This window comes from Chlorocebus sabaeus, chromosome X, assembly GCF_047675955.1.
Source record: "Chlorocebus sabaeus isolate Y175 chromosome X, mChlSab1.0.hap1, whole genome shotgun sequence".
In the NCBI taxonomy this organism is placed as follows: Eukaryota; Metazoa; Chordata; class Mammalia; order Primates; family Cercopithecidae; genus Chlorocebus; species Chlorocebus sabaeus.
The window spans coordinates 40,497,529-40,641,707 of NC_132933.1; the positions used below are offsets into that span (position 1 = coordinate 40,497,529).

The following is a 144,179-nucleotide window of genomic DNA, read 5'->3' on the forward strand; positions in this document are numbered from 1 at the left end:
TTTCATAAAAAATGGGGTTGATAATGCTACTTCATGAGGTTGTTGTGAAGATCAAATAAATTAATACACACCAGACATTTGGAAAGTGCTTACCACATGGTAAGTGCTCAATAATGTTACATATTAATATTATTATTATTCCAATGCCAAATCAAACATACCCAAATTTGCTGAGTACCTCTTACATGCAAAGTATTTTACTAAGACCAAGTCATATGTACCACACCAACTACAAAGTCATAGAATGTTGGACTTAAAAAGAGCTTAATGATTATGGGTTCTTAATTTTTATTTTTATCACAGCCCCCAGAGAATCTGGTAAAAATCTATAAACAGACTTCCCTGCCTGCCCCCTGCCCCCAAAATACACACACACACGGTAGTGGGAATGGTTGTTCCCAGAAAGATATGTTCACATCCTAATCTCCAGAACATGTGAATGTGACCTTATTTAGAAAAAGAGACTTTGCAGATGTAATTAAATTAAGGATCTTGAGATGAGGCGATCATCTTGGATTATCCAGTAGGGCCCTAAATCAAATGGCAAGTGTCCTTCTAGGAAACACAGAGGCAGGACAGAAGAGAAGGAAGCAATGTGAAAATGGAGGTAGAGACTGGAGTCATATAGCCACAAGTCAAGACATTCTGGCAGTTACCAGGAGCTGGAAGAGGCAAGAAACAGACTCTCTCCTAGAGCCTCTGGAGGAAGCTTGACCCTCCTGACCCTTTGATTTCTGACTTCTGGTATCCAGAACGGTGAGAAAATAAATTTCTGTGATAATTTGTTATAGTAGCCTCAGTAAATTAATACAAATACACATATTCACTCACAATTTGGTAGACTTTAGCTAGTCTGTGGATCCCGGGTTGAGAAACCCTACTCTTATCCTACTTTATAATTTACCAATCAGGAACCAAATTCAGATAGATCCACAGCTAGGTATTGAACTAGAGGGAGGGAGGGCTGATGGTGGCAACCCCAAGGCCCAGATATGGGATGAGATATGGCTGATCTCAGGAAACACAACCTAACTAGCCAGGCCTAGCAAATCAAGGGTCAGGGCTGGAACATTATCTCTGCACTTCATAGCGTCTCAGTCCTTCTTGCTTCCTCAAGAGCCGTCTTTTCCACCATCATCAATATTTGCAAACTAGAGAAAATAAACATAGTTACACTGAAAGAATTTGAACAAAGAACACTTGAACAAAGAAAGTAAACAAATCTTAAACAAGGGGGAGGTTATGCCATTTGTCCAAGTAAATTAAGATATTGAAAACATGACCATTCAAAAAAACATTGCACAAAGAAAGTTAGACAGAAAAAGTGAGAGCTTGCCCATAATAGAGATCAAGCCCAAAGCTAGGTCTGGAAAAAGATTATGTTCCCTAAACTTAATAACCAAAAAATGCTGTTAGGAGCCTGGGTTCATCTGGGCCCTGTGAGTCAAATTGTGTCACTAAAAAGATGTGTTGAAATCCTAATCCCAGTACCTGTGAACATGACCTATTTTGAAAATAGGGTCTTTGCCGATGTAATCAAGTTAAGATGAGGTCACTGGGGTAAGCCCTAATCCAAATATGACTAATGTCCTTTTAAGAAGAGGAGAAGAAACAGAGAGACACACAAAGAGGAGAATGCCATGCAGAGACACAGAGACACACAGAAAGAAGACAGCCATGTAAAGATGGAGGCAGACATTGCAGTGATCCTGCTACAAGCCAAGGAATACCTGGGGTTACTCGTAGCTAGAAGAGCCAAGGAAGGATCCTCCCCTAGGAGCTTCAGAGGGAGCCTGGCCCTGCCAGCACCTTGATTTGGGGGCTTCGGGCCTCTAGAACTGTGACAAAATAAATTTCTGTTGCTTTAAACCATCCAGTTTTTCTCACTTTCATATGGCAGCGCTACAAAACTAATACCAGCCCTTACTTGGGAATCCAAAAGACATTTACTGAATAACTAGCACGTGTCAGGCACTATGCTAAGCCCTGGGAAAATACAAAGATAAGACAGGCCATTTTCTTGCTTTAAAGCTGACTTCAGTTTTCTATGATGGAGTAGGTAATTTCTAGGGCCCCACAGATGCCTTTCTCTGTCCTGTGACCTGCAACCATATCTAGTTTTTGTCTTATTTGCTCATGTATGCAGAGTATGTAAGTGCTTTAAAGACAAGATGTCTCCTGGCATTTCTGACTACTCTGCTTAATATTTATCCAGGAACGCAGTCATTCAGACAGCTCCTTCTTCTTTTTAAGGTTCCAAGGAAAGGGGAGTGGGGAAGAGGAAAGGGAGAATGTTGCAGGATAGTTTTCATTTTATTTCCTGCCCATAGCTTTCCTGGTAAAGCCATATTACCAATGACATCTCCCCTGCTCTAAAATGAGGAGCTCCTCACACACTTTATCAAACTCTGTACATGGACCACACTGTGGCACTGTTTCATTCCCAAAATTTAATAAAATACATAGTTCATTTTATATCACAATATGAGGCCTTCACCTCATGGTTTATGGTGTGAGTGTCTGTAGGGTACACATTTAAGACCAATTAAAAGTCTACCTCAGTAATGGAGCCTACGCCTCATCACTTGGCGATATTGTGCTGCTATTATGGGAAGTCCTTGGCAAATTGATGAAATAGGCTGTATTGACCTTGATGTGATTCCCATATTCATGATTAGAGATCCCATTTTCTATCATGCTCTACCTTCTCCCCTCTGTTTACCCTAGTAAGGTGCTTCTTACGTTGGGTCCTTCTCATATTCTTCCTTTGGCTGACTACAGTAACTTATAACATGGTGACATCTTGAGATATGATCCTTCAGAAGTCATTTATCTTTAAAGTGGGATATCTTAGAGATGAAAAAAACTCTCGAATCTAGCTTACTGTATTCTGCACATCAACCTTGTGAAGTGGATATTCACATGTTCATTTTAAAGAGAAGGAAACTGAGGACCAGACAATTGAAGTGACTTGCCCACGGGCAGAAAGCAGGAATGCGTCAAAGTTAGAACAAGTTCTTCATGCCTCTCTGATTTCCAGTCGGTACTCTTTCTTCTATACCACACTGCCTCATTTGACATGTTACAGATGGAAGGAATGCCTTCTATGTGCAGGATTCTGCCTTGAGCCTTATGGGATGATGCAGAAAAGGGTACAGCATGTCCATGCCCTCTAGCAACTTAGAACCCATTTTCCATCAAATCGTATCATGCAGGCAGTGCCTCAAAACCAGACTATCTCATACCTTATCTTGCCCAAGTCTAAAGGACTCTCATTCCAAGTCACTCAGGTTAGGGGAAAGGGGAAGGTAGTTAACGATGCTTTCATTCAGATGCTTTCTTGTGACCGAAAGTCTGAAAATCTTTTTCCTTCTATACGCAATGTCTATTTTCCCCTGGGTGAGCAGTAGCCTTCTGTTCACCTCCAGCATCCTGTTGTGCTCTACCCTCCCAGGAAGTCAGCTATTTCTCCTGCTTAGGCTGGACTGTTTCTCTGTTGGAACAGAGATTCCTATCTTGCCAGGGCTTGCCCTCTCCAATGATGGGAAGTTTCTGTGGGACCTTCAGTGTGACTTTTTCTCTGTTCATGGCATCCCCTAATGTTCCACATAACAACATCTTCCTCATATTTTAAGTCCTCTGCCACCTTCATGCTTTCTTTGCTCTGTACCTATCAAACCTGCTGTTCTCCAGAAAGGGTCAGGTATCGGCCCTTTACATGTCACTTTGAACATGTTTAAATTCATTCATCTATCTATTCCAATTACAAATACTTTAAAGGATGTAGATATTGTTGATAGAAAAAAAAAGACATGGGCCCTTTCCTTCAAATAACTAATTTTCCTTTGGAAGAGACAAACAGACCATTATAATATAATGGAATGTGATTCCTTTTCTATTCGAAGTATGACTAAAGTACCATAGGGGCCACAGAGGAACATTTGACCCACACTAGGAGGGTTCAGGAAGGGTTTCTCAAGGAAGTGATGGTTAAGCTATCTTGAATGACAAGTAGTAAATAAAGAAGCAAAGAAGAGGTAAGAATTTCCAGAGAGAGAGTGTGCACACAGTGTGTGCTAAGGCACTGGGGCATGAGCAGGCACTTAAGGAAGGAAAAGCCGTTCTGTGTGAATGAAACACAAGGCATGAGTTGGAAAGAAGAGTGAGATACGCTAGAATACTTGTGAGCCAAACTAAGGAGTCTGGGTTTTATCTTGAGAGGAATATGGGGCACTACTTAAGCCCTATACATGGAGGAGTGGCAAGATTTAATCAATCACTAAAATATTCAATCAATATCTCTTCCTCACCACTCATATTTAATCAATCAGTAAAATATTTCAAATCTGTAAAATATCTCAAAGCTCTGAGATATTTTAGTGATTGATTATGCATGGTGAGGAAGAGGATTTTTGTAAATCTGTGTTTTGTGATCTCTCTGGGTAATTAGGTAATTAGTGGTACCATTCATGGAGATGAGGCATACAGGTAGAGGCAGAAGAGATTGATGGGTAGAGATGGAGGTAGATTATATATTTGGTTTTTATATATTCTTTTTTTTTTTTTTTCCATACAGGGTCTCTCTACGTTGCCCAGGTCTCTATATTGCCCACTACTCACAGGCGTGATCCCACTAGTGACCAGCACAGTAGTTTTTGATCTGCTTCATTTCCAACCTGGGCTGATTCACCCCTCCTTAGGCAACCTGGTAGTCCCCAACTCCTGGGAAGTCACCATATTGATGCCAAACTTGGTGTGGACACCCAATCAGCATAGCATACTATGGCCCTGAACTCCTGGACTCAAGCAATACTCCCACCCCAGCCTCCTAAGTAGCTGGGACTTCAGATGTTCAGAAATGTTGAAGTGTTGAAACTAGCACCTGGCGGGTTTTATACATTCTAATTTGAGGTGCCTATCAAACATTCAGAGGGTTCCAGCAGGCAGCTTGATACATGGATCTTATAAGAGATCTAGCAGGTGGTATTGACTTTGGAATTATTAGCCACCATGTTCACTTGTCATTCTTTGAGGCCATAATACATCTTTGGCTTCTGAATCTTCAAGAGCAGCTACCAGAGGCATTTTTAAGGGAGAGAAACTTCCAGGTATCTTTAAAACACTTTCATGGTCCTGCCACCTGCTGAATATGCACTGCCAGCCCAGTCTAGCTGCTCTTAACCCAGCAAGGGTGTGTCGATTTGGCTGCAAAATCTGAGGTATGCAGCGGCTAAGGTATTTTTCAGAGGATGGTAAAAGACTCAAGGAAGTCAAACTTTGTATTTGTCAGTCTTTCTCCCTAGCTAAACAGCATGTATGCACCAAGGAGAACTGAACAGAATAAATAAGATATTGTATACTCCTGTCGTTAGTCTTCTTGGTTCTTAATGGTTTATAAAGTCTTCCTAGCCTCTTGTTTATACACCCTCTAAACCATTCTGAAACACCACCAGGGTGCTCCGTGTAAAATACCACTCCCATCAGTCTCCAAAACTCTAAAAGAACAAGTTCCAATTGCTGTAGTTGGCATTCAAGTTCCTCAAAAATTTGGTCCTACTTTACAGAGCTAAATTTAACTTTTCCTAACCTCTAACAAATTATCTGCTCCAACCAGGCCAGGCTGCTCACTTGTATTGCAAACAATCCAAACTTTTTCTGATTATAAACCTTTGGTAATGCTATTATTCTATGAGGTTGGAAAGCTTTTCCCAACCTCTCTTCATAAAGTCATTCAAAGAATCTGCATTGAACACCTACTATGTACCTCCTTTGATACTCAAAGCTCATAATGATCTCTCTCTTCTCTATTACAGAAGGCATGGTTACAGTGACCGTTTATTCAGAATAAAGTAAGAGTTTTATATTTTTTAATATACATAAATATTTACATATATTAAAAATTAAAGCCATTCACTCATCAGGATTGTATCATAGAACCCTTTGAGTAGTTATTTAAACATTTTGTCTCTCCAGCTGCACTGGGGTTTTTGGAGGTTTAGAGTCCAATTTTAGACTTCTTTGCACCCTACATGGCACCAATCACATGCTAGGTATCTAACAGTTATTCAGTAAGTATCTGTGTTTGGACTAATAGCTAATGTTCTTTGTTTGACTCTGGCAACATTCTTTAGGTGTGGCCTACCCTAGTAACTAGGAAGGTAGTGCACAAGGAAAACCAATGAGAGTAAGATTAAATTCAGCAGAAAATACATTTTAACAGAGAAGATTAGCCCTTCTGCCGAGTAAGCTGAGCTCTAGTAAACTGATCCTGCCTTCTTCCAAAGAGCTATGGAAATAAATCACCTTGTGGGCGAAACAGAGTTAGTCTCCATTTGCAGGGGGATTTTAAGTGTCTCCATGGTTTAGTCGTCCACAAAAATCTTCCCATATTTAACATCTGCTCTGTCTTCAAATTACCCTGAGCATTTTTCTGAGACTGTGAAAATGAGCAAGGAGCTCTCACTTTCCGAAGTGTCCACAAAAGCCAAAGGGATATTAATTAGAGGCAGGAGGGGAGGGAGCAGGGAGCTGGTTTTACCGAAGGAAGTTACTCCCTGGGAAAGAAATGAAATGTGAGTTCAGGAGGTAGAACAGAAAACTTTTAAACTCTCCGTAACTAGACTGGAAATTGAATGCAAGGGATAGATAGAGATGGCAAAATGGGGCGAATAAAGTCAGAAATTTCCTGTAACCTTGGAAGAGAAGGTGATAGGGTTAAAACTGCTTCAAACTCTGTTTTTGGATACTAAGGAAAACTCTAGAAGTCAGCACACTTTTTCTGTAATGAACCAAACAGTAAATATTCTAGGCTTTGTGAGCTACATACCTATCGTCTCTGTTGTATAATCTTTGTTTCTTTTAACAACCCCTTAAAAATGTATATGTATATATACATTTTTATACATATACATACACACAGAGAGAGAGAGAGAGAGAGAGAGAGCGAGCTGAGGTTTCACAAAAACTAGCCACTGGTGGACAGTAGTTTCCCTGGTCTTGCTCTAGAAGATGGTGGTTTTTTGTGTAAATTCCAATTCCATTTCAACTTGAGGAATACTTACTGAGCACCTACTGCGAAAAGATCAACTATGCAAAGCCAGTGGTGGAAGCCCTCTATGATAAATATAAAGAGGGTTCTGAATGAGGAAAAGACTAAACCTGGCAATAAACTAATCAGGGTTCCTCAGCCTGCAATAAGACAACTACTTGGAGCAGGAAGAACTAGCTGGAGAGAGGGGCAGGTTTGAGTGAATCTAACAGTCTGTGCAAAAGCTATTCAAAGTGAAAAAAAAAATAAATGCTGAGTGCAATTTGAGCAGGACACTGAGCATCTGGCCAAATTAAAGCTGGGGAACTCCCTTAGGAGATTTCAGTGCAGACTCGAAAGCAGTCTGGAAGCTGGGGTCAAGGAGAGAGGCAAATGCTGAGGGTGTTTTTTGACCACAAAGGCAGGGGAAGTCCTGGGTTTTGTAATTACCAACCAGCTGACACCACTTTGGGAATGAGTGAAATATCTGCAAAATGTAACTTACCTGCCTGGGATCAGTCTAAAATATCTTGTAGTGTAGACTCTGAAGGATGTAAAGAAACTATGCCTGAACAATTGGAGTCTGGGGACCCTGGAAGTTCTGGTGCAAGGGAGGAAAAGGTTGGAAATGTTCCCTTTTCCCCTTCCCCCACAATAACCACTTTTCACTAGAGAGGACAAAGCTGGCCTGAAGGTAGAAGCTACCTAGTATCTAAAGAGCACCTGACAAGAAGATTTTGAGAAGCCAAGGGAGTGGCTCCCCTTAGATACTGATTGAAAAGACCTAAGGGCAACAAGTCTTAAGCCAAGATCAACATGTCAAGAAGATAGGAAGAACAATGCTTTCCCCACCCACCGATAGCCCGGGGCTAGAGTGTTTAAGAAGGAATCAATGCTTGGTGCCTAATGGGGGAGGAAGAGTTAGTATGGGTGGTAACCATGTTAACCACAGGTGTCCTGAAAATAACCATCTATTTCAGTTTCCAAGTTGTTTTCACAATCATTGTTTGATCTAAAGCTCGCAAGCCAGTGAGGTACCAAGACATGACAGCAGTTATTCTCTCATTTTTAACAGACAAGGACGTTGAGACTCAGAAGGGTTAAGATGCTTGCCCAAGTGTGCACAGCTTGTAAATTGCAACACTACAGTCAAATATCCTCCAAATCCAATGCTACTTTTACACCAAGGTGGGAAGTGACTGGCAAAGAACAACATTTTTAGGATAGGTGACCCTCTTGGGAGTTAGAGTGGGTGGAATGCAGATGAACAATGGAAAGATAAGGATGGTGGAGTCAGGAAAAGCAAGGCTTTCAGAGGCCTGGAAGTTTAAAAGGCTTTTAAATTAAAACAGTTCTGATTCCAGAGTTTGTGTTCCAAGGAAACAGAGTTGAGTCTACAAAAAAAATAAAAATAAAAATAAAAAATTGAGGGCAACCTGGGAAAGCTACTGAGATGCAATTAGGATGGCTTGTAGGGGTTTTCATCTAAGGCAGAGGAATACTCTAGAAGAGCAATGACTTTGCCTGCTGACTTGACTACAGATGTTAGAAAAAAATAGCTTTGGCCGGGCGTGGTGGCTCATGCCTGTAATCCCATCACTTTGGGAGGCCGAGGCAGGTGGATCATGAGGTCAGGAGTTCGAGACCAGCCTGACCAACATGGTGAAACCCCATCTCTACTAAAAAAAAAAAAAAAAAAAATACAAAAAAAAATAGCTTTGATTTTGGACTTAAACAGAAAGTAGGATGGGGTATCTAAAAGGATGATAAACAATTCATTTACACAAAAACCTGCATCATAAAATACATGTTTCCTTCATCCAACAAACAACTATGGGGTACCCACTACATGCCAGATAGTTTGTGCTAGGTGTTGGGGATACAGCAGTGAATTGAGATACTGTCTGTGAGATAGGAGGCACCTACGGCTTAGTTGGCAATACAGAGAATAAATTGTTACAAAACAATGTGATAAGTAATCTGATAGAGATAGGAACTAGGATGAGAACTGAAACCTAGGGAAAGGAAGGAAGCTAGGGGGACATGCACAGCTAGCCCAAGGCATACTATCTCTCCTTGAACACCTTGAGTTAATGCCTGCTCCATCCCTGGGGGAGAAGGGAAATAGTAATTAAAATGCTGGAAATGTGATAGTATATGAAACATGGCACTTGGTGAAATTAACCACATAAAGTGTGAAACATAGTCATAGTTCTGTTGTTCTGCAATAAGGCAAAAACTGCAATTGAAAAAAATCAAACTAGATGCTATGAACCATGAAAAAATATGAGCAGCATCTTCTCCTTCCCCCATTCTGACACACTATGCTTCTAGAAAGGGGGCTATGGAACTAGAGGAGTGGGACATAGAATTTATGTTGAAAGTTCAACTGGTTAATGTCATCCACATAAGAGTATGATGGGAGTGGTTGTAGGGGAATGTCATTAACCCAGATGCATGCTCTTTGATCTCCTAGAGATAATGAAGCAGGAAAGTTTATCCAAATAAACGTTAAGCCTACTACTGTTCAGGGCCACCCTGGGCTACATTTTACCTCAGGAGGGATTACTACTGAGGAAACCGTAGTAGAAAAAAGTACTGGTACTTAGAATGGAAAAACCCGTGCAAGCCACCTGCTATTACTATATTGTAAGAATCTCAAGTACTTTTTTCAAGCCACCTATTATTGTCCCTTGCATAGAAATTATCCAGTTTCACCTGAGTTTTAACAGATGGTAATTGCTTTATTAAAATATAGTAATAGTAACAGCCAGTATTTATTGAGTACCTACCCAATTCCAGGACTGTAAGGATATCATGGATTATCACAGATCTTAAATATCTCCCCACTATTCCCATATCCCTCCAAAATATAAGTGCCACTCCACAAGGGCAGGAATTTTGCCTATTTTATTCACCAATGTGTCCCCAAGTGCTTAGAAAGTGTTTAACGCATAGTGGATGCACAATACACATTTGTTCAACCAATCAATTGGAAAATTGAGACTTGAGAAGTGATTTATACAGGGTCCCACAACCAGCTGTATCTGGGGAATTTAGTCCAGTTCTATTTGATTCAAAATCTTTGTTTCTTCCACTATACTTGGCTCACTTTTGGTAAATCTAGTACTGCTTCACAGCTCTCATGGGGGAACAGGAAGTGACAACATCTGTTAAGTCATCTGGAACCATCTTCTTGCCATCACAGGCATTGAGTCAGCCAGTCACACTTTACTCCCTAGCACTCATGCCTGCACTCGTCTTTCTCATTTGCTAGTAGCAAATAAACACTCCACCTTTTGCTTAAAGCATTCACACCCACATTTCCTAGATATATTTCAAAACTCCCCATTTTACACCAAGATCAAATAACTGGGGGTGGGGGGGAGCGGGGCGGGCAGGAGGATGCCACTTCAGCTACAGCTTCCCACTCCAGCATTCAGAAAACTTGTCAGCATTCTGACAACGGTTAGCAGTTAACAGTTGCAAGGAACCCTGGAGATCATCCAGTTCAATGCCCTCACCTAGTGTAGGAATAGTTTTAAAAATTACGAATTCCTTAGGGGGTAGGAAAGAGGGGCCAGGGGGTGTACAGAGCTGCAGGGTACGCATGAAGCCTCCTCCTGGACCTGATATTTTCTAGACTGGGAAACAAAGTTAAATAATTTACATATTCAATATTTTAAATATTATTTTATATTAAAACCACTTCCAATATAGTTTATCATGTAGAATGCACAATTCATATAAATGTTTAAAGATAAACAAGAGAAGGGGGAGTAAGTTACCACTCAGGGAATATTTCCCTGAAAAGATGACATTTAAGTTGAAGCCTGAGAAATGAATTGAATTAGTGAGGTGAGGAGTGGGAAGAGAGTGGGGCTGAAGATGGGGTATGCAGCAGGAGTGGTGTGCACAAGGGTTCTAAGGCAGGGGAAAGTGTGGAATTAAAACAGCGGTAGGCCTGAGTGTCCCTGGCCCGTGCTCACAGAGCACATGTTCTATTATCTTGCAATCTCCTGCAGCAGCACCTCCTAGGAGTCTGTCTTTCCACTCACATCCTGCCAAACCCCTGTGAGAATCTTGGAGGCAGGAGGTCCAACACCTAGAACTGACATGCCTATGACTGCCCCATACCATCCCAAGTTCCCTAGCCAAGATCAGGAAGCCAGGGACATATAACTGTCGTTTGCTTAAGGGTTTTCAACACTCTTACTAAAAACCATTCACTGGCCTGGTGCAGTGGCCCACGCCTGCAATCCCAGCACTTTGGGAGGCCGAGGGGGCAGATCACCTGAGGTCAGGAGTTCAAGACCAGCCCGGCTAACATGGTGAAACCCCGTTTCTACTAAAAATACAAAAAATTAGCCAGGCGTGGTGGCACGTGCCTGTAACCCCAGGTACTCGGGAGGCTGAGGTAGGAGAATCGCTTAAACCCAGGAAGCGGAGGTTGCAGTGAGCCAAGATTGCATGATTGCACTCCAGCTTGGGCAACAAGAGCGAAACTCTGTTCAAAAAAAAAATTCACTGGTTTAAATTAGAAACTGCTGGTAGAAAAAGTAAACTCTAGTCAGTCCATTGTACAAAATATTATAAGTAATAATATCAGCTAATATTTGTATGCAACTGTCATTTTACCTTTACAACCATCCTCTGAGATAGATGCGGTCATTTTACAAATGAGGAAACTGACACTCAAAATTTGCCTGAAGTCACATCACTAGTGAGCAATAGAATGAAGACTATGAAACTAAGTCCTGGCCGGGCGCGGTGGCTCAAGCCTGTAATCCCAGCACTTTGGGAGGCCAAGGTGGGTGGATCACGAGGTCAGGAGATCGAGACCATCCTGGCTAACACGGTGAAACCCCATCTCTACTAAAAATACAAAAAAATTAGCCAGGCGTGGTGGCAGGCGCCTGTAGTCCCAGCTACTTGGGAGGCTGAGGCAGGAGAATGGCGTGAACCCAGGAGGCGGAGCTTGCAGTGAGCCGAGATAGTGCCACTGCACTCCAGCCTGGGCGACAGAGCAAGACTCCGCCTCAAAAAAAAAAAAAAAAAAAGAAACTAAGTCCTTTTGGTGCCGAAGCCCATAGCTTAGCCTCACACTGCCCTGTGGAGCAGATTTAGTAGAGAAGAGTGATTGTGAGGGCCTTATAGCTAGGTGCTTTTAATTGCTATAAGCCACCAAGCAAACCCATCGTCCTACACCCTGGAATGCCCTAAGAAGAATGAATGGAGGGGCATGAAGAAATAAACTGTGTTAAGGGACTACTATATGCCAGGCATCATGATAGGACCTCTAAATGTGTTATTTCATTTAATCGTCAAAGAAATCCTTATGGTGGAAAAGTTATTATCCTTATTTTACAGATGAGGGAATTGCAGTCCAGGGTGGTTAAGGAATCTGCCTCATTGGTAAGTTGTGGAGCTGTGACTTGAATCTTGACTTGGGTAACCCCAAAAGTCTATACCCCTTCCGCAGAGCACACCAAGGATGGCTTACTATTTAATCCTTCCCAGGTTAATATTTGCACTTTAACAAGGGTCTTTCCTGTGTGAATTTCACAGGACAGTGGCAGACCTGAAGAGAAGGCTGACTGGGGGCCTACAAGGTGGGTCTGCCTTAAATCACACTGGAATGGCATTGACCTGCCTTCTCCCTGGAGTTCCTAAAGTGGGGCAGCAAGCCAGAGAAGATAAATCTCGACTGCAGTCACAGCCTTCTTCTCCCCCAACTGGGATAACAACTCTCAGACACTCTGGCAACTACAGAAACAGAGAGAGCTCTGAATCAATCAAGAGTTTATTTGCAAAGGGTAATGTCAGAGGATGAACTTCCTCTAAATCCTGCTAACTCTGTACATTTAACGTGCTTACTGGTCCAGGAATTTGATTTTCCTCTGACTTGCTTTCAGAGATTTGTTTTTTACCATTGACTAAATTATATTTTCCCTCTCAGCCCACCACCTTCCAGGGTACAGACTGATGTACGTTCCTCAGCCTCCCTACTTTCCTCTTGCTCCGGCTAACCCAGGAATTTGCAAATAAACCCTACTGAGAAGTATGGACAGTCTGGGCCTTTCCAGAAACTCAAGCTGCTGAAGGAGATATGGTACTTAATTAAGCTGAAGTGAATCCCTGCATAAATCATAAAGAGGCGAGCCCAGGTTACTCAAACAAGACCTTAGGAGGTGTTTGGGGAATAGACTTGTAGGCAGCTTTATTTTTCTACAGCCGATTTACTTCCAAAATGCTGGGGCCCACAAATACCCCAGGAGTAACTTGGCTCCCAAACGCTGGAGCAGGTCTTGGCCTTGGAGCACAGTTCTAGTGTTGTTTCCTGAATTCCCACATTGCTGTTTTCCACACATGGATCGGGCTTCAAACTTCCTGTGTCTGGACTGTGTGTGCATGCGTGTGTGTGTGTGTGTGTGTGTGTGTGTGTGTGGTTGCGAAGGGTGGAAGAGGGGAGGGAGGGAATCCAGAAGGAAGATCATTTAACTGAAGTCTTGTATTGCATATGTGTCCCTTTGTTCCTTTCCTGTTCAGATAAACCTGCTATTTTCTGATAAGCTGGTTTTTGCATGTACAGGGCTAGTGTCCTTATGAATAAATAGGAGGCTGACTTTTGGAGGTGTTCTGGAGAAGGCTGCTTCTCAACGTTTGTCTTTGGAGGGATTAAGAGGGACAGTTATGCGTAGAGACATAAATCCTTAAGATTTATTTTTTCTAGTATACGTGCTTGCCTCTGCTTTTGTTCATAAATGCATTTAAATCATTTAGTTGTTCACTAGGCAACTAGAGGAAGATGTGCACATTCCATACTCCTAGTTCACTTGGTAAGTGGGAGAGAATGCCATTCAGTGCAAAGAACTATGATTTCATCATCTTTCCTTCAAGAAGAATCTAGCCAGGGATTGGGAAATAGACCATAGGTATACATTCCTTCCCATTTTTCCTGTACATTGGACAAAAATATTGCACATAAAGGGAAGACTTTTTAATTAAGACATTTATTAGTTGGCAACATGAAAAACTGGAGATTTTATATTAAAAACATTTGACTTCTGGTTTCTCTTGAAAACTCAGAAGCTGGTCACATTGGACTGCACTTCCCTGGAGTGGCAATCAGGCTGCCCCTTTCACATGAGTTCTGCCTTCTTGCAACCCCTATCACTGGCGTTGTCTCCTGACACTAAGCCTAAGGGTTATTACCTTGTGTGTGTGTGTGCATGTGTATGTGTGCGTGTGTGTGTATGGTAAGAGATACATAACAAAATTGACCATTTTAACAATTTTTACGTGTACAATTCAGTGGCTTTAAGTACATTCAAAATATTACACAACTATCACAATTATCTAGTTCCAAACCTTTTCATCATCCCAAACAGAAATTGTACTATTAAACACTAACTTCCCACTCCCTCTTTCTCCAGTCCCTGATCACCACTACTCTACTTTCTATCTCTATGAATTTACCCATTCCAGATCCCTCATGTAAGTGGAATCATACAATATTTGTCCTTTTGTATCTGGCTTATTTCATTTTGTGTAATGTTTTCAAGGTAGACATTTGATTTTTTTCAATGGACTTTATTTTGTACAGCACAAATGTTGATTTTTATTGTGCAATAAAGGCATATTTTAAGAAAAAAAATAAAGGTCGGCCGGGTGCGGTGGCTCACGCCTGTAATCCCAGCACTTTAAGAGGCTGAGGTGGGCAGATCATGAGGTCAGGAGATTGAGACCATCCTGGCTAACACGGTGAAACTCCTTCTCTACTAAACAAAATACAAAAAATTAGCTGGGCGTGGTGGTGGGCGCCTGTAGTCCCAGCTACTCAGGAGGCTGAGGCAGGAGAATAGTGTGAACCCGGGAGGCGGAGCTTGCAGTGAGAGGAGATCACGCCACTGCACTTCAGCCTGGGCAACAGAGCAAGACTCTGTCCCAAAAAAATAAAAAATAAATAAAAAATAAAAGTCAAACAGGACAGGTAGTTTGGGATGAGGAATCTTGACTTCTGAGCTTAAAATGATCCTCCTTTTTTCCATATCGTTATATGGAGGTTTTTAATGTATAGTATCTAGGCAACCCAGTGTCTTTACACAGGTGTTTTACAGCTAGTGGTTAATTTTCCTGGTCTTCCCCAGAGGGCTTTCTATACTTTATAGTCAGGATATGAAGACACAGGGATGCTGTGGGGATTAGTCAAATGTGTGTGGCACAGTTTGTTGTAAAAACTAACTCTCTGGAACTAGTTTTCACTCTCTGCTCTTAACTTCCACAACTTTTACTGTCAATACCATTCATTTGGCACTTAGCACATGCTTGTTAGTTGTCTTTTTATATCCTTGAAGGCAGGAGCTAAGTCTCATGCCTGTTTTTTCAGTACTGTCTATAAGAGCAGCTCAATCAATGTTTGTTGATGTTGGCCTCCCCCTCCCCCTCTCTTTTAAGTAGTGCAGGCAATGCATAGCTTTAAATCCAAACTCAACTCGGTTTAAACAAACTGAAAGGTTTTCAGGGTGAAAACAAAGAAGTCTTGCGTGGCAGGATAGAAGGCTTGGAAGACCTGGGTTAAACAGAAGTGCCAAAAAACTGTTTGCCACAGGTTAAGAAGTGACTTGCACACAGCGTGACTCACCATTAAGTTCAGAGTTCTGCTAACTCTACTCCATCAAAATTTGGAGAAGAGTAATAACCAAGCAGGGTTTGAGGAGTGGATGTTAAAGGAATTAAGTGTTTTAGAGGTTTCCATTGCTCCGGTCCATTGCTCTACAGCACCAGTCCCTGTGGGGAAAGGAAAGCATGTTAGAAAAGTGTTTTGAAGGTAATTTCAAGACTAGGGGCAGGTATACAACAAATGTGGCCACCAGGCCTTTGTTACCAGGATTTTTTTTTTAAATAGCATCTTCCATAGTAGCAAAATATGGGAAATAGCCCAAATTTGCCTCCATTTTTTTTTTAGAGATAGAGTCTTGCTATGTTGCCCAGGCTGACCTTGAACTCCTGGCCTCAAAGGATTCCCCTCCCTCAACCTCCCTAGTAGTTTGAACTATAGGCATGTGCCACCACCGTGTCTGGCTCCCAAATCCCCATTTAATAAGGGAATGAGTCATGAGTAAAGGAATTTTGGCACAGCTATGCAATAGAATACTAAGTTATAATAAAATAAATAAGGTAAACATAGTTATCCTGAGATGGAAGAATATTTCAAATACATTGTTGAGTATAGAAATGCAAGGTGTGCCATGATTAATGATTCCACTTGTAAGGAACAAAAAGGGAATACGCACTCAAGCTTGAATATGCAAATAATCTATTTGTAAGATGTCATACAGTCATAAAGAGAATGGGACTATGGGAGCAGAGTGGTGGAGAAAAACTTTTTCACTGTAGTCTTTCAGTACTTTTTTGTTTGGTGTTTTTGTTTTGTTTTGTTTTGTTTTGTTTTTTGAGACGAGTCTCGCTCTCTGACCCAGGCTGCAGTGCAGTGGCGCGATCTCAGCTCACGGCAACTTCCGCCTCCCAGGTTGAAGTAATTATCCTGTCTCAGCCTCCCAAGTAGCTGGGACTACAGGTGCGTGCCACCACCTGCGGCTAATTTTTGTATTTTTAGTAGAGACGGGGTTTCACCATATTGTTCAGGCTGGTCTCCAACGCCTGACCTCAAGTGATCCACCCGCCTCAGCCTCCCAAAGTGCTGGGATTACAGGCGTGAGCCACCGTGCCCAGACCAGTAGTTTTATCTGAATTTTTCCATGTGCATGTTTAACTTTTTTCACTTGGACAGCATTGATTTTAACAAATATCCTGTTGCCACTGTGATAGGTAGGGTAGTAGTCCTGCAGCATTTACCTGGCCCCCCATCTAGCTCTCCTGTCTACTCCAAATAACAAGGCTGAAATAATCTTTCCTTGCTTCACAAACCAGGTGTCTCCATATCTTGAACATTCAAAAACTCCCTTTCTCCATGAAAAATCACCCAAATAACCTCACTTCATACATAAACGGAACCATAACGATAATCATTTTGTGCACACTCCTGCTTCTGAATCTTTCCACAGCTCCTGCACACTCCATGACATGCAATCGTCCACTGCTTTTCCTGCAGTCAGAGTTGGATTCTGAGCCCCTATTTACTGTGTGATAGTGTTTCCTTTAAGCACACTTCCTCTTGCATGCCTTGATCCATGGCCCCCCAGATGGCTCCCATTAGGCAGGCTTGAATTGGATGTCACTCTTTCATTGGCATGAGTCATTATAATAGCCTTGCGCTGTCAAGGCCTTTACATTTAGGCTTGTTTCCTACTTGAAATGTTTTCTAGGAAATATGGATCTGTAGAGAATGGTGGTTTCCATGGTAAATGTTCCTTCATATTTGTTTTCTCAAGTTCACTTCGGAGATACACAGCATGATTTCCTCTTTCAGTACCAGAACCACAATAGCTTTAAGTTGTCATGAAACTGTTGAACGTTAAAAAAGAAATCTCACCCACCCTGCTTAGAAAAGGGGTAATTTATTATTCTAACTGCAGGGAGTCAACTTCATATCCACCCCAAAATTGTAGGAAAAGAGTTGACTTTTTAAAATAAAGCCACAAAACCTACACGACCTTGGATGTAAATGCTTAAAACAGATGAGCAGAATATTGGTCCCCTAACACATCTAAGACTCTCCATTATGTGTCATACACAAGTAGGAACACATACATATGTGGAGTGCTTTATAGTTTTCACACACATTTTCACATCAGTGCCTTTAAGTTAATAGGGCATGTCTTACAGCATTTATTTATAGGTAGAAAAGTTAAGGCTGAGAAGTTAAGCCACTTAAGAGAAGTCACACAATTAGCTAGCAAGTGCCAGGGCCCCAAATGAATTCTTCCTTTGGTTCCAAATTCCGTGTTATTTTGCTACCGGGATACTGTTTCTTTGTGCCTTCGTTTTCCCAGATGTAAAATGGTAGATTTTCCGTGTCCCAGGATGCTGTTCTCAGCCCTCTCTTGTTTTTAACCAATGTCAGTTTTTTTCGCAGCCAGCAGACCACCACAATGACACTTCGTGTACTTTCCCCCCTCCTGATTTAATGAATTAAGGGGGAAGAAAAGTTACCTATTCGCAGAGAGCTGGACACTACCATAAACTTAAAGGCGTACCAGAGTCGACCGACACACTGTTGCATTCTTTTATGAGACTGAGAAATAAAGCGTCTCATCTTTCTCTTCCCAGCAGTAGCTGGGGTAGAACACAGAACTACACAATAGCCTCTTGTTTAGTTTTATTAATTTTGAGGACGGGTGGGACAAAGGGATCAGACTGGCGACTCCAGGGCCCAATCGCAAGCGTATACTAGGCCAGGCCGGGCCAACGGGTAGCTGCAAAAGAATGGTGGGCGGGACTTACGCTTCAGGGGCCCACTCCCCCCAGGCCGGCGCTCCCAGCCCGCCCAGGGGCGGAGCCTCTGCAGAGCCCCGCCCACGACCCCTCCTCCCTCGCCCCTCAGCTTCTGCGGCCCGCCAACGGGAGCGGGGCAAGCGCCCGGGGTGGGGGAGCGGAGGAAGAAAGGAGGGTGTCTCGCAGAGCTGTGACCTGGGTGGGGGCCTGCTGGTAATAGGAAGCAAGAGGGGAAGGAAAACGAAGGAGCACTGCTCTTTCCTGCATTATTTTAAGCAGGCTTTGGTGGAAGGTGCTTTTCAGCATTTCTATTATTTGTTTTTCTTCCTCCAGCAGTGGGGCGGGGAGCTGCACTGCCTCTCCCACGCGACTATGCCGCGCAGTTGCCGCAGATTATTATTGTAGTCTTTTGCAAAACCCTTTCCTTCTTCCCAGCCAGTCACGGCGCAGACTCTCACGGCTACGGCAACCGAGTCGTGCCCCTCTAGTGGGAAGGCGAGAGCGAGGGTCCCCTGCTTTCGCCCGAGCTCCCGGACCCCGCAGTTCAATTGTTTGAAACTTCCCCGCCCCCCGGCCCCGCCTCTCTTCCGCGCTCCCCCCACTCCTCACTTCCAGGGTCCAGGCAGGCTCCCGCCCTTCTTTCCCCGCCCTCTACTCCGCCTTCCTCCCTAGTCCACCCCCCCCCCCCGCCCTGCTCCGGGGCGGTCCTAGCCGCTCACCGCAAGAAGAAAAGCCACCCGTTCGTCCCCCTCCCCTACCTCCCATCCTTTGCCCAGGAGCTGCCTTGGCAGTCACGCCCCTTCCTTCCGAGGAGCTTTCTGGCTGCCTAAACTGGTAGACCCCCTGAATTACTCCTCCGTCTCCTCTCTCTTTCGCCTCCTCTTCTCTTAGTTCTCTCCGCCTCCCCCCCAACTACCACCACCTCCAGTCAGTCTCGCCTCCGACCATCCGCTGCTCCACCCTCTGGCCCGGTATCCTGCCTGTCCACTGCCACCAAGGAGAGCCCGGACGGAGCAGCGAGGAGAGGAGCAGCCGGGAGTTGGGGCTTCCCCCCTGCCCATCCCTGGCCGCTGGCCCGGGACCGAAGCCACTTGAGCGAGCAGAGAGTCGTCACCTTGTCTTCGTTGCCTTCAGGGGTAGGAGACGCGTGGTTACTTTTCGCGGGGAACTGGGGCAGGAATCCATGGTGGCATGAACTTGGTCGTGCCCTCGGCGTGAGTGAATCGATCTAGGCGCGTGTGGGAACGTCTGTGTGTTCTACTTTCTTTGCAGCTCGCCATTAGTTTTTTTGGATGTGCAGCAAGTTAAATCGGTTAGAGTGTGCGCTGCTTTCCCGTCCTACTTAGGTGAGGAGATGCTAGTGGGTACCACTACTAGTTGGTACTTTTACTTCCTTACCTCCTGGGGTTCTTGTGGGTCTCTAGGTAATTAATCACATGGAGGAGCTAAAGACCCGAGGGAAGCTGAAATCTACATTTAACCCAGCATGCATGTCAGTGCTTATCTCAGATAACTAGATAGGTTTCTCCTAAGTGCTTAGGCTTGGGGTGGGGACTCACACTCCCTGAGGCGGGAGCAGGAGGGGTAGGACCGTGAATTCTTGAAGTTTTAAAGTCTGTGTAATCTAAAACACAAGGCTACTCTTTGAGATGTGTGGTGGTGTTTGTGGTGCCTGTGGTGGTGATAGTAATGGTGAGGAGGGAGTTGCCCCTATCTGCTTAGAAGATTCAAAGATGTTAGTAAATAGTTTTGGAGAATCAGGCAGGTGTCTTGAGGGTCCAAGCCTGGGCCACTGCACGTTGGTGCTTCAACAGTAAGATGGGCTTCATGGGTATGTGAAAATGAAGAGAAAGAAAAGTGGGAGGGAAAATAGCAGTCTTCAATAGACTGTGAGCAGTTCCTGGTAAATTGCTACTAATAATAATATAATAATTTGCATAAAGGGACTAAATAGAATTAAATGAGCAAGAAAAGAGAAAGTTGGTGAGAAACAGCATTTTCAATCTCTAGTGTATGTTTTAGAACGAATTTTTCAACAACCTGGGATGTTTAGTTCAGTTATACTCCCTCCCCGCCATGAAGAGTGGAAGTTGGGAGGCAGTTTAAAACTTTTATGAATATAACGCTCTTCTCCCCTTGAGAGAGGAAGATAATTAGTCACCATAATCTTCAATGATGAAGGGCTAAGGGTATTTAAGTCTCCTTGAGCTACGCTTTGTGAAAAGTTCTTTCTCAGGCCAGCCTTTGTGAAGCCTTCTCAGTTAGACCTTTCAGCACCCTCATTTAGTAGCTAAGAATAGTTTGAAATGCCATTTTGAATGTGGTATACATTTTCATCCATCTCCCACCTATCTTCAACTGGACAAGTGCGTCAAGGTTGTAAGTGATGGTGTTCAAAGACTTAATACTGAGATATCCTTAACCTATTGCTTATTTGGGAACACATTATTTACATACATTTAAAACTAACTTTGGTTGATTTTAATGAGGGAAAGGAAAGTAGGAAGGTAAAGAAGGAACGTTACAGGGTGACAATTTTAAAGGCTATCCTGTTTCAGATCAGCTGGGAGGGAAAAGCTGGCCTGACCAAACTACATTTTATAACTAGCCTGGGACATTTTAACAGCCAGGTGGTTGTAGAGTAGTTGCCTCTATTTACAGATGATAACTCAGGTTCCAGCTATTCTGTATGGGTTTATCCGGCGTCATTGACAGACACTTTCTGGCACTACATCATACTTCATTTTAAATTACTTCTTTCCTTGGAAAAGTTTGTGACTTTGTAAAATTGAAAGTGCTTTTTCTACCTTCATGGTCTAGATGTGAAGTAAGCCTCTGACCACAATTGGATGTGGAGTCACTTTTACATGAAATTTGCAGATCTGTTTACCTATTTAAAAGATTTTAGAAAGGGAATTTTAATAATTCATAGTCGATGCAGTTTTGGATTTGGAAATTAAAATCTCATTTCTGGTTTATGAATTTGGATTTATTAGACTAATTCCCAACTAGGACATTTGTAGAGTTGCTTTTTCTTTCTGAGGTTTTGTAAAGACCACATCAGACTCTAGAATACTTTAAGAATAGCCTAATCAGAAGGCAGGGGGATGGATACTATGACCTTGAGGTCCCATTGAGTGCCAGAATTCTAAGTGGGTACATCTGCTTCTGTGCCTCTCCCAAGAGCCCTCTCCCAGGGCCTGCGCCTTCTTTAAAAGGGTGTCTTTGTAATTAAGCGGCCCTTCTTCCCCATCCCCCTTTCTTCTTTTGATCCAGCTTTTTAAGGCCTTTTTTTCCATTTGGAGACAAGAGGGGTTTCTCACACTTTCCTGTTCCCCTCTTAACGCTTCTTTTCCTTTACCCCAGAAAAGTCGCCTGAAGTTCTCAGGATGGTTAGAAGTTGTTTTGTTTTGTTTGGGGCGTGGGGGTGGAGTGGGGGAGTTGTTACCAATGAGGAGAAATAGAGGATATATTCCCTCTTGGGAAATGCTTGCGACCAGGTAGCCTCCTCCATGGAGACTGAGCATTTGGAATGCATGAGAACAGTCTATTCTTGGGGACTGTCTGGTAGAAATTGTCCTTTGCACCCATTAAGCCCAGCTTAAACACACTGAAAGGGGTGGGGAGAGGTGTGTGTGGTCGTAGTGGAGCCTTTTAGGATGGTAAATGGGTAAATGTTTCCAAATCTCCTATTACATCATCTCTTTCTCCCATGGATTCAGTAGGTTTAGTGATCTGCTTGACAAGTTAATTAGCTGGGGACTAAACCAATTTGTTTAGAATTGTGATCCATTGATTTCCTGTCCCCAGGAATTTTTGTTGGTGTTTTACTATGATGTGTTGTCTTTAGTCTTACTTACTTTTCCCTCCTTGCCGCCTTTTGTGGACTTTGGTCCAAAATCTAGGGTTCCACCCCCAAGTCAAAGGTTAGAATTTTGTCCCAGGAACTAAGGGGGTATTAAACAGGCTAGCCATACTGCATTACTCTCCTCCATGGTGGGCTTCTGACCCCTTTTAACCCAGAGAAAGGAGGGAAGTCGCCCCTTCCACACACAACACACACAATCTGAACAAAAAAAAAAAAAAAAGAAAAAGAAAGAAAGAAAATAGGAGGTCATTTGCTTTATAAAAGAATCCACAACAGGTTTCTTTGTAAGTACTAGCTTTCCTAGTTAGTGCCTTTAAACTATGACTTGATATATAAAAATTCACTCTAACTGGGCCTTCTCGGAAGTATATTTATTGCATAAAGGAATGCCTAAGAATTTGTAATGATTATCACTTAAATTAAGTGAGGCCATTATTTGGCCTTTGAAATCTTTTTGTTATATGGAATGGAGTTAGTTAATTGTCTAAATCATCCTGGCTTGTAATAATACTGGCCACGTTAGCTCCGGCCTACAACTGCTTGCAGAAGAAAGCTAGTATTACTTTTTGAAAATAAATCAGACTTTATAGATTTTGAACAGTTCTAAGGATGAGACTATCCACCCCATATAGGTAAAATATTTTATTTCCAGTTACTGTATTTTACTAACCCAGGGATCTAGAAAGTTATTTCTAGTAAATAATGGCTACTGATGCCACTTTTAACCTAAGAATCTGCAATAAGATTTCCTAGTGAGCCTACTGGTGAGAAGGACCTGGGTTCTAGGCCCAACCGTAACTCGGTTTACTACCTCTGTTAAGTTTTTTTTTTTTTTTCCACTGTAAATTGTGGATTTGGACAGGGTGATTTTGAGAGCCAGTCTCATAAGTTTATGGTTTTCTTTCTAGGCCTCAATATCGAGTATGAATGTGAATGATTACTACTAGAATGAAGTGCAACCGTTGTTAGAAATTCAATCATCTAGTCATCATGTCAAAAAAAAAAAAAAGATCCTGTAAGGATATATGAATATAGATGCATCATGTTTTATATTTTAACAACCCAAAATTAAGAAGCTAAGACTCTATCCAAAACTTCAAGAATTCCATCATCCTAACAGATCACCTGCTTTCATTTTTTCTAGTTCCTTTCAAGTCCCGGTTCCTGTACTAACATGAATTTTGGAAAATTGGAGCCACAGATATATACAATGTTGCTTTTCAATAAGAGCCCACCTAAGACTTAGCTTTGTAAACCCATGTGGAGGAAAGAAGTCAGAATCTGATGGAGGACACATGAAGACTCCCATATATTTTGTTTCTCAAATGCCAGGAGAAGCTGATGGATATAATAAGTAATCCCTAAACACTCTGTGATTCAGGAATTGTTCATGTATCTAGCAAGGCTGTTAATTTAATTCCTTTGACCTCCTGTTATCTCTCCCCCATTCTTGTTAACAACAGCAACAACAGCAACAAAAACTAGGGTCCACTGTTTACCTTGTCTAAATCATTGGCAATGATTTTTAAATCACTGCATAGTGATATGCCATCAAGTGAGTACAAATTTGGGTGGATTATGAAATCTTCAGAATGAGAAAGGAGAAGCAGGACAGCACAGATATACTTGTTTTATAGCATGGAAAATAATACGTTTAAATTAGACTAAAAGCAAAGAAACTAAGGATTTTAGACAGTTTAAATAAAAGACAATACGTGCAGCAGCAGAATGGCCCACGCGTAATGGGTTCTTCATCTGAGATCTTCACCATGTAGTGAAAGTTCAGTTTCATAGTTCTTTAATTTTCCTTTGATAACAAAGGTATGGTATACATGTGATCTCTAAGATTTGATGGATTCACCGGACGTGGTGGCTCACGCCTGTAATCCCAGCACTTTGGGAGGCAGTGGTGGGCAGATCACCTCAGGTCAGGAGTTTGAGACCAGCCTGTCCAACATGGTGAAACTCCCGACTCTGCTAAAAATACAGAATTACCTGGGTGTGGTGGCGCATGCCTGTAATCCCAGCTACTCGGGAAACTGAGGAACAAATTGCTTGAACCCGGGAGGCGGAGGTTGCAGTAAGCCAAGATCACGCCATTGCACTCCACCCTGGGCAACAAGAGCAAAAAAAAAAAAAAAAAAAAAAAATTGATGGATTCATTCCTGGAAACCAGTGGCTCATCATAAATTACATTAAATTTCTCTAACTGGAGTAGAAAGTGCGGTACGGGTTTTTAGTATTTAGAAAGTACCAAATGAGGAACAGGACCTTTTTTTTTTTTTTGGTAATATATGATCCTGGAGAAAATGCAAATGGATGTATTTGCCAATGTTTCCTAAGGCAGCTGTTGAAAATCTACTCTTTTAAGTCTGTGGGTTTGCCTTGACATTTGTAAAGGCACTTTCACTCTTGCCCTAACTCTGTGAAATATCATTAGCCTGTGTGACTTGAAGCCGGGACCTGGTTTTCTCTGCCCAGCCCTTCTCTGGCTTACCATGTGACCAAGGGTAAATGAATTAGCCGCTCTAAGCTTCAGTTACCCTTCTGGGAAGCAAGGATATTAATACCTCACAGAGGTGTTTCGGCATGCTTCATATTGGGCACGTGCTTTGAGGTCATTGGATGAAAGGTGTTTGCATGATGGCAAAGCAGGCTTATTATAGGGTCTTGAGCAGGTGTTCCTTTTTAATGAGCTTTGCTCTCTCATAACATACAGTGCCCTTTGGTGCCCCATTGCCTTACTAACTGTAATTACCATTAACCCACCATTTGTATTATTGGCCCTCTCGGCTTTTTGAAAAAAAAAAATATTAAACAGTTTTGTACTGTGTGGTAAGTTGAGGTACAAATAAGAGAACTCTAGTATCTTACAGGGTGGTGAAAAATAGCTTCAAAAAGAAACATTAGTTGAAAAGGACTATAGAGATCAGTGACTTCTTCAAAGCTCCTCCAAAAGGTGAAAAAGAATAAAGCACACGTCTGTGTGTGTGCGCATGCGCGTTTTAAGGGAGAAAGTTTTCAGTAATATTTGCTTGTGACACATACTGATGATAGCCAGTAACTGAAACCCAGCCATTGTAGCGTTTTATACACAGCTGGTTTTTATTAATGATGGAATATTTATGCTTGCTGTACAATTCGTGGCTCATTTCCATGTGTATGTCAGAACTTAAATACCCCCAAAAGAAACATTAAGATAACATGAAATATAAATGTGGCCAAGCTAGAAAGGGTGGATTTGGTGGAGAGTCTCCCTTATTCTTATTGGTGTCACATCAGATCACAATAACTGTGCCGCCCCTCTACCAACCTTAGGCATTGATACAGATCTTTTTTTCCCCTTATATATACCCCATAGCAAACTTCACATTTCAGTCTTTTTGATGTGGACAAATGATCTGCTCTCCCCTTTATAATGCAGATAAAACTGATGTATGTGTTTTTTAAGAGCATATTTTCCCTGCACATGCTTCTCATTATCCGAGAGGCCTGGACTCAATCAGTAAAGGAGCAGAGAAACCACATAATTGAAAGGAGAATGACGGTGGTGCATACTTGGAATATTTGTGGGAAGGGGATTGCTGACATCAGAAAATGTAGTGGCCTGAGTGTTAACAGCATTGAAGAGAAATCAGCTTTCTGTGTTTCTGTGTTTTGAAAATTATTTTTAAGGGAATAAAAATATGGGCCAGGTTTGACATCCTTTTATGAAGTTGCCCTGGAAACTTTGATGAAGATTGTTAAAGAATAGCTCAATTAAAACCTTCCCCATTAGAAGCTAATTAGTACATCCCTTACTCATTTTGGATGTTTTCAAGGGGCATGTATTTGCATTGAATTAGTGACATTTGTTCCATGTGATAGCAAACTAAGATAAAAATCACAGATGGGGAAAATTATTTAGATTGCCTGTTTTGAAGAAACCTAATTTCCTCTTTATTACATTTAGATTTTCAGTTCAGATTTTTGTTTTACTATGTTTATATACAATGATCACATTTTAGTGTGGTAGCCAGTTTTGCTTTCTGGATCATGGACTGTAAACCAAAGGTTATTTGAATTTCCCGTATGAATTAGAGAAATAGAACAAATGACAATAAACCATTTTATTAAGGTAAGATTTCATTTTTTTTTTCTTGTACAATTAGTTTCTCTTTGGTCTATGTGTGTGTGCCTGAGAGAGAGAGTGGGGGAGGCAGATTTTTTTTTTTTTAAAGCAAACAATTTTTGAAGCTAAGAAAATTTTGATGACCCCCTTTACTCCCAGGAACATTCTATCTGCCTCAGGCTGCCAGTTGGGCTTTTGTTAGGGAAATATGATGAATTTTCTGACCTGGTGCTTTCTGTGACCAGGCTAAGCGGTTCTCCCCTGGAAGCCTGAAGGAGAGAAGTTATGGTGAGAACAGGAGTGCAAGATTTCTAGCAGGTTCTTTTTACTGTACTCCACCTTTTTTTTTTTTTTTTTAAGGGGGTGAGTATTTGCTTCTGAGATTTTAGAGTCGTTTGCAGTAGAGTCCATGCTGTGTAGCTAAATACAAAATATGGGCCTGTTGTGGCCCTCCTTTCCCCCATCACTTTAGGTGACGGTCATTCTGTACCTAGGTTCTCTGACACTGTGCCTACGGCGTAGGTGTATGCCTGCAGTAGTTTGTGCAAGTGACAAAGTTAGCTGGGTTATATGATTTGTGGTTTAATCTCACTCTAGTCCTTCTTGGGAAGGCAGGGTTTAGATTCAGTTCTGCAATGGCACCACAGGCAAGGCAGGTTCCCTGTGCTTGCAAGGCAACAGCAGGAGGAGGAGGGGCTGCCTTCTGCCTTCAGAGAGTGACTCAGACCCTTCGGTATGAAGATATGAAATGCTGGCTCCTGTCCATGCACCTGCTGGATGCCACACCTGCAGTCAGCACCTGAGCCCCACTCAGACACAAAAACCAGACTGAAGGCAGATGGGGCTCCCTTGAAAAGGGGCACAGCAAAACAGGGAGCTCTCAATTATGTTAGTAGAGCCCCACTGGGAATTGGGTTTAGTCATCCCAGTGTTGACGTGAGGGAACAGATTACTTTCTTTCAGATGCAGCTCACTCACTTGCTCAAGATACTGTTGGAGTGCTTCAGGAGTTTGCTTTCCTAATGAATTTCTCTTGTGAACTGTCCTCTCAAAAACTGGAGAGGCAGTTCTGTGGAGGGTTATGTCTTAGAACCAAGGAAGTCACAAGACCTGGGTTCCAATGTTGGCCCTACCAATGGGCAGCAGTGAAATTCTGTTCCAATTAGTTATGATTAGCTATCTGTTCTGGACTTGAGCTTCCCTCTCCAGTTCTAAAATGGAATTAATCACATCTGCCTTTATTTCCCCCACAGAGCTGCCGAGAAGGACAAATAAAATAGCAGAAGTGAAAGAGCTTTTGTTTCCTTAGAAGGAAGGCTGAGAAACTAAAGGTAACAATAACATTATTATTGTTGTTATTCCTTGTCTGTCTTTGTTTTCTTCTCCTGCTGTGGCCTCTAGCAAAGTTTTGGCAAAGTTATTTACTCAGAATGCAACTATTAAGCACATTTTATGTACCAGTTAATGTTTTAGGTATTGGGATGGATACAATGAAAAATCACACACCCAGCCCATGCCCTCTAAGATCTTACAGTCTAGCAACTTCCATTTCCATTTCTGGCTCAACCCGTAATGGTGATTGCTACCGGGGCACTCAGAAGCTTAAAAGGTGAGAGTTAACTTTTTTTTCTCTCCGCACTACAGCTGGGGATTTCTGTCCCTGGAGCTGAGTATTCCAAGGTCTAGATTGGAGATATATGGGAGGAAAGGCCATGGGGACAAATAAAGGAATTTCTTTCCCTCCCACATTTACAAAGTACCTAACCCTTAAATGACCTTTTTTTTTTTTTTTTCCAGAAGTCCATGTTTAGTTTCATCCTGGGTTCTGTTCTGTTCCTAGTCAATATGGTCTAGTCCTCTCTTATGACCTTAGCTGTCATCCATATGCTAATGACTCCCAAAGATATATCTCAACCTATCTTTGTTGTCAAGTTGGTTATCACATTCCATGTCTTCTACTCAGCTCATAGGTTTTTGGTGTTTTCCTCCTCTTGGAAGCTTTTTCAGGTAGCCCAGGGTTTTTTGCAGAGCGCTATGTGTTGCTGGAGCTATCGGCTCATACCTCTGTTCTCCTGTTGAGTTGGGCCTCCTCTGCCTGACTGGGAGCTCCTCAAGGACTGGGCTCTGTTTTATTTATTTATTTATTTATTTATTGCCACCCTAGGGCTTACCTAGCACAATGTCTGGCTACAGTTAAGTGCTCAATAAAAGTTTATGGAAAATTTGCTGTGATAAGTGTCATCATAGAGAATTAATTTTCCATATTGAGCAGAGTTGAGGTCAGGAATAGATGGAGAGGGATTAGGGAAAAATCTTCAAAGAGAAGGTAGAAAGCAGAACTGCCTTATTTTGAGAGTTCTGGCTAAGAAGTCACGGAAAGAATGCCTGTTGTGTCCACTCTTGCTAAGCCAGGGGCATCTCTGACCTATTGCCTCCCCTGCTTTAGGACTGGATGACTTTTATGGTCAGGTCTGCAAAATAAACCTCTGTCTATAATACATTGACCATTTAAGACAGGTGTCACTTAGTCATATAATACTAAACAGGACTGACCTTAAATGTGTCACCTTAACTGAGGCTGAAAATAGAGCTACACTCACAGGCTCATTGATCATGCCTGCTTAGTTCTATAAAGCAAAATGTCCCTTAAGATATATTGAAGATTGGGATTTAAAAACTGACAAATTCAATTCTCAGAATGTAAGCAGGTTGGGTCACAAGAACTGAATGTCTTCAAGCTGACTGTCAGATCTTTCCAAGGGCAAAAATGAAAGATGATATAAGCTATTACAGGCCATGAACCTGTTCTCACCCACCTGATGCTTTTACTAATTAGCTTCTTGGCTGGGTGGCAATTTGGGGCAAGTGCATGCAAGCTGGATTCACAGGGGAGCCCACATTCCACTCTGCCATTTCGCAAGCCACTGGGATACTACACTGCTTCTCTTGGCTTCTTTCCCTCCCAGGAGCCCTGCTCTGCCCTGGTGGAAAAATGAGAGCAGGATAATTTTTCATTAAATGAGGGAGGGATTTCATGGGACTCTGGTGTTTTGCTAATTTTATTTTTTAGTGGGTTGTCTAAAAACATTTATGCTTCTTGACCCATCAGTTTCACTTCTAGGATTCTATCATGAAGAAACAACCTACAGTATTGAAAAAGGTTCAATCACAAAGTGTTTTTGTAACATTATTTAGACTAGCATAAAATTGGAAGCAATTTACATGTCTTAATAATTGAAGAACGGGTAAGTGAATGCTGATACACTTGTTTAATGCACTATTATGCAGCCATTACGATGTTATGAAGTTATGCCACAACATGGAAAAAGTATTTATGAGGTAAAATGCAGGATCCAAAATTACATCTTATTAATAATTCATTGCTTTGTAAAAACACAAATACACATAGGAACACTAAAGGAAATATAATGTTAACAATGCTTAAGTTGAGGTGCTGGGATTATAAGTGATTTTTTCTTTATTAAAAATATGTGCATGCTGTGCTTATATTACTTGTAAAATAAAATATAAGTAGACATGAAAAATGGGCGGTCTGGCATTGGAGGTTAGAGATTGGTGAAGCAGGCAGCTTCTAGGTATATTCTTAAACTTTTCTCATTTTAGGCTCCATCTAATTACAGGGACCCTTTATACTTTTCCTGAGATAATAAAGAAGGGGATATGAAGACATAGTCTACTCCTCTTTGGGAATGGATGTGTGTGCTGGGGAATAGAGGGAGATGGCAACAGGATTCTCCTTGCTACACAGTATGTCACTGCTCACATCCACTTCAGGGTTGATCACTTTTGTTGCCTATAAACATGTTCAAGGTAATTGCTTCAGAGCAAGGCAAAGTCAAACTAGGACCAAAAACGACCAAGACCTTGAGTTACCATCCCAGAAACGGATCTCTCACACTGATCCTCAGTAAGATTTGGAAATGCCAAGGCCTTGCTGTGGTTCTTAAAATAATTTTTCAACCTAATCTAATAGGGTGGTGCAAAAATAATTGCGGTATTTGCAATAGAGTGTATTAAGTCGTCCTTGCATTGCTATAAATACCTGAGACAGGGTAATTTATAAAGAAAAGAGTTTTAATTGGCTCACAGTTCTGCAGGCTTTATGGGAAGCATGGTGCGAACATCTACTTGGCTTTGGGGTGGGGGCCTCAGGAAGCTTGCAATCATGGCAGAAGGCGATGGGGGAGCAGGCACATCACATGGCAAAAGCAAGAGATAACGGGGGAAGATGCCACACAGTTTTAAACAACCAGATCTCATGAGAACTCACTGTCAGAACAGCACCAAGAAGATCTGCCCCCATGATCCAATCACCTCCCACCAAACCTCACAATTCAACATGAGATTTGGGCAGGGACATACCTCCAAACTATATCATAGAGGTAGAAATAAGAACAAAGAAGAGTCGGGGCTGACTCTTCTCTTAAGCCTTTTCTTGAACTAATGCTAGAATTAAGTAAGAGCAAATGCCAAGCTGGTATGATATTGAACAGACCTGAAATAGGGGGCCTGGAGACATCAATCCATGGAGGTTCATGTTGCTGTTCAATCCACCTCACATCTTAGCCTAAAAAGTGAATTTGCAAAGCCTTTCTATAGTAGTACTTCTAGCTGAACACTTCCCCCTTACCTCCTTGAATTTTCCTTCCTTCCATTAACATTTTACTTCCAATGGAACTGGAAAATCAGTGGTAGCATTAAAGCAGGTTTATAGTCTTTTAAAACCAGGGTCAGTTCTATGTAATAAGTAGTTATTAAGCATCTTATTTGTACAGGCAAATAATGCTAGATAATATGTTGTAGTGGAAGGGTTCTTGCCCTAGGCATTATAAAAACTTTCATTTTGGTCCTGGCTCTCTCTTACCCTTTGAGGCCCTGGCATCTTCATCTATACAAGAAGAGGGTAGGACCACTGGGTGGTCTCCCAAGAGCCTTTCCAGTTCTGGGTTTCAATGATCTAAGGACCCCTGTGTAGTAGACTGAGTTGCAAATAAAGGTTCTTTTTTTTTTTTTTTTTTTTTAAGTTTCTTTAAAAAAAAAAAAAAACCTCCATAAAATTGCTGTACACTTCTAAAAAAAAAAAGGCTACTTTGAAATAACAGTGACAGTGATAGCTTACTTTTATTGAGGCCTTATTATGTGCCAGTCTCCATGCTTAGCACTCTACATGGATTAATTCCCGTAATCTTTATAACAACCCTGTGAAGTATGAGCACCATTATCCCTATTTTGCAGATGATGAAATTGAGATTTGGGAGATCAGGAGACATGTACAAGGTCTGTTAGCCATACATCCAGGATTTAAACTTGGGCAGTGTGACTCTAGGCCCAGACTCTGTGCCACGGTGTTTATGATGCCTACCCGTTACCTGTTGAAAGTTTAGAGATAACCTGCAAAAGGACCATTGTTTTTCACATCCCAGATGAAGTGAATTGGTATCTTAGGTTGCAAGAGTGTTGGGACAGGTATTCTCTAGGGTACTTTGGCTACAATATGGACCAACCTGAGAGAATGTAAGAATTTACTGGGGCCTCTCGCTTTTTGTGAGAGGTTGTGTGTGTGTGTGTGTGTGTTTGCACAAATACATACACATAGGTACAGGGAAAACTTTGAACTGGCCCAGATAAGGGAGTCAAATTGGATGAAACAAGTTGACCAAGATTTAGCAGAGAAACAGCTTTCTTAGACTTAGATTCTTTATCCTGGTTGGGTAGAATGAGAGGTAGGGGCAGAATGTGGGAGGGTATAGAAGAGGAGATAGAAAGAAGATCTTATAGGCATATAGCAAAATTTATTTGAAGGGTGGGAATTTGGTCTGTCCTGACCACCTTGTAATGTGGATTTTCTGGGACTTGTCTTGGGAAACATCTAGGCTTTCATTAATGTTTTGGCTCAACCTCACAGGTGTATTGAGAGAGGCCAATGACTGCAAATGGAGTAAGAATTTAGCTTGGCCTTGCTTTCCTGTTGTTGTTATAGAACAGTTGATTATATAGATTCAAATTGCATTTTTAAAGACAGAACCACAATTATTCTTTCTTTTCCTATCAAATATTTTCAGAGACAGTCTGTGTGCCCAGGAGAAACAAAGTTATTTTATTGATTGAAGATGATGTCAGACCCCTGGCAGTGGCATGATTAAAGCTACAGGGAGATTAAAGGTTACAGAGTTCATACTATTTTAGTTCTTGTGCATGAAACAAGGAGTCTTTTCCTTTCCTTTCTCAAATACATGGAGTAGTGTTTTCCTCATTATGTGACTCTTGACATGTAGATGAACGTAAGTTCTTCAAGAAGAAAATAGTAAACTGGAGAGGACTCTGCAAAGCTTTTTCCTTAGGCTGATTTCTTTTTCTGTTTTAAACAGAGACAAAGATGGCACGAGGGGGGTGAGGGTAGGGGAACGATCTGTGTCCAGTTAACATAAAGTGATTTGGGTTTTGAAAAGGATATGGAGGGGCCGAGTGTGATGACTCACGCCTGTAATCCCAACACTTTGAGAGACCGAGGCAGGCAGATCACCTGAGGTCAGGAGTTCAAGACCAGCCTGGCCATCATGGCGAAACCCCGACTCTACTAAAAATATGAAAATCAGCCAGGCATGGTGACACATAGCTGTAATCCTGGCTACATGGGAGGCTGAGGCAGGAGAATCACTTGAACCCAGGAGGCAGAGGTTACAAGGAGCCGAGATCCTGCCATTGTATTCCAGCCTGGGTGACATAGCAAGACTCCATCTCAAAAATAGATTAAATAAATAAATATATAAATAAGAAAAGGATACAGAGGACAAAATTGAGAGAAGAAAGACCTTGCATGAGTAAAGTTTTCTCAGTGAAGAGCTGAGTATCAGGAGAAAATCAGTAATATCAGCCTGAAGAATCTAAATCGTACTGGAAAATAATCATATGGTAGTTTCTCTCCAGGGACTCAAGTTTAAAAGCCCTGGGCGGTTTTCTGGTGTTTCAGTTGAAAAAAAAAAAAAAAAGGATGAATGTTTTGTTCAGAATTGGACAATAGAAGCCGGTGGTTATGTACCATAGCTCTGTTAAAAGTCCAGCTTTGATTCCAATTAGAAGTTGTTCCTCTGCTTCAAAATTAGGGGAGACACCCTAAAATAATTACCTTGCAGATTTGAGATGATTTTGCTTTTGATCATGATTATATGTTGTGCCAAAACAAGATGGAAAGACACATTTCCGTGTTTGTTCACTGTATGTCTGTTCACTTTATTTTTGGCAACATTGCAAGGAAATAATGTTAAATTAATCACTTTGTGGTTTTGTGGATTTTTTAAAAACTTGAATGTTTTGAACATGCTCTCAAAATACAGAGATGTTTGTGTACTTCTTTTGCATTGCTTTCCTCCTCTCATAGAGTGGATTAAGCCTTTCCTTTAAGTGATATGAATGAATCGTAGATAGGCCAGGACAGAAGATAGGAATGTGGTTCATGTGCATCTCACTTAAACTCCTGAGTCTTAGAATCATTTTGATTAGGCTGACAAGGCTTTGCAGAGAGTCCAAGCAGAAATTAGACGTAAGGACCATCTCAAATCCAGGTCTATTATGCATTTGCATCTAGTCTATATAATGTAAGTCTGTGAGTTTTTTTTTTTTTTGCTGAGACACCGGGGCAATGGAAGTGCCAAGAAAGCAAGTGGAGGCATCTTCTGCTTGGAGAAGGGTTGCACTCTGTGTTGGGAAGGGCAGTCTACTTTCCTACTCCAAGAATGGATGGACCGTTGATTAGATGATCAGAGTGTAAGCTCCATGAGGGCAGGGATTATATTTTATGTGTCTTTGTAGCCCTTATTATGTCTAGCATGAGGCTGACAAATGTGTGGAATAGTCGATAAATACTTAATAAATACTTAATGACTTGGTTGAAAAGAAGTTGCCCCCCTCCCGCCCCACGTATCTGAGCTTGAGGCACTCAAATTGGGAGCCTCACTGAGTGTTCTTTTTTTGACCAAAAACCTACCTTATGATGACTGCACTCCCTTCTGGGATGTGGGACAGTGAGCCTCACTAACCTCCCCTGCTACTAATAGCAGTTTAAAGGTTGTACCCTAAAGGTGACAGTGGTTTTGGCTTTTGTCATCATCCACCCTTCCAACTTGGAATGGAAGTGGTAGCTTTCTAGGGCTGTGAGGTCAGAACAGAGCAAGCCTTTCTAGTCTCAGACCTGAACATTTCCATCACTGGAGACCGGCCTGTCTTTCCGGACACAGCTGCTGGACACTGAGGTTTCTTTTCTGCCCTAGTGGAGATGGACTCTGCTACTCATTTAAAAGCCAAGCACCATAGGAGGACAAGTCATTCTCTTGGAAGAACTGGTTTGGTTAACTGCTGGCCATTGGTGGCAAAATAGAAACGACGTTTTTATTTCTCCCTCCCTTCCCCTCCTGAACATTTCAGAGTGACCAGTGGTTGGACTCTTGGCGGCGCTTACCCTGAACCTGAGTGTTAGGGGAGAGGGAATCTGCCGTTGCGGTTTCTGGAGCTGCTCGTAAGCAAGAATTCCCTATCCTGATCAAGGCTTTAAGCCTAAAAGAAAGCAGAAATAGGTATGGAATATTTCTGTGTGTGTGTGTGTGTGCATGTGTGTATGCATGTGTGACTGTGTGCATGCAGGGTGGGGTGGATGTGACGTGGGAGGGGGTGGTATACTTTTCAGGGTCCAGGGCAGCTCAGTGTCTGCATTTCCCTGCCTTGCAGGGAGCGTATGTAAGTCATTTTTGCTTTAACACCATACATGTTCCTGTTTCCATTTTTTGAGCAAGGAAAAGTAATTTGGTAGTCATCTCTCTAGTTTTGGGCACCAAAAAAGATTTATATATTTTGCTTATCAACCTATCAGAATATCCCAATTTGACAGTTCAAGTACAGGAGTCCTGGAGGCACATTGGGAGGAATGGAAAAGGGACTGGTTGCTTACCCCACTGGTGTGCACTTCCCAAGAGAATATGATGAAAGGGACTTTGGAGGGTCCCTTCGTGTTGTCAGACTGCCCAGCACAACAGTTGGAAGCCAGGTAGCAGTAACCAACAAGAAGTGAAGAGAGAAGATGAACTTTCTTCATATACTATATATACATTCTGGGTCACTCTGTCTCTGCATGACCAAAGGAAGGGGGTTCATGTTTCCAGAGAGATTGCAGGCCACTTAATATCATAGAAATAAGAGCCTGGGAGCCAGGGATCCAGAGTTGCCATCTAGAAACCTGATGCGGGTTAAATTGACCTTTATTGTGACTTTTTGTGTGACATTATCTTCATTCTCCACCAATTACTAAAGATCCTTAGAGTGAGAGTTTCATTATTGAACGTTATTATTTAATTCCAATACTTAACATGACAGATTCTGTCCAAAGAATTTTTGAATCTCTAATGAATTAGTGTATACTGTGCAGTGCTGAAAGAGAGAAGTCATCTACCAGTCATTTTTCAGTTGAGAAAATAGACGTCAAGAAAAGAGGAATCAGTTGTATACCCTGTAAACCAATAGTATGATTAGAATTTGAATATTAAATTGTGTTACTAAAGTTATCAGTTTTAGTCAACCCATATTACCTGTTTAGAAGAATTGGTGGTGAGGGAGGGGATACGCTAATCATACACCCTTTCCAGAAGGGTGGTCTTTATATTTTTCAATTTCTAAATTTTGTCAGAGGCACACTTCAAATAAAAGAGGCTTCCCCTTTAAGCTTCTCCTACCCAATAACAACAACAACAAATCTCGATGACTATTTCGGGAGGGCTGAAAGGCAACTTTGTCAGTATTAAGTATTCCAAGTCCTTCTCTTATTAAGCCAAGCAGCATCCAAAATGGACACTACAAAAATGATTTTTTAAAAAGATGTTTCAGAGCCTTATGAGATCAGAGAAAAAGATTTGCATCGAGGCAGGGATCATTACTATCTGGTGCAAGCCAAACTCTCTTCACCTTTTATTTATTTGAGTCTTTATTTTGCATTTTGTAGCTCGCTTCATATGCTGAGCTGCTTTACAAATCCTGTTATGGGGTAATTTTCCCCACTGTCCTGCCCCCACCTCCACAGTAATAAGATTTGGGTTTTTACCTTAAATAGAATACAGAGAGATGAAGCCTGTGAATATGGACCTTGAAAAGTTACCCACTTTAATTACCCTACTTGACTGTTCCAGGTTTCTCAAGCATTCTTAGGAGTTAAGTCCAGATTGAATATTTAACTCATGCCAAAAGTGAAAGAGGAAACCTAGAGCTCTTATGCCTCCACTTTCCTCATCATATCAGTGCTAGGGCCTGGAATCCCCAAAAATCTATTAATTTTAGGTTAAATTCTCTACTTTGTTTCTGCAATAGAATCCTCACCCTCCAATATCCATTTTCATTCCCTTTAGAGGACTAATTTATCCATCAACTGGGTGTTAAGCTTCCTGTTTCCCCTTCCCAGGTCAAGGGCAGCCCAGGTGCCCAATTTCTCTCTCTCTTCACAAGGCACCACCAGCAATAGAGATGAGAAATTCTGAAGAACAGCCAAGTGGAGGGACCACAGTATTGCAGCGTTTGCTACAAGAGCAGCTTCGCTATGGCAATCCTAGTGAGAATCGCAGCCTACTTGCCATACACCAGCAAGCCACAGGGAATGGCCCTCCTTTCTCCACTGGCAGTGGGAACCTGGGCCCTCAGAGTGATGTGTTGAGTCCCCAAGACCACCACCAACAGCTTGTGGCTCATGCTGCTCGACAAGAACCCCAGGGGCAGGAAATCCAGTCAGAAAACATCATCATGGAGAAGCAACTGTCTCCTAGAATGCAGAATAATGAAGAACTCCCAACTTATGAAGAAGCCAAGGTTCAGTCCCAGTACTTTCGGGGCCAACAGCATGCCAGTGTTGGAGCTGCCTTCTATGTCACTGGAGTCACCAACCAGAAGATGAGGACCGAGGGACGCCCATCAGTTCAGCGACTCAATCCTGGAAAGATGCACCAAGATGAAGGACTCAGAGACCTTAAGCAAGGGCATGTCCGTTCCTTGAGTGAACGACTAATGCAGATGTCACTGGCCACCAGTGGAGTTAAGGCCCATCCACCTGTTACCAGTGCTCCCCTCTCCCCACCACAACCCAATGACCTGTACAAGAATCCCACAAGTTCCAGTGAATTCTACAAGGCCCAAGGGCCACTTCCTAACCAGCATAGCCTGAAGGGCATGGAACACCGAGGCCCCCCACCAGAGTATCCCTTCAAGGGCATGCCACCCCAATCTGTAGTGTGCAAGCCCCAAGAGCCAGGGCACTTCTATAGTGAGCATCGCCTGAACCAGCCAGGGAGAACAGAGGGGCAACTGATGAGGTATCAGCATCCCCCTGAGTATGGAGCAGCCAGGTAAGAGAGTTCTCTTTCTGTCATTTCCTGACCTCATCCCCAACCAGCTTCTGCTGTGTGTTGGGAATCTTAGGGAAGGAATGGGCAGCTGTTTGGTATAACAAACTCTGCAATGCATGACAGGCTTCTGGCTTAGAGAATTGCCTGCCAGCCTGAATTTGTAGCCTCTGTAGCCATAATTAGCACTGTATTAACAATCCCTTAGCTTTGTAGGTTGAGCGTGGCCTCAACTGCCTAGTGGATGAACAGGAGCAAAAGTCTTGATTTCAGCAGCTATTCGCTGTCCTGTCTCCTAGGATGTTGAAGAAGGGGTCTGTGTTTCTCATAAGCCCTCCTTGAGAAGTAGAAGCAAATTACCTTGCACTTTAATTAGTCTGGAACATCCTATCACTTGCACATATTCCCCTCCATGAAGTTCTCATCATTTATTTTTGCAAACAAATCTGTGTATTTCTTGTCAGTTATCATTTTTCCATAGAATTACCATTATTCTTTTGGACACTAAACAAATACCCAGATGTTATGGTGGGGGAGCTATGTATGTATGTAGGTTCAGAATGTTACTTGCCTTATGCTTGCAGTTTATGAAATCTGGACTGTTGTATCTTTTTTTGGTAGAAAATTTATTAGTTGCCTGTCACATTTTTAAACCTTTGAGTTAAATTCCCATCACATCATATAGAAATTTTAGTCAGATGCTAAAATACAGAAGGAAAAATATTACAATTTCTGTCTTATATACTTAGTTGTTCCTATATATACTTCTTAATTATTCAGAGGTCCTTTGTCCCACTGCTATATTCACTAGATCTTATGATTCTATGATTCTGTTCATTGTTCCTGTTGTTAGTATTTGAGCCATGTCTCTGATCAGTAGTATTTCAACATATAGGGCAGGAGAAAAGGTTTAAACTGTGGGCACCGATGGTGGCATTTAAGTGTGGTATCCTGCCCCACGACCGTGAGTAATGATGGGTGGCCTTCAGGTTTGAAGTGCTTGGTCCTAGGCTGGCCTTCATCTATATGCAGCTCACAGACTAGGTCTGTGATGTCCTTTGATGTCTACCTCTTTGTCTCCTGTACCCTACTTGCTTATTTTGGAAAAAACCTTCTGGCTTGAAGTTCATTGAGTGACTCAGGAGAGAAGGCAGTCATGGGGTGGAGTAGGGTGAAAGTAAGAGAAGGCACCTAGCATTTCCTGATATTTCTTTGTTTTGCCCTCCAGGTCCTGTTTTTTAAGCCAGAGGCAGTTCGCTTTGGACTCCACCCCTAACATTGCCAGTTTAGGATTTTTTTTTTTTTTCCCTCTTAACCCAGGTTGATTTCCTAACCCTTTTCAACCTCCTCTGTGCAGCTTTCAAAGGGCAGGAGCCTATGTTCTGATAAGTGTCTTGGAACAGGAAATGGGGTAACCGACAGGGCCACTCAGGTTTAAAAGAGATCAGGAACCAGATTCCCATCTGACCAATGAAACGGAAGACCCGGGGAAAGGTTGATCTGTTCAAGACTGCTTCACTTAGTGGAAACCCATTCAAGCCAGCAAAATATCAATGAAGCTGGGGGTTTCTGTTTTACTTTTCCCATCAGTATGGAAGAGTCTGTTGATGGGCTGACGTCTGTTGCCTTGTGGGAGGGGAGTGTGTTGGCTGGGGTGTGGAGCAGAAGCCACAGCCCCACTCAGCACACAGCCCGCCTTCCTAGGAAAGCTATTTTCAGAACTCATTCACCAGTATTGTTTGTGATCTGAAATGACTCCCACAGTGTTTGAAGCTAGATGGAAAAGCCCTTTGATCTCCCTAAATAAATAATAGGGAGCCCAAAGAGGTTTTTTTTTTTTTTTCTTTTTTTCTTTTTTCCCATCCTGATTAAACCACCGGAGAAATTTAGCTGCATGTATTTTACAGGAAGATACATATTTTTTTATCCTCCCACCTAAGTTATCTGTGGATTTCTCTTTCTTTCTGTCCTCAAAAGCAACAGAGCCCATGCTGATCTACCCTTGTTGAGCAACATTTTAATACATAGTTTTGCTGTAACAAGTTTTTCTCTATGGGAGAGCAGCAGAGTGCTTGATAATGCTTGATGAATAAGCAAACCTAAAATGGCCCTAGTGGGAGGATGCTCCATATGAAATCTGGGTCTGCATCAGGCAAATTCTGACTGTAAAATTGTTGCAGGGCCCTGCGTGAGGGAGTGGCACCTATTGACATATTACTGGCAAAAGGAGGTAGTTGAACTGCTTTCCAGAAGTGTACTGCTTTAAGGTGGTGACACATTTTCCCTCCTCTATTTCCTTTAACCAACTAGCTATACAGTTTTTGAGTACCTTTCCAAGTAACTGCTGCTAGCAGCAGCCAATTAGAAGACTACATTCTGAGCCCTTAATCCACAAATTACAGATCAGGATGCAAAGCAAGCTTTTTGAACAAATTGCTATTAAGAAAACATTTGTTTGCTTTTAGAGATGCAGTGAACTGCTGGAGATTTGCTGTTAAAATGAACAAAATTATAAACAATCCTTTTATTACTTCATCTTTCTTATGTCTTCCTCTCCCCACTTAAAAAATAAATACCTTGAATGCCCAGAACTCCGGATGAGAAACATGGCCAAGCCATCTGAAGAATTTTAAAATTTCAGAGTCTTTGTCTTTCTAAGTGCTGAACCTTTTCTGCATCCTGGGTTTATATATTTATCAACTGCTTTTAAAAGTTAAATCATTTCTGTTTATAAAGCAGCCACCTCCTTTCAATTGTTGAAATCATGCCCAGATCTGAGGTTTCTTGAAATCCTTGTTTAGTGGAATCTAAGGGTGACCTAACTCTGTAGTTCAGAGCAGAGCTGGTTGTGCAAGAGAAACCATCAGGAATTTGCAGCCTGCTCCAGGATTCACAGATTCACCGATTCACCATTGCAGAGCCTGGGAAAGGCAGTTTCTGTGGTGAGGATCAGTCGAGTTCCAGGCTATTGGGTGGCACCTGCTCTGGTGAGAGTGTGTGTGCAGGATTGCACATGTGTGTGCCAGGAGTGTGGAGTGTGTGTGCATGCACATGTGTGCATGTGTGTGTGGCTGCAGAGGGTGAGGACTCCCAGTCATCGATGTGGCAGGGTGGAAGGTGCTATGTCAGCTGGGTGGAGTGGCTTTTACTTTCCCTTTGTGTTCTTACTACTGTCTCTGGGAGGGGTGTACCCCCTACCCCACCCCCCATTCCGCCAACTTTGGGGAGGATCCTGATTTTAGTCACTGGCCTTTGTCCTGCATGTATGCTATGTCCCCTTTTCTGCAGAGCCCCAGTTGCCCAGGTAGCCTTAGGAAGGAGCAGGATGAAGGGAGGGAAGTGGCGGGAGGCAGGTCAGGGCTTGCATGGAATCATGTGATTCTGTTGTCTGCAGGCGGCTTGTTGTTCCTGGTTAACGTGTCAGTGGGGAGCGATTCAGGCTGCTGTGTGCTGGAAGGACCTGGAGAGTGTGCTGCTCACGTGGCTGCCACCTTTATTATTACTGTCATTACTCTTACTGTTATTATTTAATTTGGGGTGTATTTTGGCTTCCTCTGACATCCCTCCCCCACCTCTCCGCCCAACACACACACACACTCTGCCTTACCCCCTGTCATTCCTTAATCCTTTTTTCTCAGGGGGAGCTTCACCCCAGTGTTCATTCCATCCTGCTTTTCCCTGGTGAGTGGATGCTGAAGCCCAGATTGAGTTCTTCACTGAAGGGCTTTCTCTCCCTTTGCGACTGCCCAAGCCGTTGCTTGTTTGCAAACCAGCCAGTGACGGGCTGCCTTGGTTTTCCCAACATCACAGTGCACTGAGATCTGCTTCCTTTTCCAGTCTGGGGAACTGAGGGGCAGCTGCCTTGTCTCTGTTTATCTTCATCCTCAGCTTATCTGACCCCAGAGACCTCCTTCTGGAGACCTCATGGTCTCCTCCTTCCCAAGGTCCCTGGAAGGCCATGTGCTGTCGTCCAGGGAGTGGAGGGGCCTTTCAGTCTCCAGGCAGGAGGGAGGCCAGTGGCTGAGTTTGTTTGAGAGAGAGGCCTGGGTTGCTTGATGAGGCCCAGGGGAGCTGTGGAGAGAAAGCCCAATTCAGAACTGGACGTTAAATCTTTAAAAGAGAATACCTTCCAGGCCTTGGACTTGCAAATTCTGGGAACAAAAATGAAGGTTAATATAGTGATTTTTTTTCCCCTTAAAATTTGAGAGCTGCATTGGAGAACATGAAACTTAAGCCCCTCTTTTCTGCCCACAAAGCAGAAAAGAGGCACACAAGCCCCAACAAATCTCAGGACATTATATTTTAACTCTGTAGACATGTAGAAATTATAATAGCTCTCATTCAAAGAGAGAAAAGAGCACATAGTCTTTTACCTGTGAGGAAACTGAAGATCCATAGACTGGAAAATAGGAACTCTTCACCAAATAAATGTATAAATAACTCCCAGGCTTTTGATTGAATGAGTGCTTTGAGCTCTGGGGAAAAATATTATGTATGGCAGCAACTTTCCAGTTGTACTCATGAGTACTATGTCAATTCTTCTTTGCCCAAAGAGTTCGCATGCCGTGTTCAATATTCAGCAATTATTTATAATGACAGATGTATGTGATTGGAAGAATGTGGGTACACCAGAGGCATAGATGGGGCTGAGCGACAGAATCCATGGTTTGAACAGGTTTGAGGACTCTTGGGAAGATCTAGGTTATTGAGTATCCATGAGAAAGTGTTTGGAATGATTTTATAGCTATACAAAGCCCTTATAGTGACGATCCCTTGTAAACATGGATAAATGAACAGTAATGGTAAATGGAGTGTGTGTGTGAGGAATGTGCTTTAGCATCTGGAATGCCAGTTAAAAGTTAATTGCTCCTGGTTATTTGTCCCAGTTCCACCATGAATTTTATGCAATTTATTGCAAAGATTAAATGGATATCCTTTAAGTAACAAGCTAACAAGATCAGCTTATCTCACTGGGAGGTAGAGAAGTGACTCTCTGTAATTCCTGTTGCGCCAAAAATGAGAAGACCTCAGTATTTTTGCAATTTATTTGTGACCTCAAGAATAAAACGGGCTCATGCAGATTAAGTGACTTGCACAAAGTTACACAGCTCGTGAGCAGCAGAAGAGGTCTCCAGACTCCCTCTGTTGGGATCCAGATCCCATGCACTTAGCCATCTGTCTTCCCTGGATTGAGAAATACCAACGGTAGAACAAGCGTCCACAGGACATGGGAGCATATGAGGTTAATTGGGCATGAGCTAGGGGATGAACAAGCTTTTTGTCTTCAGTGCACACTGACAGATATTATTCCTGGTAGTGGTGACAGTGGAAGTGATCCATCCACATACTCTAATTGTTTCCCTTAATGGCTAATAGTCATTAGGTATGAACTGTTTATACCTAGATGTTAGCATTTTGTACCTGGTAATTGGGTACAAAAATGGGAGAGCCACATTAAACAATGTACCAAAGGTCTCTTTCTGGAACTTTCTATGACCAATAGGCTGGAAATCTGAATATCAGTACACAGAAATCAATGTATTATAGTAGTAGAAAAAGCCAGAAAATGGGAATTGGGAAAGAAGGATTCTACCCTGGCACTACCACTCTAATATTTGGCAGATCATTTCCCCTTTCAGGACCTCATTCCCCATCTGTCCAGTGATGGGGTTGAACTAAATAAATTTCTTATAAGGCCTTTCCAGTTTTTACATTTTGTGATTCATTACACCAAAAATAGTATGTTAGCATTGCTTGTAACCCTCTTCAAGTCTTTTTATGGTTACTGCTAATGGGAATCATTAAATCATTAACAACTGGAAGCAACAATAATTATTTAGTGTCTGTAATGTAAGTATCTACCAATCCTTGAATAGTTTTTTTTGGTTTTGTTTTGCCTTTTTTTTTTTTTTTTTTTTTTTTTTTTTGGTGAATGTATGAATTACTAAAGGGAGGTGCAGATAGCAAGATGAGGGGTGGTTTCTATGGCTGTTCGTTGTTTCCTTCCTGGCAAATGGAACATAGTTTCTTAACTAGGATCTTTATGTGTGCTGTACCACATGTATAATGTCAGAAAAGGTTTAATTTAAAATAATGAGATGAAAATTACCTTGTAGAAGAATGGTTTGAAATGTTTAGACTTGAGCAAATGGGTGTACAAGTGTGTATCACTATGATTTTCACAAAGTGACCATGGAGGTTGTCTGGTTCTGACCCTCATGGGATCACACCTCTGTTTGTCAGGCAGAGTCACAGAAAGTCAGGCTGGAAAAGGGCTGTAGTCTTTGCAGAGATAGAGCAGGCAGGGTTAGACTTCCCCATAGTCAGACCCTGCCTGCCCTTCATTTTGCAGGTGTCCTGGGGGCATCAGAAGCCTCCTCATCTCACTTTTGTGAGCCCTTCTCCCCCAGTGCCTTGGGAGAGAAATTAACCCGCACCTGCCCTTCATGTTTTACAGGCAAGCGCAGGACATCTCATTGCCATTGTCAACCAGGAACTCTCAGCCTCACAGCCCTACTTCTTCTCTGACCTCTGGGGGGTCCTTGCCCTTGCTACAATCTCCAGCATCCACTAGATTGTCTCCTGCCCGACACCCCTTGGTCCCAAACCAGGGAGACCATTCAGCTCACCTGCCTAGGCCGCAGCAGCATTTCCTTCCTAATCAGGCTCACCAGGGGGATCACTATCGTCTCTCCCAACCTGGCCTGAGTCAGCAGCAGCAGCAACAGCAGCAGCAGCACCATCATCATCATCACCACCAACAGCAGCAGCAGCAGCCACAGCAGCAGCCAGGAGAGGCCTATTCAGCTATGCCTCGGGCTCAGCCATCCTCTGCTTCTTATCAGCCAGTGCCAGCAGACCCTTTTGCCATTGTTTCCAGAGCCCAGCAGATGGTTGAGATCCTCTCAGATGAGAATCGGAACTTGCGGCAGGAGTTGGAAGGATGCTATGAGAAGGTGGCAAGACTGCAGAAGGTGAGGCTTCCGTTTTGGGATATTAGGGCCTCTAAGTCTTATTTGTGGGACTTGTTTAATATCCACATTAAAGTGTCCACTTGTGAATCCCAGCATTACTTGTGGCAGATCTTCAGGACTTTTCTATCTGGAGGTTAGATATGGGTCAAACTTCGGAAAAAGCCTTCTACCTGTCTACCTAGGAGAAGTAATGTCTTACATTTACACAAGGAGAAAAATAATTATACAGTTTTTCCAGATGCTATAGTCCTAAAGAAAACGCAATTGATTCTTTTAGAATTCCAAAAGGCAGTGATACTTCTTGATAAGAATACTGGTGATGCCTGTATAGGTAAAGGATCTGACAGCACCTTAAGGCTCATTGTCTTGGTCACATTTTCCCAAATATGAATTTGAATCTTAAATGTAAAAATAAATGTAGTTCCTAGAAAAATCTCACCAGCTAAAGTTAGAGCGGTCCTGCCTTGTTCTGGAAAAGGCTCAGAATACTTTTCCTAGTGGGAGTTCTCATAGTAACTCTCTTTCAACAATCCCTCCTCCCCACCCTTTGATTTGGTCCCTCTCTGCAGCTCAAATTCAACATCTGCTCTCTTTCTCTGGTGTGTGTTGGGGGCAGGAGGGGCTTAACACCACAGCTGGGTGACAGGTGACAGCCCTAGGCTGAGGAAATAGAAAAAGGATTGTATCTCCAGTTCACATTCTTCTCTGCCCGCCCCGCTCCTGCAGTTGGGACTTTAGCTCTGGAGTACCCCAAGCGAGGAACCTTAGCTCTTGGCTTCCAGGGGCTGCTAGTGAATAGCGTTATGCCTGTGGCAGCTTCTTTGCAGCTTTTGTCATTGTGGAGCTCATGTGGTTTGGTCTCCCTACAATGTGAATTGTTCAGAGAGGTGAGGGTGAAGGTGGGGAAGGGACAGGGGGATGCCTTGTATTGTCCAGAAACTCTGTCCTTAGGAAACACCAGGAGTAGAAATTTCAGAGGCCTGAATGGAGCTGAGTATTTGTAAACAGACATCAAATCTGGGGGCCTAAAGGAGATGGGGGCTTATTATCAGCAGAGGATTTTTTCTTTTTTTTGGACACAGAGCCTCGTTCTTGTCATCTAGCCTAGAATACAATGGCGCAACCTTGGTTCACTGCAACTTCCGCCTCCTGGGTTCAAGCAATTCTCCTGCCTCAGCCCCCCTGAGTAGCTGGGATTACAGGCATGTGCCACCACGCCTGGCTAATTTCGTATTTTTAGTAGAGACGGGGTTTCTCCATGTTGGCCAGGCTAGTCTTGAACTCCCAACCTCAGGTGATCCGCCCGCCTCGGTCTCCCAAAGTGCTGGGATTACGGGCGTGAGCCACTACGCCTGGCAAACAGGATTTTTATATAGGAAAATGGCTTCCCTGTCCCTTAGTTTTCCTAAATCTGGATGAGGGTTGTTGGAGTGCTCTGAGAATTGTTTCTTCCCGGCTATTCCTTGATTTTGTATTTTCACCCCCTCATTTTAACTATATCCCTGCCCCCATCACTTTGGTGGAATAAATTAATTATATCCATACACTGGAAACCCAACCTGGCTGATTAGGTTAGCAGTTGACACCCCCTCTCCAAACTCTCTCTTCAGAGTGATCCCAGCCCATCTTTGATACAATCACTGAAGGATGAACCCAGCTCTTCTACGGACCCTTTTTGCCAAAGGATCCAGGGTGATTGTATGTGTGTGTGTGTGTGTGTGTGTGTGTGTGTGTGTGTGTCTGTGAGTGGGTTCAGCCAGTGACAGGGAAGAGGAACAGAATAGGATTGCTGTTGTTTGTTCCCCAAGATGGGAAAAGATGCCTCAAATAAGTAACTGGAACAGCTTGAGTGTTGGGAAAGTAGAGGCTGACCCAGTGTCGAGGTAGAGTAGAGGGGAAGGTGGAGCAGGAGAGGAAAAGAAAAGTGGGGAAAATTAAGGTAGATCCCAGGTAGTGCTGGAGGAAATGAAAAGGCCCGAGGCTCATGAGGGGAATAAGTAGACAGAGTAAGTCTGGAAAACCCGCTGCCACCCTCCTCTCTGCTCCCACCATCACCCAGCCCAAACCAGTGGATCTATCCTTCTGTGATGGCTTTTCCTGGAAGGCCCTACTGAGAGCTGTGGGACTTGCCCTTTTGAAGGATAGAGTATCTATACAGTGGGTAGGGGAAGGATTAGTATAAGATCTTGAAATAGCAGTCTGCACACCTTAAGGAAAGGTACTGCCTTCCAGGTGTTGCATTCTGTGCACAACTGGACAGCCTTGAACTACAAGTGCTGCCCAGAGCAGACCAACACCAAGCCTGCTCTTTCAGATAGAAATGTTTATTTTCTGTCCCCAGCGCTTGAGTTTCATGCAAAAGCTTCATCAGGCGCAGGCCTTGCAGATCTTGTCTCTAAATGCCATTCACCAGTTTTCACCTTCTGTGCTGCTATCTTGGTGCCATCTGTGAAGAGAAAAACACTTTTGAGTCTGCTCTTTTCTGTGGTGTAAGCCTTATTTGTTTGCAGGCAGTCCTGTCTCTGGCAGAATTTTGGACATGGAGGCGTGTTGAATCTGACTGGTTTGGCAACCTTACCTTTCCTCTAGTGTCCCACTAGGGGCCTGATATTTCTCCCCAGAAAGTACCCTGAGCTTTGTTAAACAGGATAGTGGAAAACACAGAAGGAATGCAGAATGGTTGCAGAGTCCAATTTAATCTGAAAATTGCTTAATAGGCCATAAGTTTATTTGTCTTATACACATTATATGGAAATATCTGTGTGGTTATTATATGTGCAATGGAGCTGTACTAGTTACAGAAAGACTGTGGAGTCTAATTTCTCATTTTCTGCCTGATTGTGGCTGATTCAGAGCAAGACTCTTTCTCTTTGAGTTTATTTTCCCCATTTTATGAGATTTGCAGGGGTGTCATAAAACACAACTCTGATTATGAATTTCTGTTCAAAAATCTATACTGGTTTCCCACTGACTATGGGATAAAGCCCAAATGCCTGGCATTAAAAGCATTTTATGATCTGACTCCAGTCTATCTTAGCAGCCATATCTCGCCAGGTTCCCTCTGTGTACCCCACAGTGTCCAGCCAAATTAGACGACTGGTCATTCTGGGAATGCATTTGCTTACTCAGAATAGAATACCCTTCCCCTCACCTCTGCTCATTGAAATCTGACCCAGCTTTCAGGATCTGACTCTAAATGCCACCTCTTCCCATCTCCTCCCCACTTCCCCCAAACAGGAATAACTTCTTCCTTGTCTGTACTTTATGGCACTACTTCTACTTTTCTTAAAGATATATCTTGCCCTATATTCTTTCATTCGATTGGATTGAAACCTCCTTGAGGGCAGTGAAAATGTTCTCATTCATATTTACACACCCCCAATAGTACTTTAAAGAGTTGGTGTAAATATTTGGTCCTTGGTAAATGTTTGTTAAATTGAACTGAACTGCTTCATGAAACTTGGGGTTTTTAGGGTTGGTCTCTGCTGCTGACAGTTGCTCTTCAGAGGCAATTTAACTTTTCTCTCTGCTAAAATGAGAAGAGATATCCTGCTTATTAGGCAGATAATCAGTACAGACTGGAACCAACGTGTGAAAGCCCTTTGAATGCTTTGGAATAAAGTATCTATATACTATATATATTATTACTAATATTTTCAAAATTAAGAGTTTTCTTCAGAAATTAAAATTCTTTATAACTATTTATAAAATTTATTCTGTCTTACCATCTCCTCTGAAGGTAGAAAGTGTCTATTTTTTTAACCCGAGGAAAGACCATGACACCATGAGTGAATTACTAAGCTTATGGTTGAAGGTGGAGATCCTTCCTTGAAACTTTTCTCGTCTGACTGTGTTATGCTTGCCTCCTGGCCATCTGTGAGCCCTGGAAGAAGCTGTCACCGAGGATTTGCATGTTTGTTTTCAGACCATTTTCCCCATCAACCTCCTACCATCACCACCATCTTCTTTTCTGTTGTTGTTAAGGTGGAGACAGAAATCCAGCGCGTCTCAGAGGCATATGAGAACCTCGTGAAGTCATCCTCCAAAAGAGAGGCCCTAGAGAAAGCCATGAGAAACAAGCTAGAGGGCGAGATTCGGAGGATGCATGATTTCAACAGGGATCTGAGAGGTGAGGGAACCAAAGACTTGTCTTTGTACTTCTGAAGCAACTGCAGGGTGGTGAAGGGAAGGGCTGAGCAAGATTCAACTAGGCTCCTTGGGGCTGTCCAACCCACCGGTATGGGCAGTAAATGGCTGGGCATGTGCCAGGCTAATTTTTTATGACTGCAATAGTGCTCAGTCCCAAGCTTGATTGATCAAAGTATGGATGCACCTCACTGGTCTTCTGAGCGATGAGCTGATGTGTTTATCAGGCAGGATCCCTGCTGGGACTCCTGGACCCACCTGGCCCACTCCCACAATAGGTGCTGCCTCTTCTTTTTAACAGGTTTTGCAGAGGCATGCCCTTGGACCGTGCAAGCTTGAAGTATAATGTCCTCTCTTATTTCCAGGACTCACTGACTCCTTTTATTTTTGACTTTCACCTGATAATATTGAAGACTTTGGGAAATATTTCTACTTTAAAGTGCCTTCAGCACGTTCAAAACTACTGACTTGGGGATGGTACTTTATTTCTTTTTCTCTCTCTCTTTTTTTTTTTTTTTTTTTTGAGTTTGAATCTTGCTCTGTCACCCAGGCTGGAGAGCACTGGCACAATCTTGGCTCACTGCAACCTCTACCTCCCAGGTTTAAGTGATTATCCTGCCTCAGCCTCCCCAGTAGCTGGCTGGGATTACAAGTGTGTGCCACCATGCCTGGCTGATTTTTGTATTTGTAGAGAAGGGGTTTTGCCATGTTGGCCATGATGGTCTTAAACTCCTGACCTCAGGTGATCCACCCGCCTCGGCCTCCCAAAGTGCTGGGATTACAGGCATGAGTCACCGTGCCTGGTCAGGGATATTACTATCTATCTTTGAATTTTGGTTATTTTATCTTTGAAGTCAGGCAGCCCAACTACGTGCTGCTAGTTGTCCCTTTCTAGCTTTGACATTACATGAGTTTAAAGACTTTATAGTAACTGTGATGCTCTTTTTCTCTGGTTAATGAAAGATATCTTTATATATTTGGGGAAGGATAATTTCATTGAAATTTAGAATTCTGCAGTTAACTTAGGTTTTGGCAGTGAGGAGTGAAAGCATTAAATACTTACCTCCTCCTCCCCGGCCATGGTCTAGTATTATTTTGGGATTCACATTTGCAAACTCATGTTAGTCACCCATTCCTGTTTAACAAGAAGAAACAGGCTTGTTTTACCAAAGGTCAGTATTTAGAGGGCCAATAGTATGTGCATGATAGTTTATATTTGAGACCCTGTTGATTGTCTCCAAATTCCACAGAGCGTCTAGAGACTGCCAACAAGCAGCTTGCGGAGAAGGAATATGAAGGGTCAGAGGACACCAGAAAAACCATCTCGCAGCTCTTTGCAAAAAGTAAGTCTGCAAGCTGCAGAAACAGGTATTCATGTGTGGATGGGAGCAAGGTGCGTGAAAAGATTACACTGTTCTCTTTAGCCTTTTAGAACAGCCAGGGCAGAGTCAATATCACCTAAGGATTGTTTTTCCTATTCAGGCATGAAGTTGGAAGATTCTGTTCTTTTCCTCCTAAGCCAAGAAGGCTGCTTGCCACAACATCTTGTCACATCACATTGCTCCTTCAGCATTAAACTAGAGAAGCTTGTTGAAATCCCTGCTAGTGTCATTGCTACCTAAATAAAGAGCCTTACTGAATATGAGGTCCCTTCATGTTGAAGGGATTTTCTTAGAAGATCCCGTGTGCTGGCTCTGGTAGAGATAGGATTAATGTGCAGGATTGATGATAGTGTTTGGAATACTTCACCTGTATCTGGGGCTCCCTTTGTTAGGCATCTAGTATTTATTGTTACACAGTGGCAGATTGCAAGGGGAGCTAATCCTATGGCCTGAACTAGTGACTCTGGCTGCACAGTTGGAGGATGTGGGGGAGGGCAGAGCTGTGTCTTCATAATAGTGTTTCCTTTGTCTGGAAATACTCCTAGGACCATGACAATGAATTAATCTTCTTCTTTATCGGTCTCTAATGGACCCCACCCAGCTAGACAATGTCTAATTATTTCCAATTGCCTTAATAAAACCAGCAATAAAAACTTCGTAGTGGATTGAGTCCACAGGGAGAATTACTCGGGGAAAAACAGATGAACTGCTCTCGTTTCTGCAGATGCCTGTAGCTGGTTTCCTCTACCCCCAGCCTCCCTCAGTGTAGCTCTGGCTGTAGTTGTGCTCAGTAGGGATTTGTCAGTCTCTTCCATCTTTGCTGGGTCTCCAAATGACCCTTTCAACTCATTCCATGCAGCTTCTAGCCAGCTTTTACAAGTTCGTTTGATCTTCACTTACAATACCGCCCTCCCTTCCTGAGTTATTCTGTTGTGCTCTGGCTTCAGAACAGGTTTTTTCTTTTTCTTTTCCGTGTACCTCCTGTTCCTTTGTCAACATATCTTAGAGTAAGGAATGTAGTTTTTCTGGTGTCATCAGTGCCTAGTATAAATTTTTGTGAAATTGCTTTTATGGTATCACAGTTGCTCTCAGAGCTAGTTCACTGGCAGAAAGAGGGTGGCAGACTTTCAGATCAAAACAAACAAAACGTATAGATTCTTTGTTCTGGATCAGCTAGATCATACTCCTCTCTGTATGGAGATGGTATTTCAGGTGTCCTAGGAGCTCTTCTACAGGTTTATACAATGTGCTAACTTAGTAAATCAGACGGTATTACCAGCAGAGCAAAAGACTGTCAAATGGCTCTAGGAGGGAAAAGTGAAGTTCACCAACTAGCCAGGGAAGAGGGCATGACTCTTGTCCCTCCTAATTTCTTTTGGCTTGGGACATTGACAGGGCCCTGCATGGTTGGAACTGTGGCAGGAGAAAGGAAAGCCCTCTTGAAAAGCCTCTCTGGAGAATGTACTGCAGGAATCCTAGAGAAACCAAACCAACTCAACCCTAGAAGAAGGCAGCCTAGTATAGTAGAACCAATCTGGGTGTAAATAGGGGCTCCACTACTTGTTTACCAACTGTGGGACCTTGTGCAAGTTGGTCAAGCTGTCTGGGTCTCTGTTTTCTCATATGCAAATGGGAGAAGAGAAGAGTACCTTCCTTGTATGGTTGTTCTGAGGATTAAGCTAGTACAATACCTGGTATGCAATACGTATTCAACAAATGTTCCTTTCTTTCCAAATGCAAAGTCAGAATGCGAAGGAAGGTGAGGCTGCCTTATTGAAGTTTCTCCTATAATTTAAGGTTTGAGTCTCAAGATGAAGAGCACTTAACCTCCAAAAAATCAAAACTACTTGTTTGAGTTTCTGGTGTGAGGTCTGTCTTAGTTAGGAGGAGAGGAAAGACATGGGACATGACTACTTGTGTCATGGTCCCCTGTAGTTATAATGAATTGATTCAGAAACATGGAATTGCTAATTTTATAGGTCAGGTGACTCTCAACCTTCTCATACTAAAAATTAGTATACACAATCTGTTGTATCACGATGAAAGGTTTTGAATCTACAGATTCTCATTATTAATCGTGGTGATGATGATCATCATCTGCTTTATGTAGTAAGTTCTTTTGGTGTTTGGTTATGCTTTCTAACATTTCTTTCACTTAAATAAATATTCTATCTCATTTGATCCTTACAAATATTGTGAGGTTAAACAAGATGGTAAAATTACCTGTTTTACCATCTAGCATTGTTGATTCTTTCTTAACATGTCTATCTTTCTGCTTATATTATTGATCTGATTTTGCATGCTGTCTACTTTTTTCATTAGAGCCCTTAGCATATGAATCATATTTGTTTTAAATTCATAGTCTGTTAATTCCAGTATCCCTGCCTTATCTCGGGGTCTGGTTCTGATGCTTGCCCTGTCTTTTCAAACTGTATATTTCACCTTTTAGTATGGCTTGCAGGTTTTTTATTTTTTATTTTTCATTTTATTTTTTTATTTTTTATTTCTTTGCATGTGTGAAATGGCAGACCTGATGTACGGGGTAAAAGGCACTGCGGTAAATAGGCCTTTCGGGATGTGATGGTAAAATCTGGGGGAAAGGGAAGTGCTCTAGACCTATGATTAGATCTCAGTCTTTTACTGAGCCTGTACCTCTGGACTGAACTTCACAAGTGCATCTTGGTTTTTTTTCACCCCTTTAGGTGGTGCAGGATCACTAGAAAGGGCTTCAGCTGGATATTTCTTTCTCTCGTGTAGAAGGCCAGAGCATACTGGAGTTGGATGTTTCCTTTCCCCTGGGTCAGTTAGGCTCTGGAAACAAACAAACAAGCAAACAAAATCCCCAAAACTCATAGATTAGGTTCTGGTTAAATAGTTTCTCTTGAGGGCAGGCCTTGTTAAGAACAGAATGCTCTGGCGTGTTTCATGATGGTTCATTTTTCCCTCCCCCTGCTGGAATCACAAGGGGTCCATTTCACTAACAGACATCTACAACTAGGACCAAGCAATGAAATCTTTAAGTGATCATTTGGGAAGAGTGAGAATTACTTTGTTGGAATTCAGTGATATCACTTCAGGTATAATATTCTGATATTCTCACTAGCTGTGGGTACTGGAACAAGGTACAGCCAGCCACTAGAAGAGGGCAGATTGAGATAAGAATAGTATGTGGAACAAAGTGTAAAATCTGTTTAGAGATTACTTATAAATCTGTATTAACTTATACGAATGCTAGCTTGTGATCATGTTCCTTCATTCTCCTAAAAATTATAGTTTTGGCTACTGTCTCATACTGGTTCTTTCTTCCTCTATTTTTCTTATATCCATCCACAGATATTTATTAAACCCTCATATAGATGCTGCTCAACTGAGCTCTCTTTAAAAACCAAGCCAGAAAGACCATTATGTGCCCACTAAGCTCTTCCATTCTAAGGTCAGAGAGTATATTTGTATACACATATACACACACGGAAGTATATGTACACACGTTTTTGTATATATGCAAGTATATATATATAAACACACACGTTTTTTATATATGTATATATACACACGTTTTATATATATGTATGTATACATGTATATGTGTGCGTGTGTGTGTGTGTAAGCACACAAGCATATTGGATTACTTTTTTTTTTTTTTTTTGAGACGGAGTCTTGCTCTGTCACCAGGCTGATGTGCAGTGGCGCGATCTCGGCTCACAGCAACCTCCGCCTCCCGGGTTCAGCCCCTGGGTTCAGCCTCAGCCTCCTGCCTCAGCTTCCCTAGTAGCTGGGATTACAGTTGTGCGGCACCATGCCCAGCTAATTTTTGTATTTTCAGTAGAGACAGGGTTTCACTGTGTTGGCCAGGGTGGTCTTTATCTCTTGACCTCATGATCCGCCCACCGCAGCCTCCCAAAGTGCTGGGATTACAGGCATGAGCCACCCTGCCCAGCCATATTGGATTACTTTATTTAAAAAAAAAACTGAACTTTCAAACGCTAATAGGCTTAAAGGGAGAAAAGGAGATTTGCAAATAGAGGATGTTTTTTCAGGTGAAATGGCTGCCTTTCTTCCTCTGATCCTGATGTTTTCCATCTAACTTTGCCCTGTTCTTTACAGTGTTCACTCCACACCTAGCCTATCCTACCAGAGAAGGAGTAGGATAAAAGCATAACATGGCTTTCAGTTTTACTGTATTATCTTTGACTGTGTATATACCCAAAGGATTATAAATCATGCTGCTATAAAGACGCATGCACACATGTGTTTATTGCAGCACTATTCACAATAGCAAAGACTTGGAACCAACCCAAATGTCCATCAATGATAGACTGGATTAAGAAAATGTGGCACATATATACCATGGAATACTATGCAGCCATAAAAAAGGATGAGTTCATGTCCTTTGTAGGGACATGGATGAAGCTGAAAACCATCATTCTCAGCAAACTATCCCAAGGACAAAATCCAAACACCACATGTTCTCACTCATAGGTGGGAATTGAACAATGAGAACCCTTGCACACAGGAAGGGGAACATCACACACTGGGGCCTGTCGTGGGGTGGGGGGAGGAGGGAGGGATAGCATTGGGTAATATACCTAATGTAAATGACGAGTTAATGGGTGCAACACACAAACATGGTCCATGTATACATATGTAACAAACCTGCACATTGTGCACATGTACCCTAGAACTTAAAGTATAATAAAAAAAATTAAAAGAAAAAGACATTGGATTCCCAAGAGAAGCAGATGCTGAGATAAAGTGAGTTGGGTTAGCGGGTGGTGTTGGGTTACGTTTTCCGTGGAGAGGACATGTTGTCAAGTAGGCTTGATCTCAGTTACAAAGTCATGTTAGTGCATGAAGGGTGGGCTTGAACTGTTATCCAGTTTATGAAATGTCATTTTTGGTTCTATTTAATGTACTGTCATGAGGAAACAATGGGGAAAATGTTTTGAGCTCAATTGCTCTTTTGCCAATGTAAGACAATTTGGAAGAAATAAAATTGAGGGGACGAGTCTACCTTTTCTTCTGAGGGGGTGTGTGTGTGTGTGTGTGTGTGTGTGTGTGTGTGTGTGTATTCTTTGTGTAATGCCTAATACTTTTTGGGACACATTGCACCTATTTTCTCATTGCTTCTGCTCAACAACCGTTAAGGTGTTAAGTGACTTTTCTGAATTTCTACAGCAAGTTAGTGGTAGAGCCAGTGATAGAGTCCAGATCTTGGGTATACTGGTTCTTCAGCTGTGCACTAGGACAGTAGGCTATCTAGTAAAGGGTATGATGTGTCAGTTTTGCTCAGGTAAGGCTTTGAGCCAGCTCCAGGCTGGCAGTGTTGATGTTTAATGTCCTGACAGATAAAGAAAGCCAGCGTGAGAAGGAGAAGCTGGAAGCGGAGCTGGCCACTGCCCGTTCTACCAATGAGGACCAAAGACGACACATCGAAATCCGAGATCAGGCCCTGAGTAACGCCCAGGCCAAGGTGGTAAAGCTGGAAGAAGAGGTATGGTTTCCTCAGGTAGCATATGAGCCTGGGGGTAGGAGGGCTGGGAAATCAGGCACACTGGGCTCCACATTGTGGTGAATTGGCAGCTGCATAATCCCCAATAGGGAGGTGCCATCTGCTGCTCCTAGTTTCCACTGTGCTGATGTGAGTGGACTTTGCTTTGCTTTCTTTTCTCTTCTTGGTAAATTCTTTTCTTTTGTTCCAAAATAGGAAATCACCAGGGTCAAGAAACAATTTCCATTTGTTCATTCGTATGATAAGCTCACTGCCCCCATATTCCAAGCTTTTACTCTATACTTAGCCCTATCTTAAGACTATGACAGATATATAAATGTATATATAGATATAGATGTATAGATATGTATATGTATAGATGTCTATTTTAATTTCTGCACTTACAGGTATTTTAAAACTTTATAAAACTAGAAAATAATTCGAGGTAGCTTAAAGTACTCTAAGGATTTTGAAATCTGAACAGCCCTTGTCTACCCGGGCTTAGTGGGAAGTCAGTCCCCTCTCAGGTCAGAAATGATTCTTGCTGGCCATATCTTTACTTACTTGGACTTACTTGGCAGATTGGTTTTTGAATAGAAGCAATCTTGGGAGGTCTGAGACAGGATGGGACCCAGGGACAGTTTACAGTTTATGTCAGAAAAAATGCACTGTCCAAGAGCTGTGCTGTGGTTCTCAGTGGCTAGCTCTAGAAAATAGTTACGTGGAGGAATGGACTTGTCATTTATTTGTGTGCAGAGATGAAGCCTTCCCTTGACAAATGCAAGGGCCCCAAAACTCTTAAGCATATGATTAATATGTATCTGATTAGACTTGACATAGATGCTATTTGATTGCAACACCAAACTGTACTCATGTGAAATAGAGGGAAATTTGCTGCTGGCTTGTCATTAATTTATCTTGGATGTCAGTTGTTATTGCACTGGACTACTAACTCTTAGATGTTTTGCCCTTCAGGGGATGGGTGTGTTCCAGCAAAAATTGATGCTAAAGTGTAACTTGGTAAAGAAAATTTCATATCTCACAGAATTCTGCTCTGAAATTTGAATTGTTTTAAGGGAAAAAGCCTTCATCATACAAAGTTGGGAAATAGATTTGAAACAAAAGAAATTTAATAGCATTAAAAAAGCATTCTGACTATTGTATATGAGGTATCTATACTACCTTCATTCATTACTTTCTTCCTTTCCCTCAATAAGAATAGGTCTAGTTCCTGGAGATTTCCCAACTTATCAATTTCCTCTGCTTTCTTTTTTGGATATTAAAATGCTTGTTGGAGTTGGGCTGTAAATTCACACTTTACCAGTGGGTAGTGCCATCTAATTCATGATATCCCTTAGCCTGACTTGGTAAAATACCAACTTCAGGTAGTATAAAATCAGGTTAATGTCTTGCTTCATCAGTTGTCTATGTCAGAACTATGCTAAGTTGCTTAACAGAAAATGAGAAGACTTGTATTTACCTGATGTCTAGGTTTAAGGAGCTTATCGCATCCTTTTGCTACACCCCATATGTTCCCTTCCCTCACATTTTTGTGAGGACATTCCAGAGAAAATTACAGGATGGGGTAAGACTGAATTCTTTTAGAGAAGGGCAAGCTAAGAGACCTGCTGAGAAGAAGTTAGCTTGCTGGTGGTCACATGGCCAGTGTTGGGTAGAGCCAGAAATAAAACTGGTATCTCATGACTCTTCATTCCCTAAACCCTGCTGCCTTTCTCCCTGTCTGAATCATCCTTTGGTTCACCTCCCAAAAAGAAAATGTGGGTGCTTGTTCAGATTTAGTAACCTCTGCATCTTTTAAGTTTTTAAAAAATTGCTTCACTCGTTGGGCCTTTCTTTTTTCAAAAGACTATGAGAAACTTGTCCAGACTGCTTTGAGATTGGGGCGTACAGAGGGTCCGGCTGCCCCTCCGGGAAGGGTGCTCAGCCAGTTGGAGATAAATGGGGACAGAGTGTCTGCAACCATTTTTCTTTGCAACGTCTGAGGGCACAGTGGTAACTGGTTGTTTGAAAATAATGAAAATAATATATGTTTTGGGAGAAAATGTTCATTTCTAGTTCCCACTGGGCAGCCCTTGCTGAAAAGGTTGCCTGAAATATATTTCTGGCTTCAGACTTCTGAGGCTTTTCTGGGCATTAATCCTAGAGATTTTTAGTAGTTTTCCAGGGGCCCTCCCCAAAATATGTATGTAGCTTTACAATATAAAGAAGTTCTAAGTATTGAGCTGGGATTGAATGATGGCATTTATTTCAAATGAGGTCATCAATTATTGTTAAGTTTTTAGTCCTCATCCAATTTGTGCTTTCACATGGAGTCTAATTGTTAGGAAATTCTGAGTTGCTCTTGCTAAAGGAGGTGAAACCTTTGACTGGGAGAGCAGGCTTACCACCCTCTACCCAGCGGAATCTCAGAGGCCATGTGATGTCTTCCCGACTTTCAAGCCGGCTCACTTCTAGCACATATAAAGGCTTGGAAGACCACATCTCAGAGAAAATCAACTGGTTCTTATTTCCCTTTTTGTTTTACCAGTCTCTCAGAGCTGGATTTGCTCCTGGGTGCTGTTTGTCGTGTCTCCTCTATGTTGTTCAAAGGAAAACATCCCTTTTGCTTATCCTCAGATATAGGAAATTGCTAATTAAAGTTTTGCTTTTCTGCTGTGACTCAAGTCTTCATTAGGTTTTGCTCTTTCAGGGCTGAAATTTCAAAGTTTGGAACATCATCAGGGAGGTATTTGGGGTAAGCAGGTAGTTCTGGAACAGATCTAAGAAGGAGCCTTCATTGTGATTGCTTCACAAAATCATTGAACATTTCTAAACCAAGAAAGGTATTCATGAATAGAAGAGTTATCCTTCTGTCTGTTGGAAATGGCTCAAGTAAGGCTGTGTTTGAAGGCAGATAGATATGTTAGATAACCTGCCTGTGTCCCATATAAACAGATAATTTAGTGATAGCTTACAAATGGCATCATGAACTTTCCTTTTTTCTCGAGCCTTAGAAGTTCTTCCAAGGAAAACCTCTCTGGCCTACTTAGCAAATCAAAATTAGGGAAACTTTCTCAAATTAGACCTTTTGTTAGGATACTATTTTTTTCAGCTTTCTAAGTACAAGGTCACTCAGGTAACTACTTCTCATTACATTAAGGTGGTCAGGGAAAGGTTATGACTACTTTAATGGTCAGAGGACCCTTGCATTTATTTATGTCTTTCTCTTTACAAAGACCTCATTTAGATTCTTTTCCTGAAATTCATTCCTTCTTGCTAATCTCATTAACTCTCTTGCCTGAAGTTCTCTACAATCACTGTGCTCTAAACTCTACATAGAATTGTTGCCTCAGGCTTACAAAGAACTTTCTCCTGCAATCACAGCTTTCATTTGCTCCCAAGTTCAGTGCATTCTTTCATGGACCTGGCTCTGCTGGCATCCAGGAAGGAGGTATCTTGCTGGGGAGGGGATAGCACTGTAATTATAAATTAGACCTGTTTTCTTGGTGAGTCACTCTGATCCAGGTCTTGAACCAGGGTGTACCCTGTGCCCCTATTGCAGCAGCAGCTGAACGAGGTAAATGGTGCCTTTCCGTCCTTGCCCTTATCTTTCGGGACACGTAGGTCCTATTGAAGTGGAGGCTCATTAAACTCCAAGTCAAAAGAGCTCTGTGTCCTACAGCAACCACGGTATTCTCCCATTCAAAGACAGCCTCCCCACCCCCTACCAGTTTGACCTCACTGGAGATTTTCGATGGATGCCTGGCATATCCTCTCACAAGGCTCAAGGCAGCCCAGGCTTCTGGCTGGCTGCTGTCTTATGATGATCTGGAGTGGAAGCGGCTTGGGTAATTGTTTCAGGGATGGTGGGAAAAAGGCCTTGGCAAGATCAAAGAGGGAAGATGCTGCGGGTGGGCTGCTTACTGAACTGAGTGCACAGGAAGGGAGAGTGTGGAATGTGAGAGGGCTGGCAGAGAGAGCCAGTGAGCCTTGTTCTTTGGCTTTAGGCTAGAATGAAAGCCATGGAGATTCAACAAGAAGGGGCCCAAATGTTAACCTTTTCTGAACTGCAGTGGCTAGTGATGATTTAGATGTCACACTGATAGCTCGTATTAGAGTAGCCAGTGCATTTTCTAGAGTCCCATTGCAATTCTACTCAGTTCTCTAAAGCTAAATTCATACTGTTTTACTCCATTTCCACCATTATTCTTAAGGGCTAATATTTTCCCTTCTTTCTAGATCTCTTACTACTTATTTGATTTGTCTTTTTGGGTTTAAAGATACATAATTTTCTGCTACCACACCTATCCACAAAGCATCATAACCAATTTCCTCCTTCCCTGATATTAGAGGAAGATGTCATAGGCATAGATATTTATATGTCTAATACTCCAAAATAATTTTCCAACAACAATAGGATTTCATTGGTGAAGGTAAATCTTATCCAGTGTTTTGATGGATTATAGATTTGGATGGAAGATCCAAGGATGTGAATTATGTGTGCATTTAGAGTATTGATAGGATACAGATAAAATACATATCCACCCAGGAATATTCCAAGGTGTTCTGCTGGTGCATTATTGATTTATTTGAAGATCATTTCATCTAAGGATGGCATTCTCCATATTTATCTCAGTGTATTTCCTTCTTTCCTTCCTTCCTTCCGTCCTTCCTTCCTTCCTTCCTTCCTTCCTTCCTTCCTTCCTTCCTCCATTTATTTATTTATTTATTTATTTATTTATTTATTTATTTATTTTTGAGATGGAGTCTCGCTTTGTTGCCCAGGCTGGACAGCAGTGGCATGATCTTGGTTCACTGCAACCTGTGCCTCCTGGGTTCAAGCGATTCTCCTGCCTCAGCTTCCCAAGTAGCCGGGACTATAGGCCTGTGCCACCACGTCTAGCTAATTTTTTGTATTTAGTAGAGATGGAGTTTCACCATGTTGGCCAGGCTGGTCTCGAACTCCTGACTTCAAGTGATCCACCCACCTCAGCCTCCCAAAGTGCTGGGATTACAGGAGTGAGCCACCGTGCCTGGCCGCGTTTACTTTTAAGTAGGTGTTTTCCCACCCAATGTGTTACAAGAAAGAAATTATGTCTACCCCCAAATAGAGATGGAGTGATCTCTCTGAGGTCAATTCTTTCAGTCTTTCCTATGATTTTGGCTTTTGAAATTCCTAAATTGGAAGCTTTGTGGGTTTCTCTTTAGTCGCCTTTACAACATGAGCCCTATTCCTGAGGTAGCAAGTTTTTAGAGGTGGTTTTTTTACTCTTCAATTCTTTTAATATCTACCAGTGGACCACAGCCTACTGGCAATGGATGGAGGCAGCTTGCTAATACCAGGGTAGTGTTACCAAATTGCTTCAGCATGAACCCTTACTTGGATCCAGTGGCTCCTGGGTAAGAGTAAATCAGATCAAACTAAAATCAGGCTCATGGAGCAACATATAACCCGTGGTATGAAGGAGAATAGCAGTAAAAATACACTTCAGTTGTGACATTTGTATAATAGTGTTTGGAGTTGTGGACAATACAAGGGAAGAGGAAAATTAGACAATGAAGGCACTGGACTTAGTTTTATATTTTTAGCCTTAATGTCCTTTAGCCAATGGAGTGTTTGTGTATGTTGGTGGTCATCCAGCTAGTATTAATAGTCTGTCCTTTCTGCCTACTGATCTGTATTTTCTTGTTTGTATTTTTTAAACATTAAAAATATTGACAGATATATTAGTATATCCCCAAAGAACCTTGCAAGTGTTATCCTCATTTGACAGATTAAGACATTAAAGTACAGACAGATTAGGTGATACAGTCAATGATACATTTAGGAAAAATTCCAGATCTCTTAAATCTAAAGCATTTTACCCCGTTCTTTGTCCACTAGTGAATAAATGGGAAGCTAAATGATTAAGTCACTTCCATGCAAATGGCTAAAACAAATGGGGCTCTAGAAGCAATTTTGTATATAGCCATCCTTTAAAAACTAAGTTTGAAAGACACCCACAGTTGTTGGAAGGAGGGAAGAGATGCCATCACGTGGTATTCATTTGCAGGGATCAGATTTTCCTGAGTCAGAAGAGGGTTAAGAGATCTGCCAAATATTTGGGAGCTGGTTCAAAATATTACAGAAGTGTAATGGAAAATCATATGATTGATTGAGCTCAAGAGTATTTGCCTTATGCTTCAATAGATTGCCTTCCCACTGTTCTTCCTCCCACTTTTATGATTTTCCTTTAAAAACTTACCTCTGAATAGGAATGATACGAAACTCTTATCTTGACTGGGCCAAAGCGAATACATTTATGAGGTGTGTGTTTGTTGTTTGTATATTTGCAGTGTTGCAGATAAGCTATACTATGCTCATTTTTGTTCTTGAATGTAATATTTAATATAAACTGTTCACCAAGAATATAGTGACCAACAAACTAGAACTAGAACTTAAGAGAGATACCAAGGAAAACAGAAGGGCTCTACCCTTAAGTTGCCTATGGATATTGCCTTCCAATTGAGGCAGAAATTTTGTCTTGTTTCCCGCTACATCCCTTCTGCTCTCATTTGCAGAATAGGGCCTGATGCATAATAAGCATTCAGTAAATATCTGTTGAATGAATGAATAAATCCACACATGAATGAAATCTTTAAAAAATGACTGCTAATACGGTACACATGATGAGAAGTTATAGAGAAAAGCAGCAATCAGGATCAGGTAAGATTATTCAAGGAAGAACTCTTAGAGAGTTAATGATTTAGTAAGGAGGGATAAGAAGTGATCAGACCAATATGAAATTTGAGTATTTGCATAGTAGACATGGTAGAATTTTAAGGCAGTAGGGCCCTAGATTGATAAGGGCATTTTAAAGAGCCATATCTAGGCTGAACAGAGGAGAGTGTGACGGTAGACTGAGTGGTAAACATAAAAGCATCAAGTAGTTTGAGGTATGGATGAAAGAGAGCAGCTCTGGTCTAAAGAAGAGAGGAGGTAGGTTTAAAAGTGCCTTGGATATAATAGGTACCTAATAAACACTAATTGAATGGGTGTGCAGTAGGTTAGTAGGTTGCTCTTTCTTTCTTTTTCTTTCTTCTCTCTCTCTCTTTTCTTCTCTCTCTCTCTTTCTTGTCATTCTTTCTTTCTTTTTTTGACAGAGTCTCTGTCGCCCAGGCTGGAGTGCAGTGGTGCAATCTCGGCTCACTGTAACCTCCGCCTCCTGGGTTCAAGCGATTCTCTTGCCTCCACCACCCAAGTAGCTGGGATTATAGGTATTCATCACCACTCCCAGCTATATTTTGTATTTTTAGTGGAGACAGGGTTTCACCATGTTGGGCAGGCTTTTCCCGAATGCCTGACCTCAAGTGATCCACCTGCCTCAACCTCCCAAAGTGCTGGGATTACGGGCGTGAGCCACTGCATCCAGCCGGTTGCTTTTTTTCTTAAATGACTATTTCAGGAAGTCTGTTACAGCAGCTGTGTATAGGATGGACTCATGGGTGTATGTGTGTGTGTCTCTGTGTATGCGTATGCATGTGTGTATAGATCAGGAGAGCAAATGAAAGTAAGATCTGTTAGGTGTTATTATAGCTTAAACTGTGTTGGCTATGAACATTTAAAGAAATGAAATAATATGAGAGATGTTAGAATTAAGACATGGTGGTAGATTGGATATGGTAGACAAAGGAAAGAGGGAAGAATGATAATTCCAAGATTCTGAGACTGGAAAAATTAGGTAAGTGATGATGATGACTGAAGTATCAAAAGGATGACATTTTGAGGAAAGATGAAACTGTCTGGGGCATGCTAAGTTTCAGAGTTAGAAATCTTACAGTCACCTAGAGGTCTGTGACTGAGGATAACATGATAACATTAAAATATTAGTGTGGCACAAAGGAGATCTCCAGTAGTGCTGCAGTGTTGAGCAAGGTTTCTGAACCTCAGCATTACTGACATTTGGAGCTGGACAACTCTTTAGTGGTAGTGGTAGGATGCTGTCCTGTGTATTGTGGGCTGTTTAGCAGCATTCCTGGCTTCTAGTCACTAAATGCCAGTAGCACCCCACCTCCAGTTGTGACAACCAAAGATGTCTCCACACATTGCTAAAATGTCCCCTGGAGAGTTGGGCATGGTAGGGAGTGGGGGGGCAATTGTCCCCAGTTGAAAACCGTTCATATAAAGCCAAAAAAAGGAAACTACCATAGATTGGACCTTGGAGTACAGTAGGAGGTGGGAGTCAGGTTAGGGTTAGAGAGAAAGTGGATCTAAAGATCAAGCCAGGGAGTAAAAGTGGTGTAGGGGTCTACATTAAGAAAACACAGAATTGGAGAAAGCAAGGAAAGGATTTGACAACTTCTTGAAAGTTGGCATTTTGTAAGAAAACTTTAATACATAAAGGATTCCCTCCATTCACTGAATGTTCAGGAGGGATTTGGCTTAAATGATAGATTTACTTAGAATCTTTAGGGCTCATGGGTACTGGTCTCTAGATTAGAAACTAGAGTCACTAATCTGTGGTCCTCACAACTCATATTATGCACAAACACTCGAACCACTGTCTTGGCTTTGGAAACTTTTTAAGTGAACCTTCAGTTCTTTGAACACTGAAAACAGAAAAATAAATCATCTAGGGTCTTATGACAAAACCACACATTATGTGGTATGTCTCTTGCATGTACATACACACAAACTAAAGCAAAACTTTTGTTTTTACCTCTAAGAATGTGTCAGTACAGAATTCTAGGACCCCATTTGGCTGAGCCCTCTTGGATATTGGTCAGTGTTGAAGGTGAGAAGGGGATTCTGATTCATAACCTATTTGGGAGTTAAAGACTCTTATAGATCTTCTGAGATCACGTATCTAGCCCTGCTTTTTTTTTTTTTTTTTTAACTTCTTAAATCCTGGTGGGGCAGGGCATTCCTAAGAGAGAGAATATCACCTCCAGAGGCAGTGAGGGAAATATTATGGGCTATTCAGTAACCTTAAGCTATGTAACTGTACTGAAGCATCAAGTATGAAAAGATGATGGAGCGAAATAAGGTGGAAGGCCCATTCTCTAGGGAAGACAGATATAAGACAACAAAAGTGAACATGAATATAACACACACAAAGCTCTGACAATTGTTTTTTCAAGTGAAATTTTAAATAGAACCCTAATACGTAAAGCACATAAAAGAGGAACTGTCTGATGTAACCCACCCACTATAGTGGCCCCTAAAGCACCTCCACCAAACACTAGGACTCTGCATCACCATCTGAAGACCTCTCCAGGGGTTTGCCAACTTTTCTCTAAAGGACCCTATTGTAAATACTTTGGGGTCTGTGGGCCATGCAGTTTCAGTTGCAACTCCAGCTGCTCGACTGCCATTGTAGCTATAAGGCAGCTATGGACAAAATCAATGGACACAGCTGGATTTGGGCGGCTGCTGACCATTTTGGTTTGCTGACTCCTGAAACTCCCTTCATTTTTTTTAAACAAATGAGATCTCTGTAGCTGAGAATAGAGAAGCAAGTTGCTATTAATAGCACAGATAGGACTAGGACCCAAGTCTCCTGATTGTCAGCTTGTTCCTTTACCTTTCATTGTGCTATCAGATAGAAATTTCTGATATGTATATCTGTGTGTGTGTCACATACACACACACACATACAAACACAGCGAGAAAGAGGGAAGAGAGAGAATGAAAAAGAGAGAAAGAGAATTAGTTTTGCCTAAGGGTCTTTATTTAAATAGTACTTTTGATCTTAGGTAAAATATTTCTTTCTCCTAAAGTAGAGGTACCTTGCAAATCATGTCATTTGGAGAGAAATATGGTATCTTTGCAGCTACTCAGTGGTTGCTTCTAATTGTATTTACAATGAACAACTTGCTATCCAAAGATATCTACAGCATAAAGTGTTTGAGGCCTAATGTTATATGTCTTTCTGTGGGGAAATCGCTATATTTGTGTTGTCTAATTAGACAATGAGGTGATCATTAGAGTTACTAAGAGAACGATAGCCATGTCAAGGATATCTGGAGGGAGTGTTCAAAGTTCAGAGGACTGGAATGTGTATGACTTGGTATTAATTTTTCTCTAAAAAAGAACAAACAACCTGGAGTACTTTCTGTACCATATACTCTACTAAGCACTTAATGCATCATCTCATTTGATTCATATAAAGATACATGGTGATTTGTCATGACTAAGGTAAAAGTGAAGCACATAACGTCCAAGATAGTAATGGAGTCAATAAAGCATGTAGGTCTTTGTTCCTTTTTACATGTAGATAAGATCTAGAAAATGTAGAGAGTGTAACTTAGAAGATGGTTGGCTTTGTTGATTGCATCTCTAGGATCTTGCACTGGTCACATGCAAGAGTTGTCTTTTTCTACCTTAACTTATCTAGGGAGTAGGCATTTACTAGGTGATTATGATGTTTATGGGTGAGTTGCACTTTTTCTCATTTTAAATGAGGTGGGAGAACTATGCCAGCCACAATGGTCCTGCTACCTTGTGGAAAATCATCCCAGTGGCAAATCAAAATGGGATATTTTTTGGCTTGCTTTGTGGTATTTATCTGACCTGCATGCCTATCTTCAGCCAACTCAGACAACTCCCCGGGCCTTTATTGCATTTCCCTTCCAGAGAGTTGGCTCAGTGACTTATATTGCGGGGGTGCTTTTGCTAGGATACTTTGGTTTCCTTTCTCAAGAAATCCACACGGCCCTGGATTGCTTATTTTTCAGTTTTCTGAGCTTGCATTGCAGTAGTTTACCACCAAGGCAAGAACTGCATGCTATCTAAGTTTAATTGCCTTTAAGTATAACTGCTGTAAGCCTTAGTAATTATAGTTAACTTTCTCTCTATTAACATTGCCCTGCTCCCTTAGGGCTTTCAGAGCGATTCACAAATAAATGCATTCAGCTTTAAATTGCTCATAAGGATTATAAGACCCAAAAGGTGAAGGATAGAGGATGTTTCCTTCTCTTCAATTATTCCAAGCTTAGCAAATAGGAAGACAGAGGCAAAAGTTTTGGTTGCCCTAGTCAATGTTGTTATAAACAGCCACAAACCCCGGGGAAGAAAGGTTTAAACTTATTGAGATAAAGAGAGTGATGGTGTTTTGTTTGTTTTATTTCCTAGGAAATGTTCTAATGGATAAAAACATCTAGGCTTCGAACTCACCTCAACTGGTTTATAAGGCTAGATTGAACTAGACTTGGAATGAAAGGAAATGTCAAGGAAGTACAACAAAAGTAGAAAAAGTTTTTGTTTTCCAGTCACCTAGGCAAGGCATAGTACAGGTCTGGTAGGAAAATACAAGATAGGATTCCTTTGACTTAGAGAAAGTTCAGCAATTCTAATTTGAGGAGGGGGCCATTATAAGACAAGAAGGTTTTTCCACTAGTACATGCTAGTGCTGTCTGACTGGAAATTCTACCAAGTAGTGATTTGGACTCATTACCATGAAGGTTTCTGCAATGAGGGAGTCAGGTTGGTTCTGCCAGCTGGGCCCCAGCTAAGTGGCTGTTAGGCAATGCTGGTAGGGTGGGTAACTTCTTATGTTGCAGTTATCTACCTAGGTAACTCAAGAGCTTGGGAATTTGTTGAAAAGTCAGAATCAGATGCCTGAATTTCTTTTTGACTAGGTTATCAATAATATTTTCATATTTTTATCTGAAGAGTGAAAGTGTCCCTAACATCAACTTCCATCAGAAGGATAATGACAGACGTGCCCCACTTGGAAGAGTTTCTGCTTTGGAAACAGCTATGAGTTGATTTATTAGCATTGAGGGGACCCCACAAGTGTTACAAGAAGCTTCATCTGCTTATTTGTTAACAAGTTGGGAAGCTTGTAGTTTCCCCATATCTTCTTTAAAGATATAGACAGACAGATAGATAGATATACCATAGGTGTATGTGTGTGTGTGTGTGTGTGTGTGTGTGTGTGTGTATCTTCTTTAAAGATATCTTTAAAAAAGATATAGATATATATCTATATCTTTAAAGAAGATATAGATGTATCTATATCTTTAAAGAAGATATAGATTATATATATCTTCTTTAAAGAGCTCTGAGATCTTTCTCATTATTTCATCTGCATAGAGCCAAACTTTTGCTTCTAAGCTACAAGGTTACAAAGAACTCACACTCTTATTCCCTGCTTGCTTCTTCATTTGCTTTTGGATATGGCTTATAGGCTTGCAAAGAGAAATAATAATGTTTGACTCATTTAGTTTCACTTTTGAGTCATTAGTTTGAGGCTTTCGGGATCTTTTATGGTTCCAGAATAAAAGTTATGAGACTATAACCCAGTGTCTCCAATTCAGGCTCATGAAGTAGCAATCACAAATAACCTAAAGAACTAGCAAGGCAGTGCTAGGCAATGTGGAGGGTAAAGGCTTTTGAACCATCGCATGACACCTTTACTTTTTGAGAAGCAGAAACTTCCCAGGAGAGCAGTGATGGATTATATGGGGTGATTACCAGGACCAAAGACTTCAAAAAGACAATTCTGACCTTGTACCTTCAGCAGTTAATCACTCTTTTTCTCCCACTTGGAGAAGAGACAGCTACATAAAAGGGGGTGGGCTTCCTTTCCATACCAAAGCAAACCTTTCTTCCTGGAGATCCCCCCTTTTAAAGCATTTGCCTAATGCAATAACCAAAATAAGATATGCCTTCCCCAAGAATATTCCATATGAGAGTGAAAAAGACCAGAGATAAGGATGTGCGTAATCGGGAATCTGAAAAACTTGGCCATCTAACATAGATGGTACTGATAGGAGTAGACTTTGGAAAGATATAGAGATGGGGAAGAAGGAAGAGGTTTAAAAGGGACTCTCAATTCCTTCACATTCTCTGTATGAGCAGTACAAGGCAGCCTGCTCCTCACCGTGAAGGACCTTCTCGCCATCCATTCCTTTTTGCAACTGGACTCTAAAACAAGAAGAGATCTAAACACAAGGCTGGATTTGGGGGATACATAATTGACCCTGTTGCTTGCTGTTTTTCCTTTCACCTTGCAAATTACCCAACGTGGATTTCCAGCTGAAAAAGAAGCAAGTGTACGTTGACAAGGTGGAGAAGATGCAGCAAGCCCTTGTACAGCTCCAGGCAGCATGTGAAAAACGTGAGCAGCTAGAGCACCGTCTCCGGACACGACTGGAGAGGGAACTGGAATCCCTGAGAATCCAGCAGGTATGGAGAACTTAAAGGAAGAAAGGGGAAAAAAAGTCAAGAAAATGACATTATTCCTGGTTGCTTATTTTTCAGTTGGCATTTGACATGAACACTGAAAGCACACACTTGCTCATCTTTACATTTTTCTCCCACCTAATCTTACTCCAGAGTGCCTCCCAATTGTGAATACAAAGTCTGTTTCCTTAGCTTCCTATCCCAGAAATATCCTTTAAGCCTATGATCTTGCACCTTTTATTTTCACATGAACTCCAGGAACAGTAGATGCTGTAAGAATTAGAGCTGCTACACAAATACATGCCTTGATATTGTAGAACTAGAAATGGTCTTCAGAAATCATCTGGCCATACCACTCTTCAGTTTTAGATGAATGAAAATCAAGACTAGGAAAAGTTGGCATAAATTGCTAATGATAACTACAAGTTATGGGCAAGATAGGAACTAAATCCTAGATTTTTTTTTTTCTTGAGACTGAGTCTCACTCTATTGTCCAGGCTGGAGTGCGGTGGCATGATCCCGGCTCACTGCAACCTCCACCTTCCAGGTTCAAGCGATTCTCCTACATCAGCCTCCCGAGTAGCTGGGATTACAGGCATGCACCACCACGCCCGGCTAATTTTTTTTTTTGTATTTTTAGTAGAGACGGGGATTCACTATGTTGACCAGGCTGGTCTTAAACTCCCGAACTCAGGTGATCCGCCTGCCTCAGACTCCCAAAGTGCTGGGATTACAGGTGCGAGCCGCCGTGCCTGGCCAGATTTTGAAATTCTCGTTTCTATTGTGTGTTATGCTGGCAGGCAGGGATGGCAGTTTTTAGCCCATTAATTCACTTTCTGAGTAGCATGACAGTTTGATATGACAGGCCCCTTTCCTGGCCAAGGGAATCTCACATTCAAGCCCATGATAGGAAGTCCTGTGGCCTTAGGAGGAGATCTGAATTCCCCCTGCTTCTTTCTGAATCAGAGTCGAAACAGAAGTAGGCTGGGCAGTAATCCTTTCCAAGAATAGGGGCTCAGACACCATGGCTCTTCTCTCACTCACTTGAGGATTCTCTGCATCTGGCCCAACAGCGTCAGGGCAACTGTCAGCCCACCAGTGTTTCAGAATACAATGCCGCTGCGCTGATGGAGCTCCTTCGGGAGAAAGAGGAGAGGATTCTGGCTCTGGAAGCTGATATGACAAAGTGGGAGCAGAAATATTTGGAGGAGAATGTGATGAGACATTTCGCTCTGGATGCTGCTGCAACCGTGGCTGCTCAGAGGTAAGTAGTTAGCTGGTAGGGCATGAGTGGGAAGAACAGAAAGGTCACTGATTCATAGATTTTTCCAGTGTTTTATTTTCTTTAATATTCTGGGTTCCCCCCCCCCCCCCCGTTTCTGCCTAAGTGTGTTTTCTTCCATCTGGTTATGCAGGGACTGAACGGCTGTAGAGACAGAGAGTCAGCGATTTGAACATAAAAGTTGTCTTATAAACTTATTAGAATCATAGTTCAGCTTTCCCCAGAAGCCAGAATAATTGCAGATGGGATCAGCTGTAAATTTGCACCCCTCCTTCCCCAGCGCCACAAGGTTCTTTCAGCCACATATGCAAGTTGTTTAGCCCCAGGACGGGAGTGAAAGCCCCTCCAGAGAAACTACCACTCAGAAACTAAATGTCACTGAGGAGTTGCTGCTGTCATTTGATAGCTCTGGCTTGTCCAAGGTATGTCAAAGGCTGTGCTGAACTTGAACCCATCCCTGCCCTTTGGGAAGGTCAATATTTGAAGGCTGCATTCTCTATGTGCACGACCTCATCACGTGTGAGCAGTCACATTTCATCTGGTAAGGGAGAGAATGTGGCTGGAGGATTTTTGTTTTTTGCTTCTTATTTGTTCCCCTTTTCAAATTATAAAAGTTCATTATTGGCCTTTGGAGGAAATAGTTGCTGTTACTCCATGTGTCTATCTTGCTACTGCTCATAATGATCAGTTGGGGTAAAAAGAAAAGAAGAAAGAGAGAGAAACAACAAAAACTGAATTCAAGTCAGGTGATGACTTGAGTTGTGGCGATAACAGAGCCTTGGTCTGGAATTGGGTATGAAAGTCAGGCTACAACATATTGCACCCAGATAGGTCTCTACCCAGAAAGTTATTAAAAACCACAGTGTTGTTTTTAACATTCTCCTAAACATGGTAAGCCAGCAGAGTCTGGAAGTGCTTGCCAGACTTTGGGTTGGTATATGTGTGTGGAGGGGGTGGTGGATACATTTATTTTTGAGTCCGTCTCATGCCAAATCAGAGGTGGGGAGGTTCAGTGCTAAGAGCTGAACCGGTGCTTTGTAAGCCCACTTCGATTCTTTAGGAAGACATGTCTCTCTAATGTGATCTGCTTGACTTCATTAGATACCATCTATGCCTCAAATGGATGGAAGCTGCATGTGGCTTGATTTTGAAGTCCTCATGGGCTTAAGCTTGCTGGCCTTGTTTCCTAAGCAAGGCATACTCAATACATGGCAGTGTGGCAATAGAGTGCACAGAAGGCCCAGCTATGCCAGAAGATGGTCTCAAAGTTTGTAGGCAGGTTAGAAGCAGAATTAAATGTAATTTTACCTGCTAGCTCCCAAGGAAACACCTGTGTCTAGCACTTGTTCAGAGGTTATATAAGAAACGCTGACGTTAAAAAAGCATTGTTATTATTGAGAGGTGGAAAGATACAGGGTAATTTTGTCACCTTTAGGGAGAAGCTTAGAAATGTTCAGGTCATGAGAGTGTGCAGTGTGAGAAAACACTAGAAAGCTAGGGTTCATGGTTCCTACTTCAGAATAGACTCCAGGTCAAAATGCAGGAGAGCTTAGGGGGTTGTCACTGGGGCTTTGTATAAAGAAACTACCTTCCTTCCTCCTTTGAAAGCTTTGTGTATTCGGGGAAACCCCTTTCAGATGGATTTTCAGAATCTATTGGCTCCCACAAGATAGATTTAATTTAAACTGAATTCCCTTTAATCATCAGGTAGAAACTTTTCATCTAATCACTGTTTTTGTCAAAATGTGCATGCCTATCACTCAATAGGATAAAGCACAGCCTGTTCCCACCTAGAAAGAACACTTTCTGATAGTCCCACAGGCGAACATTCCAGATCAGGACTGTGTGTCTTTCTGGCATGCTACTAATCTAATCCACAGGAGACACTGGCAGACAGACTGTATTGAAATTTCTGTAAAATAAGTGAATTGGATTAGGTGATTCCTTCAGACCTTCCTATTTCCAGGATTATATTACTCTTCCAATGATAGTGCCTCTTATGTTCTACCATGGAGGTTGGTTTTCTTTTCCTCTTTCCTTTCAAATGAGATTTTATATTTGGGTGGTAACATTCAGAAAACTTTATTTCAAAACCTGTGGGCTCTTCTGCCTTTCTTTCCAACATTTCTTTTTATTCCTTTTGTCTACTTGTTTTCCTCTTCTTTCTCTCAGTCTTAAATGTACCTATTGACCAAGGTTCTGCCCTTTGCCCCTTTCCATGGTAAAAGTTTAATATTTTCTTTTCTTTCAAAAAAATTTTTTTTCTTTTTTTTTTGAGAAGGAGTCTCGCTCTGTTGCTCAGGCTGGAGTGCAGTGGCGCTATCTCAGTTTACTGCAACCTCCGTCTCCTGGGTTCACGCCATTCTCCTGCTTCAGCCTCCCAAGTAGCTGGGACTATAGGCATGTGCCACCATGCCCGGCTAATTTTTTGTATTTTTAGTAGAGACGGGGTTTCACTGTGTTAGCCAGGATGGTCTCGATCTCCTGACCTTGTGATCCACCCGTCTCGACCTCCCAAAGTGCTGGGATTACAGGTGTGAGCCACCGCGCCCAGCCTCAAAATAATTTTTAAGTGTCTAGGATATTGGCTACAGTTGGAAAGTGCTCAAGTGTATTTGAGTAAGGAAGGAAGGAAGGAAAGAAGAAAAGAAAGAAGAAAAATGGCAGGAAGGAGAAAGGAAGATGTGAAAGCAGGAAGGAAACAATTTCTAAATGTATAAATTATATCCCTAAATCTGGTGCCACATTTTAATGATCTGCTTGGTTTCTGTGTATTCTACCAGGATCTCAAGCTTAATATATTCCAAACCTAATGGCTCATTGGTAAATGACAGATTTCACAATTAGGACATCTTGCTTTGGTGGTATCAATGATAGCTGGAGAAAGCAATTTTTTTTTTTCAATTGTGATATTGGTTACATATTAAAAAATCACGTGTTGTAAGTGTATGGTTTGATGAATGTTGGTAATTGTATACAACAGTGTAACCACCACTACAATTAACATAGAGGACCTGTTGTAAAGTGTTCTTGTGCCCTTGAATTTGATCGCTTCCTCCCATGCCTGACCCCAGGCAATGACTAATCTGTTATTTTGTCACAAAATTATACTTTTCTTTTCTAGAATGTCATATAAAAGGAATCATATTGCATTTACTCTTCTTTGACATATTGCACTCAACACAATGATTTTGAGACCCATCCAAGTTGATGCTGAGTAGTGTTCCATGGTATGGATGTATCACAGTTTATGTATGCATATTTGGATATATGCATATTTGGATTGTTTCCAGTTTTTGACCATTGTGAATAATAAAATATAAGAATAGGCAAGTGTCTTTTCTCAGGTGATAAGTCATATTAGGTGGTCTATTTATACCCCTTCCAACACTTAGATATTGGTTTTTAGCCTTAAAGAGTCCAGGAGGAGGCATTTTGATGCATATGGAAAGTGCTGGCATTGTCCTTTATCCTGAGATCCATCTTAAACATCAGATACAGCAACTCTGTGAGATTGGTCAGTTGTATGTTTAGGTGAATTTTACTTGATGAAAGGTTAAGAGGGCCGAGAGATAAAAGATAGATAGATAGATAGATAGATAGATAGATAGATAGATAGATAGTTAGATAGTAAATTAAGATATTTTGGCATATCTAAAATGAGTATTTGATACTTAAAATATTTGTTTTGTTGAAAGTGATAACAGGACATTTATTTCTTTCATTTTAGTTAGATAATTTGCCCAAGATCACACACAGCTACTAAATGACAGAAGAACTAGGATTTAAATCTATATTTTTGTCACCTTAGCTGCTATAACTCTGCTGCTTCTTAGAAATGGTGTAGCTCAAAGATGGTAATAATAGGGATTATTAGCTGTTCAGTAAGATGCTAATTGAAGCTAATTATTTAGTTACCTGGAAATATTATAAATAATCACAATAATATGGCCTGAATTAAGGCTCCATATTATTTTGTCCCTAGGGAGCCCTCTCTAGATGTTTAATATAGATGAGGGGAAATTCCTACTGAGTAGGAGTCCCTGTTCATTTGCAGAAGAACCAATTTGGCAATGCAGATTTTTAGTTTCAGCTCATAAACAATGAATTTATTCCTGAAGAGCAGCAAAAGGATGACAAGATAAGGCACCCAATCAACCATGCAATTTTTATCAGTTTGCATTTACTGAATTAGGTTACTGCCTTTCTCAGAATGTGTAATGTTTCATGTTTATTTTGAGCAAAAGTAAATTCTGGAAAGAAGGAAGTAAAGAAGGGGGAAGCAGAAGGTAGAAGCTGTTCACACACATAATGCATGTCTACTTATTCCCTCTTTGTAGGCATTTCTCAATTTCCTTCCTCTGCTTTCTTCTCATTCTATTCTTCTGTCTTAGTTATATCTTCTGCTCTAGCTTCTCAGTAATAATAGCAGTGATAATAACTGTAATAGTAACTCTGATATCTCTAAAATTAAAGTTAGAATTTTGACCAACTTGTTAGATATTGGCATATGGCAATTCTTAAGTAACTTTCACTCCAGTGTACCTAAAATCAAAACCCATTGCAGTGCTTTCCAAAAGAGCCGTTCCTCAGTTTCCTTTCACAGCAAACAGTATTTCATTTTTTCTAGGCATTTGAGTTCGAAATAACAAAGTTGTCATTCATTCTTCCATCTCCCTAACTCCCACATTGATATTGTCTCCAAATTGTATCAGTTCTACTTCCTACAGCCGTTTCCATTTCTCTTGCCACTTCGCTGGTGCATAGTTTCATGATCTGTTGCTGGGATTATTACAATCACCTTGCTGACTGGTCTGCCTGATTCCAGGGTTTCACTTCTCTTATCTCTCTGTCACATTTCTAAGAGAGATAAGGTCGTCTTCCTAAGGCATAGCTTAGATCATTTTATTCCCTTGGAAAGCTCTAATAATTTTCACTACCTTTTGGAATAAAGTCCAAACTCACTTCTGTACTAGTTAATTATTTACTTTTTTGTCTTCCCTTGTAAGTTTCCTACAGTTACAGACTAGTTTTATCCATGCCTCTCCCCTCTCCAGCCTCCCAGGAACTTCAAACACAGTGCTCCACTCGTGTAGAGTTCACACATTAAATAAACAAAAGGATGATGCTGATAGGAAAAGATAGGCTTGAAGTTTGAAAGGCCACTAGGTGTTTTAATTAGGAGGTTATTGGTGACATGCTAGAAAGCAGTTTGAGCAATGTGATGGGATAACTTTGTTGGAGAAAAGAAGTAGAAAGAAGATGACAAACTATTTACTTAAGAATTTGAGGTGGAGGATGTCAAAATCAGGAATATGCAGCTTGGGGTTTGCAGGTTTTATTTTCAGATTGTAGCCCAGCGTCTCTCTCCTGATGTTCTTAGAGAACGTCTTGGAGTGTTGGAAGGTAGCAGGTCAAGTTGCTCATTCAAATATTGTGCTTGCTTGCTTTTGCCTAAGCCATTAGCCTAGTAGCCCTAGTCTTCTAGAAGGAAGATTGATGCTGAGGGCTGCCCTGGCAGCCCTGTCGGAATTCACTAAGTGCCCCACATTTTCAGGCTCCATTCCTGAGGAGTTCACAGTGTCCATATCAATTAGCTGGCAGGGCTCTGAGTCCCCAAAATGGTCTTTTATGCGATGAAAGTGGCAGCAGGCCAGCACTAGTTCCCCCAGTGACAAACCGTATGCTCAATTCCCCAGTGTCCGTAGACACCATGCACTTTTCAACAGTCCTGGCTCTAAAGCCCCAACCTTCACGTTGGAATTCTGAAGTACAGGAATTGCTTCCAGGATTTTACCAAGAGCTGGAATTCTTTCAAGTCAGAATCTCTTGTAATCTCTGTATATAATCTCTTTCTTTTATAATCTCTTTCTTTTAGAGACAGTGGTCTTGCTGTGTCACCCAAGCTGGAATGCAGTGGCACAGTCGTAACTGACTGCAGCCTTGAACTCTTGGGCTTAAGCAATCCTTTTGCCTCAGCCTCCTGAGTTATGTGGTTCTCTCTTAATAATAGCTTTGTTGAGTGTTTTTACCATGACTGACACTGTCTTACTGCATAATTTTATCCTCTATGAGATGAAGTTATAAATATTGTTCCCACTTGGCATATGAAGTGGCTTGCTTAGAGCAGGTAACTTGACTTTCAGAGGTCATAAAGCTTGTTGGGGCAGAGAATACTTGGAGAAGCTGGGACCTGCTGAGTTGTCTGTATTCAGAGCCTGTGCTGTCAAGCACTATGCAAATGCTGCTTCCTCTTGGGTACCCAGTAGGACTACAAGCCAGTGAATTGCACTAGAGAAAGTATAGAATGCTGAGATGGTAAACTACTTTGAGTTTAGCAAATGATGAAAGCCATTGTATTCTTTCCCCTTCTTGCTCTCCAATTATTTCATCATTCCATACATGGTTTCAACCTTGCATATAAGGTACACATATATTTTGGGGAACAGTAATTTTACAGAGGCTCACCTAAATCCCCAACCTTAGTAGCAACTTTCTGCCCCTTTCTCTTGCCACTTCATCCTCATCGGCACTGGACATACTCTTGAAGCTAAGAGAACATAGTTAGCTACCAACAGAAAACATGCCTGGAGTTCTCCTGCAGATCCCCATTCTCTTAGGAAGTATAATGAAGCAGTGCCAGTTCATTGTTTTCTCAGTCTATTGTCTGATTTCCTTTAAGACCAATATAATTGCATCAGTATTCTCCCTAATCCTAATACCGCCCCCCCCAGCCCCCCACCACACACACACACACATGCACGCCTTTTTTCCTTATTAATTGGTCTTCGAGTTAATGGCCTGAGACACTTTCAGATGGAACATCATGGTCCTTTATGCAGTTAGAACTCTGGCAAGAGAACAGTCACTTTGTTGGGATAGACCCATTGATTTGGTGCTAGAATGTTTCAGATGTAGATTAGCTAGGAATCGAGTGGGACTGGCTCAAAGGCTCTATTTATTAGCTCACATGCCCCACCTGATCTTAGCTGATGTGTCTGTTGTTTGCTTCTAGTACTCAGGTGTGTTTACCAATGTTCATCTGTAGCAATAAGTTACTTAGTATACCCTCTGACTTTCTTGAAAGTCTGACCTTTCTCCCTTTATGACTTCCATAAGAATAAAATGGAAATAATATACACTTACTCCTTTTTTTTTTTTTTTTTTTTTTTGAGACAGAGTCTCCCTCTGTTGCCTAGGCTGGAGTGTAGTGGCTCGATCTCAGCTCACGACAACCTCCGCCTCCTGGGTTCAAGTGATTCTCCTGCCTCAACCTCCCAGATAGCAGGGATTACAGGCGTGCACCACCATGCCCAGCTAATTTTTGTATTTTTAGTAGAGACAGGGTTTCTCCATGTTGGCCCGACTGGTCTCAAACTCCTGACCTCAGGTGATCCACCCGCCTCAGCCTTCCAAAGTGTTGGGGTTACAGGCATGAGCCACCATGCCTGGCCCAATATATACATATTCCTATTGCTTGGCCATGATCTAAAAACTTGAAGGGGCTCTCTGCCAGAACTGAACATGGGATGATACCTGTTCAGTTCTGAAGGCAAGCCTGTGCCTATCTCATCCCTCACTGACTTTTGCAGCCACTTCTATACTAATAACGTTGTCTTCTATCCTGAACGCTGAACTGTCCTATTTTGGAGGTTCTTACGGGTTAGTTCCCCAGAAACCATCTGTTCCAGATGAGCTTGATTTCAGCGTAGGACTTTCCAGAAAAGCCTTTCTTGACTTAGAAGAAAGATAACATTCATTGATCTTGCTATGCTCCCATCTCATCACTTCCATTTTCCTCCCCAGGGACACAACAGTCATCAGTCACTCTCCTAACACCAGCTATGACACAGCTCTAGAAGCTCGCATCCAGAAAGAAGAGGAAGAAATCTTGATGGCCAATAAGCGTTGCCTTGACATGGAGGGCAGGTAAAATGTTGTTCTGAACCCTGAGGAATCTGAGACGTTGATATAGAGACCAGATAGGATCTTTATTCACAACTAGGAAATCTGATCATGCAGTCTCCCCCCTCCACCATCACCCTTGCCAGCCTATCACTTAAAGGTGTGAGAGACAATGACTTTTACCTTGATACTCTCCACTAAACATGGAATTCCAGGTAGGGTCTCTGTCCCTTTGGCCTTCCTAATTGCTTTTCCTCTGCCCTCTGCCTGAGCTTAAATTGTTGGCATTTGCACTCTGGGGTATTCTTTCTAGCACTGCACTGCAACCCTGTGGTACAGCAGATTGCTTAATAAAAGAGTAAAACAATATCTGCTTGGCCGGGCACAATGGCTCACGCCTGTAATCCCAGCACTTTGGAAGGCCAAGGCGGGCAGATCACCTGAGGTCAGGAGTTCAAGACCAGCCTGGCCAATATGGTGAAACCCCATCTCTACTAAAAATATGAAAATTAGCCAGGTGCGGTGGTGGGCACCTGTAGTCCCAGCTACTCAGGAGGCTGAGGCAGGAGAATCACTTGAGCCTGGAAGGCAGAGGTTGCGATGAGTCAAGATTGTGCCATTGCACTCTAGCCTGAGCAACAGAGTGAGACTCCATCTCAACAACAACAACAAAAGAACATCTACTCAAAGTGGGAGGTAGGATACCTGATTCCTTTTATAAACATATGATCATTGACTTATTACCTGAAGGTTGTCACTCATTCATAGAAGATCTCATCTTACTGCGTAAATTGTTTCCATCGACTGAGATTCTTCACTACAGCACCCAGTACATCAGTTCATTCTCTCATATTCAGCCTTTTTTTTTCACTGGTACTTTATTGTGACTTACTAAGGTTTAAGCAACGGCTCCTGATGCTCTGCTGTATCCATTTGGGTGTGCGGAAAAACATGTTGTTGTTTTTTTCTCACACTATTGCCTTTATTAATGAAAAGTCATCTTTTATATATATTATATATATTTTTTATTATTATACTTTAAGAAAAACATGTTTTAAAAACTGTAGCACACCATCCCTTGTCTTCCAACTCAGAACTAACTAGATCAACCTTTAGTCAAAAAGATGATGGGAACTCTATGTAGTCATGTAGTCAATTAGACCAAAATGTAGAGGTAGCAAGAACATCTTTTTTTTTTTTTTTTTTTTTTTTTTTGAGATGGAGTCAGTCTCACTCTGTCACCCAGGCTGGAGTGCAGTGGCACTATCTTGGCTCACTGCAACCTCTGCCTCCCAAGTTAAAGTGATTCTCCTGCCTCAGCCTCCTGAGTAGCTGGGACTACAGGTGCCCGCCACCATGCCCAGCTAAATTTTGTATTTTTAGTACAGACAGGGTTTCACCATGTTGGTCAGGCTGGTCTTGAACTCCTGACTTTGTGATCCACCCGCCTTGGCCTCCCAAAGTGCTAGGATTACAGGTATGAGCTACCGTGCCTGGCCGCAACAAGGTCTTTATATGTTCTTTGTCTTTGGTTCCTAGGATTAAGACCCTACATGCCCAGATTATTGAGAAGGATGCCATGATCAAAGTACTCCAACAGCGTTCCCGGAAGGAGCCGAGCAAGACAGAGCAGCTGTCGTGCATGCGGCCAGCGAAGTCTCTGATGTCCATTTCCAATGCTGGATCAGGCTTGCTCTCCCACTCATCCACCCTGACTGGCACCCCCATCATGGAAGAAAAGCGAGATGACAAGAGCTGGAAGGGGAGCCTAGGTAATGACAGTAAATAAGGAAGATTATAGTGATGTGTCTGAAGAGAGCCATGAGACAAGCACCCATGCTTAAGGAAAAGGGATGATGGTCCAGGTTCTAGAGAGGAAGGTGTACCAGGGTTTTGGGTTCATATTCCTCCTGAGACCCTAGTTCCACATTCTGGAGCTCCTCCACACTTTGAAGTCTCCTGGTGAGAATACTGATTGAGGCCAAAGCCTAGAGGACAAGAATCTTGAGTTTCATTTGGGTATGAAGGAAGATAACTCTAATTTCCTCTAAAATATTCTCACATTTGACCTTTGCCATGTGGCACCTTTATCTTTCTCCAGAACCCGTGTGGCCTTTTTGTCATTCAGAATTTCAAAATTCCAGCATTTCTGTGTTCCTTCCTCCTCTATAATAGGAGAACCCAGAGTTTTAGTTATGCTAAATCGTTTGGGTAGCAGGTTTTGTTCCCACAGTGTTCTGAGATGAGAACAGAATGTACTTTTTCATTCCATTCCTGTCCATTCCCTCCCCTCTAATCAAAACCCCAGACATATTGTGGATACCACGGGCACATTTTTAGAGCCTGAGGAAGGAAGCTTATATGTATTTTTATTTTAACCCTTTTTGTTGCTTTTAATTCCTTTCTTGGTCCTGGATACTTATAATATTTTTTGGTTAGAATAAGCATTTTGGAGACTATGGTCATGGTGAGAACCTTAGATCACACAATTATTACCACACTTAATCTGTGTCAATAGACTTCTTCTCCAAATCCTTTCTTGCTCCCTGGTAATGTGTGGTAATGGTTTATAAGTGGAGCCGAGTAGGAGCATTCTGACAACTTGGTGGAACCCAATCACCATTGGAAAAATAAATCAAAACAGATACCCAGGTCACTTACAGGCTTAGTATGTTGTGCCAGGTGATGGATGAGGACCAGAAGGGATCTTTGAAGTCTGTAAGAAACTTTTAGCCATGGTTGGAGGAGCCTCACACACTGATTTCTGGGTTCCCTGGAGGCAAAAATAAATAATTTAGACACATTCAAATTTCTTCTGAAATTTGAATGGGAGAACAGGTAATTAGATGTCTGGATTTGAATCACCTATTTTTTTCTAATGTCTGTTCCTCTTTCATTTGTAGGCATTCTCTTGGGTGGAGACTACCGTGCTGAATATGTCCCTTCCACACCCTCGCCTGTGCCCCCCTCGACTCCCCTGCTCTCGGCTCACTCCAAGACAGGCAGCCGAGACTGCAGTACCCAAACTGAACGTGGGACGGAATCGAACAAAACTGCAACTGTTGCTCCCATCTCTGTTGCTGCTCCAGTTGCTGCTGCCGCCACTGCTGCCGCCATCACCGCCACTGCTGCCACTATCACCACCACCATGGTAGCTGCTACTCCAGTTGCTGTTGCTGCTGCTCCAGCTGCTGCTGCTGCTGTTGCTGCTGCCCCGTCTCCAGCCACCGCTGCTGCTATTGCTGCTGCTGTTTCTCCAGCTGCTGCTGGTCAGATTCCAGCTGCTGCCTCTGTTGCCTCAGCTGCTGCCGTTGCTCCTCCTCCTCCTCCTCCTCCTCCTCCTCCTGCTGCTGCTGCTGCTGCTGCTGCTGCTGCTGCTGCTGCTGTTCAGGTTGCTCCAGCTGCTCCGGCTCCGGTTCCAGCTCCGGCTCTGGTTCCAGTTCCGGCTTCAGCAGCGGCTCAGGCTTCTGCTCCTGCTCAGACTCAGGCACCAACTTCAGCTACGGCTGCGGCTCCAACTCCAGCTCCAACTCCAACTCCAGCTGTGGCTCAGGCTGAGGTTCCTGCAAGTCCAGCTACCGGTCCTGGACCACATCGTTTGTCTATACCAAGTATGACCTGCAATCCAGACAAAGCAGGTAATTATTCCCTTTAGCAGGTAACTTTTGGTTTAGTTCTGCTCTCAAATACAGATTTATTTCTTGTTGCCTGATGTCTGGGCAGAGTTATCCTTTGGACTGAGTTTTTCATGTTCTAAGGGAGAGAGAAGAGAGTCTGTAAATGACTTCTCATCCACCAAGATGGGAACAGGCATGAGTAGAGGCCATTATCTTAGCAGAAGCAAATGAGGGAGGTGACAAGTCTCACTTTGCCATTGGCTTCATGAGGGCTCTGATGGTGTCTAGTTCTAGAAATACAGGTTTTTTCTTCATCCCTAAGTGTTTTCTAACCCTTATTTCCATTTAGATGGGCCTGTGTTCCACTCCAATACTCTGGAAAGAAAAACTCCCATTCAGATCCTGGGACAAGAGCCTGATGCAGAGATGGTGGAATATCTCATCTAAACGGCCAAATCAAGAGCTGCAGTTTCTCAGCAAAAATGCTTTTAATCATTTCCCCCTTTTATTGGTTCTTGTTTTGGGGGTGAGGACAAGGGTTGGGGGGAGGGGATGTTTTTTAACAGGACTTTTTGTTGGAACAATGTACTACTTGAGTAATACCATGTGAACCACCAGTCTATTCTGGTATGCTTAGGGAGTACCTCTAAAGACAGATTAATCAGAATGTGCTCTAAAGCTTATTGTTTGAATTTATACAAATACTGGGACTGTTAACGGGTGGGCATACATCAGTGTTTTCAATGTGCTTAAATTTGTTTAAAATTTCCATATTCTAGATCATTTTTAATTGAAGAGCACAGTATGTGTGGAAGACAGTGTGTAACACGTAGTTTGGAAGTGGGAAGCTGGAGAGAATTGAGTGTGTGCTGTTTTGTATAGTTACTATCCTGTGCAGCAGCCGGAGAAAGCTCTCACCTCAGGCTTATAAAAGGGAATAGTTTCAGGAGCTATGTAAGCTGGAAAAAAGGTAGGGAGTTTTGGGGTGCAGAAGGGTGCTGGAGCTAATTTTTTCTTCCAATTTCCCAGCTACCCTGCCCCAGGGAATTGTGTTTGTCTTCATTTCAGTGGTGCTTTGGAAATGGATTCTTTTGGTTCCCTCCTGGAGGTTCATACATTCATATATATGCTGTGGAATAATTTATGCATTTGGATAATTAATATATTGCTTTCAGATGCTGAGAGAGTACATTAACTGAATGATGCACAACTTCCTCTCTCTTAGGGAGTTAGACCATCAGAGGCCTTGATGGAGAGTTGCGTGAGGTGCTATATGCAGACTTTCATGGTCTGTGTGTAGCCATGAACACAGCTTGCTTGCATTTATTAAGACCAATCAGCTTAGTGTTTATTTCTTCTACAGCACAGATTCACTGACTGGGGCTCCAGTCTCAAATTGCCAATCATTTGCAAAATGAGGAAGGATCTTTGTTGACAGGTTGAATGCTTTGAATTTCTGGTGACTACTTTGAAATAACTTGTTTTGTGTGTCAGATTCTAAGCATATGTCTTAAAAGACATTTTTGACTATCATCTCCAAGGGAATAACATGAGAAACCCAAAGTACTATGCTGCAGTCGGGGGAGAGGTGGATTGCAGCAGTATCCTCAACTACCTCTTCTCACTGTCAGTGACTCCATCTTGGAATACCTTTGGGAAGCAGCGGGAAATGTGCATGTGGGTAGAGATCAAAGGAGGCAATGGTTCCAAGCCTTGCCATAGGGCTGCCTCCAAGAACACAGAAGGATGCCAGTTGCCACAGGTCCCTGCCCTGTGTCACCTGTCTGCCCTTCATTAAGGTGACAAATCTGCAGATAGCATCATTAAGATCAGTTTTAAGGGGTATAGGGAGGGTGAGGGAAGGTGGGGGGGGGTGTTAGGTAAGGGTGGGGGGGTAGAGGTTTTGGGATGTCTTAGTTAGAAACCAGATTAATAGAAGAGTAGGCCTGTTATATTACATCATGAGCCATAGTGGTGGGAGAGAACTTTAGCAATATAGCCCTACCCCCTCATTTTAGTGATGAGGAATCTGAGAACTGGAGAGGTTCAGTGACTTTTTAAAAGTCACACAACACAGCTAACCATTATGCCAATCACCATGCTTATTTTGGGAAACTCTTATCTTTTTTTAATTCCATTTTACGAAAAGATATCTTCATCTTCATGGTCCAGGGAATATGTATCTTGTAAAATGTCCCTGGCTGGAGTAGCTTGTCCAGTCTTGACAAACTACTGAATTTCTGTCTTGCCTCTCCTTCAGTGCCTTTTAAAAGGTGTTCCCTTTTCTGATCTGCATTACAACATCGAGTCACATAAATGTCCCCCCTAAGAAACCAATCCCACTTCTTACTAGGAGATTGGGTATCTTAGATAATCTTTTGGGGTTCCTCTGTGAGTATAGGAATGATATCTTTCCTAATTATCTTCCAAAGGAATTATTCTGTGTGTGTGTGTGTGTGTGTGTGTGTGTGTGTGTGTGTGTGTGTAGAGAAAGAGAGACATAAAGGAAGGATGATGTGATTTTCAGCTAGTCCTTTCACATTTTCAATAATGAGGTAATCATGTTACATACACATTAGTCCTCAGTTATAAAGTGAATCTCAGATAGAAATTAAAAATGCAGTTGTGTTAAGACTCTTTCATACTACCCTTTAGTCGTAAAGAGAAAAATAACCTCAAATAGTAGAAGCAGCAAGTAGCAAACTTCAGGAGAGCTACTTTCTATCCAAATAAATAATTTAAAAACACTTTTCACCTACTCCTTTCATGGTTATAACACATTGGCAGACTTTTTGCTGGCTCTGGAAACCATGATTTTAATCACATTCTGCAAGGTGACAAATGTCATACATTCCACATTGTGTGGTAGCCATCTCTTTAGACTCATGTGTTTGGGGGAAAGGAAGAAGTTCTTGGTTAAGTACTATTTTGAACTTTCCAGAACCTATCTGTCCTCTCATACCAGAGACAGTTCCTCTCTGCTCAGTTTCCAATCCCAGATAATTTGCTAAAATAACATTGTACATCTAAGAGAGGAAAGAAGTGTATGTCAGTATATTATGCAGAACATAGATAGAGCCTTTTCAGAAGATCTCCACTAGTTGTTGATCCAAAAATTCAACTTTATGGGAGAAATCTCAATTAGCCACCTTTTCACAGTTGTGTGGATGTAACATTTGGGGGCTCTTTCTGGACTCCTACCTATCTGTGCATTTTACTGGCACCTCAGGAAAGGAGGGTGACCAGGTTGTCTTAGCTTGTACTGCTTGGTGGTCTCTGAGGACCTTCTAAGTCAGTTGTACCCCAGTGTTCCATGTATAGAAAAACTTCATTAGAACAAACTTTACTTGATATGAAACTCCTATTAACAGTCTTTTTTGAAATTAAAGTAGCTTGAGCTTTCTTTTAAAATCATGCATCTTGATTGTTGATTTAATGAAGGATTTCCTTTTAATGCTGCTTTTGAGCTTCAAGGTAATAGGACAGCAGGAACCTAAAATATCTGCCATCATCTGCCATAGGAAAGATACCCAGAGACCCGTCATGTTCTGTTTTTGTTGTTACACAGTTGAGTGGGTATAACAATTGGAAGATGAACAAACTGATTGATTGTGCAAACTACTTTTTATGACAAGCCTAAACCCTGATAATGCGGCAGCTTAAAGTGTATACATATGCACTAACTTTGATCAATTATATTCTCATATCTGTTAGCCACACAATCTCCTATTATCTCAATTGCTTATGCGTATATGGAGTATGTTACTTAAAACATGTGCATTCTTACTGAAAATGTTTTCTAAGGAAGATATCAGCTGTGGGCTAATTGCCACCAATTTCAGCCTGCCACGATTCTTGGAAATGTATCTTCCAAGTGCCATCCATCATCAGTAGGACAAGTGTCGGGAGTTTGTTTATTTTTTTCCAGTAGCAACGATGGGTTACATGGAGCCATGAAACCTCCTTCTGGCCTCCCTTGTGATTAATGGCATGTGTTTGTAAAATGGATAGCTGGGGTTGGCAGATGGCTAGAGAAGAATCGCCTTTGGTTTAAAATGTATGTGGTCCCCTAATGATTGTGACCCCATTCTGTAATCAACTGAGCTAGTTCCAATAAAGTTAAGCAGGTTTAAATCCACTTTGTGCCTATCTTTTCACTGACAATAAAGTTAGCTATTTTAAAATGCAGTACCGTGTGGAAAATGCTTTGGTGTTTACCCGACAGAGGCTTTATTTGTGCTGTATCAGTGATTACTTTCAATTCAGTATGCAGTGAAATTGCCTTTCAAGGGCAGCGTGCAGCAGAATTTGCATTTGCTTGAAGTATGGAATGTGATTATAGATTATAAAGTATTAAGACAACACCACAGGCCACATGCTCTAATCGGTCTCTTTATATACTCAGGCAGCATATATTAAAAGCTTTGCATCTTTTTATCTCCTGGTTTCTAGGGATAAAATGATGGCCACCCAAAGCAGAGAATTCATCCTTTGGTTAGCATTTTGGAAGGCCCCTTGATATTCCTTTTGTACCCTTGTTCTGATGCCAATTCATCAGTTTTGGTTGAGGGAGCTTGTTATTAAAAACAAATCAAAACCACAAACGAGTTGGCTCTTCACTGAAAATGTTAAGGCTGCCTTTACACTGCCCTTTCTGTGCCTCCTGTTTACCAATGAGTTCCAAACCTGACTGGTGAGGCAAGGATCCCCAAGGACTTTGAAATGACACGTTTTCACAGGGAAATAGACTTGATGGGTGTTGCAAAAGGGATAGGGTAGGGGGTCTAGAATTCATTCAACTGTAAATTTGATTTTTCTTAAAGTTGGACTTGATTCCCTCCATATTTATGATGAGTGCTTTGAAAACCGTACGGATAAAAGCCTTCCCTCTTTTTCAGGACAAAGAAGATAAGGTATTAAGTTCACCAGACCTTCTTACAAAGCTTTGAAAAGCATTCTTTTCAGAAATGTATTGTGCCCATTTCTTAAGGGGCAGTCACTTGTTGGAAGAAAAAGCCAATGTTCCTTCAAAAATGTGTTAGATTGGCCAGGCGCGGTGGCTCACACCTGTAATCCTAGCACTTTGGGAGGCTGAGGCGGGTGGATCGTGAAGTCAGGAGTTCGAGACTAGCCTGGCCAAAATGGTGAAACCCCATCTCTACTAAAACTACAAAAATTAGCCAGGTGTGGTGGCAGGTGCCTGTAATCCCAGCTACTTGGGAGACGGAGGCAGGAGAATCGCTTGAACCCAGGCAGCAGAGGTTGCAGTGGGCCGAGATCTTGCCACTGCACTCCAGCCTAGAAGACAGAGTAAGACTGTCTCAAAAAAAAAAAAAAAAAGGTGTTAAATTGCATTGTAGGAGCATTTCTAGATATTATTATCCAGTTATATAACTGATCTGGCATCTGCATGGTACTTCATCTCTCCCTTTCTGTGTGCATTTCTTATTGAGATAAGTGATCTGCACACCCTATATGAGTTACACAGTGGCAGAAAAAAAAAATGTCCTGCTTCCCACCTCCATCTTATTCTGCAGGAAGGTTTTTATTGGAGAAAAAATGTAAATGGTTTGGTCTTAGATCACTTTTTACATTGACTGGCAACTGCCCTGGTATTTCAGTGAAGAGCCCTGTGTTACAGGACTTAGTTTCCAAGAAGAAAAATGTTCCCCACAGCACCAAAATTTTATAACACATTACAAATGCCCACTCTTTAGATGCACAAACTAACCAAGCCCATGGTATGTATTTTCGTCTCCATGTTTTTTTATTTGCTAGTAACCTCTACCAATGGATTCAGGCACATGTGGGTTGTTGAATAACTACTTACTAGATAGTGCCATTATGTAGATGGCCCTAGAATACAAAATTTAAAAATAGTCCATGATTCTAGTTTATTACAGAAAACCACACACAGACACACATTTATAATTCATTGTGATATATGAAATAGCAAAGGTTTGAACAAGAATACAGAACTAATGCAAAGGAGGGAATGATTGTTGGGATGGCACAGGGAGAGGGAAAGGGAGAGGAACTAAACTGAGCTTTGAAGGGTATGTAGATGTTAACTAGGTGAACCAGGGGATGGGGATCAATATTCCATGTGAAGGAATAGCATGTGCAAGGACAATCTCACTTTGTCAGACCTGCAATCAAATGAAGACTCCGTTACCAAGATCAAAGTCCCTAGAGAACTGCTCTGAATTTTAACAACCTACTAATGGAAACACAAACTCACTCAATCAGGTGGTAGAATGTACTAGTCTACAAGTCAAGAGAACATAAAGTTTCAGTCCTACATCTGCCACTAAACAGATATTTACTTGTGGGCAAGTTCCTTAACAGTGTCGGAGAAGTTTATCAGTAAAATGGGGATAAATACCTGTCCCTGTGAACCTTGTGGAAAGGGATAGGAGAGGCTAACAAAGAATATGAAAATGCCAGTCAAGGCTGGGCATAGTAGCTCACGCCTATAATCCCAGCACTTTGGGAGGCCCAGGCGGGCAGATCACCTGAGGTAGGGAGTTTGAGACCAGCCTGACCAACATAGAGAAACCCCGTATCTACTAAAAATGCAAAATTAGCTGGGCATGGTGGCGCATGCCTGTAGTCCCAGCTACTCAGGAGGCTGAGGCAGGCAGGAGAATCACCTGAACCCGGGAGCCAGAGGTTTCCACAAGCCGAGGTCACACACCATTGCACTCTAGCCTGGGGAATAAGAGCAAAAACCTCGCCTCAAAAAAAAAAAAAAAAAAAAAAAAAAAAAAAAGATACCAGTCAAAGCAAAGGGCTGAATCTATAAAGATGAAGTGGTTTCTTTAACTTTTTATTAAGGAAAAATTCAAGCATATGCAAAAACCGAATAGCTAAGGCACCTCCATTTACCCATTTCTAGGCTTCAGCAATCATCAATACATGGCTGATCTTGCTTCATTTGTCACCCCTACCCACCCTATGTTATTTTGGAGCATATCCGGGACATCATAGCGTTTCGTCCATAAATATTTCAATATGCATAACGATAAAATTTTTAATAATGAAAAAGTCAAGTATTACATCTGGAACCAAAATATGTAACACATCAAACACACAGAAAAAAATGACAGCATGTTTGCCACTTACAAAGCTGCTTCATCTGATCCCACAACTTCTGCTTTAAATTGAAACATACGATCTCAAAAACAGAGGGGTTCCTTCTCTCACAACCCACATATCAAAGGGCAGGATTGTTTTTTAAAGGCTCCCCAGCATAGGTTCCAAGCTATTATTTCTCCTTCACTCATATAAAAAGCTCTGGCTCCCTTAATGTCCCTGTCATCCAGTTGTTCCTTGTTTACCCTCGTCTACTAAGTTGGTCACTATCCCAAGTGCACTGATGGTTTTGGGCCCTGGATCACAGTTGTCTCTCTACCCCAAACAACCCAGACAGCATCTTGGCCCATCAGCTCCTTGACCTCTCTACCTTCACTGACCTCCACGTCCATTCCACCTCAGCTCACTGTGCCCATGGCCAACTCAGAGCTGATCATCAATCAGCACTGCTCCACTGTGGATATGTCCACCAGTACCCTACTCTCTGACCACAGTCTCCCACCCTCTCAGTTCGCCTGCTCTGACTCTATCTACTTTTTCACTTCAACGAGACCTCAAATCCCTCAATGCCTCCATTTCCTCCCAAACTTTTAGCTCTTATCCATCTATTCTTGGCCTCAAACTCGATCACTTGAACCTGCAATCAATTCATACCCTCCAAGAACCTCAACCATTCATCACAAAATCAGAAACTTACGAGTCATCCTTGACACCTCTCTTTCTCTGTTAGCTAACATCCAATCTATTACTGATCCTATCGAAATAAATCTCAAAATTCATTCACTTCGTTCCAACTCTACTGCCTACAGCCTATTCTAAGCCACCATTATCCTTCACCTAGTCTATTTTAGTAGCCTATTCACTGATATGCCATGCCGAATCTTTTTGTTGTTATTGTTTTTGTTTTTTGAAACAGAGTTTCACTCTTGTTGCCCAGGCTGGAGTGCAATGGCGCGACCTTGGCTCACCGCAACCTTGGCCTCCTGGGTTCAAATGATTCTCCTGCCTCAGCCTCCCTAGTAGCAGGTTACAGGCAACCGCCACCACGCCCAGTTAATTTTTGTATTTTTAGTGGAGATGGGGTTTCGCTGTGTTGGCCAGGCTGGTCTCAAACTCCTGACCTCAAGTGATCCACTCACCTCAGCCTCCCAAAGTGTTGGGATTACAGGTGTGAGCCACTGCACCCAGCCTGCCATGCTCAATCTTGTCCCACTGTTTTTATTCCAGTCACTAGTCAGCAACAAATATAATTAATATCATGTCATTTCCCTGCTTACAATCTATCAAAAGCTTCCAATTGCAGTGTGAGTAAAATGGTGCCACAAGAGGTAAAACAACTAACCCAAAGTTTTATAATTAGTGAATTTGGAACCAGGATGCAGATATCTTGAACTATTATTCCATCAGAATCATTGTCACACAATGTATTGAATATCTTTTTTTCTTTATGCTCAAAGGATACTACTGACATGACATCATTATTTTCTCTGATACTAACCTAGAGCAACTATTTTTGAAGTGTGCTCCAGACCATCTGTCTTGAAATCACCTTTTCTCTGGCCTTGCTCCCAGAGATGTTTATCCTGTACTTCTAGAGTAAGACCAAGGAATTTGCATTTTAACAAGCTTCCCAGGAAATTTTTTAAAAAAAATTTATGATAGACATACAATAATTGTACATATTTATGGAGTACAATGTGATGTTTCAATGCACGTACAAATTGTATAATAATCAAATCAGGAATATTAGTATATCCATCATCTTATAATTTCTTTGTAATGAGAAGATCCAGAAACCTCTCTTCCTAGCTATTTTGAGATATACAATATATTGTTAGCTCTAGTCATCCTACTATGCAATAGACCACCAGACCCTATTCCCTCTATCTAACTATATAGCTTTATATCTGTTGACCAATCTTTCATTATCTCTTCTTCCCCTTACCTTCCCCATCCTCTGTTAACCACCATTCTATTCTCTACTTCTATGAGGACAACCTTTTAGATTTCACATATGAGGGAGATCATGCGGTATTTCTCTTTCTGTGCCTGGCTTGTTTCACTTTGACATGATATCCTCAAGGCTCATCTATGTTGCTGCAAATGACAGGTTTTCCTTCTTTTTTACAGCTGACTAGTATTCCATTCTGCATACATACACACACACACACACACACACACACACACCCCACATATTCTTTATCCATTCATCCATTGGTGAACACTTAGATTGATTCTGTATCTTTGCGATTGTGAATAGTGCTGCAATGAACACGAGAATGTTGCTATCTCTTCAGCATGCTGATTTCATTTCCTCTGGATATGTACCCAGTAGTGGAATTGCTAGATCTTTGTAACTCCTTCTGAAAGCACATACGCTGAGAAACACTGACCAAGGATTTCCTGGCATTTATCTACTTCTCTTCATCTCTTCAGTTCCCTTGCCACATAACAGACCCCAACTGCATGTTGTCAAATGGGTAAGTCTGATGTGGGTATTAGCTATCACACACCCCGGTACTTCAGTGGACAGTCACCTTATTTTCTTAATTCACCCATAGTACCTATGGTGAAATGGCTGCCTATTCAGCTCCCCAGATATGACTCTAAGTAGTTGGATTTACTGCTCTGATCAAACAGGTCATGTTGTTGGCTACTTTTGTTGTTGGTTTACATGGCTTATAGTTCTTGAGGCAACCACAACCACATTTGTAATCTTGGCCAGCTCATTTACCTCCAGTGACCGTTCTGTAATATGAGGTCACTGGATTACGATCTCTAATGTCCCTTCTGGCTCTTACATTCCGTGATTCCATGAGACTAAATACTGCCTTTGAGGTCATAAATTATTTCACACGGATCCCAAATTAGCTATGCGGTACAGATAAAAAAAAAAAAAAATTTAAAATCTGAATATACTGAAAATATTCTACAGGCCTGCAAATTTATCCATGAAGCCTCAATTTTTTTTCCTCACTAGTTGTATCTGTATTTAATACTTTAGTCTCCCATTTTGGCTATACCTACTCCATTCTCCTACTTTGTATATCATTTTCCAAAGAAGACAGGTCTAGAAGAATGAATTTACCCCCAAATCTGAGGAGATCATAACAGAGGAAAGCCAGGAGAGATTGTATATATTTTTAGCCATGAGTCTATGGTAATTTGCATTTATCCAGTTTTATAAGGACTAAGTGGCACAAACAAAGGAGGGTAAAAGGGAAATATTCAAGGCATTTGTCATCTCAGTAGATGGTCAAGAAAAGTGTGGTGGTTGCTGAGCCACCATGATATCCATGGGAATAACTAGAGATAGGAAAAGGGGAAAAGAAAATTGCTTTTTTGTGAACTGCCAGGTGTCGAAAACTGGTTGTGTGACAGATACATAACTTAGGTATTCTTTGCAACAACCAAAGTTATAAGATCTAATAGAAAAAGGCTGGGGTGGGGCTTGGGGTGGTGCATATCTTTCAATACTCTTCTTTCTCTCAAGGGGCAGATCCACACTTTGTGAGTCCTGAAGCTCACACAATTTGGGAGGTCCTCTTTAAGAAAAATAATTTTAAAAATTATGAATACACAACCAGATACTGATTATGTAAAACTAGAAATCACAGCTAAGTACAAATTTTTTAAAGCTGAGAAATACCACAAACTTCACAATATAAAACCCTAAACAGTAATTTTTAATTAATTAACTAGCAAACACACCTCCATAGTACTTTTTTCTTGCATATTTGGCTTCATATTCTTCATTTCCTTCTTTATATGGTAATGGTTTTGCAATATTGAGATCATTCAGTCTTTCCACAAGCATGGTTGATAAAAATTTATTATTATTACTGATATTTGGGAAGCTAAAGCACACAACTTTACACACAGATGTTCTCATTGCTTGTAGAACTAATTCATGTTTGTGCTCTACAAACATAAGAATTCTGATAAATTATGCTTTATGCAATTCCCATCACAGATTAAATAAAATACAATTCATAGTTGCGTACATTGTATTATTGAGTATATTCCTAATAGAAGAGAACTTCCTCTGTGTTTAGGCATTAATGAGATCGGAAACTCTGCATACCATTTTGCACATCAGGTGATTGAAGGAATTAGTCATGGACTAGCATCTGAATCCATACATTTCAAATCTTGTTTCTTTTCCAATACCACACACTTTCAGTGCCAAATACCGTAAGACACGTTCATATAGTGATAAGACCTCTGGCTTTGCACCTTTGTAATTACCATGCTGGATAAGTTAGCAGAGTAAACCATAGGGATATTTCTGGAAGCCATTCCTTTACCAGGATAGGTAAGCAATGATTTGTCTATACACAGGACTGACTGAAAACCATATAAACATATCTCACTAAATACAAACTAAATCTCTCTCCAACTCAACCTTGCCTTTGTGGATCTCCAACATGAGAGAAAGTATAATACAGGGAAATCAGAGTAGAAAGAGATGATATTTGTATTAGCCAAGAATCTTCAAAGAAATATAACCAAGAAACATAACCAAAGAAATACAGCATATACAGGCAGGAATATAACATATATATGTTAATTTCTTTGGTTATGTTTATATATATACATATATGTGTATGTGTATATAGGTATATATATTGAAATTGTCCTATGTAATTCATACTACACATCCCATCCATCAGCAAATCTCATCAGTTCTACCTTCACAACTTACCCAGAATCTGACCACTTCCACTGAGTTCTGCCAGCTCAAGTTTCACTTTCTTCTGTTATATCAACATGTCTTCCACAGTTCATTAATCTCTGCTTTGTATTCTTCATTCAGATGGTTAATTACTTAACTATTTTTTAAATTTTATGGAGGAATGTTTTAATCTACTGAGCAGCAAAAGTTTTGTGGTATTTTGTTTTTGTTGCACTTTTCCACCTTTTAAAAAATAGCGTAGTTTTATCAATATTGTGCCAGTCCCTTTTTAATTATCCACCTTTGCGTCATTTGGATTATCCTGGCCCAACTACTTACAGGTGGCTCCCATGATGGAAAAATGGACCAAGGTAGTCCTCCACGTTTCACAATCTGAAAAAAAGAAAAAATTTAGACAAAATAAATTTAATAGTGTTTATTTGAGCAAAATATGATTCATAAATTGAGCAGTACACAGAACCCAAAGAGGTTCAGAGGACTCCAGTCTGCAACTTGGTCAGTGAGTGTTTATAGACAGAAAAAGGCCGAAGAAAGCAGGAACAAGAAACAAAAAGCAGTTCGGTCATTTGAAACGTACCTTCCTTGGAAAGGTTAAAGCAGAGGGGACTTTCTTATCACGCCGACTAAAACTGGCCTATTTGGGGATTTGGCTATTTTATTTCCTTCTCTCCTGATTTCTTGAAAGATCAGATAAACAACTTAGTTTCAGCTTGTTGGTGTATCTTTAGCATGGATGATTTCATTTTGGTTTGGTCTGTTGGGGCCTAGTGCAGGAGCTCAGTCCAAATCAATAGCCTCCTATAAATTTTATTCAACACAATCAAAAACCTCTTCCCCTACAGGCAGAGAAACAGACTGCTTACTCCAAATATGGCTCCTTTGTGTGGTTCTTTGTCTAGTCCCACCTCTTCAGCCACTCTAAGCCAAACTTAGTCTGGGAGGGAATTTGCCCCTGCTCTACTCATCCTAGTTTCTGAACTTGTTGAAAACTAGGGTATAGTTTTTACAACTCAGGTGGATCCCTCATCTTCAGGAAGTACATTTTTGTTAAGGCTTTCAGAGATCTATGCTGTCCTTTCTATATTCTCAGTGCTTCTCTTCACTGCCTCCCATCCCTTCCTCCTTTTCCTCCTGTTTCTTCCTTTTTTCTCATATTTTTGTTACTTTTGGCAGCTACTACATATATTTTTGAATCTGTACATCATATCTGTCTTAGTAGATACATGGAGCTTGTAGGGATTTTTTATTGTATTCCCCTTGTTGCTCTTGCATGATTTCCAGGAAATGAAAGGGAATATGCTGACTTCTACAGCCATTTTGGTATTGCAAATGACCTTGTCTATATCTGCTCATTACTGTATCTCCAGAGCCCAGTAAGTGCTCAGTAAATGCTTTTAACAAATGAATGAATGAATGAATGAATGAATGAATGAATAGATTAATCTAGCAAACTGCATTCCTCACTCCTGTATTGAGCTATTGTGGTTGCTGGAGAAAGATGTGCAGATTGGTGCCATCACACATTCATAGGCTCCAATTTCAGCTGGGACCTTCTGTACTTGTCCTTGGCCAGTGTCCTGTTCCCCTCAGCAAGTATTCCACACATAGCTTTCTTTTCACACAACCTGCAAATATTCACTTCCCTTACTCATAGATAGCAGTCAATGCCCATTTCAATGTGAAAGCAGAGTTTGCAGTTGGGAACATGAGGCTCATATTAAAAACGTATAGCAATAGGTAGAGCACAGTCGTTGAGCCAATCAGAAAGCATTTCAGCTGTAAACAGCTACTATTGCTGTGCTGATGTTTACCAGCTCAAAATCTGCCTCAGGAATAACCTCAATATCCAACCTTCTTCAATGGCAGACTTAATGACAGCTTCACCCAACTCACATTTTTCTCTGGTCTCTGAGGATGAAGGATCCTTCCAGACCAAGGTTAATTTTCACACCTCAGTCTTTGCTCTGGACCTCACCCCCTTCTCATCTTCCTCAGGCACCTTAATCCACCCACAAGCTCCCAGTTTCCCTTGTCTGCAACCTCTTCCCTCCTCCCTGGATCCTCCCCCAGTCTAGTCAAGGTGCTCAAGCTGCAGCCTCATCTCCTTCTCTTCACAGTCACGTTCCTAAAGCCAGACGCTAGGACGAGGGATCCAGCGAGAAGACTTCTTTTCCAAACTAGGGCATGGGTGGGGAAGAAGCTGCAATTCAGAAATGAATAGAAGAAGGAAAGTGCCCCAATGCAAAGCCCCAGCAACTGGAATTTAGAATGAAGGAACCTGAGGCAGGCTGCCTGAGTTGCTTCCTGAGGTGGGATAGAGTCCTTGGGGTAGATCAGTAGGTCCAGCTGTGGGGTAGTCCAGGCAGACAGAGACAGAGACAGGGAAGCTGAAGAGGGGGTGGCTGATGATGACAGTCGTCTTCAAATATTTGAAGGGTTGTCAAGTGAAAAGGAAGATTTACACTATATAGCCCCAACGCTAGGCCTATGAGCAACGGGTGGAACCAAAGGGGAGTGAAATTTCTGCAGTGAGAGCTTTCTGTCTAAATGCTCCAAAAATGGAATGAGCTGTTTAGAGAAAGATTAGATCCTCATTATTAGAGAAGTACAGTCCAGAGGCCAAATAATCACTTCCTAGACATTCATCATGCTGCAGTACTTATTTAGTCATACTCCTTTAGAAGAGTACATGTGATTTCTTTAGGTATCCTCAGCATTTGTCACAGTACCTGATTTAATGCCTGCTGCATAGTAGGTGCTCAATGAGTGTTAGTTGTTAATAATAAAAATAATGGTAAGTTCTCAATAAATGTTTTATAAAATGATTACACTATATGTAACAAACCTGCACGTTATGCACATGTACCCTAGAACTTAAAGTATAATAATAAAAAATAAAAAAATAAAATAAAATAAAAAAATAAAATAAGCATCATGAAGATTGGTAGACGAAGTGACCTTTTTAAACATGCTATTCTTGTAGTTTCCATAAAGATCAAATATGTGAAGGCCCTTTGCAAAATGTAGAGTGTTATTATCAACATTAGGTACTGGGCCAAGCATGGAGGCTCACCCCTGTAAACCCAACACTTTGAGATACCAAGGCAGAAGGATCACTTGAGTCTAGGAGTTTGAGACCAGCCTAGGCAACATAGCCAGACCCTGTCTCTAAAAAAGAATAAAGAAAGAAAGCAAGCAAAGCATTAGGTATTTTCAGAAAGCTCATCATCTTAGTGCAGTCCTATAGTAAGCCTTATGGGCAATACGATAATACATAAGCCTGGGCCCCTGATTTTGAGAAACTTCCAGTTCAAAGAAATCAAATAAATGCAAACAAAGTAACTGGAGGAAACCAGCGCTAAATTGTGTGGTGCTGTGTACATACAGCACTTCTGATGCCCAAGGAGCCAGTGTGGCCCTGTTACTTTGTTGATGACTGCTGACATTCTTTAAGACTTCAGTATTGACTTCAACAGTAACATGATTTGTGACTTTGGACACTGTCATAGCTCCTTGGCATCTGTTTCCTCATCTGATAAATGAGAATAATAACTCCTGGTTTACTTTGAAGACCAAGTGATGTAATGTACCAGAATATACTTAGTCAAAGTAAACCATACTCTACAAATGCAATTATGATTGTCCTTATGCAAGCATTTCATTTATCTGCTCTTGTGATACCTAGCTAATGTTCATTTTTCTTACTTATCATGCCAATAATTGGCACCCAAATCATCCCACTTCTCCTTCTCCTTCTTTTTGGAAGGAAGATAATTGAGCCCTAGTGAGCATACATCTACTTCCTGGGGTACCTGTTGAAATGTGGCTAAAGCGACACCCCTTGGCAGAGGTACACATCTATCCATTGGGGATGGCAACTGGTTGAGTGTAGAAGTGGGAGGTGAGGGTTGCAGAGTGCAGACTGACTGGCGTGTTGGTAGATAACTCTTTCCCTTGTCTAATACGTGCTTCTCTTTCCTGGTTGGACCTCTCCAGAAATTGTTTGCAGGCTGGCCTAGGTGTCCATTTTCAGTGTTTTTATACTGCCTTCCTGCAGGACTGTTTTCTGAATAGCCTTGGACCTAATCATTCCTTCCCCTTTTCTCACTCATAGTTCTCCAGAAAAACTGTAGAATGTGCTAGGAATGCAACGTTCTGAGATAAGTGGGGAGCTACCTGGAGCAGCCCAGATGCTGTTTCAGCACCTCCCTATCCCCAAGAAACAGGGATGCTTTAGCCCAGTGAGTCCTGTGACTCCAGGTATAATACCCAGGGTGGGTTGCTTTCTGGGGTCTCTCATTTAACAGTGAAAATAGGGCATACTCTGTCAAGACTCCATCCACCCCAGGCAGCTTTCCGAGCCTTGGAGGACCAGTTCGTCATGAATTCTAGGCATCTATTGTCCCTTGCTGCCTACCTGTAAGTAACAAATCTGCTTCATGTAACTCGTTGCATGTGTGAGTATTCTATTTCAGCAGACTCAGACAAGTTGGTAACTGCTGCACAGTGAGCCTACTTTATACTTCCTGCTCTGGACTGAATTGTGTCCACTCCCACCCAAATCCATATATTGAAGCCCTAACCCCCAATGTGACTGCATTTGTAGACAGGGCTTTTATAAAGAGGTAATAACGTTAAGTGAGGTCATAAAGGTAGGGCCTTAATCCAAAAAGCTTGGCAGCCTTTTAAGAAGAGGAAGAGAGCACTTTCTATCTCTTTCTCTTCCGACTCCTTTTCTGTTTCTTTCTCCTCCCATGAGCATGCACTGAGGAAAGACCATGTGAGGACACAGTGAGAAGACTGACCTTGCCTGACAGACTGATCTTGGACTTTGCAGCCTCCAGAAGTGTGAGAAAATAAATTTTTGTTATTTAAGTCATCCAGTCGATGCAAGTATGCTGGTCTATGGTATTTGCTATGGCATCCTGAGCTAAGAAACATCCCATCACACTTCAGGTACATGCAGATTTGCACACAGGAGCTGTGGAGGAAGTGGCTACAAATCAAGAGGAACAGAAACCCCAGCCTGATCTGCAGTGCCTAAACACAGGGAGGAGTGGTGTGTGGTGTGTGAACAATTGGCGCCTATATCCCCAGACAAGGATAGCTGAAATTCAGTGTTGGGTTGGTGGAATCCACAACGGTTTTTTTTTTTTTTTTTTTTTTCCAGCAGGGGGTCGTTTGTGTTTTAAACTAAAGCCATATTTCTGAGCAAATTGCCGAATCCTTCTGTGGTAAAGCTGGCGAGGTTGAACCATGAGAAGCTGAGTCGTTGAAGCAAGGAACAGTCTGTTTCTTTTTTTAGTGGTCAAGTTCTGTGGAGGCCTTCTGTAGCAGATGGGATTATTTCTGCACCTTCTTCTGGTATGTTTCTCCCCCTGCTTCTCTAGAACTGGAAGTATAAATAGAAATTGAAGTCAATTTAAAAATTAAAAGATATTTTTCTTTATTTGTAAATTATTGATATTGCTGTTTTTGATTCTGTGTTCCATTGAGCAGATTTATTTCCAGGGATGCAGAGGAACGGGGGCTTCTTCAGACTACATCACCTTACAAGTCAATGCATGGAGACAGAACGAAAGACCACAGCCTTGGGGGCTGCTTCCTGCACAGGCAAAACTGCCTGCTGTGCTTGCTTCACCAACCTGCCTAGGAAAACATTCAGTTTCCAGATGCTATGTGTGACAGAGCACTTGTTCTTTCTTATGATCCATGTGACCTGAGCTATGGATGCCTCTAGAATACAGTCAGAACTACTTTCTATAGTCATCGTTTTCAAGTAAATGTGTAAAGTTTAGGACAGCAGGACAGGTAGATGGTATAGGCTAGGAAAGATTCAGTGACATCTACTGGCCAACCTTGACTTTCTTTAAAGCACTGCTTAAAATTTATTTGGGCAGTATCTAAAAATACAAATTGCTGGGCCTCCATTCCCAGAGGATATGATTAAGTTGGTCTGGCATGGGATCTGAGTATCTGCATATTTAATAAACTCCCCACATTATTCTGATACACAGTCAGGATTGAAAAGCCCTGTCGGTTTTCAAGAGTCTCCATAAAGAAGAGGTGGACAGAGTGGCGCAAAAGTCCACATCACCTTTCTTTAGTTACATCAGTTTCAGACCCTCAGGCTGCCAGGTTTTGAAGAAAAGCAGCTGTTTCAGGGAGATGCTTGATATGTAAGGCAAAATAAATGATCTGTCATGCTTGCTTTCAGATGAAGAAATATGAAGTAGCATTTTGAGCTAAATGAAATGGAATATGCCATTTGAATGTTGCCATTTAAGGGACATTTATTAAATATTTAATAAGTCCCCACAGTGGGCAGAAGGGAGCTTTCCATTCTACTATTTGGCAAAAAAAACAAATTGGTCCCATCTGTAGATGTTATACCAGCCACAGAACTTCAGCCCAATTTTTCATTCTTTTGTTTATGTATTCATATTTCCATACAGACCCATTCATTCATTCATCAAATTATGTACCACAGACTGTGCTGGCTACGGGATTATAATGAGAAAGTCAAGTCTCTGCCTTTAAGGGTGCTAATGATTAAAAAAAATAAAGCAGCAGCAGCAGTCTGGCACAGATGTTACCAAAACAAAGTTGCATTTAGGGTGAACCATATATATGGGCAAAAGAGGCAAAGGCTTCAAATAAATCTATTTGTTATTATAAACCAACAGTTATGTAGTACAGTAGTCCCTCCTTATATGAGGGGGACACATTCCAAGGCCCCCAGTGAATGCCTGAAACCACAGATAGTACTGATATACTATGTTTTCTTCCGACACATACATCCCTATGGTAAAGTTATAAATTAGGCAAAGTAAGAGATTAACAACAATAATAATAACATAGAACAATTATAATGATATGCCAGCATCATCACTCTTGCATTTTGGGATTATTATAAAGAAAAACAAGGGTGACTTAAACACTGCAATACCACGGCAGTTGATCTGATCACCTAGACAGCCACTAAATGATTAACAGGTGGCTGACATCTACATGGACAAAGGGATGATTCATGTCCCGGGCAGGATAAAGCAGGGTGGTGAGGTATTTAATCATGCTACTCAGAATGGCAGGCAATTTAAAACTTGTGAATTGTTTATTTCTGAAATTTTCCATTCAATATTTGTGGGCAGCAATTGACCATGGATAACTGAAATCACGGAAAACAAAACTGCTTGATAAGGGGAGATTACTGTATTTACTAAATACCTGGTTTGTTCTATGTGTCTTACATCTATTAACTCATTTCATCCTCAAAATAATGCTAAGAAAGAAATACTGCTATCCTCATTTTACAGATGAAGAAATTTTGACGCAGAGAGATTAACTCATTTATTAAGAGACAGAGCTAAGATTCAAAATCCTGTTCTTAATCGCTTTGCTACAGTCTCTTCTCCTTGATATCTGAAATCCCCACCATTAGAGAATCATTGCTCTCAATCGCTGTAACAACCAACAATGGTAGCATTTGTGAAATACTTAGTATGTGCTGGGGACTGTTTTAAGCACTTAAATATATTGCTTATCTCATTTAATTTTTACAACCAATATCCCCATTTTAGAAGGAGGAAGCTGAGAATCAGAGAGGTTAATTCAGTTGCTCAAGGTCACATAGCTGGTAAGTGGCAAAGCTTTGATTTGAAACAAGTTCTGTCTGAAGAGCCCACACTCAACTGCTATATCATATTGCCTTCCAGAAACTAGTGACACAATTAAGGCAAGGTGATGGCAAGAGAGCAGTGATTAAAAGCACACACACTCCAGAGCTAGAATGCCTGGAATTGTACCTGCTCTATCACTTACAAGCTGTGTGACCATGATACAGTGTCCTCATTGATAAAATGAGGATGATAACAGTATCTATCTCACAGAGCTATCATGAAGATTAAATGGATTAATATAAGAAAGTAGATAAAGAATGCCTGCCACATGGTAATCGCTATATAAATATTAGCTATTACTATTATTATTCCTTCATATGTCCAAAAGAAGCCATCACCACACATCTCAGTATGAATGTCTATCAGGTATTAGCTAGCTTGTCACCTAGCAAAGCTCTGACAAGACGTACTAGAGGATTTGTGTGGGAGGGGGTTATGAAAAACGGCATTCCAGGCAAAGGCATGAAATTCAGAAGTAGCATGGTGTGTTTGGAGTTGGGGACTGCAAGATTCTCAGGATGACTGGGACAGAATGTATTTGAAAAAGTGTTTAAAGCTGAAGGAAGCAGGGCAGGTAGGCAGAAACCGCATCATAAGGAGTCTCACCTGCACATACAGGGATTTGGACTTGACCCTCTGGAGAGTTATAGAAGATTTTAAGCAGGAGAGGGACATGGCCAGCTTTGCATTTTAGAAAATAATTCTCTCAGTATCTTGGAGAATTGATTGAAAAGGGTCAGACTTAAAGCAAGTTGTGACAATAGTTTTCTCTCTCTCTGTCTCTCTCTCTTTCAACGAGTAGTAATGAGTACCTGAACTAGGGCAAGTATTAGCAATGGGAATGAATTTCAGAAACAATTAGGAGGTGGCATTCACAGAACATGGTGAATGATTGACTGTAGTGGGGGAAAGTGGAGAGAGAAATGTAATATGAATCCCGGTGTTTCTGGCTTGAGTCACTTTGTAGGGGCAGTGGTACAATGGACTACAAGTACACAGGAGGAGAAGGCTGGTAGAGTCAGGAGTAGAGATAATCCGTGCGGGAAACATTACATTCGATGCCCCTTTGGCACATTCAAGCTGAGATGCCAAGTAGGTAGATGGATATATGGGTCTGTAGCTCAGGAGGGAGCTCTAGACTAGAGATAAAGATTTTTGATTCATCCATCTGTATGTTGTATTTAAAGCCACAGGCCCAGTTGAAATTGCATCGAGTGTATACAGAGTACAAAGAGAAAAAGGACAAGGAAAGAACAGCAGCACTTAAGAAGTGAGCAAAAGAAAAAGAGGTTAGTAATGGGGCCTGGGATGGAACAGCCTAAGATAAAAAAGAGAACCAGGAGAGAAGCTTTCTGTTAGGAATTGGGGTAAAATTTTGCTAGTATTTAGATGGCATTAGTCTATAAAACCAGGGAATGCTAAAACCTTGCTTTGCCAACCAGTCTTTCCCCTTATAAGATCCTGTATGGAAAGATGTGCAAGGATCAGTAGCCAAAGGGTGAACAAAGTATCACTTTAATAGAAAAGCTGAAAACTCTGGGAGTGGTGGCTAATGCCTGTAATCCCGGCACTTTGGGAAGCAGATCACTTGAGGCCAGGAGTTTGAGATCAGCCTGGTCAACATAGTGAAAGCCCATCTCTATTAAAAATACAAAAAAAAAAAAAAAAAGGTGCATGTGGTGGCACATGCCTGTAATCCTAGCTACTCGGGAGGCTGAGGCATGAGAATCACTGGAACCTGGGAGGCGGAGGTTGCAGTGAGCCACAGTCATGCCACTACACTCCAGCCTGGATGAGAGAATGAGACTTTGCCCCCGCCCACAAAAAATAAATAAAAAAGAAAAAGAAAAAGAAAAAAAGGAAAATAAAAAGAAAAAATAAACAGCTGAAAACTCAATGTATGGCTCTCTAGGAAACATTGTTTAGGTTAGAGGCATTAAGTAGTGCTTCTACTTCTTGCTAAAACCTATCACTCTCTAGGTAGAATTCGGAGGAAGCTGCAAGGGCAACCAAGCCAAGAGCAAATTTTGTGACTCTTTTATCCACCAGTACCTGAAAAAGTGGCAACAGGATAAAAAGAAACCCCAGTTTAATGGAAGAGAGAAAACACAAGAGAACAGAAGGTGAGCCAAAGAAATAAATAGTAAGACAGGCTAATAGGACAACCCAGAGAGTGTTCAAGAAGAGATTGGTCATCAGTGTTGAAAGCCACAAGAGAAGTCACATAAGATAAGGCAACAGAGGCAAGTGCTGGAGTTTTCTCCTTATTTTCATTTCTGATCTTCACCCCCAAGCACTGTGACATCTGCAGTGGAACAAGTTATTTTAATGAGCTCAAATTGTTCTCTGCTTGCACCCTTGGTTTACAAGGATGGTAGAATGCATGGCCCTGACTTAAAATCTGAACTGGCTCCTTGTGTGTTCAGAGCCCTAGAACATTAGTAAACTGGTAGCTGGCAGATGTGATTTATTTAACCTTAGCAGTGTGTGCCAACATATAAAAATCAGATCAGGAGAATTCACATAACAATCTGGATTTCTGTATTCTTTTAAAACTTTAGATTTGGCAAAGCTGGGCATGCACTGTGAATGATTATAAATCCTGGTTGCCACCTTTAGATAGACATGTGTTCTTTAATTTTCTGCACCCTCCCGTATTGCTTTATTTCCAGGCTGTGTCAATCACTGATGTCAATAGCCTCGCATTTGCCAAGTACAGAACTTCAGAGCATATTAGCAATGAATAGATGGGCATGCACTAGAGCAGAGGTTGGCAAACTTATTCTGTAAAGGGACAGATTGTAACTATTTTAGGCTTTGCAGACCATACAGTTTTGTCACAACTTCTCAACTCTACCGTTGTAGTGTGAAAGCATACATAGACAAATTTGTATTCCAATAGGTGTGGCTTGTCCTAATACAAATTTATTTAAGGACTGTAAAATTTGAATTTTATATAATTTTCATGTCATCAAATATTTTTCTTCTTATGATTTTTTTAAACATTAAAAATGTAAAAAGCATTTTTAGCTCATAGGTCACATAAAAACAGGCTGCCGAGCAGATTTGGTCCATGGGTTGTAGTTTGCTGACCCTAGCCTAGGTAACCAAAAGCCTCATTTCCCCAGTTAGGACATGTGATCATGCAAAAGAACTGAGGAGATATAGTTATTACTATGAGGAAGGCAAGACTGGCTTGAGTATATCATTTTGAATGGCTAGGTGTGGGACCTGGCTTTATAAAGAGTTGTGTTCACTATGGAAGTGTCAAAGGCAATGCAAGAATTAAGAACCCAGAAAAAGTCAGCCATCTGAAACCAATCAGGCAAAGGGAGGCTGGTGCCAGACAGCAATCCAAATCAGGCAACCCCTCTAGTTAACCTCTTCAGATTTCCTCATTTTGATAAATAGCATGACTATTCTCCAAGTCTTAGGGGACTTTGGGTGGGCAAGCACCTGAGAGAGAGACTAGCCAATCCTTGTGGGAACAGTAACATAATGAAAAAGCTGTTAAAATGATCAAGGTCAACCTGACTGATATGAATTAGAATGAGTCTGGAGAGTGGATGCATGTGGCAGGGGAGGGGGAGAAAGAGGCTTTCTGAGGAAGGTTGGAAAGTTATTATTTGACTTGGGCTAGAGTTTGTAAAATGGATAGACGACAGAACTCACCTTATGGCTAACAACACATCCTGGGACCTTGTCAGAGAATCCATAAGGGTACCAGTTTGGGTAAGATATGAGCAGGTACCAAAAGATGTCTCGATGTCTCTTCATCTCTATGTGAGATGGAAATGGGATCTTTTCTTTTTTTTTTTTTTTTTTTTTTTTTTTTTTTTTTTTTTTTTTTTTTTTTTTTTTTGAGACAGAGTCTTGCTCTGTCTCCCAGGCTGGAGTGCAGTGGCGCGATCTCGGCTCACTGCAAGCTCCGCCTCCCGAGTTCACGCCATTCTCCTAACTCAGCCTGGTAACTGGGACTACAGGCGCCCGCCACCATGCCCAGCTAATTTTTTTGTATTTTTAGTAAAGACAGGGTTTCACCGTGTTAGCCACGATGGTCTTAATCTCCTGATCTTGTGATCTGCCTGCCTCAGCCTCCCAAAGTGCTGGGATTACAGGCGTGAGCCACTGCACCCAGCCAGGTTTCTTTTTTGTAACTAACTTAAAAAAAAAAAAAAAAAAAATTTGGTCCCAATGATCAAAACAACACACATTGACTGTAGAAGTGTAATATGGGTAGTATAGAAAAGTGTTAAAAAAACAAGTTAAAAACATTCCTAATTATTTCTTCACCTAGATGAATCTCCTGTTCATGTTCTGGTCCAGTTTTATTCCAGTGCCTTTAAAATACCTCCACATGGTTGATAATTATGTATTTGATTTTTAGCTTGCTTTTTTCACTTGATTTAAAAATTTTTCCATATCATTCAAATTGTTTTGCAAACGTGGTTTTTGAAAATTATATGTGTGTGTATACATATATATTCCCCCATTCTCCCACTCTGCACTTCAGCAACAGCAGTGTTAAACATTTAAGCATGCTTGAAAGATTTGCTATTATAAATAATGTTCCAAGTGGTGCTTTTATTTTAAATGATTTCATTAGGAAAAATATAGTTAGAAGTAGAACTACAGGGTTAAATGGTACAATATTTTTTAACTATTGCTAAATATTTTTGTCTGATTTTAAAGATCTGTATGGGAGTTTTCATGAAGGTTTTAATGATCTTCTTTTTTTGTCTTCATTATTTTATTTCAGAGTCTTCATTATTTTTACTCATTTAGTAAACATTTACCATCACCTCCTATATGTGAAAGTTCAGAGGTGGTTACAAAGAATTCAAAGGTATAAACTGCGTTCTTTGGAGCATGCAGGCTATCCAAAAAGATAAGACCCAAACACCAAATTCTACTGGAATTTCACTTGTAGATATACTTGCACAATTTCACCAAGACATATGAAGAAGGATATTCACTGCAACAACAATAACAACAACAACAACAAAAACTAAGAAACAAAAATAGCAAAAAATAAAAACAAAAGCCTGGCACTTTGGGAGGCTGAGGCGGGCAGATCACGAGGTCAGGAGATCGAGACCATCCTGGTTAACATGGTGAAACCCCGTCTCTCCTAAAAATACAAAAAATTAGCCGCGCATGGTGGTGGGCGCCTGTAGTCCCAGCTACTCGGGAGGCTGAGGCAGGAGAATGGCCTGAACCTGGGAGGCGGAGCTTGCAGTGAGCGGAGATCGCCCCACTGCACTCCAGCCTGGGTGACAGAGTTAGACTCTGTCTCAGGAAAAAAAAAAAAAAAAAAAAAGCCTGGTAATTACCAAAATGTCCACCACAAGGGCAGAACAGTGTGTATAGTGCCCTCTTTGTGTGTGTGTGTCTGTGTGCATGTGTATATTTGAGAAAGCAATAAAGAGAGACGAAGAGAAGATGAACATGAAGACACTCCATTATCTGCTGTTCCTTAATTCTAAAAAATCTGAACATTGAATATTTTCTTCAAAATCTGGCACAAACTCATTTGGGGGAACCTCATATGAACTGACATGTAGGTATTTGTATTCTTCATTTATCACACCTAATGTGATTATTCAAACACCTTGTCCCATAAATTTTAATGTTCAATTAATATTAAACATGTCTAATTTACGTCTTTGCTGTCCCAAACCCTGCTGAGGGGGTGACATACTAAATGTCACAGGCACTATATCATCATGTTAAAATCCTAAAAATGTTGCATTCCAACATTTTTCTGACCTCAAGAGTTTGGAATAAGGAATTATGTCTAGTACAGATACATTTGTGTGTGTGTGTGTGTGTGTGTGTGTGTGTGAGAGAGAGAGAGAGAGTTTATGTTGTTTTCATTTTTTCTGGATGATACTGCATGAAATATTTTATAGCAATCTCTGGGAAAGGGACTAGGAATTTTGGGGAGTGGATTTTACTTTTCATTTTGTACCTTTCTGTAGTTTGAATTTTCTGACCTTACATGCACATTATTTACTTATTTATTCATTTAAAAATTTTAAATTGCAAAAAAGCGTGTATATTTACAGTGTAGAACATGATGTTACAAAATATACGTATATTGTGGAATGGTTACATCAAGCTAATTAACATGCGTTACCTCACATAATTATTTTTTTCATGGTGAGAACACTTAAATCTATTCTCCTAAAAATTTTCAAGTATAAAATACATTGTGATAACTATAGTCATCATTTTACACAATAGATATCTTGAACTAATTCCTTCTGTCTAACTGAAGTTTGTATCCATTTATCAACATCTCCCCAGTCCCTAGGCCCTGCCATGTGTTACCTTGATATATATTTTAAAAACTCAACAGAGTCATAAGGATGAAGATTATGGTCCACTTTGTTTTCTTCTTTGTATCTCTTATTAAAGCAAACTATGGCCTGAAAATGACTCCGTACTTTTATATTTGAGTGCCTGTGGATGTACTGTAACCTAGCTTAATAGTCAGACAAAAATTGAAAAACTAACTTAATATTATACACCTGTGACAATATCTGAGTGTTGGCCAATCCCAGGGGCCATACTTCAACGTCTCAAAGACTGCTGAATGTTTAAACTGTATTCAAATAAGGCCTCACTATACCTCACTTCCGATTCCTGTACATCACTTTACCTTTTTTTGTCTATAAATGTGTTCTGACCACGAGGCAGGGAGTCTCTGTGAATCTGCTCTGATTCTCGGGGCTGTCCCACTCGCAAATCGTTCATTGCTCAATTCAACTCCTTCAAATTTCATTCAGCTGAAGTTTCTCCTTTATCGCTCTCCATATTTAATACCAATATGAAAGTAATTAAAATTTTTAAAAAGTGCATTTAAAACAATAAAAACAAAAGTACCTATGATGGGAGAGCAGTCTATGGTAAGAATTAGGAGGTGCATATCCCAAGAGCCAGAGAAGTCTGAGGGGTCCCTGTAACCTGAGAGAGATCCAGACAGCCTTCATGGGGCTGATGGGACTTGAGCTAGACTTAACACATATTTAGGATGCAACTGGTAGACATGATAGCGAGTTCAAATGGGGAAGGCCGTCCATAAGAAGACAATAAAGGAAGAATGAACTACTGTCACCTGAAAATGTGGAAGACTAAGTAGGCAGAAGGATACCAGCTATCTTGAAGGTAAAAGGGAGCTTTTACCTTCAAGTAACAGTGAAGGTGGCTCCATTTCCACCTTACATTTGACCCTGAATGTGCTCTCGTGGAATACAGGTACCACCAAACTGGAATGTATGAAGTTACCATTTGTCTTCCACCCATTCCCAACCCATTTCTTTTCTCTCTTCTATTCCCTTCATAGGCCTATCATTAAACAGCCACTTTAAAAAATGCTCAGGACTCTATCTCTAGAAATAGTTACCACTGACATTTCTGTGCATGTTAAAGACATGCACAGAATCATTTTGGGGAGAGAGAAGCTTGAGGAAATCAACCAGCCCACCCCACTCATACACTAGAAAAGGAATACAAGGTCTTGAGAGGTGAAACACCTTGCCATGTCACATAGCCCACTGGTGCAGAGGTCCAAATAAAACCCAGTCTTCCACCTTACAGACCAGTTTTAGACTACTCTTCTTTCTTTGTTTACTGATGATATATTCATTTTCCAGACTAGCCTGTGATCTGATAAGACTCCAGCATGTTATTGATGTCTGGGAAAGGTGAAACAAAACATAAAAGCGTGTGGAACCAGGTGGTCGCTAGAAAAGCTGTGCTAGCTTGTGTAGATTGGAGCTGTGTTCTAATGAGTTACCATGGCAACATCTGGGCATGCATTTCAGGCTCGAGGGAGAAGATATAATACTAATATCCTGCCTGGCCACTCATTCCTGTCAAGGTATGATTCATCACTCCAAGAGAATAGGTCTCCAACTGTCAGGTTGTGGGGAGGACAGGGGTGATGGTGAAGTAGACACTCCCTTCTTCTTGTTTGCAGTATCGTCATTTTTGAAGTGGAGGGAAGGAAGGAAGGAAAGAAGGAAGGAGGGAGGGAGGGAGGCAGAGATGCTTTTCTTTTCATTGATATTTTACTTGCAATATAAGACACTATGCTGCCATTAACCTTTCCCAGCCTGGAAAAATTTGTTCTAGCTATATCTCCTTCCTTTGAAACCTAACTTGCCTTACTTCTCTCTTCTGATTCTATATAACCCCACAGGATTTCACTAACAGTCTGACATGGCTGAGCGATTCACAAGCTTTTATAGCAAAATTAAATGTTATCATTCTTAAAGGACTCTTTTTCATCTGGGACAAAACCCAACAGTCAGTAGTGAAGCAAGTGATCTAGATCAGGACAAGTATGGAGCTATGATAAGATTCTGAAGTAGATCTAATTTGCTTAGATCAGGACAAGTATGGAGCTATGGTAAGATTCTGGAGTAGATCGAATTTGCTTTGAAGTCCTAAGGCAGGAAAGGGACCAAGTTTAGCTTAGACCTCACAATGCCCACTCCACTGACCCAACCTATACATCTTACTGCATCTCAGTGGGGTGCACAAAGGGAGACACAAAGGGATAGCCAAATTGGGAAGGGGAGATCACGACCTTGGAAACTGATGGTATACCATGAAGTTATCTTGTGGGGAGCCCTGAAGTATGATTTAAAAACATAATCATCTAAAGTGGACAGAGTAGGCCGGGATGGCAAAAGATTGCTGTTTCTGGCTCTGAGTCTCTGAAGAGGGCTGTTCCAGTACCAAGGCTCAATTGTTCAGCCCAACTTCCTACCTTTCTCCATTCTGTAGCCTCTGGAGCATTCGAGTCAGTCTATTCTCTTTATTCCACACACACCAGGCTAATTTCCACCTTCTGTTTCTGTGGTTTCTTCTACTCGGACTCCCCTCCTCATCCTCTCTGCTTACCCTACTCCTAATCTACGTTTCAAAATCAAATTAGAGTTCTGTATCCTCCATGGACCATTCCATTGTTGCCCCCAACTCATAATTATCCCTTGCACAAAGCTTATTTAAATTTCATATTACATAGTTATTTAATCTCTCCGTGCTTTGATGAGGAAAATAACAGCACCTACCTCCTAGGTTTTTAGTGAGGATTAAATAAAATAATTCATGTAAAGCATTTAGGGGAGTGCCTGAAGCACAGTCAGTGTTCAATAAGTTGTATCGGTTTTTATTTTCACGGCAAGGCATTATATAGCCCCAAGTTAGGGCCATCACCCATTGCTGTGATGTAGTACATAGTAATAACATCAAAAGCAGCAGGCAAGGCCTTTTGTCCTTTTAATATACAAAAAGATACCTTGCCTTCCAGAATAGATAAAGAATAATAGGTAACATTCTGAGTCCTAACTATGAGTCAGGGCGATACTCTAAGTGCTTTCCTTTTATGAACATGTTGAATTCTTATACCACTAAGAGTGCAGGACTATCATCATTATCCCCATTCTACAGATGAGTAAAGAGATCCAGAGAGGTTGGATAACTGGCCACAGGTCACACACTTAGTTAGCAAGTAATGGTAGAGCAGGATCCAAATCTAGACAGTGTGGCTCCAGAGCCTACACTCTTAACCATTACACTAGTCCCCTTGCAAATTGGAAGATAAAAACCCAGCCAAGGCCTTGGGGAGCAAGGAGCCTATTTAGAAAAGGGAAGAGGATTTAGCTGGAAAGTGTCCAGATGCTTTAAAGCACATAAGCTTTGGGGTGGGTGGCCTGTATCTGTGGGGAACAAGCCAGTCTTGCATGTGAACTGGGTGTGCTCATGCTATCCTTGCTGTCTGTCCCAGGGTAGTTTCAGTTGCGCTCAGGGAGCCTGTCCTGAGAGTCTGTGGCTGTCATAATGACTCACTGTGAGGAGGGCGACTGGAGATAAGGGAAAGGAAGAGTAGCAATCTCAGGCTGTGGGCACTAGAAGAGTCCCCGCAATCCCTGGGGTGGTGGCAGGAAGTCTTGAAGAAAGAAGCCAGCCGACTGCTGCCCAGCCACTGAGGGGTATGAGCATTTTCAGATATTTGCCTTCATAAATCAAACCTTTAGGTCTTATCTCTAACTTCTTTATTGGCTCCTTCTTGGCCACAATCCTGTCGTTTATCTGGAAGGAATTCTAAGTGTTACATAAAGCTGAGACAGAACATCAATACTTGGTTTTGAAGACATAGTGCTCAGAGAGAGATTGGCAAGCTCCTCTGAGTGAGGGCTGGGTGGGGGCTTTTAGTCAAAGGGTATGAAGCATGCCCTACCTTAAAGTACACAGCTCTGTGGGGAGATTTTACTTTTGTTTTCATGCTATTGTCAACTCTCTGATGACTTCACAATTACTTGGGAGATTAGGTACCACCAGAAGAACTGCCGCAGCCAGGACTGGAGACTTACATGGTGTTTAGTCATCAGGAATATTAGACAGAGCCTCATCCCTGAAATGCTGGCCTAACCAACACCTGTCATCTTATTATTGGTATTGGATGCCCGAGTCTTGAAGATTTTATTTTTCCATCTTCAAGAATGACCATTTAAGAGCTAGAAAAACACATGAAGTTCATCTGGTCCAATCCGGTTAATCTGTATTAAAGCATGAGCATTATTTGATGTGTTATTAGCATTCATTGAGTTAACCTGAGGTTTATAAGTAGCTTCTATGAGTTCCCTAACACTGTATGCCGAGTTTCATGTGAATGTCCACATGTGCATTTTTTACACATTGTAAAGCTCTTATCAAGCCAGAAGGTAGTGGGGTTGTGTTAATACTCAGGAGGCAGTATGACACAGTGGAAAGCATAGGCTTGTAGAAAGGCCTGGCTTTGAATTCTGGCTCTTCTGCTTACTAGCTGTGTGGCCTTGAACAAAATGCATAACCATTCTGAGCGTAATTTATAAAATGGAGAAAGTAACAGTGCCCAACTTGAGTTGGTATTGCGAGGATCCAATTAAATAAGGTAGGTAAAGTGCAGAACATAGTTCCTGGCACAAAGTAGAGGCTCAATAAATATTAATTCATTCAACAAATACTTATTGACTGCCCACTTTATGCCTTTCATTCTTCTATGTTCCATAGAGACAGCAGTGAACAAAAATTCCTGCTCTCGTGGAGTTTACATTCCAGTGGCTCATACTGTGAATATTACTCTGTCAAGCACTATTCGTTCACTCACTTATTCCTTCAGCACATTTCTATTAATTTCCTATTATATGTGATCTACTGTGCTGACAATGAGGCTAAGATGGAAAACAAGACAAATGTGGCCCTTTGTCTCATAGCAATTTGGTGGGAGAGACATCCAAAAAATAGTTAGAAATTCTATAAATAAAATAGCAAAAATTATGATAAAGACCATGAAGGAAGCAAAGAATGGACACAGAGGAGAATAAGGGGAATGGGAGAGAGGAGAATCATTTTGAGCAGGATGGTCAAGGTATGACCCTGATATATGGTGACATTTAAGCTAAGATCCAAAAGATTGAAAGGAGATAATTATGAAAAGGGAAGGATTGTATATTAGTTTTCGATTGCTGCCATAACAAATCACCACAACCTTAGTGAATTAAACCAATACTGATTTATTATCTCACAGTTTCCATGGGGCAGCTGTCCAGGTACTGCATGGCTGAGGTAGGTTCTCTGCTTAAGATCTTCAAGACCAAAATCAAGGTGTAAGCCAGCTGCATTTCTTGCTGGAGTCTCTGGGGAAGAATCCACTTCCAAGCTCATTTCCTTTTTGTGTTTTCCACATGGCTCTTTCCATCTTCAAGCCAGCAAGGGTGTCTGGAGACTTTCTCATGCTTCAAATATCTCTGACTTCCTTTTCTGCTGCATTTTTTTTTTTCTGCTTTTTAAGGGCTCATGTGATTACACTGGACCTACCTGGCTAATTCAGGACAATCTTTCAATCTTGAAGTCAGTTTACTAGTAACCGTGATTATATCTGCACACGACAATAGGTTTGATATCAGGCAGTGAAGGTTATGGGAGTCAAAATTCTGCCTCCCACAGATAAAAAGGGTATTGCAGGCAGAGGGAACAGCATAATGACCAAGTGCACTGAGATGGACTCCAGCTTGTCATATTTGAGGAACCGAGAAGACAGTGTATCTGGAATGTTGTGAGCAAGCAGGACAGTGGGACAAAATGAGGTTGGAGAGGTGAGCAGGGGTCAGCTCATGCAAAGCTTATGGGCCATGCACAGGAGTCTGGGTTTCAGTCTAAAGGCAATGGGGAGCCATTAATGGTCTAAATCTGGGAAATGACATGACTTGGTTGACATATTTGAAAGTTCATTCTTGCTACTGTGTGGACAATGAGTTGGAAGGGAGCAAAAATGAAAGTGAGAAAGTAATTATGAAGAATAAAGGTAATGATTCCAATCCTTAATTCTAGAGTTTCTCATTTTGTTCCAGTAACACAGCACAGGGAATCATAGAGTTCTCCATGGAAAACTATAAAATAGTCATATTTAAATCATAAAATGTTTACAAATATAATTCTATGTTAAATCAGATGCTAACTTTTTCATTCTAGTATAGGCACACGGAAGCAGGGACCAAGGGTTTCAGGAAAATTTACGGGAGCACATTCTATCCATAAACTTACTGCTTTTCCTTGAAAAACTTGGTGGAAAGACCATCATTTCATTTCATTTCATTTTTAGTGGCAGAATACTCTTATTTAGTTCACAAAACACAAAAGTTTCTGAGGGGATAGTTTAAAAAACATTGTGAAGAGGAGAGCAATGTCTTAAGGTATAGGCACTAATGTAGGTTAGACACAAGACCAAGGTCCTTCCCATATACTTTCAGTCTCTTTTGGACCGCCCTGTCAGGATTTTTAACTAGCTGTTTGAAATGTGTTATTACAGTGGGAAAAAATTCAAGGTCCAACGGCTATGCAGATGGAAGAAGGCCAAGTTCACAGAGTAGCCTAATTCGTCAACGGGAGGTGAGATCTTTTCAGCTTCATTGCTAGGTGGGCCCTTTGGTCCCAGATTGAAACTGCTCTGATTCTACCTGGTAGCTCAACCAAACAAGGCCCCCATAGTCTCCTCTTCTAAAGCTCTTTGAGCACAAAGCCCCCAGTCACTGGCAGTTTCCCACCCAGCCTCCTCCTCTTCTACCCTCTGGCTTTGAAGAATTCTGTGATCTATGCTCCTAGCAGGCACTTAGATTTCTTTCTCCTACTTTCTCATGCTGTCTGTTCATTTACACACCTCTCACCAAGTCCTTCAAACGTCCCATTTTTCTAAATAACCCTTGTGTTCCTTTCATCATTTCTAGGTCCCCTCTTCCCAGTGTCACACATCTGGGGCTTTGATGGCACTTGTCCATTTCTGTTCCTCACATCGACTTTGTTCAGCTCATCCATGCTCAGGACACACATTTGCATGTCTAAAGTCTGATTAACATTATGATTATGCCTTCCCTATTCATCCTCCAGTTTTCTCAACATCACATACATTGAGAAGAGGGAAAGGGTTTCTATAGGAGCCAGGATGCAGGTGTCAGAATTGTGAGAGAGGCCTTAAAGGTGGCACTGTTGGATTCCTGAGAGCCTAGGCTGAAGTAGCTAAGAGTGGGCTGAAGAGGCGCTGGAATGTTCACTTAAGGATTTGTGGGAGATTCTAGTATCTGAGAAACAAAAGCAATATTGTCATCCCCTTCGGACAAGTCTACCCAGATTCAAATGGAGTGGGGCCTGTGTCCTGCCACATCTTTTTATCTGTTTGGAACATTGGGGGCTTCTTTGGTGATGGTGGGGGAGGAGAGATGTTAGACGAGAAACAGAGAGCATGAGAGAGCGTGAGAGAGCTGGAGAGGGCACTAAAGCGGGAGAGAGATTGATAAAAGGGAAGTCTTTTCGGCGTTTGGATAATGCATTTGAAAAAGTATAGAAGGTACAGGCTAGTCTGGTTCCAGCAATTGCTCTGAATGAAATGGAGAATTTCTGCAAAATATGGCTCGGGGGCAGCTCTTTCTTGTACCAAATTATTATAGCAATGTTGAGCATTTTTTTTTGAGTGCCCACTACTATATGTTGAGCCCTGTGCCAGGCTTTTTATTTGCCCTAACTCATTTAATCCTCACAATGACATGAATAAATTGAGGTTATTATTATATTTCCATTATGGGTGAGAAAAATGAGGCATGGAGAGAGGAAGCAACTAGTTCAAGGTCACATATCTGGTAAGTGACAGAATCAGGATGCAAGGCTAGGTCTGGCCAAGTTCAGTGCCCATGCTCTTAACTACTATGTTCTGCGGGCATCATTGGCCAGTCAGTGAACCATTGTAGAGACCAGAAGTCCCTTCTCATCCAACTCACATCTGGTTTTTGTTGTTGTTGTTGTTGTTGTTGTTTTGTTTGTTTGTTTTTGAGAGTCTCAAAGATTAGGGAATGGGAAAGACTCGGAGTAGGAGTACAGCCAGTTCACAGCAGAAAAAACACCCTTTGGTGTCCATACCAAGGCAAGCATTGATGACTAAAGAATCACAAGCTGTCTTCATGTGAGCCAAATGCTTATTTTCTCCTTTTAACAAACAGAATTAAAAATCTCTACACCACTTCCATGTCTGCTACAGGATCAGGCACCTGCTGGATATGTTAAAGCCCAAGACTCCAAGCTGGATTTCTTCAACTCTGTCCTTCACCCTGCATTCCTCCCAGTTGCCTCAGTTCTGTCTCTTGTCTTCTGTTCCTTCATCTGTTTCTGTCTCCCACTTCTCTCACTCTCTCTTCATATTTACCTGCTAAGCCATCGCCAGAAAAGAGAGTTGTATTTTTACTTTTCAGAGTAATTTCCTGGCTGGTCACATTCTCCTTTAGTGACTGCCTCTGATTATTACATTCTCTCAGCAGCCACTCACATATATATTTAAGATTTAGGAAGAGGCCAGGTGCAGTGGCTCATGCCTATAATCTCAGCACTTAGGGAGGTCGAGGCAGGAGGATCACTTGAGCCCAGGAGTTCAAGACTAGCCTGGGCAACATAGTGAGACCCCGTTTGTATTTTATTTCAAAACAATTTAGGAAGAGAAAGGAGCCCACTTGTATTCTGTATGGACAAAGTTGGAATCTAGTTCCTCCATTGAGAAACAAAGTGAAATGCCAATTAAAAATAATAATTGTCATTTTGTTAAAATGTTACTTTCAATTTTGCAGGATTTTTTTTTCTTTTCCATTCTTCGATATTACAAGGCACAGTCAAAGTGTGGCCTGTGTAAGTGACTATAGAACTTTACATTCATAATTCTCTCTTTTTCTGTTTCTCTCTCTCTCTCTCTCTCTCTCTCTCTCTCTCTCTGTGTGTGTGTGTGTGTGTGTGTGTGTGTGTGTGTGTGTGTGTGTGTGTGTTTCAGGCTACAGCTGTGAGGTAGACTATGCAGGTACAATTAACCCCATTTGCTCACAAGCAAGTGACTTGATCATGGTCATACTGCTAGAGAGAGGCAAAACTAGAAGTACAACCTAGGCATTCCATCCTTTGCTCTAGAGATCTTTCCACTGAACCATACCTAGTGGATATGTTTCTTCCTCCATGTGTTCTGGATTTTAGGAGGCTGCAGTTGGAAGCAGCTGGTAGATGGCCCTCTTGAGTGACAAAAGATATGACTCAGGGGCATAAAGAAAGATTATGGCACTAAAGAGAATATCAAACTCATGTTTCTTTACTTTTAAGAGAACACATTTGGGCTAGATGAATTCACAAGTTCCTTTTAGGGCTACCAGTCTAGGAAATCTAAGCCTGTGAGGCCTCTCTTCTGAGCCAGCTTTATCTGAGTAAATGCGCTAGAAGGAAATTTATAAGGAAAGCTTGTACATTCCTTGGCCTCTTAGCAGAATTACCCCTTGACCAGCTCAAGCTTCTCCGATCCTTCTGTTCCTTAAGTCCTTCAGATTCAACTCTTCTTTTCAGTTGCACATTCCAATATTTCAACACGTTTTACAGCCAAATGATCACTGTGCACATTTAAGTTTTCTTTCTTTGGGGGATTCTTCTAAATGCAGTATTGGAACCTAGTTAGTAGATATCCATGAAAGGGAGACTTGGTGATGGCAGAGCTGGGTTAGGGCACTAACTGAACCAGTCAGAATGAATGTGACTCTCAATTTGAAGTAAGCGATATGTTGAAACATCAAGGCTCTTCAGGGAATATGAGGAGGTTGACTTTCTTCACACCTGACATTACTGAGCCCAGATGCCTGATGGGGATACTTGCTTCAGTTAGAAGTTTGGAATTTGGGTTGCAGCTTCAAATGTTCCCCTCTCTCAGCTCCCACTTAACAGAAAGAAGTACCTTAGTCCCCATCTCTCGAGCTCTTTTCAAGCAAACATTTCCTCCAGATAAAATATGGAAACCATGAAGTGTACAATTTAATCAAAATGCCAATAATCTTACTTTATATGATCTAGAAGTTAAAAGCCCTGGAGTCAGACAGAGCTGGGTGCAATTACTAGATATTGATCATCGCAAGCCAACCTCTCTTTAATCCATTTTTCTCATCTCTAAAATGGGGCAATAATAGCTTATCACATCAGGTTTTGTGGGAATTAAATGAGAACATGCAAGTAAAGCACAGGAAGCTTCCAGAAACTGTTTGCACTATTACTAGGCTTTTCGGCACACTTTCTGCTGTTACTTCTTTTAAAAGTCTCACTACCCATTCTGTGAGGTAGAAGCTGGGGCAGAGTGGAATAACTTGGTCAGGACCACACAGAGTCCTGTATACCCTTCTGACAGAATAGTGCTGTCTCCATCAGTGACAAGAGCTCCACCTCGGGGCTCGAGCTCCCAGCTGCCTGAACATGTTTTAAAGGATTCCATTGAAAACATATGTACTAAGTTCACCAACTCACTCCCTTCCTCCCTTCCTTCCTTCCTCCCTCCCTCCCTCCCTTCTTTCCTTCCTTCCTTCCTTCCTTCCTTCCTTCCTTCCTTCCTTCCTTCCTTCCTTCCTTCCTTCCTTCTCTCTCTCTCTCTCTCTCTCTCTCTCTCTCTCTCTCTCTCTCCCCTCTTCCCTCTCTCTTCTGTTCTTTCTTCTTTAAGGAAGAGAAATGAAACCAGATGTTATAAGACCAGGGCAAAATCTCAGGAAAGTCTTGTTTTCAGTTAGATTTTTATAGTAATATTTTATTGGTACAGTCTCTGTCTTTCCTCTCCTCTTCCTCCATCTGCTTTGCAATTCCGTTGCCTTCATCTGCACTTAAAAAGGCCAAAGCAAGCAAGGTAGGCTAAAAGGCAGTGAGGGCAAGGAGGCCTCCTCGAGATTTCCAGGTCAGGACTGCCGTAGATTTTGTGTCCTTGGAGAGATGTTTCCTTTTCTGCTGCGCTTGGAAATATCTCTGTCTCTCGGGTTGACACAGTCTCAGGTTCCCTCCTTCAGAATCCCAGGGCCTCTAATGGGGGCAAGAAACAGGCAAGCTCTCCTATCCTGGTCCCCTCCTCCCCCAAACACCCACTTCCTTTATAGCAGCTGCAGCTGTTGGGTCAGCCTGGGAGCCCAAGCCCTCCCCCCACACCCCTTTTCCCCAGGTAAAAATAAATAAAGTGTCAGTGAGCTGATTGCTTTTTGGATTGCACCTCACCTCTTTCTTCCTGTTTTGAGCTTTTTGGTTTCTTAGTGGAAACTACAAACCTTGCCTTGACTCCAGAGTGGGTGTGATTTCCTTCTTCCTGGCTCCCATCCCACTCTTCCCCCAGTTCTTCCTTCTCTAGCATGACTCTTTTATCATTCTAATTGGGATTTCTCACCAGCAAAGGGTTTTCATCTTCTCTGAAATTAGTAGGTGTCTGGAAAGGATGGTGGAACTAAGTTTTCTGTAACCCAGCAATTGGAGCCAAGAAATGAGAACTTCTAATCTACCTTTTATCTAAGACTCACTGTGTGACTGTAAGCCATTCACAGTGGTATTGCCATTTGACTTGGAGAAAGAAGTATTAGCCCAAATTAATCAAGTTATGCCAAAGAAGCTTACAAAAAGTGTGATTGCTCTACAAACACGTTTTCAAGACAAATCTTTTAATTTTTACCTGTCCCACCAAACCTCTTCACATAAAGAGAGAATGTAAATACAAACAGTAAAAGGGTAGGAGGTGAGTAGATGCAGCTTCTCTATATAGAAATTCTGGAGCTACTGTTGGTTCTTCACTTTCTATGTTAATCTCTTTTTTAAGACTGTAAAACAATGTCAACATTTAATATCTTTGGGATAGACTGAGATGCTTGCAGAGTTTACCTGGTATCTGTAGGTCCCAGATGGTAGTTTGGACAGAACCAATCAGAATATTGGCCTGTGTGGTACATTTGTAGTTCTGCTTATAATCATTATAAAACTATACCCAAAACAATTAATGAACATTGATTGAAACTCTTATGCAGTGTACAACCATATTCTGTTCACCTGAAGTGCTCTCAGGCCTCTTCATATGGATCTGGAAAGCATTAAAGTAACTGAGGCAATGGAAAGGAGCAAAGTGGTAGCTGGAGATAGGCTTAGAAATGTAAAGTATGTTGTTTTAGGGCAAGGTAGCTGAATAGCAGGGGGCAATTGAGGGAGGAGAGGTAAAGTAAAGTGCTGATTATCTAAGCAGAGTGGAGGGCTGGAAATCTGCATCCCTATCTCCTGTAGGGAGCCGACTTGAGAGAGTTAGAGACTGTGAGTCTAACTTTTGGATGAAGAAAAGAGTAGCTCCTGTCCTAGAGGAGTTCACATTTAGTAGGGATGAGAAAGTGTACACAGATGAATAGTGGTTAAGAGCATGGTCTGGCACCAGGCCACATGGGTTCAACCAGATCTTCAACTAACCAATTGTGTGACCTTAGGCAAGTAATTTCAGCCCCTCAGTCATCGTGTCCTCACTTAGAGTATGGAGACAATAGTTGTACTTACCATATGAGGACAATGAAATGAATTCATACATGTAAAGTGCCTGGCACATATTGAGAGCTCAACTGATGTCAGCTCCTATTTATCCAGGGCTACATGATTTGCATGCATTGTCTTTTTTACTTCTCACCACTACCTTATAAAGGAGAAATTGTTATTTCCCCTTATTTGCAGATGAAGAAACTGAGGCTAAGATAAGTTAAGTGGGTGATTATAATTGAGTGTAGAAAGTGCTAGAATAGACAGGTGCAATAGGAATGCAAAGATAAACATGTCTAACTGCCTGGAGAGATTTGCAGAGGGCGTCACGGAGAAGGGCACATTTAAGGTGGACTCTGAAGGGTAAATAAGGGTTCATCAAGAGGGGCACAGAACATGCAAAGGCAAATGGATGGTAGTTAAGCATAGCTGGAGTATAGATGTTGGCAGGTTAGGTATTAGCAGGAAATGGGCCTGAAGGTTGGTTGTGACCAGTTTGTGTATGCTACCCTAACGAGTTTGGACTCTACTCTTTAGAGAATCATCAAAGACTCTCTGTGTTCAAGTTATGTACAGGGAGGGAATTTAGATGAGTGATAACTAGGGTTTGTACTAGCATAGTAGCAATAGGAATAGAGAGATGAATCCAAATGGAGAGGTCAAAAGTAAAGCACTTCCGGGTGGGGCACAGTGGCTTATGCCTGAAATCCTAGCACTTTGGGAGGCAGAGGAAGGGAGATCACTTAAGGTCAGGAGTTCAAGGCCAGTCTGGCCAACATGGAGAAACCCCATCTCTACTAAAACTACAAAAATTACCCTAGTGTGGTGGCATTTGCACCCGTAATCCCTGCTACTCGGGAGGCTGAGGCAGGAGAATTGCTTGAACCCAGGAGGCAAAAGTTGCAGTGAGCTGAGATCACGCCAGTGCACTCCAGCCTGGATGACAGAGCAAGTCTCTGTCTCAAAAAAAAAAAAAAAAAAAGGTAAAGCACATCTGTTTCTTCACTAGAAATCAACTGAACAGGCTGGAGGCCGTGGCTCACTCTTGAAGGTGGAGGCAGGTGGATCACCTGAGGCCAGGACTTCGAGACCAGCCTGGGCAACATGGTGAAACCCCATCTCTATTAAAAATTCAAAAAAATTAGCCAGGCGTGGTGGCGCATGCCTGTAGTCCTAGCTACTCAGGAGGCTGAGGCAGAGAATTGCTTGAACCTGGGAGGCAGAGGTTGCAGTGAGCTGAGATAGTGCCACTGCACTCCAGCCCGGGCAACAGAGAGACTCTGTCTCAAAAAAAAAAAAAAAAAAAAAAAAAAAATCAACTGAATATAGTTCATGCTTGCTTGGGAGTTGCAATGTAGTCTCTACTCCCCCTCAAGGAGCTCACAATAAAGTACAGAAGACAGACCTCAAATCAAAGGCAAACCAACAGTTGCAATACAATATGGTATGCTCCGTGAGAAAGAGACACATACAGGGTGCTGGAGGAGCACAGAGGAAGAATATTGTTCTAGGGGTGGAGAGGTAAGTAAAGGCTACCCATAGGAGGGACCACTTCTGCTATGTTTTTTGTTGTTGTTGTTTGTTTGTTTTTGAGACAGAGTCTCTCTCTGTCACCCAGGCTGGAGTGCAGTGGCACGATCCCAGCTCACTGCAACTTCCACTTCCTGGGTTCAAGTGATTCTCCTGCCTCAGCCTCCTGAGTAGTAGCCGGGATTACAGGCATGCACCACCACGCCCAGCCAATTTCTGTATTTTTAGTAGAGACGGGGTTTCTCCATGTTGGCTAGGCTGGTCTCAAACTCCCGACCTCAAGTGATCTGCCCACCTTGGCCTCCCAAAGTGCTGGGATTAAAGGCATGAGCCACTGCGCCCAGCTTGGAACTAAGTTTTGAGGGGTGAAGAATAGTTACCCAGGCAAAGAAAGGATAGGAATGGTTGTCATTCCAGTAGCAGGAATAACAGGAGCAAAGGTATAGAGTATGCAACAGCATGGAATGTGGGAAGTGCTACAAGTATTTCAGGATTGCTGGAGAAGGAAGTGCATCAAAGGTAAATAGCAGAAGAAACAGGGCTAGAAAGTAAGGCAGAGACCAAGTTTGGGGGACCTTTGTACGCTATGCCAAGGAGTTTGAACTTACTCTCATAGGTGAAAGGGAGCCATTAAAATGATTTAATTAGGAGGCCACCAGATGCATAGATGTACGTATTAGACTGGTAGCAGAGTGGAGGATAGGATTGGAGGGGGTGAGATTAGAAAAAGCAGGCCAGAAGCAGAGAAAGCTGGTAGGAAATTATAACAGATTATACTTGAGATTAGGAGTGCCTGGTTTAAGGCAAAACAGGGGTGACAGAGAAGGGATAAGTGATTGGAGAATTAAAAGTGGCAGGACTTGGTAACTGATTTGATATGGTGGTTAAAGAAAAAGGAGTTGAGGAGGAATCTCAGGTTTTTGGCTTTAATGAAAAGTGAACTTTGGTTCACCAACCAAGAAAAATAATGGAGAACTGATCCTGGGAGAACAGTGATTTCATTTTGAGCATCTTGAGTTTCAGATGGTTATGGGAAATCCAGATGGAAATGTCCACTGGACACTTCTTTGTTTTTGATATGTGAATCTTGAGGCCTGGGGAGATGTTGAATAGGAGATGTAGAGTTGAAAAGCATCAGCATACAGATGTCAGTAAAAGTCATCAGAAGGGTTGAGACCACCTAGAGAGAAAATGGGCCAAACATAGAAACTCAGAGGACTATCAGTATTCAAGGGGCAGACAAAGGAGAAGTTCCAGGAATTGTTGGCACTAGCCCTGGACTATATCTTTTAGGAACCCTGGGATTGAATGAGAAGCCCCAACATAGTGGCCCCAATCTTTCCTCTTGGAACTTTCTAAAACTATTCTGTGGTGTACATGATTGAGAATATTAACACATTTTAGGACTGCGTATCTTCCAACTTCTAATATAGTACCTTTTTTTCTGAAGATTGTTGCAAATTGCTTTGCAATAATATTCATAATATAAATTTCTGAGTTCCATGATTGAATATTCTTTAAGCAGAAAATTGTATTTATTTTCTTCATCTCATTAACCTAAAATGCTTTTGTAGTATCACATCCCTTTTGACCTAGTATCTTAGTCAGCTTGGTCTGCAATAACAAATACTATAGACTTGGTGGTTTAAACAGCAAACATTTAGTTCTCATAGTTGTGGGGACTGGGAAGTTAAAGACCGAGGTGTTGACCAATTTCCCTCTTTCTGGTTATAGACTGACATCTCACTATGTCTTTATACAGCAGAGAGAAGATTATCTCTCTCATGTCTCTTTTTGTAAGGGCACTAATCCTATCATTAGGGATCCACCCTTATGACCTAATTACTCCCCAAAGGCCCCACTTCCAAATGCCATCACACTGAGCACTAGGGCTTCAACATACACATTTTGAGGGAATGCACACTCAGTTCATAACATTCAGGAAGAATATTTTTTCTTCTTGTTAGTTTTAACATATATAAAGCGTTAAGCCTTATGCATGTTAAGATATATATGTTTAAATAGTGCCTGGAACATAATAGGTGGCCCACACAATTCAAGTGGCATTACTCAAATTCATTGTCTTTACCTAAATATGCACACCCTATTCTGTAGTCACAGACACACACTCAAGTAAGCTAGGTCTTTCCAAACTAGCGATTGCTCAATGTAAGTCTTGCCTTTCAGGTTTTTGTTTCAATTTTTGGCATCGAAAGGCAAATTAGAAAAAGAAAAAGTACTGGTATGTAGATTTGGGGGTTATTTCCCTTTAGATTATGACAGGATGTTAAAAACTGATCACAGTTGATATACAGCAGCTTGCTGGAGTCTCTGCAACATGCCTCAAACACAAAAATCCCTGGTGATGGACGACTGTGGGTAAAAACACACATGCATCAGATTTCTTCTCTGATAGCTTCCAGACCCCATTTTAGTAGTTTTGGCTCTCAAGGCAAACTCCATTTGACAGCACAGGAGTAGCTACTCAGTCATTCTCCCAAACTAGTCAGTCATTCCCCCCACGCTTGGCCTCTTTTCAGCAGGCAGGCTTGACTAGCTGCTTACTTCCTCTTCTCTCTTAAGGGAGAAGGGAAGTGAGAGAACTCCCTGGTGAGTGCTGAGTTGCGATCTGTGCATACAGCTTTACAGGGGAGAACAAAACTACTCTATTTTCTCTGTTTCATTGTAATAAATCTCTGAAGAGATCTCTGGTTGGATCACCTCAGAGAGAGAGAGAGAGGGAGAGAAAGAGAGAGAGAGAAATTAGGAGAGAAAGAAAGAGAAAGAGAGAGAGATTGGGACAGAGAGAAAGAGAAAGAAAGAGAAAAACGAGGAGGAGGAGGAGAGGAGAAAGAAGAAGAAGGAGGACAAGAGAGAAAGGGAGCAGAGAGAGAAAGAGAAGAGACAATGTGCATTGTTGCTGATATGCACTGTTTTTGTTTCTGTGTGTGCTTTGTACTTGTAATGGTTAATGCCCAGATGTGTCCTAAACCCCATGAAGCTGTTTCCGTCCCAATCACAAGTGAGTAGTAACAGTCCAATCCAAATGCAACCCTTGATCTTTTTCATGAGTAGAGCATAGAATCCTTTGTTCTCACATACCTTTTTTAAGTACATCATTAAATTGAGTAGAATAACAATAATAATAAAAACTCAAGTCAATGTTCCAATAACCTACCCCTAACTGCCTCTCCCTACGAAGCTGCTACTGTTTGCTGCACCACAGCTTTGCTCACATCCAAGGCAAAACCTCAATTGATCAGTTGAGGTGATCTTGTTACACCCTTGCCAGGCTATAGGCTACCACACCCAATATGTCAACTTTAATCAGCGCTAAGTACCTATTGCTATTGCCAGTCTATTGATCTCTGTTTGTAGGAGATAAGGGTAAGAGAAATCGTTCTTTTAAAGTCTGTGACAAAAAGAGAAAGGAAGAAAAGGAGAAGAAAAGGTGAAGAAATGAAAGACCCAAAAAACAGAAGAAGAGGGAGAAAAAAAGAAGAGGAACCATATGAAGAAAACTCGGAAACAAGTGTCCCCAGGCTCCACACCTACCTAATTTGCTTTTTCCTGTTTCTCCACTTAGCAATGCATTAAACATGTGATCTTTCTTTTAGCCACAGCCTTTCCATTCCTTACTGTGGAGTCAAGAAAAATACATGATATGATGAAGATAAGACAGGTTTGGAATCAGCTCACCCTAGGTTCTCATTCTAGGACCTAGCATGGTAACTAACCCCTAATGCCAAATAAACTCCTTTTCGTAAGAAATTTGTTTGAGTCCCATGTAGCAATGGACTCCTGGACTGTATATATTATTCTACCATTGAATAGTACCAGTAAAAACTCACTGGGAATTCACTTTTCTCAACTGCGTTTGGCTATGAGGGCAAGGAATTTCAATTGGCAGGCAAAGTATGTTGTTGCTTAACACACATACATGAACATGCATACTTGTACACATACAATGTATACATGGTAAAAACAAACAAACGAACAAACAAAAACCCAACCCATACCTAAAAAAAGGTATACAACAAAAGGTCTCTACTCCCTCCTCTGCAACAACCCTTAGATCCTTTTGAAAATGTAACCACTGGGTCACTGTTAACTGTTTCTTGTTTGCCAGATATACTTCAACATGGAGAGGAGGCTGGTCCAAGTTGCTTTTCATTTGCACAGGGTGTTGAAGTAGAGAGTACTCAACAGTTTAGGGTGGGTGGCATCAAGACCTTGGGTTTTCATGGGGATAGTAGCCGTGAAAACAGGTAAGATGAGAGGATGGGAAACATTGCCTTCTTTACAGTCTTGCCTCTTTCGTGGTGTGACTCTTAGATTGTGAATTAGAAGGGTCCCATCAAAGGAAAATCTGAGACCCAGAAAAGAAAGGGCCTTGTCCAAGGTTACACACATGCAGCCATTTAGAGGCAGAGCTGATATTAGCCCCTAGTCCTCTAGCTTCCTAGGACGCTGTTCTTTCCCTAATTCCCCAGAGCCTCCAACAGTGAAACAAACAAAGCTAGAGCCTCTGCTTCTGGCACCTTCCACTGCTACTCCACTCCCTGTGTCTGGACTATGAACCTTACAGATCTCCTGGATTCTTCTAAGGGAGGACATTTTTCTTTTCTCCTTTTAGTGGAGACATGGTAGCTTGAGAGCATAAAGAGATAGTTTTCAAACTGTAGTATGAATCTGAATCACCTGAGTTGATTGTTAAACATGTTAGTCTTTCCCAGAAGACACTTACTCTCAAAGAACTTTCACTACTCTCTTGAGAAAGGTAGCAGACACTTACTGTTAATTTTTTGTATTCACGTGATGACTTTCTACAGAAGCCCCAGGTCTAGAGAAAAAACACCATCCCGTTTTAAAAATTTTGTTATATTGTTTCTGTTTGGTTCTAAAATTAATACATATTTACTGGCAAAAATTAATATTACAAAAGAATATTATGAAAGATATACATCAGCAGATGTTTTTAAAGCCTTTTCATCAACTCTCAAGAAAATCTCCATTCTGGACACAAGAGGGAGCTTTTAGTTAAAATGAAAATTTTAATGCAGGCAGTTTCATGGGGGATATACCATCTTTACTTTCTTTAACAAATTTGACTTTTTTCTTTTTAAAAACACATTCATTAGTGATTATGGAATTGTATAATGATAGAGCTGACAAGCTCCTTAATCATCATGACCTCTCGACAGCAGTTGATATTGTAACCACCCAATGGGTTCATTTTGCCTGCTGCCCACATACAGCCGATTTATCAAGACAGGGAAATTGCAATAAAGAGTTTCACACATGTTGAGCTGGCTAAATCAAATTAACCTCCCTGAAAATTTGGAGGCTAGAGTTTTTCAAGGATACTTTGGGTGAAGAGAGGTGGGGTGGCTAGGCAATTAGGTACTTGCTGCCAGCTGGTTGGGGATGCAATCGTAGGGGCATAGGAAATGGTTCTCATGCCCACTGAGTCACTTTTGGGTGAGACCACAGGAGCAGTTGGCAGGTCCAGGTGGAGCCATTGGTTATCAGACATGCAACAAACCTGAAAAGACATCTCAAAAGGTCAATTTTAGGTTCTACAATAGTTAGGTTATCTGCAGGAGTAATTGGGGAAGTTGCATATCTTGTGGCTTCTGGAATAATGGCGAGTAATCATTTATGTCTATACCTTGGCAGAATTCAGGCTCTTCTTATCCTCTTAGCCTGGTGGTCTGTCCTTAGCTTTACAAAGGCAGTTGCATTTTGAGGAAGTACTATTATTATTTAAATTATAAACTAAATGTATCCGGAAGTTAGCTTGGCCCAAGCCCAGGAATAATTAAGGGCAGCTTGAAGGCTCAAAGCAAGATGAGGGGTTGGTTAGATCAGATCTCCTTTACTACCATAATTTTCTCGCTGTTATAATTTTTGCAAAGGCAGTTTCAATATGGTTGCCTATTCCTGTCTTTAAAGATTCTCCTTCCTTGTCTCCTGAGATACTACTCTGTTCCTGGCTCTGCTCCTAATTTTTTGACCATTTCTCTTCCTTTGCTCTCCTTGAGTGTGGATGCTTCTCTGAGATCCTCAGTGCACTTGTCTTCTCATTCTGCAGTGTATACACAGGTTCTGTGGCTGACCTCATCCATTCCCATGGTTTCAACTACTACTATGGGCTGATGAAGAAATCACCATGCATATCTCTTGCTATTAAGCTTATTCGGAGGCATATTCACTTGCCTACCGGACAAGCTAAAAAATGCCAAAGCAGCCCAGAAAAATATCAATGAACCTGACCGAAAGGGTAGTAAATTTTAAGGCTGCATAATAGGTTGATTAGGGAATCTCTGAGTTTTCTGAGTCACAGGGATGACCCTGTGAACTGTGATTACAGAAACAGAAAACAAAACAAAAAAAGAGCAACAAAAACCACAATAACAAAAACTCTAGAGCACAACGAAAAGTTTCACTTAGACCGGATTGTCCAATATAGCAGTCACAAACTGCAAATGGCTTTTGAGCATCTGAAATATGTTTGGTTTTAATTGAGATGCAGAGTAAATGTAAAATACTATCAGTTTTAAAAGAAAGTAAAATATCTCTTCTTTTTTTTTTTTTTTTTTTTTTTACTGATTACAGAACAGTTCCTGGTTCATACAACATGCTCAATAAATGCTAACTGCTACCATTACTAGACACTCTCAATTCTGGTCACTTTAAATTTCTTGATGTTAGCCAAACCTTTGATGCATCTCTACCTTTGTGAATGCACTTTGATGCTTCTCTACTTTTGTGAATGTTGATTCCCCTGCCTGGAATGCTCTATTGCAAATTCTTCACCTATGAAACGACTACACATACTTCAAGATCTAGCTAAAACATTACCCGCTTTTTGAAATCTGCCACATTACCAGTGGTTGTTGTCTCCTCTGTGGCACCTTGTAGATATTGCTATTATTGCACAAATGGTAATACAGTTACACTTGTAATATAATGAGTGTGTCTGCTTCCTCAATGGACTTTTAATCTCAACAGAGATAAGAGCTTGTTGGTCTCCTCTTGGTATCTAGCACAAATGTCTAGCACAACATTTGCCACCAAATAGGTACTAAATAAATGCTTTTCAAACTGAAAATTGAATAATCTAATTAAACCATCTATCTTTACATATGAAGAAACTGAAGCCCTGGGAAGTGATGGACTTTTTGGACAAGCTTACACTTTGGTCCCTAGTGGACCAGGGGCCTTTTCTTTTGCCTCTGAAGAAAACAGGCAAAATGTAGCCCCAGAATAATTAAAATAAAGACTTACATTAACACAGATCCCTCACTTTCACTACTTGTGAGAAAATAATGATGGTTGTGAATCCCAAACCTCGATACTGAATTAAGCGTATAATATATGTCCAAACTTCCACTAGTTTCTGGTGTCGGGATAAGGATAAGAACATTTTGCTATTTACCATCCCTCTGTGGCTGGCTAGACAGTAGGACCTGCAAGCAACTGTAGAGTCCAATATTGTTATGTGCTTGATGGAAAGAATACTATGAGTCAAACGACCTAGATACTAGTCCTTACTCCGTTGCTAACTTCTTAGTTAAGTTACTCAAATTTTCGTCAACTATTTTCACATCTATATGATGAGTGGTTGGATTGGATCTCTAAAGTATAACAAACTCCTTTCTGATTGTGACTGTGACAGGATTCTTCATATACAATGAGATTCTCTCTTATTTTTCAAGCTCTCTAGAAAAAGTTAATATACATTTCCCTTAAGAATTCCTTCAGTTTTATATCTCTGAGCTAAGTAAGTAACAATGGAAAACTATATCAGATTGGATAGTGTTTATAGATTACAAATTACTTTACATGCAATATTTCAATTTTCAAAACCTCTGAGGAAAGTTGACCAGTTAGCTTTTTTGTACCAATTCTGCAGATGATGATGATTGTGATGATAATAAGAGCTAACATTTTATTGAGTATGCCAGACAGTGTTCTTAGAACTCTGCAAGTGCTATCATATTAAGTTATTCTAGATGAGGATTCTAAAGCCCCAAAATGTCAAGCGGCTTGCCCAAGTTAGTAATGACAGATTCAGGACTTGAATCCAATGTGACTGTCTCTAATTTCTGAGTTTTATGCTAATCACTCATCTCCTACAACAGTTTTGTAATATCATTGAATTAGAGAATGAGTAAACATCACCTTTTATGACAGCCCTTCACAATCGGAAGATATTGTTCATTATCCTTTTAATTTTCTCTTCTGTTTTGCATAGATTACATTTCTTATCAGAGATCTGGCTGGCTCACAACATTTTGTGAGAGCTAATTCTGTGTATCTCTTCTTAACTCTGCATTCAGTGACATCGCTTTGGTGGTGCTATGGCTTGAATGTGTCCTCCAAAGTTCACATGTTGGAAACTTAATCCCAATGCAACAGTGTTGAGAGGTGAGACTTTTAACAGATGATTAGGTCATGAGGGCTCTGTCCTCATGAATGGATTAATGTCATTATCACAGGCATGGGTTCCTGATAAAAGGATGAGTTCAGCATTCTTCTCACTTGTGTGTGCTCTTGTGTCTTTCTTGTGTCTTCCCACCATGGGATGATGCAGCAAGAAGGTCCTCATCAGATGCAGCTCCTCACTCTTAGACTTCCCAGCCTCCAGAACTGTAAGTCAATAAGCTCATATAAATCACACAGTCTATGTTACTCTGTTATAGCAGCAGCAAAAGAGACTAAGATAAGTGGCATAAAATCAGCCACAGTGGCAGATTTTTACACTATATAAATATGTTAATGCTACAGATAAATATCTGCTTTCCCCCTGGAGAGCCAGTTGTTAAATATTTACCAGCACATGTTTGGTTCAGGATAAAAGAGAAAAGTGCTAGAACCTCATTCTGGGTTCCATTGAGTAAAGTGGACATTTGTATTTTAGTAAAGATAACAGTATAGACCACAGCATCTTTCTTACTCTGTAGAAAGAAACATTACTCTTCCTTTGAAATGCCTTTGGTATATTCCAGATATTCCTAGACATGAAGAGAACTAATAGAGCTAAGAAATATTTTTTTCACCAAATTATTGCTATTCTCTTTTCTGTAATATCCTGAAAACTGCAAAGGTTCAGGCCTTAAACCTTTGTAGAATTGGCAAAGATTTTTACGTAACCTTCTTCAAGCATGGTACACTGATTTATGATGACAGCTACTGAATGGTAAAGACTAGATTTCTTTCTTCTTTCTTTCTTTCTTTCTTTCTTTCTTTCTTTCTTTCTTTCTTTCTTTCTTTCTTTCTTTCTTTCTTTCTTTCTTTTCTTTCTTTCTTTCTCTTTCTTTCCTTCCTCCCTCCCTCCCTCCCTCCCTTCCTTCCTTCCTTCCTTTCTTCCTTCCTTCTTTCATATGAGATCTTGCTCTCTCACCCAGGTTGGAGTGCAGTGGTGCAGTCATAGCTCACTGTAGCCTTGAACTCCTGGGTTCAAGTGATCCTCCTGCCTCGGCCTCCCAAGTAACTGGGACTACAGACACTTGTCACCATGCCCATTTAATTAAAAAAAATTTGTAGAGGTGGGGTCATGCCATGTTACTCAGGCTGGTCTCAATCTCCTGGCCTCAAGTGACCCTCCCACCTCAGCCTTCAAAGCATTGGGATTACAGACATGAGCCACTGCACCCTGTCCTGGATTTCTTGATTACCAGTTCATAGCTCTTGTCACCCATCATGGTGCCTGTAGAAGATATTATTTGGAAATATTTGCAGTATGTATTTATGGTCACTTGCTGTGTATGAATAAACTTGTATATCTAATAAATAATCATCTTGAACATTTTTACTTGGTGTTCATATTGTTTAGTCATCAGAATCCCTGCTTCTAGCTAGTATATGTGCTCACATTTAAGGAAAATTCTGGGACTCTTATATAACATTTTGGAGATGGAACGACCTTGGTCATCCTCTTGAGGAAAGGGAAAATGGAAGGTCTGATCTGATAGTGTGTATCATTGATCACTTGGACATCTAATAAAGTTCAGCTGACTGAGTTATGTTTATTTTGGTGAACTAGATTTTAGTTTCCTCCAAAAATCTAGTCTGGATTTACTTCCTGGAAACAAAAACTCTGGATTTCCCAAAAGCAGCCACAATTCCAAATTCTCTGGTTGTAAGTTCTTAATTATAGAACATATGCCCCACATTTTGGTTAATGAAAATATTATTTATGCTGAGAATGAGATTATTTTGTGGAAGGAGAATAAAATAAGTCAGCATTACTTACACATTTCATTAGGGTACTACTTTGGGGAGCTATTGTATAATCTGGATGAGTGGAGAGAGTTTTTGAGCTGAACTGACAGAGACTTGAAGGAAACCAGAAGAAAGAGTCACTAGAGCTCAGGCCTCAGCCATACCTCTTCTCAGTAGCTCCTCTGGAGAACTGTGACCATGGCATACTCCCCAGAACCTATATGTCCAGCCACATGCGTGTCCTAAGAGGAGAGCCAACTACTGGACAGTGACCATATGGTTCCTCACCCCAGACGCAGCCCTCTGTTGCCATTGCTACAACTCCTGAGTTGGATCCCATCAGGGCATTGTTTTGGCTCAGGATTCTGAAGGGGAGGCCAGACCACTTGGCCTATGGGACAAGGAAAATCCTAAGTAGGATTGACTGCAAGGGATGGTCTAAGGAAAATTTCAGGAGTAGGATCAGAAAGTGATTGAAGAATTGAGTATAACTCCCCTTCTCTGGGAATTTCTGCAGTGTCAAGGGCATGAAAAGAGAGCATCCTGGAAGAATCAAATGATGGTAGACAAGGTTAGATGTGTTTGGTTGAAGGATAACCAAACTAAGCCCCTGTCCTTGAGTGTTTCTGTGAGAGTAGAGGGATGAGGTCAGAACTTTCTGGAAAAGAGCTATTGAAAAAATGCAGAGTCTATCGGAGGCTCTTTCTGGATGGGGAGTGCCATGGTTTGAGTATATTCCCTCCAAAATTCAGGTGTTAAACCTTAATGGCCAATGTGATGGTATTAAGAGGTAGGACTTTTAAGGGATGATTGGGTGATGAGGTCTCCTTCCCTCATGAATGAGATTAAGCCCTTAAAAAAGGCTTCATGCAGTGTTTAGATCTTTTTCCCTTTCACCTTTTGCCATATAAGGACACAATATTCTTCTCCTTTGAAAGACATAATAATAAGGTACCATCTTGGAAGGAAAAAGCAGCCCTCACCAGACAACCAATGGCCATTTCCTTGATCTTTGACTTACCAGCCTCTAGAATTGTGAGAAAATAAAGTTTTGCTCTTTATAAATTACCCAGTCTCGGGTATTTTGTTATAGCAGCACAGGAAGAGACCAATTATCATACATAATCATGAATGCTTATTTGAAGGAAGAGGGTGAAATCACCAAAATTAATCATAGTGATATTGAACTCTGGATGAGTTACTCAGGTGTCTAATTCACATTAACAACCCCTTCTCTGAAGAAGGAGAGGCAAAAAAGCTACTCCCAAAATTACATGAAGTGATATCTGTTTCTAGACTAGTTATTTATATTGTCTAATCCTTATAAGTAAATGCTTATCTGAAGAGGGAGGGGGAAAAATGCCAACACAAAAATTGATTCCAGTGAGATAAGTTCCTGTACAAGTTAGTCATGGGTCTGATGTTCTGTGTAAATGCTGATTTGAAGGAAGAGGACAAAAAGTCTCATCCCAAAGTAATCATAATAATGCTTGTTTCGAGACTAGTTGTTTGCGTTCTCTGATCCATATAAGAAAATGCTTATCTGAAGAAATAGGCAGGCAAAAGTCATCACCAAACACATGGCCAGATAAGCTGCACTATATACCACAGGTTTATTGAAATGACTATGTGGCTGTGACAGGCATTAATTTTGTCTCAATGTGCAATTTTGGTGGAAAAAAAAAAACAGGAGTATGAGAGAGACTTCTAGCATGAGGAGAATGCTGGGGCAGGGTGGAGGCAAGCTCTACTAGACAGAAGTGGTAGAAGTCTTGTCTCAGAATGGGCCAGCAACTCCAGAATAGTGGCAACAACTTATTATCCTGGGTCACAGTGGAAAAGAAAGTGGACAGCTAAAGTGGGCAGAAACTCCAACTACATTGGGGAGTGGATAAGAAATCTGTCAGTGGATAGGAAATTCCAACTACAATAGAGGGCAAATCTGCTTTCTTAATAGAAAAGAAAGCAGGCGACTGTACAATCAGGGAAGCCAAATTGTGGAAGAGTAGCTTACAGCGGCCAACAACGTAGGCAGCTAGGAGAGAATAGAGAATTCCAGGAAGTGGATAGAGGTGCCTGCAGATAGTGGCCAGACAACCATAATCTGCAAGGTTAGCAACATAGAGGCAAGTACCTTGAAGGCTAGACTGTTATACTTATGGGAGGAATGCCAGTGAGCTCTGGAAGCCCCACCCCTAGTTGAAAGCAGAAAGAGAAGGATTGGAAGCCAAATTGAAAGTTGAAACCATTTTCCAGATGGGCAACACATCAAAAGGTATGTTGAATTTATTCCAATCATCTCAGTGAATAGTTTGAGGGAATTAGAAATTGTGCTTCATTGTTCTGAGGAGTATGCTTCCATGAGAAGGCAGTTGCAATACACTAAAGGAGGGAAGTCAGAATGGGTTCAGTCATGGAAAAAAAGCTACAGGCTTTTCTTTATGACAGTAGGGTAAATCTGGAACACTAATAATGCTAATTCACTGTTAGTAAGCATTTTTAATGCGGAGATTGTTTTTCTTACTGGGAAGCATTTTTTTCATTCAATACTTTTCTAGAAATGATTATGCTAATCACATTTTGAGTGTAAACATTATTATTTCCATAGGTGCCTTGTTAAGGTCAGGGTAAAACTGACCCTGAAATTGATCTGAAATGGAATTCTGATTGAACACACTTCTTTTTTTTTTTTTTAAACAAAAATTACACCTATTAGTTTGAGCATTTCATTGCATAGCAAGTCAGTGTATTCTAGTTCTTTAGAAAACAATCTCTCATTGTTTCTCCATAACTATGCTAGGGAAAATAATCGAAGGGATAGCAACTCTTTGGAATATCAGTGATTGTATATTTATCTAACACTTATATTGAAAAGTATTTCTTAAAGTGCTAATATATCTTAGCCATGTTCCTCTTGGAGCATGTTTCAATTATGGTTAACTGATTGTTAAGAGCACTTAAACTTTATCTTCTAACTCCATAGAAAGATAATGCTACTTGAAATAAATTTGTTAAAGTCTTAGAGATAAACAGCTTAAAAATTTTATTAATGCATAATAGATGTACCTAGTTTTGGGGTACAGGTGATAATGTAATACATTCCTACAATTCATAAAAATCAAATTTGTGTACCTGGAATATCCATTACCCTAAATATTTATATTTTCTTTATGTTAGAACCATTCAATTCTTCTCTTCTAGGTATTTTGAAATATACAATAGATTTCCGTAAACTAGAGTCACCCTACTTATCCATCTAACACTAGATCTTATATCTTCTATCAAACCATATATATGTATTCATTAATCTGCTTGTCTTTATTACTGCCTACTCACTACCCTTCTTGGCCTCTGGTAACCACCCATCTACTCTCTATCTTTATGAGATCCCCTTTTTTTTTTTTTTTTTTTTTTTTTTTAGCTCCCACAGGTAATTGAGAACATGCAGTATTTGTCTTTCTGTTCTTGGCTTACTTCACTTAACATAATGACATCTAGTTCTATCCACGTTGCTACAAATGACAGGATTTTATCCTTTTTATGGCTGAATAATGTTCCACTGTGTATACATACCACATTTTCTTTATCCATTCATCCACTGATGGGCATGTAGGCTGATTCCATATTTTGACTATTGTGAATAGTGCTGCAATAAACACAGGAGTGCAGACACATGTCTTTTTGATACATTGATTTCTTTCTTTTGATATATACCCAGTAGTGGAATTGTTGAATCATATAGTAGTTCTACTTTTAGTTTTCTGAGGAACCTTTATGCTGTTCTAATAGTAGCTGTACTAATTTACATTTCCACCAACAGTGTATGCAGGTTCCTGTTTCGCTGCATCCTTGCCAGCATCCGTTACTACCTGTCTTTTGATAAAAGCCATTTTAACTGTGATGAGTTGATATCTCATTAAAATTTTGATTTGAATTTATCTGATTATAAGTGATGTTCAATATTTTTTTCATATATGTGTTGACCATTTTTGTAAGTCTTCTTTTGATGAATGTTTAATCAGGCCTTTTGCCCATTTTAAATTGCATTATTTCTCTTTTTTTGGAATTGAATTGTTTGAGCTTCTTATATATTCCGGTCAGATCCCCAATCCCTTGTCAGACGGGTCTTTTGCAACTATTTTCTCCCATTCTGTGGGTTGTCTCTTCAGTTTGTTAATTGTTTCCTTTGCTGTGCAGAAGGTTTTAGCTTGATGTAATTTTGCCTATTTTTGCTTTGGTTGCCTGTGCTTTCGAGATCCTACACAAAAATCTTTATGCAGACCAATGTCATGGAGCATTTCTCTGCTGTTTTCCTGTAGTTTCACAGTTTCAGGTCTTAGACTTGTCTTTAATCCATTTTGATTTGATTTTTGTGTATGGTGAGAGATAGGGGTCTAGTTTCATTCCTCTGCATACGGACATCTAGTATTCCCAGCACCATTTATTGAAGAGACTGTCCTTTCCTCCTTGTATGTTCTTGGCACCATTGTCAAAAATGAGTTTTCTGTAAATGCAGGTATGTATACCTAGGCTATCTCTAGGTTATCTGGGTCTATTCCATTGGTCTATGCATCTGCTTTTATGCTAGTACAATGATGCTTTGGTTACTATAATTTGGTAGTAAATTTTGAAGTCAGGTAGTGTGATACCTCTAGGTTTGTTCTTTTTGCTCAGGGCTGCTATGACTATTGGGGGTCTTTTGGGTTTTAAATACATTTTAGGATTGTTTTTCTATTTCTGTGAAGAATGTCATTGATATTTTCATGGGAATTGTATTGAATTTTTAAATTGCTTTGGGTAGTATTGTCATTTTAACAACATTAATTCTTCCAGTTCATGATCATGGAATATCTTTTCTTTTTTGGTATCCTTTTAAATTTCTTTTTCAGTGTTTTATTGTTTTTCATGTATAGACCTTTCACTTTGGGGTTAAATATATTTCTAGATGTTTTACATATTTTGTAGCTATTGTAAATGAGATTGCTTTCTTGATTTCTTTCTTTCTTTCTTTTTTTTTTTTTTTGAGATGGAGTCTCGCTCTGTCACTTGATTTCTTTTTAGATTGTTTACTGTTGGTGTATATAAATGCTACTGATTTTTGCATGTTGATTTGTATCCTGCAACTTTACTGAATTAGTTAAGTCTCGCTCTGTCACTTGATTTCTTTTTTAGATTGTTTACTGTTGGTGTATATAAATGCTACTGATTTTTGCATGTTGATTTGTATCCTGCAACTTTACTGAATTAGTTAATCAGTTCTAATAGTTTTTGGTGGGATCTTTAGGTTTTCCTAAGTATAAGATAATGTCATCTGTGAAGAAGGCAAATTTAACTTTTTCTTTCAAATTTGCATGTCCTTTATTTCTTTCTCTTGCCTAATTGCTCTGGCTAGTACTTCCAGTATTATATTGAATAAAAGTGGTGAAAGTGGGCATCCTTGTCTTGTTCCACATTTTACATGAACCGCTTTCAATTTTTTCCCCATTTAGTACAATGTTAGTTCTGACTTTGTCATATATAAGGTCTTTATTATTTTGAGGTATGTTTCTTCTATACCCAATTTGATTAGGGTTCGTATTATAAAGGAATACTGAATTTTATTGAATGCTTTTTTGGCATTTATTAAAATAATCATATTGGTTTTGTTCTTGGTTCTGCTAAGCTGATGTTTCACATTTATTTATTTGCATATATTGGACCACCCTTGCATCCCTGGGATTGAATCCCACTTGACTATGGTGAATGATCTTTTTCATGTGCTGTTGAATTTGGTTTGCTAGTATTTTGTTGACAATTTTTGCATATGTGTTCATCAGTGATATTGGCCTGTAATTTTCATTTTTCATTGTGTCTTTATCTGGTTTTAGTATCAGGGTAATGTTGGCCTCATATAATAAGTTTGAAAGTATTCTCTCCTCTTCATTTTTTTTGAATAATATTGATATTAGTTTTTCAAATGTTTAGTAGAATTTAGTAGCGAAGTCATCAAGTCCTGGGCTTTTCTTTGATGGGAGATTTTTATTACAACTTCACTCTCATTACTTGTTATTGGTTTATTAAGATTTTATATTTCTTAATGGTTCAATCCTAGTAGGTTGGATGTATCGAGGAATTTACCCATTTCTTTTAGGTTTTCTAATTTGTTGACATATAGTTGCTCATAATAGTCTCTAGTGATTCCTGGCATTTCTCTAATGTCAGTAGTTATGTCCCTTTTTCTGTTTCTCACATTGATAATTTTGATCTCTCTTTTTCTCTTAGTCAAAGTTTTGTCCATTTTATCTTTTCAGAAAACCTACTGTTATCTTCTATTTTGTTTTTTGTCTCAATTTCATTTATTTTTACTCTGATCTTTATTATTTATTTTCTTCTACTAATTTTGTGTTTGGTTTATTCTTGCTTTTTGAGTTTTGTGAAGTGCATCATTAGGTTGTTCACTTGAGGTCTTTCTACTTTCTTGATATAAGATTTTACTGCAAACTTTCCTGTTAGTACTGCTTTTGATATATCCCATAGATTTCAGTATGCTGCATTTCCATTTTCATTTGTGTCAAGAAATTTCTAAATTTCCTTCTTAATTCTTTTGTTGACCCATTGGTTATTCAGAAGCATGTTGTTTAATTTCCATGTGTTTGTTAAGTTTTCTGAGTTTCCTCTTGTAACTAATTTCTACTTTTACTTCATTGTGGTCAGAACAAATACTTGATATTTTTTCTATGTTTTTGAATTTGATAAAACTTGTTTTGTAGTCTAAGATACAAAATATTCTAGAAAATACCACATGTGCTAATGTAAAGAAGGTGTATTCTGCAGCAGTTGGATGAAATGTTTTGTAAATGTAAGTTAGACCTATTATGTTTAGTTTATAGTTTAACTTTGCTCTTTTTTTTTTGTTGATTTTCTATCTGGATGATCTGTTCATTACTGAAAGTGAAATGTTAAAGTCCACCACTATTATTGCATTTTAGTCTATCTCTTTCTTCAGAGCTATTCATGTTTGCTTTGCATACATAAAAGCTCTGGATGCATAGGTGTTTATAATTGTTATATCTTCTTGCTGAATTGACCTCTTTTACATAGTGATCTTTTTTTGGCATTTTATAGTCTTTGATTTGTAGTTTATTTTATCTAATATAAGTATAGCTAGTATAGCTACCTTTCTTTTTCGTTTTCCAGTTGTATGGAATAGCTTTTTCCACCCCATTATTTTCAGTCTATATGTCTTTAAAGGTAAAGTGGGCTTATTGTAGGCAGCATATAGTTGGGTCTTATTTTTATCCACTTAGCTGCTCTATGTGTTGTAACTGGATAATTGAGTCTATATTCAGTGTTATTATTGATAACTAAGGACTTTGTATGACAATTTTGTTGTTTGTTTTCCCATTGTCTTGTAACTCCTTTCTTCCTTTCTTACCATCTTCATTTGTGGTCAAGTGATTTCTTTTTTAAGTAGGATGTTTTATTTTTTATTTTTCATGAACCTATTTTAGACTTTTTGGTTATTATAAGACTTACAGAAACATCAAATAGACATAATACATTATTTCAGAGGGATAAAAACTAATCTCAAATCAAAAAGAATAGAAACAAATTAAAAACAAAATAAATTCTTCTACACTTTAACTCTATCCTCCCAACAATTTGACTTTCAGTTATCTTAATTTACATGTTTTTTATATTACTTCTGTCTTAACAGGTTGCTGTAGCTATTGTTGTCTTTGAAAATTTTGTCTTTTGGGATTCACAATATGTTATGAGTGGTTTGCAATCTAACGTTACAGTATTAGAGTATTCTGGGTTTGTCCGTATCCTTCATTTACATTTAGCATTTTTTGTGAGATGGGTCTGGTGCTGAACTCTCTCAACTTTTATTTTTCTGGAAAAAACTTTATCTCTTCTTCATATTTGCACAATGACTTTGCTAGATACAGTATTCTTGAATGGCAGTTTTTTCTTTCTGTGTTTTTTGGTATTTTTAAATTAGCATTTATTTTAGGTTCAGTAGTACCTGTGCAGGTTTGTCACACAGGTAAACTATGTGTCATGGGAGTTTGGGGTACACATTATTTCATTACCCAAGTAATATACTTAGTCCCTGATAAGTAGTTATTCAATCCTTACCCTCTTCCTACCCTCCAGTAGTCCCCATGTCTATTGTTCCCTTCTTTGTGTCCATGTGTACTCAAGATTTACTTTCCACTTTTAAATGAGAACATGCAGTATTTGGTCTTCTGTTCCTGCATTAGTTTATTTAGAATAATGACCTCCAGCTCCATCCATGTTGCTGTGTAAGACATGGTATCATTCTTTTTTATGGCTGCATAGTATTCCATGGTGTATATGTACTACATTTTCTTTATTCAACCTACTGTTGATAGGCATTTATGTTGATTCCATATCTTCACTATTGTGAATAGTGCTGTGATGAACATATACATGCATGCATCCTTATTGGAGAACGATTTATATATTTTGGGGTAGATACTTAATAGTGGGATGGCTGGGTCGAATGGTAATTCTGTTTTAAGTTCTTTGAAAAATCACCAAACTTCTCTCCACAATGGCTAAACAAATTTACATTCCCACTGGCAGTTTATAAATGTTCTTTCTTTTCCACAATTTCATCAGTGTCTGTTTTATTTTGACTTTTTAGTAATAGCCATTCTGACTGGTGTGAGATGGTATCTTATTGTGGTTTTGATTTACTTTTCTCTAACGGTCAGTGGTGTTAAACATTTATTCATATGCTTGCTGGTTGTGTGTATGTTTTCTTTTGAAAAGTGTCTGATCATCTGCTTTGCCCACTTTTTAATGGAGTTATTTTCTGCTTGGAAATTTGTTTAAGTTCCTTATAGATTCTTGATATTACATCTTTGTCAGATGTATAGTTTGCAAATATATTCTCCTATTCTGTGAATTGTCTGTTTATTCTGTTGATAGTTTCTTTGGCTGTGCAGAAGCTCTTTAGTTAGATCCAACTTGTCAATTTTTGTTTTTGTTGCAATTGCATTTGGCACCTTCATGAAATATTTTCCAGGTCCTATGTCCAGAATTTTATTTCCTAGGTTCTTTTCCAGGTTTTTAAAAATAGTTTTAGTGGCTGGGTGTGGTGGCTCACACCTGTAATCCCAGCACTTTGGGAGGCTGAGGCGGGAGGATCATGAGGTCAGGAGATCAAGACCATCCTGGCTAACATGGTGAAACTCTGTCTCTACTAAAAAATACAAAAATTAGCCAGGTGTGGTGGTGGACACCTATAGTCCCAGCTACTCGGGAGTCTGAGGTAGGAGAATGGCGTGAACCTGGGAGGCAGAGCTTGTGGTGAGCTAAGATGGCGCCACTGCACTCCAGCCTGGGAGACAAAGCGAGACACCATCTCAAAAAAAAAATAGTTTTAGGTTTTGCATTTAAGTTTCAATCCATATTGAGCTGATTTTTGTATCTTGTATAAGGAGGGAGTCTAGATTCTGTCTTCTGTATATGACTAGCCAGTTATCTCAGCACCATTTACTGAATAAGGAGTCCTTTGCCTATTGCATGTTTTTGTCAACTTTGTTGAAGATCAAATGGTTGTAGGTGTGTGGCCTCATTTCTGGGCTCTCTATTCTATTCCATTAGTCTATGTGTCTGTTTATGCACCAATATCATACTGTTTGGTTACTGTCAACTTGTAGTATAGTTTGAAATTAGGTAACATGATGTCTCCAGCTTTGTTATTTTTGCTTAGGATTGCCTTGGCTATTCGAGCTCTTTCTTGGTTTCATGTGAGTTTTAAAATACCTTTTTCTAGTTCTGTGAAGAATGTCATTGGTAGTTTTATAGGGATAGCATTAAATCTGCACATTGCTTTGGGCAGTATGGCCATTTTAATGATATTGATTCTTCCTATCCATGAGCATGGAATGTTTTTCCATTTGTTGTGTTTGAGAGGTGTTTTGTAATTTTCATTGCAGAGATATTTCACCTCCCTGGTTAGCTGTATCACTAGGTATTTTATTCTTTTTGTGGCAATTGTGAATGGGATTGCATTCCTCATTTTCCTCTCAACTTGGCTGTTGTTGGTGTATAGGAACGCTAGTGATTTTTGTACATTGATTTTGTATCCTGAAATTTTGCTGAAGTTGTTTATCAGCTGAAGGAGGTTTTGGGCCAAGGCTCTGGGGTTTTCTACAGAATCACGTCATCTGAAAACAGGGATAGTTTGACTTCCTCTATTCATATTTGGATGTCCTTTCTTTCTTTCTTTTGCCTGATTGCTCTATACAGGAATTCCAATACTATGTTGAATAAGAGTGGTGAGAGAGGGAATCCTTGTCTTGTGTTGGTTTACAAGGGGAATGCTGTCACTTTTTCCCCATTCAGTATGATGCTGACTGTGGATTTGTCATAGATGGCTCTTACTATTTTGAAATGTGTTCCTTCAGTACCTAGTTTATTGAGAGTCTTTAACACGAAGAGGTGTTGAATTTTATCAACAGCTTTTTCTGCATCTATGGAGATATTCATGTGTTTTTTGTCTTCAGTTCTGTTTATGTAATCAATCACATTTACTGATTTACTTATGTTGCACCAAACTTGCATCTCAGGGATAAAGTCTACTTGATCTTGATGGATTAGCTTTGTGATATGCTGCTGGATTAAGTTTGCCAGTATTTTCTGAGGATATTTGCATCTATATTCGTCAAGGATATTAACTTGAAGTTTTCTTTTTCGTGATGTCTCTGTCAGGTTTTGGTAGCAGGATGATGCTGTTCTCATAGAATGAATCAGGAAGAAGTACCTCCTCCTCAATTTTTGGGGAATTGTTTCAGTAGGAGTAGTACCAGCTCTTTTTTATACATCTGGCAGAATTTGGCTGTGATTCTGTTTGGTCCTGGGCTTTTTCTCATTGGTAGGCTTTTTATTAGTGATTCAACTTTGAAACTCACTGTTGATCTGTTCAGAGATTCAGCTTCTTTCTGGTTCAATCTTGGAAGGTTGTGTGTTTTCAGAAATGTATCCATTTTCTTCCTGGTGTTCCAGTTTGTGTGCATAGTGATCTTCATAGTAGTCTTTGAGGGTTTTTTATTTTGTTTTTTATTTTTTTTATTTCTGTGGGGTAGGTGGTAATGTCCTCTTTGTCATCTCTGATGTGTTTATTTGGATCTCTCTGTTTTTCATTAGTCTAGCTAGTGATATATCAATCTTATTTATTCTTTCAAAAACAAAAGTCTTGGATTCATTGATCTTTTGCATGGCTTTTTGGGTGTCCATTTCCTAAAGTTCAACTCTGATTTTGATTATTTCTTGTCTTCTGTTAGCTTTGGGATTGGTTTGCTCTTGTTTTTCTAGTTCCTCTAGGTGTGATGTTAGGTTGTTAATTTGAGATGTTACTACATTTTTGATGTGAGCATTTGGCACTCGAAACTTCCTTCTTGACATTGGTTTACCTGTGTCCCAGAAATTCTGTTGTGCTACATCTTTGTTCTTATTAGTTTCAAAGAATTTCTTGTTTTCTGCCTTAATTTCATTGTTTACTCAATAGTCATTCAGGAGCAGACTGTTTAATTTCCATGTAACTGTATGGTTTTGCACAATTCATTTTTAGTTTAAAATTTTTTAAAATTTAAAAAATTTTTGTGGGTACATAGTAGGTGTATATATTTATGGAATATATTAGATGTTTTGATATAGGTATGAAATGTGAAATAAGCACATCATGGAGAATGGAGTGCCTCAAACATTCATCCTTTGAGTTACAAACAATTCAATTACATTCTTTTAATTATTTTAAAATGTGCAGTTAAGTTATTATTGACTATAGTCACCCTATTGTGCTATCAAATTGTAGGTCTTATTCATTTATTTTTTGTACCCATTAACCATTCCCACCCCCATCTACACTACCCTTTCTAGCCTCTGGTAACCATCTTCTACTCTCTATGTCCATGAGTTCAATTGTTTTGATTTTTTTTTTTTTTTTTTTTTTGAGACAGAGTCTCCCTCTGTCACCCAGGCTGGAGTGCAGTGGCACGCTCTCGGCTCACTGTAAGCTCTGCCTCCCGGGGTCATGCCATTCTCCTGCCTCAGCCTCCCAAGTAGCTGGGACAACAGGTGCCCACCACCACGCCTGCCTAATTTTTTTTGTATTTTTACTAGAGATGGGGTTTCACTGTGTTAGCCAGGATAGTCTCGATCTCCTGACCTTGTGATCCACCCACCTTGGCCTCTCAAAGTGCTGGGATTACAGGCATGAGCCACCGCGCCAGGCCAATTGTTTTTATTTTTAGATCCTACAAATAAGTGAGAACATGAGATATTTGTCTTTCTGTGCCTGGTTTATTTCACTTA

At 40.9% G+C, this 144,179-nt stretch overlaps 1 protein-coding gene across 2 annotated transcripts; it reads left to right on the top strand.

Annotated features, from left to right (window-relative positions):
• Positions 1-19,134: 19,134 nt before the first annotated feature.
• Positions 19,135-83,602, top strand: AMOT (angiomotin). 2 transcript variants are annotated; one of them, XM_037989064.2, is made up of 14 exons: positions 19,135-19,560; positions 27,657-27,734; positions 34,846-34,994; positions 36,863-37,796; positions 44,251-44,767; positions 48,752-48,896; positions 50,164-50,256; positions 55,641-55,786; positions 68,805-68,954; positions 70,025-70,215; positions 78,040-78,162; positions 79,678-79,910; positions 81,042-81,776; positions 82,105-83,602. In XM_037989064.2, the coding sequence occupies exons 4-14, from the start codon at positions 36,925-36,927 to the stop codon at positions 82,200-82,202; spliced, it is 3,303 nt and encodes a 1,100-aa protein (XP_037844992.2). In that variant the 5' UTR covers positions 19,135-19,560; positions 27,657-27,734; positions 34,846-34,994; positions 36,863-36,924; the 3' UTR covers positions 82,203-83,602. The 2 variants fall into 2 exon arrangements, with proteins under 2 accessions (XP_037844992.2, XP_037844994.2); XM_037989066.2 differs by lacking the exon at positions 19,135-19,560 and adding an exon at positions 19,576-19,770.
• The last annotated feature ends 60,577 nt before the right edge of the window (positions 83,603-144,179 follow it).

Coding starts and splice junctions, on each gene's coding strand:
- AMOT (XM_037989064.2), top strand. CDS start 36,925: ATGAGAAATTCTGAAGAACAGCCAAGTGGAGGGACCACAGTATTGCAG. Junction 48,897..50,163: donor TTTCAACAGGGATCTGAGAG/GTGAGGGAACCA, acceptor CAAATTCCACAG/AGCGTCTAGAGACTGCCAAC. Junction 81,777..82,104: donor CTGCAATCCAGACAAAGCAG/GTAATTATTCCC, acceptor ATTTCCATTTAG/ATGGGCCTGTGTTCCACTCC.